Consider the following 124,911-nt stretch of genomic DNA (forward strand, 5'->3'; position numbering starts at 1 on the left):
CCCATAAATGCCCTTTCTCGTCACATTTTAATGGGAATGCAGATATTTGTTTACACATTGGACATTCTAGATCTCTAAAATTAGTTGAAAATTCAAAGACTGTGTATGATTAACAAAGAAAAACAGCAATCACCAATTTAAATGTTTTATTGTATCAAACAAATTTAGATTACATACGTAATCATCAATCAATTCAAGTAAAATTGGAACAAAACTCCAAAGGTGTAATACATTTAAAGAACAATATTACCCGTCAAAACAGAACAAATGTTACATGGTCCATAAATACACTGCAGAAGAAGAAAAAGAACGTACACAGGAATGTTTTACCATCTTTCTTTGTTCATTGTGGACATAAGGGTTGTTGTTGGCAGCTCAGGGGGAACAAATGTAAACAGCTTAATCTGCTTAAAACAAGAAAAGTAAAACATTTGCTTGTTTTACTTTCCTCCGACCTGTCACAGGTTATGGAAAGATTGTCACATAATCTACAAAATAAGCTGCTTCATTGATACAATTAACAGACAGAATAAGCAACATGTCAGTGTGTGGTGAAGCCTTTATATTATATCCTTTGCATACAAACTAGAGATGCCATTGCAGTTAGCGTCCAGTATTTTAAATGTTAAAACGATGCACAGTGAAGACCTTAAGTTAAGACTGAAATGATATTACATTCTGTGCCATGCATGAAGTTTTGTTCATAACAGGGATTGACCTTCCCAAAAAGCATTCAAGTGTCAAATATGTGGGTGCAATTTGTTCACCGTGGGGGCTTTTCCCAATTCAATGTATTGTTTACAATAAAAAAAAACGTATCTGCAGATTAAACCCTACTGAAACCTGCTTCAAATATAACACACAGTTATCTGGTATATGATTGTACTTCTGTAAGAAATCATGATATCACTGGCAGATTATCGGACGAATTATTATTCTCGTATCCGAATCATTTCTTTTTACTCTTATTACAAAATCCAAATGAACTTTTTTTTCAGTCAAAACATGAAGTCAGCTCATTTAGACTTCAAACAATTATCATTCATATTTTTTCTTATCAAATGGGCTTGTGTGTGTGTGTCTTTGGAAATTGTAGAAATTTAAATTTTTCTATTCTGCAGCTGGGGGCGGGTCTATGTCTGTGTTTGATTGACAGCAGCTAACAAATAAAGATTTCAGCCTGCATGTTATGAATGGACCGGGTGTTAGTGGTGTTAAAAAATAAGGACCACATTGTATCTAGAGCCCAAAAAAATCTGAAGGTATGTTTACATATCTCATGTCCTAAGCTAGCTAACCTACAAACTGAAGTTAGCAGTGAATGTTTTCCCTTTGAATGTTCGTTAGGTAGGTAGCTCGTTGGACAAGCTCAGGTGCACGACAAGGCATTTGTTCTTTTTTTTTTGAGTGAGATAAGAATATAGACGAAAAAGATGCAAGTGAAAAAAGAAGGTTGACATGTGTTGTGTAGCAGGCTGCTGTTTGACTGTCAGTCTCAGGTTCTGTTCAGACTAACGGTCCATTTCTGATTTTTCATTTTTACAGGTTGATTCAAGGGTTTAGACAGCAACAATTTACCATCTTGAAATTATTAGTATTATGTTTTGCAAATCATATATAAATCATAGCTGGTTTAAAATACAATGGCCCTAAAACTACTAGAGTGCGTTGTATGTCACTCAAAGCTTAACACACGAGAACCACTGTAAATACAGATTGAACCAAATGCAGATTGGTTGTCTTGACCCACAAAACTGATCGTTAATTCTAATTCTAAAACGTTTCACCTGATACAACCAGGATGGTGGCACTTTATGTTGATTTGGTTCAAAAAAGAAAAAACAATTTGGTTTGGTTTTTAACTGGTTGGAGAGAAGGTCTCCATTAGTGTAGGCTACATCTTTACATCCTGGTATTTCTGCTAATAGGGGGCACCATCATGAAATGTAGTAAATGTTAGAGTGTACATTTCTGTCTTTTATAATTTTTCCCATGGGCAGTAAGTGCCAAGTGAATTTCACTTCAAAGCAGATATGTTTTAGGGCTCTAATGCTGCACCAAAAAAACATGCAATTTATTTTCAACTGAATAAAAAAAACAATGTCTTATCCATTGGAGTAAATATTTAAATTCTCCCAGATGTTGTAGTCTATGTTTCACTCTCAGCACCAAACTCATTGGGAGAAAAATATCTGAATCAATAAGTGATGTTTTTTATCCCATTAGTTATGAGGGGAAAACATTTGTATTGCAAGTTGTAGAAGTCATGGCACATAGTTCATGAAAAAAGATTAGACATCCAATGTTTTTGCAAATTTTGGTGATGCTATGCATGTCTGTTTATGACAATGATTGTGTGAACGAGACAGGCGCTCTTTCCTAATTGAATTTTTAATTCAATTAAATTCAATTGAATTTTTAATTTCCCTCGGGATCAATAAAGTATCTATCTATCTATCTATCTATCTATCTATCTATCTATCTAGTAACTCCTAGTTCAGTTCGTACAAATAGTAAGCTAGATTTTGTTAATTGCAGGGGGAAGATATAGAAAACAAGTATAGCATTATGGAATACTTATAATTTACACAGTTTTTTAATAAAATAAAAGTAGAAACCTTTGTTCTCTGGTGGAAACTAAGGCCTGACTGTAGAGGAACGTAGATGCCCTGATGTCTGTAAAAAGTAGATCTGCAGACACAATCTTCTGTCATTGTGTTGGGCTGGCTGAGCAGACTGAGCAGCATTGAGTTGAACAGAAGACTGCTCTATTTATCCTTCTCCTGACTGCTTTTCTTTGCCTTCTCCTCTGCCGGCTGACTCGCAGTGGATGCTGCTGCTGCTTTTGTGTCTGTAAGATATAGACAGAGAAAAAAAAGACTGTGAGAGAGAGAAGAGGCTGACTTCTGTGTTTCTTAATGGACTCTTGTAGCTGAACAGTAAGAACAGAATAAATCTCCAAGTTAATACTTGTTGACTCTTAAAATAACCCAAATTATTAATAACAATCATAATTTATGCTTTATTGATCCCGCGAGGGGAAATTGGTTTTTACACTCTGTCTAGTTAACATGCTATACACACATAGGCCGAAATACACACACATGCACAAACAGGATCCTGTGGACATGCACTAATGGAGAGGTCTCAGAGTGAGGGGGCTGCCCACAGTGGGCGCTCCTGAGCTGGTGGTGGGGGTTAGGTGCCTTGCTCAAGGGCACCTCAGCAGTGCTCAGGAAGTGGACTGGCACCTCTCCAGCTACCAGGCCAATTTCCGGACTTGGTCCGTGCCGGGACTTGAACCGACGACCCTCCAATTCCCACCCAAGTCCATACAGACTGAGCTTCTGCCGCCCATTATGTATTTCCATTGACTTTGTATCCAGCCCGACTACCTTTAAAACTAGCCTTGAATAAAAGCAATGGGCTTTGCCATTTGCCTTTAACTTGCACTCTTTCTGAAGGCCAGCAGGGGGCAAGTCCATATGTTGCAAAACGTTTGATTTGACAATGCGCAAAGAGTGTCGGATCCAAAAAAAAAAACAGGCCAAAATCAAAACTCAAGGTTTCAAAACTGAATTGCTAAATCCAACTAAATCAACGTACAGTCCACTATCTGGACACAAGTTAAATGAGACATAATGTGTGTTACATACAACATCTTAAATTCCCTCCAGAAAGTAATAAACAGTAATTTGTTTTGTTTGTTTGTTTTAAAATAATCAATCTTCAAATGCCTGTAACAGTAAGAAAGAAAGAAACAAATACAAAACAAAGAATTAAAATGTGCACACTCTCAGTTCAACCCGTATACAATTGTTTTCTCTCTTGCACAGGCGCTAGCTCTTAGGCATTGCTATGTGAAGTGTGGATCAAGGCCCCTCCAGAGATGTTTGTTGACAAGCCATGATTACATGACACCAAGCCATGCCTGCTGAACAGTTCATCATATCTAAATAAACTCTGCACAGTGAGCAGATGGTGAGGAGTCCCCTGAGAGGAGAGCATTCCTGTTTAAAACTGAGGCTCTTTTGACTCTCTTGTACCTGCTTGTGCATTGTTTAGTTGCGTTGAGGGATCTGCTACACTGGCAGCACTGGAACATCCTGCTTTCTCGTTGGAGAGGGGGCACTCGAGCCCACCTGCAGCTTCTAGGCTCTCTCTGGAGAACTCTGCAGGAAGCAAAGAGATGAGATGAGGGTTTGGAAAATGACATATATCAAAGCAGACACAGAGGTTGGCAGTATCTTTAATATATTGGTAATATATCAAGCTGTCTGTGGACAATGGCCCTTAAGCAATCTCCTTCCTTTTCATTTAGTGTATCAAATTGAAAAATAATTGTCTTTTATTTAAAAAATAAAACGTCTTTAGGTGGCAACTGAGTCAGGTAACATTTCTGTAGTGTTCAGCAGTATAGGAAGCCTTTCTCGGCCACCAGGTGGGAGGTTTTATTGGTGTGTGACATCACGTGAAAATGTATTTAAATCCCCTGTTGTACTGTGGCTGTTACACATAAAGCCTCAATAAATTGTAACTTACAATGCAATGTTAAAAGAAGCAGCTGCAAAAACAGCATTTGAGGCCTCAACAATCACAAGAGAAGCTAAAAAATAAATCCTTGAGGGGCTGTATAATGTGTCATCCCACCTTGCAAAGCAAATCCATTTCACCTGACATTTCCAGCCGGTGTTATTTAGTCATACTGTGTGGATTTAAAAGGCTGATCTGGTGAAGTTAACCTGCCCTCAATGGGCTGGTGTTAATGATCACTGATTTGTTTTCCCAGGATGTATTGTGCTCCTTTCATCTAGACTGAGAGGTGAATTTGCTGTTTTCTAATTTCAATTGGCCATGTTTTAATTTAAGGCTTTAAAAAAACATCTCTGTGTGCCCTGGTGAATTTAAGTTAAATAATAAATTAACAAATTTGGCACTTCTCAAAAGCAGCCCTTGTGATGCATTAGTTCTGGACAATCACTGAATGTGTGTGTGTACAGTGTGAGCTGTACTCTAATCTACTCAGCAGCCATTAAAGTAAATCATCTGGCCTCAGCAGGAGCTGACCCTCTGTTTTTGGCACTGGACAGACACACTGCCTGCCAATGTGCTTCAATTGCACTAAGTGTCTTTATTTGAGGAATAACTTTTTTGCAGAGTGTTTGATGAAAAGGTCGATATCACTCTAATATCTGACTGGTTAGCTGAGCTAAAATGCTCAATCTCATTGTAACAAAGTACTGTATATCTGCCAGAACTTCTTTATAACTAGATAAAATCAGTGCCTGAAAAAATCCCTCGATGCTCGTAGTGGGTTGGTCCGCTCTAGTACGCATACTGCCACTTCTAAATCTTACCCCTTGGTGTACCAGGACTTTTTCCGGTACTGGGACTTTTCCACAGGTGCCAGTACTCTTTCCTGTTCTCTGCATATTACAGCTCGTCTTGGCTATTCATAATAGCAACTAAAATAAATCACCCATGGGCCATGAGTACAAAAAGGCACGCGTCATTGCAGTTCTAATCACGTAACGCTTACTAGTTTATTTAATGAGTGTAACATTATATACCGGTACATGTGAACTCATCAGTCACTGCATTGTCGGATAAAATAGGTAAAGGGGAGTAAAACGTACACAATGGCAATATTGCGTGGCTCCAAAAGGGCAAAAAGACGACACGAACCAGAGCAGAGTTAGATTATGACACAGCTCTCAGACAGTCCATTACCAGACCGCCAGAAAACAATGGTCTATAGCCGCAAGCTTTACGTTAGCGCCTCCGGCAGCAGCGATGAGTCAGATGCAGCACCAACATCTGTTGATGGTACAGCAGCTGAACGTGACTGAACGTGAATGAAATGGTTCATTTGCAAAGACACAATTTTAGGGTGCTAGACACGTCGCAAAGTCAGCTCACAGCTGCTCAAACACAGCAGGAACTTGGGATGTCAAGTGAGTGGAGCGAGTGTATAATCTGTTATAACCATCATTTGGTGCTGACATGACGAAACAACTATTCCTTGCAAACAATGGACATTGAGCATTGTGATTCGGTGATACAGAGATGCAGAAGTTCTTCGTTTTTGTGACACACTCACAAGAGGTGTATAAGGGGAGTACTAGTTTTAATCCACTTAAAGCACTGGAAAAATAAACTATACACATTATGTAGTTAAACAACAGTTGTTTCAAACTTTCTGCAAGAAAATGGTAAAGAGTATATACACAAAATGCCAACCTATTCTTTAAAGGGTTTCTTTCCATATTCCCACTTTCCCTCGTGTCTATATTACACCTCTGTTGAATCCTCTCCTTCAGAACCCTCTCATACATTTACATACATCCCTTCCAGCAAGTATTATGCTGCCTACATAATTTTATGCTTTACTTTTCATCCCCCTTTCCTTCCAATTCCTTCCAATTCTTTCCTTCCAATTCTACTCCCTTAACTTCATGTTAATAAGCTCTATATCCTTCATCTCTTCACTGCACCACCCCGTTAAAGCAGAGACCTCCTTATCTCTTGACGTGTCCTTCCTTTCATTTAGTGTCTTCCCACAATCTTCTACCCATTATGTCTGACAGACACCCCTTTGTTGGCACAGTCACTCATAGTCTTTAAAACAACTCCAGTGTGCAATGTCTGAAATTGCAGTAATGGAAGGTAACCAGATATTTTGACATAATTGTTCTTTACTTGAGTTCAATCAATCCAACAGTTTGGATCACTGGTTACAGTTTGAATCAACGTATCAACTTATTCATCAATTAACATAAAATTGATATAGCACGGACTCTATTTCTCTGTCCTGATTCATTATCCAACGAGCACTCAGAATCAGCTTGTGACCCCGCTGTTCTAGAGACACTGCAGCTTCTTTACTTTATCATTTGAGAGCCATTTCTGCCAAAAGTGTACACATGACTTCAAGTTCCAGGAGCCCTTTCAAAGAGCCAAAAAGGACTCCCCCATCACAATGTCATCTAAGTTTCCATGGAGGTCTAAAAAACCCATTAAGATTAGGCAAATAAGGGGCACTGGTGGCGCAGTGATTAGTATGCGCGCCCCATGTATGGAGGCCATAGTCCTCCAAGCGGCCGGCCCAGGTTCAAATCCAGCCTGTGTCTCCTTTCCCACATGTCATTCCCTACTCTCTCTCTCCCTGATTTCCGGCTCTATCCACTGTCCTGTCTCTCCATTAAAAGCCCAAAAATAAATCTTTAAAAAAAAAAAAAAAAAAAAGATTAGGCAAATAAGTATACTACTATAGTTTGATAGTGCTTGCCCCCAGAGAACGGTCATTTTGGTGGGGTGAATAAAGTCACGAGGATTTTATTTAGACCCTGGTCCATGTGAGGGAACTGCACTGATTGCCTCTAAAAGTCCCTGTTCCCCAAGTTACTGCGGAGATGCAGCTCCATACGTGTTACTACTCAGGACTGGGAAGCCAAATTCTCTCTCACTTATCCACATACATAAACATTGTTACTTCATCCAACTCCTCATAAGGATCTCATCCAAGAGTTTAAATACTCAGGTTTTCAAGGAGGTTTTATGTTGCTGATTAGACAGCTGCATACCCTCCATTTGGCAGCGCAGTTTCTCAAAGGCCTCCACTGTGGCCTCGTCGTCGTGTGGGAGCTCCTCCCCAGGGGGAAAAGAGTCAGGGCTGGGCCGGTCTGACAGGCAGCTCTCTGAGGAGCACTCGTCCCCAGCGCCTTGCTGCTGCCGGTACAGGTGGTGCTCCACCATGAACTGCAGCTCTGGGAGGAGACGGAGATCAGAGAGAACGAAAATAAACGATGGAGAAAGGTTTACAGTTTACAGAAGAGGGAAGATAAGAGGGGAGAGGCATGGATTGGAGGAATGGAAGAAGGAAGAAATCACCGGGGAAATGCCAGGAATTACATTTAGCAAATGGTAGAAAAAAACAGAGCATAAAGAGTACACAGAAAAAAATAGATGGAAGGAATGGTTGGGATCCAGCATTAAATTCAGCACTTACATATATATATATATATATATATATATACAGAATATTGTAGGTCAAACATTTTCAATAAATTATCAAAATGTAATTAACAGCCAGCAGTTGTGTGGGGAGGCAGGTAAGGATGCATCCGAGCTGGGAGATGTTTAATCTCCTCTTAAATCCTCCTTCATGGTTTTATTACTCTTAATCTCTTTGCAGTGGGAAACTGAAGCTTGCAGATTAACTTCATGGGTTTATGCTACCAAGTGACTCATCACACTAAGAGCTCTTTAACAGTGAAACTAATTGAAGAATAAACATCCTCGAGCAGCAAGTTTCACTTATCTCCTTATTATTGTTCCCTTGCTTCGGTGAGTTTATTGTAATTTATTCTGTTTTCTACGCATAAACACACCTACAATTACCTTCAGTGTTTGTATGTAATTGGAAATGTGCACACCAAATTTGCTTTGCTTCACATTGCTGTGACAAAAACAGAAATATCCGTTGAACACTTTTCAGGTTCTGTGTTTTTTTTTTTCAGTCTGCATTTAAATGGAGCAGGACCCCAAGTGCCCTAATCTCACAAAGACCCAATTACAAACTGAAAAATTGAAAATTATGGTACAAAAACCAGAGATAATGAAACCTTGCTGTGCCAGGGGCTGCTATAATTACCTCTATGTTAAAATAGACCCCCCAAAAAACACTTCCATAGCTTACTGTAACTATTTTAGTTAAATTTTCCTGACATTTGGCAAAGTGACGTCCCATTAGAGGATAGGTTGACCTTTTTTAAGGTTTAACTCTAAACAGTGTTACATGCCATAAGGTATGATAAATGCAGGTGCATTTTCTGGATGCTCACTCAAGGTGTGTTTTAAAGTTCAATTGAACTCTATTCAAATGTTTTTTAACATTTGGGAAGATGGAAAATGTGGTCCAATTAAGGTCTACTGAAACACATTTGGTGTATAAATCTTGCTCTATGTAAAGAGTCTGACTGAATTGTTTACTTAAACTTCTTTGAGTAGATGAAAAATATTGGTGATTTTAACAGAACACTGTAATTGTTCTCGCTTTAATACATCTAATTATTTGAATTACAAATTCCCAAATTGGTTTTGATATTGATTTTCACTATCTGAGGTTCGACTGGAACTTTTAAAACTATATCATCTCAGAACACCTTCTTTCTCTACAACGGTTCAACTTTAAAAAAAAAACAAAAAAAACAATCATGACATTGTAATAGTGTTGTATAGAAATGTGTTTAGATAAGTAGCTAATTCTCAATCCTCAGAAAAGTTGACTAAAATTTGGGTTACTTGATAAACTCGCTTGAGTTAGCCAAATGACGCAGGCTACTTCTGATGTCACAGTTTTTGGTGTTATATCTTCTTTGTAATTTCCAGGACAGTAAAAGCAAACAGTCTATCCTGTGGACTTAATAACGTTCATATTGTGATTAGTTTATCTGTTTCTTTTCGTGTATTTTTCTCATGCACTGTACTTTTCTTATTGCACACCAAGCCTACCAATCAAGGCTGTTCAAGTGTTTCTACAACATTTTCTTTCTTACTCTGCAGCAATATCATTTACAATCATTTCTTTTCACTATACCAAATGTCAACATCACACAGAGACTGATAACAAGCCACTATAATAATAACACACTCTACCTTTCATCGTAGGTGTTCCCTTCTGCCCTTTTCTCCGCTGCCGGGGAGAGTTCAATAACGCTGCCTGTGAATCATCAAAACTACAGATGAGCTGGGCACAGGGCACTCAGATGCTTCAGAAGAGATTACAGTAATTTAATAAAAGGAATCTATAATTCACCTAGTTCTATTCATGCTATCATATCTCAATAACATGATGATCATACACAATGAGTAATATACCTTGTACAACTGGGTTGGGAGACGATCTTCATCAATTTCTGCAACAAACAAAAGCAAATAATCATGAATGGAACTTCTTAACTACAGTTAAGAACAGCAGTAAAATAATTAAAATAAGGGGAAAAAAGCAAAACTGAAGAAAGGGGACAACATGGGAAATAATGAATTTTTTGGTAAAACACATTGTACAGTGTTGGTACTGTTCACTACAGTACAGTTAATCTGTTACTGTGTCAGTGTCCTGAACTGAAGAGCTGCTGTGTCTCCTCACAGTACACAGCAGAGACGATGTAAGGCGACCTCCAGCCAGATGCTTATCTGACTCACTACCAGCCAAGCCTGTTTTCTTTTTCAATTGCTGTGGGTGAAATATTCTGTGATTTATTCTCCACTCTCATTTTCAAATTAAAAAACATTTTCTCTTGATATTTTTTGCTGAATAAGGGAATGCTTATCCACTCTCCTCATTGGGGTCTGTGAGGAGGTGGATCCCTGCAGCTGCTGATGGTAAATGGTAAAACACTGTTTATCCAAAAGTGAGTGTGTTGCATGCTGACATTTAGTACAGAGTTGATATACACCTAGTTGCAAAGTGAAAAGGTACAACAAGCTTAAACTAATTCAGTCTAACACAGCAATCTTGCAATAGATCCAACTTCATTAAGGTAATTCTCTTCTCGTTGTTTAAAAGAAGATTTGAATCAGCTTTCACATGATTTCAAGACTGTTTGTTTAGCTGTCTTTAATATCAGCTATGTGTCACTAAGACCCCGTTTACTCCTGGGGTTAAATGTGTGTTCTGTATCTGGATACATTAACCTGTAAATGAAAAATGACAGATAATACAAGATGTAAGTAAATAAGTCATGATTGAAGACAATCAAAGCCAGAGGAAATGCAAGTATGCTTAGAAATGGAAACCAGGATGCTTTGATTCCCAAAATCCATCATCCATACAGATTCTGCATTTTTACAGTCACAATAAGAGTCAGACAAGAAACTTGAGAAGCAGTATGGAGTGGGAGTGAAAAGGCAAGGTCTATAAGCTGATCTTTGGCTGCAGTTGCATGCATATTTTGCACAGCAATTTATGCTAAATCAATGCTAGGTGAGTGCTGATGGGTTGAGTTTGTGTTCCTTCCCTTTTCATTTCCACACAGACTATTTTCTTTCAAACAGCCAAAGCTACCTGAGGTGGAAAGATATTTCTTGTGCTAAAGAATCAAGGACACTTATTTAAAAAAATACAGTCCTGCACCTGCAATTTTATAAATACATTTTTTAAAAGAGATTATGATAACTAGGGCAATATAAAAATATAGATGGAGGCTATATTTAAAGATGGGATTGTTAGTCATCCAGATTACAAGTCAGGACACAGTAAGGGTATTTAGTGTGTGCACCAGTAAAAACAGGTGCAATGTGCACATAAATAGCTGTAGGAATCATATTTGCTCAGGAGAAGAAGGAAACTCCACTATGATACTACACTCAGGTCATGTTTCTTCATCATCTGTTGTCAATATGTGTAACTCAACTCTGTGGTCATTACATGAAAGGACAGAAATAGAAAAAGAAAATCACTATTGGAGTGCAGAGAAATATGGAACAATGGTGAGTGTGTTAAACCAGCATCCAACTCCACGTTTCAGCGTGGAACTTTTTTCTAGGACACTACCTTGTTGCCTGGCAACCTGTGCATCCCTAGGCATTAGGAGGCACTTTGCCATTGTGTGTCTGCGTGTGCTGTTGTGTGTGTGTATGTATGTGATTGAGCGTATGCATATGTTATTCCTACTTAAAAGTATTCACTAGGCTGTTCAAAATGCCACTGATGTTTCTCTATTCATCTCTCTATCTCTCTCTCTCTCTCTCTCTCTCTCCCTCTCTCTCTCTCTTTCTTTTTGCATTCAAACACGTTCTCAATGGCACACAAAAAAACCTTAAATTGAATTTCAAGTCGGATATATCTCTGCGTGTGTATGCTTAGGGAAATGTTTAAAAGTGCGTCTTATTTTTAGCCTCTTGCAGAAGTTTGAGAAGAATCATACAGCCATTATAGATTATGTTTGAAATCAATGACAGGAAATGGGCCAGCCTTGGGATGTTCCTCAAGTCAGAAGGAGAGCTTATGATTTATAGACTGCTATTTGACAGACAGCTGTCAAACTATGTCTGGAAGAAAATTATTAAACCATCAATCAGACTGTGATCTGTGAATTTAAAGGGCTGAAGATTTGGAACAATCACAACACTGAAAATGTGTAGCTCTATTCAGACTTTCAAAAGAAATTATAAAAATCAAATATAAAGTACTAAGGGACTATATATCATCTTCTACCGCTTCTTATATTGTCTCGTCTCCTACCGCACTGCCGCACCGCACCATAGCATCATATCATATATCGCGTCATACAATATCATAAGATAAAATCATATCGTATTGTATCACATCCTATTGTATCGTATCAAGTGTCATCGTATCATATTGTATTGTATTGTGTCATTTTCTACCTTCTCATACCGTCTTACCATATGGTATGGAATTGGATGGTTTGGTATCTTGTGGTTTATGGTAACATATTCTGCTTTTGCATCATTTTTTTATCATATTATATCGTAATGTATGCTATACTATACTATACTATCAAATTGTATCTCCTTCCCTTTCATCTGTGTCGTTTTTATTGCAGGATTGGCATCATATTTCATGATCTGCATTGACATCAGATAAGAGTCAATGAAAATACTGTTATTACAAGAAAATGACTTAATAGTAATGAGAATTTGAGAAGACTTAAATTGAAATGTTTTATGGAAGAAGAAATATAGCATTTAGATGTAAAATATTACTACAGTGAGCCCCTATGCTTTGATTTAAATAGTTGTAATAGAAGTCGTAGTAAAGGTAATAGTTGTAGTTTTAATAGAAGTCGACACGGTTGAAATGCAATGTGTGTCAAGAAACCTCAATCTGATTCTCTGCAGCTGCTATATTCAGATTGTTTTCTCTGTCTGGAGCCCATCTGTGCTGCAGAATGAGAGAAAAGGCCAATAATAAAAATCCGCTCTGGCACTGATGAGTCTATCACTGTAACTCCCTGCTGACTGTCAGTCTGAAACAGAGCCAGCATAAAACAGGGACCAGTCTTCTGCCTCCACTTTATTTAGCCGAGCCGCTCTGATTCAGCTGCTGCCTGCTGCTGCAGTCCATGTGAATTCCAGTTTCTGTGCAGCATCAGATGAAGAAAAGAAAGCAAATCTAGAAGTCTATTAGACTGTGTGTTAAATTAGAATATGTAAAGGGGAATATGTTAACACACAGCAGGTTTATAAGGGCTATGTTATCTTTGCTCTGTTTACATTTGTTTACTGTTGCTAGGTGAAGAGCAGCGAAAGTGGTGGTGGCCTCTTTCTCTATTTGTGCACCTGTAACAATATGACTCCCTTATTTTAATATCAAAGAAAACATCGTTCTTCCTCCTCTACTCCCTCCTATTGAGTTTAAAAAACGCAACCACTTACTTTATTCAAACACAACATTACCTCCTAAAAACTAGCAATGGTGATCATCGTTCATCGTAGATAATGTACATAAAAAAAAAACAGTTTGCAACTTCAATATTTTTCCTTTAATAAACTACCTCTTTATATCTACAAGCCTATTCTTGCTCTGTAACCTGGGTTGAGGCTAATAGGCAAACGATGACAATGGCAGGGAGGGGTAAAAGAGGAAATGGTGAATCAGATGCAATCCTCGAATGGTAAATATTACATTTTAAACTGTAGGTATTCAAAATTACAGATTAAAAAAATCTTACTGTTTCCTGCAGCTGGATTATAACCTAGAACTTTCTAAAATAGCGATTAGCAATAAGATAACATGGAATCAACAGGACACACTTTTTCAAGATCAATTTTGATTTTGAAAAAGTTGAATCAAAGAAAAAGGATTTAAATTGTCTTAATAGAAAGGAGTGAAATATTCTGACGACATCTTGTGAGACAGTGACTGAATGCTGCATGGCACTCCACCTTTAAATTCATGCTCTAATCTTTAATCTCTTTTTTTTTTTAATTATTTAACTATCAACATTCAAAAATAAATCATGCTAAGTGAAGAGCAGAGTATGTAATTTCTTGAGGGCAGTTTGAAACAATAGTAAGCCAGAAGCTGTAAGGTTTCTTTGTAAGGTGCACTATGGAGTTTTGGTAGAGAAATGTGAAAGTTGGAGAAATGTACAGATTCTGTGGTATATGTTGATAACTCTACATAAACTGTCCTCAGAGGAATATCTGCTCCCTGGATCACTGTTGGAAGATAAAAAAAAAAAAGAAGTTATGGAGGGGGGCCCGCAGCAGTGAAACCGTAACTCTCCTGGTAGCTTTTTAGCTCCAACCAGTGTTCCAGGGATCATTTTTTTTCTTTGAATAAAGTTTGTGTATACAGTTGAGGAAATATAGCATAGAACTGTTTCACTTCTCCAACTTTCACATTTCTCAACCAAATCTAAATAGTGCACCTTTAATGAAGTGTGAGCAGGGCTGAGACACTTTTGGCTAAACAACGAACACAACTTTGAATCTTTAAATTGATGAAAGGGAAAGGTTACACAGGAATAGAGAAGCAGTTTTATCATTATTCATTATATAAACTAGAAATCTGAACGTAAAAAGAACATTTTAACCACCACACACAAACATGAACAAACCTCTTAAAATATTGAGTTATAGTTCAAAGATCTGGGGAGATTATTCACTTTTCTTATAGACTTTGTTTATCTAATCTGAACAGAAAGACGACATAGGCAGAAACTAGCTTTGCTTTTTTCAAAGGTATTAGTAACATGTTAATTAGTGAGATGTATGATCTGTTTCCTTTATCATGAATCAGGCTGATTCTCTCTGTGTTTGCAGCCGCTAGCTTGAGCTTCATAAATATAGTACCAAAAAGAAATTTTACTGAAATTACATTTGTACAGTATCAATCTTCTTGTGTTAGTCTCATCAATACATTTAGTTAGTAGAGATTTCCTTATATTGGGAACTATTTCTTTAAGGTAAGGAAGGCAAAAATCACATTCTATAAACAGATCATTTTTCTCTCTTTCCCCTTATTTCCAGTTACAGCATTACTAACTTTGATTAAGTTTAGTGTAATTTCAGTGTCAAATAATCATTTACATAATCTATCTGTGTTTATTAAAGAAATACTAAAAGACCGCCCTGTTGCTTTTATTATAACCTTCAACCTGAATTTAAACGGAAAGATTAGTGTACATATTGTGAAAAGTGATTTCAATGTCTGTGTGTAGTTGTAGTCATAATACAGAGCCTTTAAAGTCCTTTTTAGTGTCAGCTCTTTCAACAAGGTCTTGATTAAAAATTCCAGTCAATATTGTACATCTCTTCATATGCTAAGGGATTCATATATCTGCCAAAGTGTTTCAGGTGGCAGCACACTCCATCCCACAGAGCAGCTGCTGCCACGTTTGCTTGTAGAGATGAAGTATCCCACTTAAAAGGCTCTACATTACGTGATTGTTATACGTGGGCAGGAGGATATTTCCACTCATAGAGGACCTATTACAGAGAACTGCTGTTTAAATTTTCAGCAACCAAATGTTAGCAGCTGCTCAGGAAACCTGAAATACTTGGATAGCTGACATTCTTCAAGTTTCATGTGCAATATTAAATCTACATTTTTGTTTTTTGAGTTTAACTCTCCAGTTGTCTCTTTGTCTCTCCCCCCAGGAAACAATAGAGACATGAATCTTCCCAAAAAGCCACCCTCCTCTTCAGGGGGACGATTGAAACGATTCTCACTCTGCAGCTCCTCTTCCTCATTATTCATCCCGCTCTGCTTCTCAGTCGGCTGCATGCATGCGGCTGCTCCTCTGATGTGCTATTGGGGTTCACAGTGCACAGGGCAGAGCAATCTGCAGAGCATTAAATAATGCAGGGTTCTGTCTGATGTGGGGCACACCATTACTGCACCAGCACCGCTCCTCTCCCTCATCATCATATCTGTCCCTCTCCTCCTCCTCTTCCTCTCTGGCACAGCTTCACTCTCTTACACACACATCTAACTGTCTCTGATTGTGTCTGATTTGACGTCTGTCTCCGTCAATGCCAATCTGTCAATCTCTCTGTCAAACTGTATCTTTTCATGTCTCCAATCTCTGGTTGTCTCTAATTATTTTGTATTGTGATGACACACAAACAGTTGGATTCAGCCCAATGTGTAATAAAAGACAAATCCATCAAATTTAAATTTTCAAACAGCCAAACAGTTCTTCACTTATAAAAAAAGATCAATTTCCCAAAACATAGTCAGCACCTGACTAAAAAAAGCAATGGAGTAGATTGCATTTGATAAAACCAAAAGGAGAAAATAGTTGAATCAGCACTAATCACATATTTTACAGCACACACTTTTCAAAAGATAAATTGCCAATTAAGTCATAAACTAAAACAAACAAACATAAATTATGAGACACAAGAGTAGCTGAAATAAAAAGGCTCAGACAGTCTACAACAGTGCCATTTTCTCTGGTAGCCTACACATGGGTACAGCTGTTCATCAGGCCAAATGTCAGCATGCTACCAGGCTAACAGTGTGGAAGTTCACCAGGTTCACAAGCTGAGGTTCTCTCATGTTTGTATGTCATTTATCCTGAAGGGGAACCTGAATCTCTTGGCACATGTTCATGGCTATTCAACCGATTGTGGTTAAGATATTTTCACAAAAAAAACATAAATGGATGTTAACCTTGAGGATGACCGGGAGGTCAAGTCAGGAAAGAAATTTCAAGGCAATCCATAGAATAGTTGTTGAAATATTTTAGTCTGGACCAACAGACACTTTAATAAACATTGGCAGCAATGAATTTGTGTCACCATCATGGCTGTAAACATACAGTACCTGTTGACATACTCCCAGATATAAAAAAAAACAATGATAGTATCCAGCAGGAGAAAGTAAAGATGCTAAAATTAGCAGTCTGCTTTCTTGTTAAGACTCTGTTTAAAGGTCAGGCTCATTTCAATTATCTTCTTCTGTTGAGCCCATGTACATGCAGAGCCACAATAACCACTGAGTATAATGTAGTATTGTAAGTGTGTCTCATCGTTAAAATATGTATACATGACACAACAACTAGATTCATCAAGGGAGCTTTGTGTTGGTTGCAGGCGATAGGTCGGGGGCTGGCAGAAAATTGCAGACTCTGTTGTGCTTGAATGTAGGGCTCTGAGAGTCAGCCAATGGGGTAGCTCAAATTAAAGGTAACACTGAGTAACCAAATAAAATGCCAATCTTAAGTGATGCATCTCAAAATAAGACAAAAAAGATAATTGGTATCCAAAGGATACCTTAACTCAGAGTATTGGATATTTGATAAGAGTACTTATTTTAAGAATACATTTTCATATCTGATAAATCAAATGTATCCTCTCTCCAAATAATGCTTCATGCCTTATCTTAGTTTCCTCCTGTTTGTTCTTTTTACATTCTCAGTTCCCAGTGAACAACAGCCTCCACTTCATGGCCTCTGATGTTTCCCTTTTCTCTCTTCTCTCCACTCGTCTCTGATCTGCTGAGCAGGAGGATTCTGGAAGGTTCTCTCTGCACGTTCATTCACAGATCAAGGATGCCTTTAAGACACTCCACACACTCAGCATCCAATTACTGAGCCAAACGCACACACACACACACACACACAAAAACACACACACTTACACAGATCACAGGCAAAGACTCCAACTTTTAATCAGGCACAATTAGACCACTGTTGTTTTCAAGATAAAACCCCCTAATTACATCAGCTCTGAGTGATAAAATGCTGTGATTTAAACAATGTAACAGTGTCAGTCTCTGCTGGTTTCCTCACTGACGCATCAGCTCTTATTTAGTCATAGTAAACACTGAACACCACCCTCTGTTTCTCACCTGCAGAGTATTAGTCTTTCCGCCCTACATTCCCAGCTGATCATCTTTTAATTCGGCAGTGGGTAACATTACATCCAGACACACACACGCACAAACACACACAAACAGGAAGCAGGAAGCCACTGGATGACTCATCGAAAAAGATCAACTCTAGAGGATCGCTGTTGTGTGTGATCATCAAGATCCCATGAGAGGACACACACAAATACACACTCGTGTTTTTCATGCAATACTGTAGCAGGAAGAGTCATTTGGTGCATGATACTGCTGAGCTTCTTCATCACAGCAATCAAACTAAGAAGTCATCTCTGTTGCCTGTGTTGCTGCATTTAGCATGCTTTCTGGTTAAAAAAAGACAGCCCCTGGTTTAGCAGGTTATGTAAGCTGAGGTTATGCAGGTAACTTTAATGGTTTATGGATCATTTTACTTTATTATATTATTGACTTGTTGAAGATTTCTTCGCCATATGTCGCTGTGTAATACGTCTTTAGGTCTTATTCTATGCTTTATGATCTTTATCTTTTCTTTTTCTAGCAGTGAATTGTGATTTCATGTTGGCTGGGCACTGTTTTTGTGATGTAAGGTTCACTGTTGGACTTCCTGGTCTGACGGGGCCCTTCTGTGTGCAGTTTCCATGTTATCACCCTTGAGCTTAATTAAGCTTGGGTTCTCCCTGAGTACTCCTCCCACAGTCCAAAGACGCACTCCTCAGCTTAGGTTGTGACTCTAAATTGTTTAATTGTGACTGGTTGTTGTCTCTATATGTCATGTGATTGACAGGGGACTATTCTAGGTCCCCCCCCCCCTCCCCCCTTTCCCCTTCTCAATTGTCTATGAACTTAATCTGAGAGCTTCAAGATGATGTAGTACATCAATATACAATCCCCTCACAAGTGATCAAATATAGTCTGTATATATGTGTGTGAGTGTGGGTTGTTGCCTTTAGGTGACTTACCAGGTGACGATTGATCACTGGATGCAACCAAAGTTGCCGGTGTGGGTCTACGTCTTCTGATCTGAAAAACAAGAACACCTTCCATCAAAAGTAAGAAACAAACAAAACATCATCCTTCGGTTATCTGGTATGAAATGATGAGCCCTCTATGAAGCTAAAAGGATTTTAAGATTTAAGATTTAGATTTAAGATTTTCTCAACTTCCGGCCTGTTATTTCACTCAGGCTTTGATATATAATGTGTTATATTTCCCCCCAACTATAGTCAGAGTGCTGAGCACTGTCTGTTATTTGCATTTTCCTATTAGTGGTCCTTCTGAGGAGGGTCTGGCTCTGCTCCCTCAGTACTGACTGTGCCTCCTCTTCTGCTGATGAAGCTGCCAGTGTGTGATGCATTTTTGGGGTTAGTTTGTCTAACACTTTGAAGCTATCCGAGCTGGTTCACAGAGAAGCTGGGTCTCACACTGCAATGAGATCAGCTGGGCAGCCTGCCACTGCAGACTCGCTTCTTGGCTCATGACTAGTGGAGTGAGAGGCTGCTATGGACCATTCTGGGATAACACATAAAGAGTGTGCACATTTCACTGATCTGAGCAGTCATAAACCTATGCAGTAGTATAGCTGTCAGAAAGCTGGAGAGTTGTTTAAGCAGGTTGTCAAGTCTGCCATCTAGCCTGATGGAGTAAATATGAGATTCAGTTCATGCATTGAGGACTGTAGCCTCTGTAGGTCACCTGCACTACTGAACAAGAAAAACCAGCACCCCATAGGACTCTCTTTTAACTGCTTTTATTGCTGGACTTCTGTCCAATCCATACAACCATAATCTAGTCTTCCATAGCAAGACATATTTCTATGCACTGTAAAAGTAATGAAGAAAGGACTAGCTGAGTCCAACACGACTCTGCACAAACGGGGGAAAAAAGCTTGTAAATGTTTCTTTAACCTACCCTCACACACACTGCTGATAGAGTTGCTGACTAAACTCAAAGTCATGTGAGCTCCGGTCGTCCATGCATCCTTTTTAAATGCTGCTCAAGCACTTACACAGCAGTGTAGTCAACTCCGATCAGCCATCACCTTGGCCTGATGCACCATCACTTGGTATTTTGAATAAGTGGAAGAAGCCTTTTGAGAAACTAAACATCAAAGATGGAGCAGAGATCATGTTTTTTTTCAGCTTTTCTCAGGTTCACTCTTTTTTTGCAGGTGTATGTAAAGTTCAAGTTTAAAAATGAAGATAAAGGAGAAGCGAAATTTGAATTGTTGCCCCAGGTTTCAATTTCAGGCTGCAAGTTTGACTTTGAGGCTTTGCTGTGCTGAACTAAACAATCAATGAAATCCTTTTATACCACTCAATAGTTAGAAGCACAAAACGTAACTCCAGATTTTCTCACTCCAGCTTGTTGCTCTCTCTGCTACTTCCTTCCTACTCAGAACATGTTACTACATTTTATTCCCGGAGCTCTACAAGATGTAAGACCTGAATTGATTAGCTTTACATGACACACGATGATAGGATATACAGATGTAGCAGCGGAATAATGTGCAGTAATGAGAAGTGAGCAGGCCGTAGTTCTCAGGCGCACAGTCTTATTAAGTATTCAGGTCTGAAGAGGCTTCATTTCCATTACCTTTCAGATCAGAACCATGTAGAAGATAAAGGCTGTGTGAATGAGAAGAGGAGCTGAAGGACTTTTCTTTTCTTTAGCAAGCAGGCAGAAATGTTTTACTGCTTAACTCTCTTCTTAGAAAACTGCTGAACTCATATTCTGAGATGCATTTCAGCAATTACCTCCCTGTGGCACTGCATGACAAGACTGTGATTTAGCTCTTTTTTTCCTTGCTGTCTAGTGTATAAACCTGTTAAAGATACAGGGAAACAACACTGAATAAAAACACTTTTCTTTAAAGATTTCTGTGAACCAATCAGAGTTTTTTAAGACTGCAACAAGTGTTGGAAGGGAACCTGTATTGGTAGAATATAAGCAGATTGGTGTGTAGAGTCCACAGAAATATTGGCCTTTTGCATTTGATAATGCCCCTTGGAAATCAGAGGTTGCCCGAGAGGTTTCAGACTAATTCACATTTTTTTACTTTGGCTAATGACTAAAGGCTAATGTCTTGTTCCATTCAACATAATTCATTCATGTATAACCACAAACAGGCCAAGTTCCAGTGTTTCCATCGAGATCCAATTATTTGTTCTCAAAACATTTTATGGATACATTCAGATATAACTGCTCCATATGTGTCTGCATCTTTTGACACTGATTACAGTATATTGTATAATAGTCTCCCTTAAACACCTTCTGCAGAACAACTCCCCTACTTACAGCTGATCCACTTTTCACACCCCAGGACAAAAACCCAAGATCAACAGGTTAAAAAAAACTCCCATCTTCTTCTTATCTGCCTACTTTGAGTTTAATGCTCATTTTCTGTTCAGCTAAAGTAAAACTTGTCTCATAGATTAATTTAAATCTAATAAGGGAAACAGAATCCAATCACACATAATCACTCAAGGTGACCTTGAGGCACATTGCTGAGTGATGTGGTGTCTGAGTTGAAGAAACAGTCCCTGAATGCAACATCCAAATTCGAACCATGCAATCAGTACTTTTAAAAAATTAACTGAAACATCATCGATTCAAAACTTTCTTAAATTACAGTAAATCACAACAATCAGAAATCTTTTTTACTGGCCAAGGTCAGACTTCATCTAAAAAATCGACCCACTCTTTGTAGCTGTAAATCGAGGGTTTAAAGTAAAAAAAATAAAGAGGACACTTTCTTATCCCGGGCCAAATCAGCTGATAATCCAAAAGGTTTTGTGCAACTCTGTAAGTCTGTTATAGACTGACATCCTGAGCAAATCCTCCTATGCAGGTGTATCATAACCAAAACCTTAGACTACAGATATTTTATGCTTTTCCAGTCATTTTCTTCCACAGAGGTTCATAAATCACATCAAACTGTAAGCCAGTTTAAGGTACTAAATTGATTTATTTTCCGCTGCACTTTTGTCACCATCAGGTTCTGTATTTATTCTGTATTTTATCTAAGGCACTTTGAGGCTCAGCTCTGTAAAAATCCTGCATAGGGATCACATTTTATTTAGTTATCATGTGCATCCAGTAATCTTTAGCTGTTTGTGTGTGTTTGTGTATTGTTGCTATTTCAGAAAATCCAGCTCTCAGTCCACATTAAAGCCCAAACGAACCGTGGCTGGGCAGAACTGATTATGCCCAGAGTCATTGTTATTCTCCTCAGTCGGCAGCGAAGCAAACTCCCAGATCTTTCGCTCACACAAATACCAACTGCTTACCAGACAGGCTCACCCCTCACACCACCACGTCTGCATTTCAGCTCTCGGTCCATTTAAAATGCACTTCTGTCACTTCTCACAACAACGGACAATACCGGCCTTCCAAAGTGATGGGTGGGCAGGGAAAGCCTTGCATGCCTGATATTCATGTTATGTGGGGGGAGTGGGTGAAATACCCTTGGCTGGAAATAGGTCAGGCCAAGAGACATCAGACTTAGTTCTGTTTAATATTTAACCCTTGTGCTCTTTGACATTGGGTTCACTTTGTAATGGTAGGGGTTCCACAGTCTCCATACATATTGATAACATCAAATCCCTTTCAAATATTTTTTTCCTGACCTTATTTAAACCCAAGACATAGGACAGTGAACCACAAGCTCAGAGTGCTCATAAAGATAATAAGTGTGGAAATATTGCAATTTTTCACATGAGGCTACACAATATTTGCCAATAACAGGTCATTATAAAGCATCTGATAATTCCTTATTCAGCATATAGCATTTCCACATTTTTACAATATGCATCTTCCAGTACATTAATTCAACATTTTCTCTCAATAACCTTCTAATTACAGCCCATATTAATAGTAAAAAGGAAGTTCATGTAGAATCATTTTGATATTATTCTTTTTCCTCATTCACTGAAGGAAGCATATTAAGATCAACAATGTCCTCGTAAACGCTCAAATAATGTATCAAAACTCATAAATAACAGTGGCCTGAAAACAAGATAGATTTAAGTGTTATTTATTTGTGAAGTGTCATTTTAAAAGTATGTAGAAAAATATTAATAGTAACTTAGTTGGCCTTAAGGTTTAGCTTTTTATCTTCATGAAAAAACTGAGACTAAGATGAATATTACATCCAAGCCAAGCTCTGTTCCATTTGCTTCTGTAACACATTTCATATCCAGATTTTCTGTCATCTTTCAGTCCGACTATTAATTCATGACGGGTAGAAGTTGTGTTTGTTAAAAGCTTGAATCCAAAAAAGTTAAAACTGTGTCATTATTGGATCATTTTTCAGTTAAAATGACTAACATAGAGTTGGCTAAGCTTGCTACAAATGTGACCTAGGGTAGACTTTTCTTTGATAGCAAATGAGGTGAAACCTTTTCCTCTTAGTTCCGATTTGCCTTTGAGAAATCAGTTGTTTTAATCACATGCTGTCTAAGATGTCATTTGACCTTCACAAAATAAAAACGTGTTTGCACTAGTCAGGGCCCTGAATCAGAAAAGGACATTCACACCCAGTAAAATGCTACAGAAATAAAGGTTAAAGAAGACTTTCCAAACACCTTGTTATTGAACTTGCAGAGATCCAGTACAATACACTGGCAGGGATATGTGTGATTCCTTATCCTTTCCTCTGTCATTTGAAATATGATCTTGGTATTGTTCAGGCCAAAATCAGTGCTCAGCCATTATAAATCCTCTCAGTCTCTCATATCTCATTTGGCTTTGAATAGAGGGAACTGCTGTGTTCACAGGACAATGAAAAACCCAAATCATTGATCAGTGCTTTCTTTTATATGACTTTGTCAGTCCTCTGCCTTCTTCTCATTTTCTTTCAATCCTTTGTATATGTCTTTGCAGCAGCCCTTCATTTTCCTTCTCAATGAATGTCAAACAATCATTGCATTGGGACCGCAGAGGTTAGCTGCTGTAGTTACACCCTGCTGTTGAGTAATTGATGTAAGACTTCCACAAATGTTTTGATTTCATTACAAATAAGACAGGTCTATAGCAAAGTTAATGCTACAATAAAAACTCAGGAGCAATTAGGGTTGAAACATTGAAATACATTATAATGGTTTAAAAAGCATCAGTCTTGGAACTCAATCTTATCTGCTAGGTCCTGTTGGACCGACCTATGCTAGAAGTGCATGTACTTGAGCAAAACAAGACCAAATGTTAGTGGAATTGTAAAATGAAAGCTCCCTCTGCCATGTTCCTTTATTCTTGCACAGTTTCTTGTAGTTTTTAATTAAAATCGACTCTGATTTTCTACTACTGCTAGTCCTTTTGGAGTCAATGGGTCATTGATCTAAGACAGAAGTAAACAAAAGTAGGCTTCTTATTTCTTGCCAATAACTATGGACTTCTACGGTACTGTTGCTGAGAAGCTTTATTAGTTGCAGCTAGCTATCTACGGGGGCATCTGACTGAAGGGGTACACAGGGCCCTCACTCATGTGAAAGGGCCCGGAACAATTCAGTATGAATAGCTGTGTTTGTCTAAATGTTTACTAAGGCAACACTTTAATGAAAAATGTCTATGGGAAATTTCAATTGATGGCTGCAGAAACATATTGTTGCCAAAATATTGAAATTCAGCCTAAGCTTAGGTATTCAAGGAGTGGTAGTGAACTATGACTGCTAATGTCTATATACTTTATTCTGTTTTAAAGCTTTAATGCATGTTCCCATATGTTTTATTTGTCTAAGTTAGAATAGATGCTTCCAGGATGAGGATACAATTATTGACCGACCTTGGGTTTAACCAACTGACTTGTTTCAACTTTTAGAAACACACAAAAGAGCAGCAAAAATCTGCCATCCATACCCAAGACTCCGATAACATCCAAGCCCGACTTCCAGGAAAAATAATGCTACGTGTAAATAGCGCTAATATTTGCTTGATAGCTCCTTGGCCCTGAAAGCAAAATGTGGTATTGACATGCTAATGTTTGCAGCAGAAGTTATTTTTTTATCACTGTCCTTGAATTTCTTGCTTCTGAATATTTGATATACCAAGTGAAATGATAAACAGAATAAGGACAAAAAGAGTGAAGTCAAAGAATTGCATAGCTGAGGTTTCTTAGTTATGATTGAACAGAGCAAAGCCTGAATGACGACATCTCAATTTAACCATACATTTTTAGTTTAGCTTTTATGTGTGAGATATGCATGGTGTGATAATGAGGATAATCTTCTGCACTCTAAAGTTTTCCTGGGGATGGCCTTCAGAGTAATTGTTATGTTCTGCTGTGAAGGACAAAGATGGTCCCACATGCCAGAAAATAAAGTATCAGAGAGGACAGTCAGAACTGAAACATCTGTTATAAAAGAACATCGCCTCAAAATTCATCATCTCAACAAGAAAAAAATGGTTTTGAATGAAACCATCTCACACAAATGCAGGTTATCTGAATAATAAAGGCTTTAAGTGAGTTAAGTATCTATAGATATCTTTATCTATAGAAACTGAACCTACTCTTGTGTTGCTCTTGGACAAGATTTAAAGTTTATTTGGTCATGTTTACTTCATTGTCACTCAAATCTGTCAGCAATTAAGAGAAAGTTTAACTTTGAGGTAAACCATTTCTGTTATTCATTATTGTTATTTCTGAATTATTCATTCAGATGATGTCACTCCCATAACTGTCCTTTAAAATTTAGCTAGCAGCCAGTTAGCTTAGCGCAGCACAAAGACAACAAGAACTATACATTCACTTGACATTCTTAGACATATTCTTACTCACCACCACCACTAATAGCCAAATCTATCTGTTCAAAATGAAGTAAGCCTATTTATCTGATTAAACAAATGTAAACCTTATGTCTTGTTTGTTTAATCCATACCTAAACTAAAGAAGTAAGCACCACTACATTTCTATAGGTTATTCCACTATAATATGCATTTATGTACCCGTATGTAAGTACAGCTACTATGACTCTATATGGGATTACAAAGCTTTAGGGATTCAAATGGCCAATGTTATTCTTGTTGGTGAGTTCGATCTGGCTTTGATGCATATTTTCCAGGGCCAAACCTTTACACCAATTTGCTTTAAAATCAGGTGTCAACAGTTTTTCAAAAACCTACAAAAACACTAACAACATTAAAAACATAACCTACTCAGCGAGGTAAGTAAATGTTATTTATCTGCCAGGCATGATTACCTCTTTGACTATTTTCCAGCAGATGTCTCTTTTTACCTGTGGAAATAGCCAGGATAGTTATTCAACTAAACTGAGCTAGGCTAACTTTCTGCTAGCTCCAGGGCCACATTTTCAGACAGACATTTAAGTGTTATCAACCTTCTCATCTAAGAAAATCATGCAGGTCAGCAAAACATTTTGTCCCAAAAACGTTTTCGATCACAATATTCAAATATTTGGAACTAACAACATACTTTTAGTAAGAATGAGTAAATAATGGCAGAAAGTAAGTGTGAAAATTGCTATCTTAGACGTCATCCACTGACATCATGAGGTCTCGACCTTAGCCGGCTTGTGCTCATCAGAACACAGTGAGCTCTAATGTGAGGTTACGATGAGGGTGGCACACACTGTGTCTGTGTGTGGATAAGAGAAGGAGTGTGTGCTGTTGTTGTGAGGGTCAGACCTCAGGGAGGCTGTTCTGACTGACGGCCAGTTCTCCACCGAGGCTGATTCACCATGCTGGGAGGTGTCAGGTTGCAGGGATTACTGAACCGTGGGTGAAGCCCCCAGGCGGGATATTCATAACTGTGCTTGCAAACACAGAAAAAAGCACTCACACACGTTTCCTTTGACTGTTCTGCTTTTTGTCACATTACAGATTTTCTTTTTCTTTTTTTCCCTGTTTATACATTACTGCTTCACTGCTGGACTGTCTGTCCTTGCTGTCTGTCTCTGTCAACCTCTAACACACCTGCTTGACTGGTCTCTATCATACAGTCACTCAAACAGTTATCTATTTATTGAAGCGCATGCTTTCTATCATTTCAAATCAACAAGACATTTATGTCTGTCTATTTGATATAAAACTTAAAAAAGGAAAATTCAGTTGTTAGTTTGTGAACCCTTTTCTCAGTTGAGCTTCCTGTCTTTTCATCTCTCTTTTTTCATTCTCTTAAACATACACACACATAGAAACCCACCACATAAAGCATGACATGCAGGCTTAGTGGCCACTCACATTGATCTTATAACAAATGAAAAATGTATCCCAACAGTGTGAAGTCTCAGTGGTTATCAGCCTTACAGCCGTACTTATTGATGCTGCGAGCTCAGAGCTCTCTGGAGTCTTTAAAGAAAAGGTAAACTGAATTCTACTTGGACAAAGCTAATAGGAGTTTTGAAGCAGAGTATGTAAAAGCCAGTGCCAGGCACAGTGTCCATAGAACAAATGGACAACAAAATCTCTAAAACTATACATAAATTATTTTCTACATAGATAACATTGCCTCTCAGGCTGTTGATAGCTTACCATCAGTCCACTTTTTAGTTACAAAATTAAAAGATTACACTTTTGGAGGCTATTAAGTTTATTACAGGTATCTGTTGCATGTAGAAATACAGACATTATAAGAATAATTTAACTTTGGATGTTTAAACAAAGTGGATATGTATAATGAGGATAAAAGCAACATTGTGTTTATTGAAACATCAACATTCTTGCGTTGCGTCATTTCTATCTAATAGGTTCATATTGCCAATGTGAGCTTCCTTGGCACGTCACTATTTTCTTTTATACGTTTGCAGCTTCAGATGCACAAGAAGACGAAAAAGTAAAAAAGGCCAATTGCCTGCTAGGATGCACAGACAAAAAAACACAAGCTATTGATATTAACCCAACACTAACTACACTCACTTTCACAAAATGCAACATGGCAACATTGTTTCTCAAACTTTCCTCCCAATAAAGGACTTTGAAAATACCTCAGGCACCAATTTACAAACCCAGTGCTTCTAAATATCACACCACCAATTACACATGTAATGTTTCTCTGCTCAAACAGTAACATAATGAGCTCCTCAGCAGCACAAACTAATGTGTTCCAGGCCCAGATAATCACACCATGCTGCCTTTATGTCCATCTGATGGCACTTTCATTAAATTGGTGATCTTTAGAAGATTTCAGTCCTGCAGTTTGGGGAGACTCATAGTAACTGTAGTAACAGCAGTGTAATTTGTACAGGTTGTACATCTGAGGGCAGCAAAAGATTGTTAAGAAGTTTGTTTGTATCTGCAGCAAACTCATATTGCTTTATTAAGTTAATAGAAAATATTTAATCCATAATGCCAGGAGAATATTGTTCCAGCTTAATTATTTTTTGTTTGTGAAAAAGCAGCACTGGCTGCTCTGATTGAGGTACATTTCCCCAGCTGCAGAGCTGTTATGCAGAGAAGCACATTATGGAGTGTTACAGTTACATGGAGTCTGCAGATTTTTGGTAAGCTCCTATTTGAATAAAAGTACAAAACAACAAAATGCACAAGATTGTCAGTGTTGAAAGTATTCTTATTGTAAATATAGCAATACCACAACTTGAGAAATGGTCATATCTTCTGTGACATGTTAAGATCCTGGGTTGAAAATGTGACTTCATAAAACTGTGTGAGTATAAACAGGCAAATAATAGTTTGAATAAAAAGAAAGAAAAAAGGTTGGAATATGGCCTCTGTGACTCTAAACTGGATTTGAAACTAAGGAAGAATGTACAACATTTTAAACATAAATACAGCAGAAATCAAGTATATCCTATGTAAATGTCTCTCTGAGTCATGACTGTCAAAAGTGAGTAAAGAAAGCTCCATTCCCGCCAGCTGTATTGTTGTCAGAGCCGTGTTTACATCATGTGGACGTGACAGCCTTGCTTATAAAGCATATAACGTTTTAGTCAAGGACTAGAAAGAAGAAGAATACCATACTCACTGCTTATTTGGATGTTACGTAAGTTTGTTTAGATCACCGTCATTCCGTGTCAATTTATTTGCAGTGTGAAGTCATGAGTTAACCAAAGTGAGCTAAGATTAGCCTGCTAAAACAACAATGCAGGCCACAGGCACTTGCAGCTCAAGCAAAGGACAATTTTGTCCTCCGCTTGCGCTCCATGGTGCTTAATTATGGTGCGTTCTAATTGATAACTCCTTCGTGCAGACGTGGGTAAAGGGGGGTTGGAGGTGTGTGGCTGGAGGAGAGCGGAGGCTCAGGTGTCGCCAAACAGTTTGTTTTGGTTTCATGCTGGTGCTCAAGGGGGACATCTACTGGATCAGAAAATTACAAATTCTCCTGTTAAATCTATGTTTTACTCTTCTTTTTATCTGCATATGACTGACACTAACCCTTGTCGTCATAATAAATAAAATATATTGTAATAATAATAATAATAATAATAATAATAATATAAGTTGTGCTTGAGTTCACTACTATATTTCATACTGCAGATGATTCACATAAGGTTACTCACATCTGAGCATAAAAAGTTATAATAGTTCTTTAAATCCGCCTGAACCTTAATGTAAGCATACTGAATCCCCAAACCATCCAATAAAATGTCCTCACAAGGACAAGCACACAGACATACACATACACACAGTGCAGTTCTCAAAGAGAGAGAGAGAGAGAGAGAGAGAGAGAGAGAGAGAGAGAGAGAGAGAGAGAGAGGTGTACTCAGACTCATAAATCTTTGCCTGTTTTACTCAAGGCTCATCAGTTATAAATGACCCTTCCTTTTAATGTGATATTTATAAAAATGGGACACATCTTTTCACTTCATCCACTAGAGACACATACATTGCACCCACTGGGTTTCTTTCTATCACTTTAGTGAGTTCTTTGCTTTTAAGTCTATAATTTATACGTAGATGCTTAAATCAGGGATTTAAAGTCTTCTATCTTAACAAAACTCTTTCATTGATAATTTGTTTCCTGTTATAACCTAATGATTCTTTCTTTCCACACTGTGCAACTTTAGTCAGTATTTCTCTGCTGTACAGAGCCTGCAGTCAGTCAGTCAAACCAAAACAACAGCAAACCTCATACTGCAGACATATCCTCATACTGCAACACCCCCCTTTTAACACTGCTGAGGCTCTGTGTAGCTGCTCAGTCAGAGCTGAGGTGGAAAAAATCAATCTTAAATTAATCATGATCACTTTATCGCTTGATCGAAGAGACACAGCTTGCTAATTTGGTGCAGGCGAGTAATAAGACACAGAAAGTGTGTCACACAGACAGGAATTCAGAAATGTTGGACTTAGGAGGGTGACTGCGCTTTTTCAGTTTAGTTTAGTTCCTCAGCTACTGTATGTGTGCACCTGATTGTTCTGATGAAAAATACATTTTTATGTTTTTTTTTCTTCAAATTTCCTCAAAGTTTGTAATAAATGAATAATGCTCTAAAGCCTTTACCAATTGATGCATTACAAACCTTTAAAAGTCCCCCAAAAAAACAAAAACTACATCCTCTTCCTCTTCCTCCACCTTCTCCTCACCTGTTCAGCTGCCTCAGGGTCCAGGTGGGTGTCCAGCAGGGGGACAGTGAACTGTATCTTCCTGGGGCTCCCGGTTTCCATGGTGACTCTGTCTGTCAAAAAGGAGGACAAAACGAAGAGGAGGAGGAGGGAGAAGGGATGATCCTAGTAAAGAGAATCCGAACAAGAAAAGGTGGCTGAGAGAGAAGATAAGTGTGCTCCAGTTTAGGAAAAAATCAATGGGTTGTATTATAGCTTCTGTTTGATTACTCTATCTTTCAACACACTTTTCCTTAATTATCCTTCTTTTTTGGTCCCTTTTGCTATTCAACCCTTTTTTTTCTCTCCTCAGCACCTGCTGGTGTCTCCACTCTGGCTTTACTCCTTCTCCTCTCTGTCTCTCTTGGCTCTCAGCGCTCAGACAAGGGCATTCTAGGCAAGGAACACCTCTCCTTCTCTCTCATTGGCTGTGCCCGACTCCCTTTCACGTAAGTCCCACCCCCTCTTCACATTTCTCTCTGTCTGTATTGGATGTCTGCGATCAGGGCTGTTCTGCTGCAGCTCCTGCACAGATGGGAGAGAGAGGATGATAGAGACGCACTCTCTCTCTCTCTCTCTCTCTCTCTCTCACTCACTCCATTTATTGGATGCGTAGGAAAGATGCACAATCCTGCCTCTTCTTTTTGCAAACGCATTTTTAAACTCACTTGCCTACATGTGCTTAAATATAACCTCATACAGAATGAGTCATGCACACACACTGACTCTTTTGAATAAAAGTTAGAGCCCTTATATATAAACCGATATATAAATGAAGACAACAACTATTAAACCCAGATTATGATTCAATATTAAAAGCAACCTTATGACACTCTGTGGGCCCAAATTAGGACAAAGCAGGAAAATAATCATCTTAGATCTGTTCACCAAGCTTTCCTTGCTCCCGCCTGGCCAGCAGATTCATTTATTGATCGTCCCTTAGACTGAAAGTCCCTACATCACACAACTGCTGGGCCCTGATACCTGACACCCCGTCAAGAGGCAGATGACAGATGCATTGTCCAGATTTGCAGCACATTTTTAGAAGCAGAAAAATATTTATCTAGAAATCTCATTCCAAGTGTTGTTATCATTTTGTAAGAGAACATAACAACTTGTATGCAGCACAGCACAGTTTCCTCCAGACTCTGAGCAGAGGCTTTAAAACTGATTACAGCCACCGCTTGTTCCACCATGACTGTATGAACAGTGTTCTGTAAATTGTTTTAGGGGTTTTTCCTTTATATGCTGGTTCATGCTGGTGAAATGTGAGATAATAGTAAGAGGAGAGGGAACAAAAAGGGTCCCCAGCTGGAATTGAATCACAGACACTGTGACCATATGGCACACACCCCGGACCAGCTGCAGTTTTTGTCCATTACTCTTCAAAGAATCAGGACAGGGCAGGAAAGTGCTAATGTAAGCTTTATAAAGAGAATATCCCCCCCCCCACCAGCAGAATCATCCGACTTGAAGAGCTCCTTCGCTCCACATTCAAGTATGAATAAATAAAAACAACATCAGAATTTTCTTTTTTCACTCAGCCATCAAGTTGCCTTGCTGCAGTAACACACAAACCCTCCTCACACAGAAGACACATTTTCTCCAAAGACTTTTTCGCTATTTGCACAAATGATGTATTTTGTTAAAGTGGAGAAGTGCTCTGTGTCAGCTGGCTATGTATTTTCTTTGATGACCTCTGATATTTACAGTGTCTGAAGTCAAAAACAATAGTGATAGCAATGATTCCTCAAGTGGGGCGTGGGACACCAGGCAGAGGACTTTCAGGTAAATGTAAGGCTGAGAATGAATCTACACCACCAGACGTCACAAATTCAGAAGATTCATGTTTTACTTGCCTATTACTTTTTATTGCTTTCTCCTTAGAAGTGGCTTGTTTGTTTTTTCAGTTGAAGATGATATTTTGGCTGCAAAAAGTGATGATAAATTCAAAAAATGTAGGAGTATATAGGCAAAGTGCGTGACTGACAGTGTGTTTAGTGTATGTCGATATATGTTGATGTGCATGGTGAGGAGTGGGGGGGCTTGAACATAATTTCTTCTGCATAAGGGAGGCCCGACAGAAAAGATTTGGGAACCATTGTTCTAGAGCAAGTGTGCTATTTGTTTCTAAGGTTAAGCAGTTTCTTGGGGGGGAAGGGCACAGTAATGAATATAGGATTGGAAAAGGTCTTGTTCATTTTTACAAAATACTTCATACTTTTAATTTATTTCATGTTTTACATCCTTGCTAAGTTTGTCTAATCATGCATCATTTTGAGTCTTATCTTTGTTTTTGTACTTGTTATTCTACCATTGTATGCAAGACAATAAAAAGCCACCAACAAATCTAAATGCTACTTGGCATCATCAAACCCAAACCGCCCACATGCCTGCATTCATTTACCCAGTTAATTGTCTCTCACAATGGGTGACAATGCTCTGCATAATGGATGGTTCTGGACACTTATCTCCTTAAAATAAAACCTCTACATTTCTCCCTCCAGTTTATATGCCTCTGCCTTAATAAGAATTTGAATCAGAAATATGTAAATTGTCCCTGGGGGAAATTAGGTGGAAGTAATTTTGTACCAGCTGTGTACTTTGTTTATCCAGCACATCATGGAATAGGTGGTAGAAATTGTCCAAGGTGACATGCAAGTCAGTAGGTAGAGGCAGCTCAAGCCTTTATTGAAGAAGTCCTTTGTGTCATCGACCCTCACAAGTTTATAATCCAAGTACAGTCCCGGGTACTTATACTCCTTTACAACTTCCATACTGGCCTCTTGGGTGGAAACAGGGCTAACCGGTGCCTTTCCCTCCTCTGATCCACAAGTAGTTCCTGGTCTTGGTCACGCTGATCTGGAGATGGTTCTGCACATGTCATGTGTCAAAGTCACATCTGTCTGTTGTCATGTTCTGTCTCTTATAATTATCTGCCTGTTTATTTTCACACACACCCTTATATTATGCATGATCAAAACCTCCACATTTATGATTATGCAGTTAGGATAAGTTAACAATGTTTCATAAAGTCAACCAACTATACACTGAAGCTTCAGTGTCTGCAACATGGCAACCTGTGTGCATATCAGCTCGCGGGAGGAGATGAGTGGGAGAGACGGCTCTCTCCAATGTTTCAAATTTTGACTGCAGTACCAATTTGAAATTCTAGGTGTCAGATTTACATATTGCTCCTTTAATTGGATTCTGTGTTTATTTGCAAACAAAAGTTTGTTCCAAGGTAGTCATCGGAGACACATGTAAAATGTGGTGATGTGGCCAGGTGGAAACAGCTTTGCTCGTCATGTACAGTTGTGATTAGCAAGGACACTTTGCTAGTACCAAGTGTTCGACCTCTCCCTCCCTCCCTCCCTCCCTCTCTTGGTTGGCATTGATGAGCAGTTGTCCTCAAGATAATCTCCACTCTAGCTTCATCACCACTTTGAGCTACATTCCAACAGGTAACTTCTTGATTATTATCCTCTTCACTAACACTAAGATAGGGTTCAAATAAAAAAGGCTTAAAGTACAACACTCAAGTACTGTAGTGAAAGAGAATGGGAAAAAGCACAGTGGAACCATTTGACTTCACTACTCAAAATGTCTTAAATGTTGAAGTCTAGTGTGTATTTTTGTACAACTTACTGAGAAAATAGAAGTGTTTATGAAAAAGGTCAACATGTCTTAATATGTCGCACACTCCTGCAGTTTACCCTTCACTGTAGCATTGCTTTTTCTTTTTTCATCAGGGGGAGAGAGCTGCTTCTCTCCCCCTGATGCCATTAAAGCCTGATGTGTGTGACAAATTGTGCTGTGTCATGACCATGGCTGCTAATGGGTGAGACCTCCCTCTATGCTGTTCAAGATGGCTGCCTTCCAAGATGATGACCATGAGAGTAGACAGGAACTGGGGGGTCAAGGACAGGTCAGCGAGACATAAATGGATGCAGGTATATCTGAGTGGAGGATTAGTCTTTATTTTTTTGTCTGTCCACACTTCAGTCTGTAGTAGTCCTCTCTGTCTCTGTGTGTCTGTTATAATTGCTGCACTCACATCCCTCCTGCAGACTCATGAAATTCAGATGAGTTGAGTATTTCTTAAACTCAGCTGTGTGGATCAGAGGATGCAGCTGTGAGCAGCAGCCCCCACGCCCTTCTCTCTCTCTCTCTCTCTCTCTCTCTCTCTCTCTCTTTCTCTCTCTCTCTCTTATCTTTTTGTCTCAACACATTTCTCGTTAACCTCTTATTGATTCTCATATATCATTGTGTCGCCCTTGTTGCTGTACATTTGATCGTGCTGTTTTAAGTGCAGACTCAGACACCCTGGTGGGGGATTCCTCTTTGATTATTTAAGCTGACAGGTTCTTTCTCTTCCTCTGAAGTGATGAGTGAGACTTTCTTGTGTTCACGAGGTTGGCAAGGTATGCCACTTTCTGCAATACTATATGTCTATTGTGCTCAGTTGTCTTTTTTAATGTGTTTTTTTTAATGATTAATACATTGTCATATCTTACCTTTACCTGTTTTGTCTCTTGATTACTCATAAATATCACCTTTTTTCGCCAAGTTTTACTGGTCTCATTATTGCTCCCTGAGGACAGAGTAACAGCAGGATGGGAAATTAGCATTAGCACCACTGGTGAAATATGGAAGTGGCCGTTATATTTCAGAAACAAAATAACAAGTTATCACTGAACAGGTTTCAACACCAATACAGAGCTGGTTAAACACTGAAGCTTCTGAACTAGTTGTGGATCTGAGAGGGAAAGGCAGCGATGACCACTGTTCCCATGGCAACCTCAATACCCATCGACCTTAGGGAGGAGGGTGGAGACTTTTCATATGGACTGCAATATGAATTTAAAACACTAGGTGTCAGAGCTACATATTGTTCCTTTAATAAAGCAACTTTTTAAAGACTGATTAAGTTTGTCATTTGATTTTGTTTGGTAACATTGATTATACATATCAGATAGTAGTAGTATTAATATAATATGTATATAGGCTATGATATTAAAGACTATGCTAGCTACCTAGTAAAGTGACAGCATTGTCTGTTTAAAGTTTGTATAGATTTTTAAACCTCTGAGACTAAATTCAAAGTTATCTAGTTGTTCTCCATACATGCAGGTAGGCCTACATATTAAGCAATGACTAAACCTAATTACATTAACAGAGGATACTATACTATTCCTATATAACGCACTTTTGTATAATTCCACTCAGAAGAAATGACCGTTCCTGTTTGTGTTCTCATTTGACTGATTTTGTAAATATTTTCCTCATATATTGCGTCATTTCTATTGTGTCTATCTTTTAGTCAGATTTTTAAAGTATCTCATTCAAATTCAAATTCAAAAAACTTTATTTGTTTATTTGCAATTCAAAGGCACACAGAGCAGTAAATTAACAACAGTGCAAGTAGATGAAATATTTTAACCTAAATATAAAGTGTCAATTTAAATACAACTTAAAGCTTAAACTTAACTTAAAATACAAAATATAAAAAGAGTAGATATGAGTGGACAGTGATCGGACTATCAGATGTAAACAGATGTAAACAGAACTATGTGCAGTAAACGAGAAATAAATATATATATATATATATATATATATATATATATATATATATATATATGTAGAGAGAGAGAGAGAGAGAGAGAGAGAGAGAGAGAGCTATCTAGAAGATGTACGGCTGAAAATGACACTGCTTAAGTCATGAGGTGTTTGAAATTGTTAATTTAAGAAAAATAATGGGCAGTGAAAAACAACTAAATAGAAATACTTAAAGGAGCAATATGTAACTCTGACACAAAATGGGCACTGCAGTCCAAATTCAAAACATTCGAGAGAACTGTCTCCCGCCACCCCCTCCTCTCTAGAGTCAATGCGAACACAGGTTGCCATGTCGCAGACACCAAAGCTTCGGTGTTTAGCCAGCTCTTTCTATGTTCTAACCTCTCTCCATTTTTCAAAGCATCTATATTTGTCCTACTTCTACCACGTTTGTGGTTGTGGAGCTAATTAGAAAAATGCTGAGGCTTTTTAGGTTGAGTAGAATCGGTTTTATCTGAACAGGTTCTCTTAACTGCTTTGATCGCTGCAACACCTGATGGTTTGCCATTTACCTGGCAAAGCGGGGGGTGTAAATAATGGCCGTGTAAGGGTGCCTTAAAACCGCCTACCTTTCACTGGTCAAAACAAAAACAGACCATTCAGGACCAGAATGGCAACTAAGAAGGAGGAAATAGCTGCTGCATTGTTGTCAGAAGAGACAGCACTTCAACATAGCATGATTCCTTAATGTCTGATGATATAGTAAGGTTATTTTATGATCTAGTTCATGAGATATCTTACAAATTGTTCCATTAAGCAGGACAATCAAAAGGCATCTGCCAATAGTCTCCAAGCACAAAAGATCCTTCAGCATTTTCTCTTCTGGGCTCATTCAGTGCAATGTGAGGTCAGGCTCTTCCTAAGACAGATTGACGTGCCCTCCTTCCCAGTAATTGGCTGCGGAAACCGTGAAAGTGTAGAGTAATTGCATGTTGCTTTGTTTTAATTAGTGCTGTGGCTTATTGCACACTGCCTCCCCAGGTGGCCTGTAAATCCACCACACACAGAACAGCAAACAGCCTCCACTGGTCTGCAGACAGGCAGTGCATCACTTTACATTAAACGCATCATTGCTGGATTAGTAAACATTTCACATTAACATCAAATAGAATGTGACCCTCTGAGGTATTGAATTATCTAAATATCCTGTCATATTTTGTAAAGAAAAAAAAAAGTTTGTTATCTATCACTTCAGATCTGTTCTGTGATCTTCACTAAATGTACATTCATCTGATATGTGAGTCAGCCAGTTAAGATTTAATGTATTGGAAAAACAACCAGAGTAATTATGTGCTTTCTGCATACGTGGTCCAGCAGATATCCACACTGTAGACATTTCCAGGAATTAGAGGTTTCATGTTTTTATGTTTTATTCTAAATAAATAAATTAAGCACATTGCCATGAACTAATTGCTAATCACTTGTAAAGGATATGTTATCCATATAAATACTGAACAGCTGTTGTATAGTGATGGTTGACTGATTGATTCAATGGCTGATGATAATGACATGTATAACACCAGTATCATGTCGCTTTTGCTTTTTCCACCCACTGACATCTCCTGGTTAAACAGCTTTCAGATATGTCTGCATGCAATTGTATGTTTAATGGTCTAATAGCAAAGGCATTGGACAATACCACAGACTGGATATGGATGACATGTCTCCATCTCCTCCTGTTGTACAAAAGTGAGGCCAAAATAACTCCACAACAGGCACTGACATGCTAATGACATCATTTGGAGGCAGAGTTTCTGCAATAGAAACCCGCCCTTCCCCTTTCACTAACCAAAGCACATCACTTACTTACAGTGATAAAAATGTAAAATGTGCCCCAGGTGTGTACAGTCCACAGCAGAATAGATTCTTATGGCAGTCTGAAGCAGACACTCATGGTTAAGGAAAGTAAATTGATTCTTATATTAATATGTATTATGTTTCCTCTCACCAGTCCTCATCTTTTCTGTCAATCATGGCATTCTTTTTTTTTTTTTTTGCATCACATAACTAAATGTTTCAAACTAAACATCGAAATGAGTCAGCATGATAAAAACTCATTTGATGTGTCATTTATTTGACAAGGGAACAGATGAAAAACAGAAAATATAGCAAACAATTTACACAAACACTTCTAGTTCTAATTAACATTACAGTCCAGGCTCTGAAAACCTCAATAGGCACTCGTTGACATGCTTTACAGTGTTTGGTATCAAAAAAAAAACTCTAACTCCTCTCATCTGAAAACAACTTGTTGGTGTCAAGTAAGGCTTAATGGAATAAAACCATGTTGAAACATGCTTTTAAAATTCAAATTTATTCATTCAAATTATTTTCCTGCCACAGTTGCCTGCTGCTTGGCCCGTATGCCCTCACGTCGATGTGTAGATGTCTTCCTGATAGATCACTTCTTGCCAAATCTCTGGGGCACAGCCATGCTCCAGAGCTGACCTGGGGCAGCTTCCCAGTCACGGGACTGAACCTGATCCTCTGACGCTACTTGCCCTCTGGAGCCTCGGCCAAACCTGTAACGTGGAAATAAATCCAAGTGGAATACTGTTTAAATGAAAATGTCTTTTTACACGTTTGTATCTATTATTTAGCAGAAACAACCCCATAAACAGTGTTTATGTTAAGGCATGAACATGATGATGAGAAAAATCATTCACTACAAGACAGTCATTTTTTTGGTATGGTATTTGTCAAATCTAAGGTAAGGAGGAAGGCATGTTAAATAGGACTTGGGTTAAAGGTGAAAGAGACAACATTTTTATTGCATTATTCAAACCTTTACGGCTGAGACTACAACTTAAGCTCTGAACAGGATCTTATCTTTGCTGTAAGCGGAGACAGCTGGCCTCTAATCCAATTTAACCAGAAATATCAAGTACATAATGTTAAACAATGGTTCATTTAGTATTTTAAGATATCTTAACATTCAGATAAGGTATTTATAATGGCAAATGACTGATAGTTGGTTCAAGTCATTAAGTAAAATTTCAAGCCAACAAACAAAATAAAAAAAAATGTTCCAGTGTCCAAATGTTACTTCTTTTTACTGATTTAAGACATTAAATCACATCACTTCTAGCTCTAGGAATTAAGGATTTTTTGGTAATTCTGATGTTTTAAAAACAAAAGATTCACTTAATAATCAACAAAATAGGTCACAGCCCTATCTGCATGGCTCATTCAGTACATATTAGAATCATAATCATTCAAATCGAGGCTAATTACACAAGTTTTATTATTATTTTTTATATTAGAATTGGTTCATTTGGTTCATATTCCTTGCTGACAGGGAAATGCTGGACAGGCTGTTTGAATAGTACGGTGTAAAGTTACATTTTCTTCTGTGTGTTAGTATTTTGATGTGCCCTGCAGTATTTGATAAATACAGCCCAGGTAGCAGCACTGACCTCTGTGGCTGATGGAGGACAGAGTTCCTGGTTTCCCTCTGAGATCCGAGCAGCAGAGCTCTTAGCACGGCAGTCAGCAGGCGATCATCAATGCTGTTATCTGTGTTTTCACTCTCCTGGAGCACAACAGCACACACACACACACACACACACACACACACACACACACACACACATACACACACACACACACACACACACACACACACACACACACACACACACACACACACACACACACACACACACACAGTAAATGTAATGCAAGGTATGCCAGACTGTTTTTCTGGTTTAGTAAAAAAAAAAAGAGGAAACATCAAAAGCTATAACTGTATGCAATTTTGTGTTGCAACACAAACCCTGGGGGTTGCAACTACAGCCAGTCAGTCCTGCTGTGCAAAGGGACCTTGGGTTGTAGCTATCAGAGTACAAAGGTAAATAAATTTACCTCAAACTTACCCAGATATCCCTCCACCCATATCTTTTTTTTTAACAAATAAAACTCATATCTGCCTGTCTCTGCATGCCCTAATTGGAAAAAGAAACATCACATTTGATCTGAATCCTGCTCTGACTGTCTGATGACCCTGGAATATATCAGAGCATATTTCACACTGTTGCATGAAGAGGAGTGCTATCCAGCATCTCAATTGGTAGTGTGATTTATCTTGTCTCTCTTGATAAAGGACTCAAATATAATTTACATATCTTCTAGCATGGAGAGCCAGAATTTTTCTGAAAACTCTGGCAGCTGTACACAGAATGATTGATACAGTCTAATGTGATAGAAGAGAGAGAGTGAATTTTAATCCTTCACAGAGACAGACATTTTATTTGAACACAAAACCATGTGTGCCTCGGTTATGTTTCAGAGTTTGAGTTTATTTTCAGATGCCGAAATTATTTTTGGCAAATTGCAAATTTTGAAGTAGAGATAGCATGCAACCTGTTTATTTGTGGAATATTTCCATGCAATCACTTCAGATATATAAAAGAGCACAGCTATGATAAAGCCCTACTTTTATTTTCACTGACTTCTTATTGACTTATTTGTTGGACAATTAGTCAATTATCAAGGACCATTTCTAAGTAATTGTTGGTAACATCCTCTGTGGGATTTTTTTGCCACTTTGAATAGTTTTGTATTTTAAAAATGTAGAATTAATATTTATATTTACTAATTTAGTGTTTTGAGATGATATATATATAAATTGAAGATATCACTGTAGGCTTAGGGGAAAAAAATAAAATAATTATATATATGAAAGTAAATAGTTACAACCCTCATCTGTGTTTATAAATCAGGTTGTTGAATATTTTTTGTACCAATACAGATGTTATAAAGTTCATATGATTTCACATCTGTATTTGTTTTATTCAATATTTAAAAAAAGAAAATGTATGTTTTCTTGACACAGCTTCACATTTATAAAAAAGTAAATTAATTTAGGTTTTTGATGGGTTTGTTGACTCACCAGCCCCAGCAAGTGGTCGACCACGCTCTCCTCTGAGTCTGGCAGGATGTTGTTTTTCTCCAGACCGCCTTGGACGTGAAGAGCCTGACTGACTCCAGCCAGAGTCAGAACCAGAGCCAAAAGAGTTGCTACCGCGGCTGCGTCCATGGTCTCAAAATGGAGAGGAGTTCAGATGAAAGCTGGGGGAAGATTTTCAGATTTTTTCCTTCAAAGACTCTTGGAGAACAGAGGTATGACTGGTCCTGCTCAGGGTTTGGTGTCCTCTTTGGTTGCGGGTCCTGGCTAGCTTTTGTGATGGAGACATCCCCACAGCGACTTATATACACCTCGAGGCCACTGTCCGTTGGGAGAGCTGAGGAAAGACGCTACTATACAAAAGGAAACAGGGGACTGGATGGAGGAAGTACCAGGCACTAATATAAGACTTAACTAGGCCCATTTAGTAGGATCAGGGCATTAGTGATGACTGAGCGCCAGAGTGCATTATTATGTGGCCCTGAGGGTAGTGCAACACAACTCTCACAGTTATTAAACAGATAAATCCCTGCAAATGGACTCAGATCCCCCATTCCCTGTTGTCCAGTAGTCCGCACTGTATGAACAGAGAGTCAATATGGGAAAACACTCAATAACCACTTAATCATGCTGATCAGTTTGGACAACTTAAGTTATCTGATGCTGCAGTGTGAGGAATATATAAAACAAATAAATAATCACATAAAGCAGACAGACAACAATGAATGAGTGATACATTCATTGTCCAGAAGTTTGACAAGAAATAGTCAACATTTGATCCACAATTAACTTTAACTATCAGAAAACCTGGTTTAAAAATACATGTAACCTTTTGTCATTTTTGAAGACTAGGGGGACGCGTTGTTCACCTTTTGATCGCCTTGCTCTACACAAAAACAATGAAGTACGGTATTCTACAGTTAGTATTGTATAGCCTATTACAGTACGTTTGAGCCAACTGAATCAGAATTAGAAGAGGAAACATAAACCATACAATCTGATATGTATTACAGATTGTATGGTCCATTTCAAATGGTCACAGAATGTTGAGTTCAGTTGAGGCAGCATTGAATGGGCCCCTGCACCTTTGTTTATCCTGGGCATGTCACAGTCATGTCTCCAGGTTGTGTTGACCAAACACTGATATGTTATCAAAGTTGTAACATTTGGAGCTGATTGAACATTGTATATGGAAGCAGGAACTGCCTTTTTACACATGGTGACGCTATGAGTAAGACCTAATATTTGAATAAAGCATTGTTCAGGATGAGGGAACATTCAGAATTTGAAAACTTTAGATAGTGTGAGAGAGATACTGTATTTACCCCCATTAAATATCCCCATATTTGACCCCAAGGAAAATAGTTCAATAGTAACTCTATTTTTAAAACCTTGATACAAAAAAGAGGAGAGAAATGTTTTCTTGACATGCTGATGAAATGATTTAGGAAGACACTTCTCCCAAAGAACAAAAAAACAACCTTTATTTGTTAAATGTCAGCTTCCTTCGTATTGTTCATTTTAAACAAAGACAACTTAAGGCTTGATTTGTGAGGGTGACGCTGGCTTTATTAGTCCTGTTTGTGTGTTCAATTTGTCTGTCTGTGACTCAGTGTGTGTTTCTCTGTGTGTGTAATGATTAGTCATTTCATCAATACTGGGTGAGACGTCAACAGATCATCAAAGTGCCTAATGGGGGACAATCCTCTTAAACTGCAATCTCACACACACACACACACACACACACACACACACACACACACACACACACACACACACACACACACACACACACACACATTGAAAGTCTCACTGACGCTGTTAAACTGCCATGGTAACCAGAGTGACCTATGAAGAATTCTTAGGGGAATTAGTTATTTTTAATTCTGTAACAATATCATAAACCTTCAGATTAGAGAAACATCTAATCCACCCCATCTCAAAAAGTAACATTTATTTCAAGTCAGTGCTGTTTTGCTAAAGATTATTTTTTATTTCTTTTGGTAGTCACTTCATAAAGCAGAACTCAGAAAACAAGAGTATTTTTGGTTGTACTTCAACAAACCCTGCCTTGGGCGTTTATCTGAACACATCTATACACCAATATTCACCTTTTTTTTTCATAGTGCCACCTATGCTGGTAAAACAGAGGAAGCATTTAGTTCTGAAAAACGAGGCTATACAGAGGTTTTTTTTTTAACCCTGGCTGCCTGTTTTACTCACAACCTGACACCCACAAACATGTGTGGGCTAAATCAATGCTCCTTACAACTATGATACATTTTATCTCATGATCAATACAAAAGCCAAAATGCAGCTATATCCTCAATATGCATTTGAAAGATCTACATAGGTCTTCAAACATGTAGCTGGGGGCTACACAATTTGACTAAAAAGCAGGCGGTACAGAGTTCCTGTTCTTCCATTTAAAACATTAATGTCCATCATCCTCAGTTCTGGAGAAGGTCATCTATGATTTTATCCCACCTTTTTTTTATACTCTACTGCAACCCATGTAAAGTCTTTCTAACACTCTTCCATTGTTTAAGCTGTATAGCTGCTGAACTATAATTGGACCTCTTTGTAGGTACTAAATGAAGGACTTAAAGCTCAGATCAGTGTGACCTACAGTATGCGTCTAAAATCTCTGTTCTGGATATTTCTTGTCATATCAACAAATAATTCAAGTCACACTACAACGTTATAGTCAACATTTAAGTTTAAGTTCTTAAGTTCTCTGATTTTTGTCTCCATCTAGTGATCTCTTAGTGAACTGCCAATAAACACTGCAGGCTAAGTGTCAAATGTTCTGCATAATACTGTAATTACACATCTTGCAATTTCTGATGGGTTTATTTTGTTACATTTTATTTACATGTTAAAACAGTGCTGCAGACATAAAATAAATAAAAACATTGAATCATGAAAACAAAAAAACAAACAAAAAAAAAGGGGGAACATCAGAACAGCAACAGGAGCTTCATGCAGCTAATACAAGATTGTCCAGCAATACCTTAAAAACAAGCTGACTCTTCATGCTTTACAGCCACTTCATCCACCCAAAACAGATCCAAAGAAAGTCTGTGTGGTTCCTCACTGACATATTCTGCTCTTCTCAAAATCTTCTCCCCTCTCTTGATGTTGTTGAAGTGTTAAATGATGTTCATTCGTCCGCAGGTGTCCAACAGATGCCTGATGTCATTTGCAAGTTACCTTCTATTCTGTACCAGCAGCTCACAATCTGCCACTTTTACCATAAGGCACTTATATGCAATGAGAAACATCAGTGCTGGAATTAATGCACTGTCTGATCACTACATCACCAAGTGACAAGAAGGTTAGTATATTCCAACTAAAATGTTTGAAAACAAAGGCCATTTATTACACGTCTGAGTGAAAATATTTATACATTTCAGTAAAAAAGTTAAGATGGTCTTGCTTGAAATCTCATAAATTACACATTGTGTAATTCAGTCATACCTACTTTGATAGTTTTTATTAATTAAATGCCCCTTTAAGCCTGGACATTCTTAAAAAAACATTAAGAAAATCAATGTATGGTAGTTAAATGCTCTCATTGTAAATGGGCTGGTGGTTTTAAATTTTGCTTTACTTTTCTGACATATTTTGATTTCCATGCAACAACAGTGCTATAGCCATGGCTGTCACAGGCTTTTTTCTTGCTCTTATTCAAGTTCACCCAGGCAATAAACTGTTGATGAACAGTACACTTGACTGACATATTAACAAAAAATGGAAAAAGAAAGACACAACAAAAAGGCTCTCTTTTAGGAGTTTTTTTTCCTTGTATAAGGAAACAAACCAAAAAATTAGGGGAACTTATTTAATGTCTTTTTCAGCAACCAGCGCGCCTACAACATGTTTAGTGTTCTGCAACATTTTACTTACATACTGGCCCCAATGTTAACCAGCGCTAACAACAAAAAGGAAATCTTTAAAGATAATTTATGTTTGAAAAAAAGGAAGAAGGATTTTCTCATTGCCTTTTGAAGTTGTCAGTCTGTACAGTAGTTAAGACATGAAGTAGTCTTTGCAACGGGCAGTGGCTTCTTCACCAACATAGTCCAGTGTCTGTATGAATCTAATATGTTGTGCATTCATGCATGTCTTTGGGTTATGATGTGTTTTGTACTCCTTTGTTCTGCAGGTGAAGTCCATGAGAACATCAGTGCGTCTGCTGCCAGCTGTGAAACATATGAAGCAGCTAAACGTGTTCTAATTCTGTTTCTGGCCTTCAGTATTTACTGTACAACACTGATGTAGATGCACAGTAGACTATGGAGACCAGCCATAAGCAGGCTACGGTATGGGAGAGTATAGATCCAGTCTCAGTGTAACAGGCCACCAATATGTCAGTTCTGACTCAGTACAGTGTGCACAAGATGTTAGATCTCAGTCTGTGTGCACCGTCATTAGTTCCAATGCAAAGACAGTATGGGTGCCACACACGGTGATTTGAATTGATTCAGTCATTCAGTGCTTCAAAGGGAGTTACGAGGTTCCGTCGCTCCAGTGCGTGGCCCATTCCTTTTTATGAGCGACTCCTGACTTCTCAGTCTGGAACTGTGGCCGGTCCTCACGAGGAATCTTCACCGCGTGGTACTGAGGCAATTTGTCTTTGTAGTGGGCCCGCTGGAAGAAGCCACACTGTGGGTACAGGGAGGAGGGAAACAGGAAGGAGTGCAGATAAAGGAAGGACACCAGGCATGTAGGGGCAGAAAGGAAGGAAAAAACAAATTATAAACTGGTGGCATATAAGGCATTGATTGCACAAATGCACATTTGTTTCAGCAGCTGGTTGATTTTTCAATATCATGCCAAAAAAAATAGATTTCTGAAGTCTCACTTATTGTAATAAAGTAACTTCTTAAATGAAAAAGTGGATTATCTGTTGACCATGTGCAGTTGAGGTGACTATATAAAAAAGAACATCCACATGCTCTAAGTTTCTAATTCAGCATCAGTCTGTTGACCAAACCAACACGCTCCCAAAGTGCCACAAAGAAAAACTGCACACATTATTACTCACAAAAACACCAAACCACTGACGATAGAAGTTTATTCTGGCACCTGACAAAGTCATTAGGTCGCAAAATGCAGGTGAAATAGGAGTGTTAATAGATTAAAGAGTGCATGACTGGCACATACAGCTGGTGCCAGAATGAACATGTGTAGAAAATCACACTGCAATGCTAACAGCAGCACAGCACACAGCACAGCAGGCAGCTGAGGGCCCTGACGGAGAGATGGCTGGATGGTGTTTGATCAGCATGGATTAAAAGAAAGAAACCATGCTAAATGATCAGGTCTGAATGCATTGATACAACATAGCACTTTTCTCTAGCAGGTTTTTTTTGTGTGTGTGACAAATAATATTCATAAGAACTGCCTGCCACAATGAGGATACATTCTTCCCTAAAAAGTCAAAGTCTAGGAAAGCAATCAGACATGTGCACAGGGGGTCCATCAACCATTACATTTCTCAACATGTTACAGCAGTTCACATGCTGTCGGGTTAGAGATAATACCTGCAACCTGCCAAAAGAGTTTCCCTTAGGATTAATAAAGAAAATTTAACAAAGGGGTTCTACAAAAATATACAATCTGCAAACGTTATCCATTCTCAAGTGGTTGCAAAGCACAGCTTTCAGTCTAACGAATCTAGTGATACCCATCATTCCTCTGCTCAACAACAACATCTGTGTGCTTTTGTTAGTAGGAGTGCCAAAATGTACTAATATTTCACACTGCAATGAACACCACCAGCCAAACCACAGTGGGCTGAGGAACAAAGCAATTTTTTTGGCGAGTATGTTTACCGCTTGAAGGAAGAGAAGGAGGGGAGAGCAGGCCAGAGTGAACGTTTTTGTATTATAGTTCTGACGCCTGCTTCTCCGCCTCCGAGGGTTGGACCCCCAAATGGGCGCGGTAGAACTCCGTCTCATAGTGTCGGCGTGGCTCACTGCGTTTGAAGAACCCACACTGGGCCACAGATCACCACAGGAAAGAGATGGAGTAGGGGGGAAAACAGAAAGAAAAACAACAGGAACATGAAATAGAGGGTGAATTTAGGGATTGAGAGAGCCCAGATTGAAATGAGAGGAGAAAGACCAATAGAGATGACACACAGAGGACAAATACAAGAACAGAGGAAAGGAAGAGATGAGAGTGAGCTGGAAGGCATAAAATGATTACAGGACAGGGCAGAAAAAAGGAGATGGAAATAATTGGACTACCATGACAAGTGATGAGACAGTTTGAATGGCCAGTGAGGTGTAAGGACGGTTAATGAGACTGTAAATCCTTTAATCTACAGTAATATACTCTCTAGTCTGAATTATATTCTCGCTAGTCTTGATACAACCAGCAGGAGTACAAGTGTTACAAGTTGTGTGCGTGTGTGTGCGTGTTACCTTCCACAGTAAGCAGACCAGTAGAGTCAGAAGCAGGATGCCCGCCAAGACGGCTATGAGGATGATCCACCAGGGGATCCAGTACTGGTCAGTAAGACCGGGCTCAGGGTAGATCATCACCGGGACCTGGAGGGGAAAGGAGGATACAATAAATGTATCGCATGAATCAGTAGGGGATCATTGTTTACAACATGTTTACAATAATGGGGCTTTTTAAAAATTCAAATCTGAAAATGTACAATATATTTTGTATCTCGGGTTACAATATTCGCCCAATAATTTATGAAAAAATTAGTTCTATGGAAAAAAAATCTAAAGAAACTTAAGTACTTTCAATCAAAATCCTCTATTGGATAATATTTCACTGTAATACTTTAGAGGAGGACACGTGTGGTGGATAAATCTGTTTTCAGTACCTGTGCAGCAGCATCCTTGAGGACCAGGTGTTTGATGCCAGACTTCACAGTGATGTTGGCTCTGACCAGCAGCTCTAGAGCACTGACTGCTGAAAAGTCCTGACACACAGAGAGGCAAACAAAAGAGCAACACTTGGTTTCTAGTTGGTAGTGAGACATTACATTCAAATTGTTCAGAGTACTACTCTGCTTTGTTCATTCAGACACACGCCTTACTTAATTCTGAGGACAACACTGTTTGGTGAATCAATTCATTTTACTAATAGAGAATGCACCCTTAGACTTATCATATTCAAATCTTAACCAATAAAATGTAAGTAAAGACTTTGGGTTGAATTCGTCACATCCTATGAACTACTTTTACGCTAAAGGGCCATTTTAGGCATTCTTCTTTTTGTCACCAACATTTTCAATCATAACATTCAGTATAATAGTTGAGATGGCTACAACTATGACAATAAGACCGACTTAAACTAACTAACTAAATGAAGTTATAAAATGTATGTTTATGTTCACATTCACACAATGTGATGTCAGAGGCCGCTTTGAAAAGTGTCCATTTACAAAGTGTGTTTGCTAATCCCATTCATCGACATATTGAGCAATTTGGGGTTTATAGACTTCCCTAAGGGCATGTTGCTGCGGCAGCTGGGGATCAAACCCCTGACCTTCCAGTTGAAATATAATCGACTCTACCACGTAGCCACCGTTAGATCGTCAAAAACATTTAAAAAGATGTTCATGGGGGAAGTAAACACCACGCTGGGTTCAGTACTTCTTTTTCGCCTCGTGGATCTCCAGCTGAATATTAAACCGGCAGCTGCAGGCGATCCAGTGGTCCAAGCTGACAGCTGTATTCACGTGTTTGCTGACTGTCTGAACATCAAAGCCTTCAGACAGGCCTCATTAATCATTCTGTTCCTGTACTTGCTGCAGTTTTCATTGATTGACTTGCATTAGATCCGTGTGATTCCAGCAGCAGCTGTAACAGCTGGACTGAGGCTGAGGTGGAGTGTAATGATCACTGGTTGCTGATGTAATGATTGCAGGATGTTTTTTTGGTTTTTTTTACCTCTATGAAGCTGCTGTTCCACAGGCGGGCGTGAATCCTGACGACGGCCTTACCAGAGAAGCTGTGGAGCGGACACTGAAACACGACACAGCGGGCCGACCCCAAGAGACAATCCTAGAGGGACGAAAAGGAAACTGAGCACTCTGGGGATTTTTTTTAGAGAACTTAAGCAGCTTTGAAGGTCAGATCATGCATCAATTGTTCTGTGCGTCTGTATTTTACACGTGTTAACCTGTAAAGCATGTAAAAGAAGAAGTCAATAAAAACCTGAGATCGCATCATCTTTTGGCATCTCTTCGTCTATCGCTTACCAGTTTGAGTGACTTGCGTCTCTCTGAAGCTGCCACAGCTGGAGTAGTTCGTCCCACGCTGCCTTTGGTCATCACTTGACCTTCCTCCTCTGAGTGGGAGCGGCGCCTCCGTCCACCCTGGTGGAGGAGACACATTCATACATGCAGAGCTAGATCAGTCTCTTAAAATAACTCATCTACGCTTAAAAGAAAGAATTCAAACGTCATGTTACCATAATGTTGCTGTGTAGAAATGAACAATGATAATGTTACGATTCAATTCTTAATGACGACGTCATGTAAGTTCACATGTAACGCTCACAGAAAATGCCCTTTAAAAATGTCATCACTCCTTTTCTACATTTGTTTTAACTGGATGGAGAATGCTATAGAGTTCATGAAAACAATACCAGTTCTTTTGTCATCTCAGAATTATATTTTTTGCATGCATAACACTTTGAATAACAGAAATGTATTCAATAAAAGAAACCAACTAAAGTAGAAGGTCAGTTTAAACTGAAAGTTGATCAAAATACCCTCATTGAATTGTTAGTTTCTTAACTGAGGAATTCACAAATGATGGACGTGTGATTCACAAGCAAGTATGAGGAAGTTCCCTAACTGTGTCTCTCAGATTTTTTAACCAGCTCCTATGCTAAGCTACAATAAGATACTTTCACATCAGTTCACTCAGTTTGAGAACTGTCCACAGCAAAAAAAACAAATTATTGAATAGACTGTAACAGTACATACAGACTACCCTAAGTTTACTTTAGATTTAAACAAGTTGTCTCAGGTAGTTTTAATATAAGATGTCCACTCAAAGTTATACGAAAGCTCATCACTGCTTACCCCCTCATTGACAGGCTGTGAAGGAGCTGCAACTGAGGAGCTCCACTCCAACTCCAAAGGATTCAGCGCCCGTGTCTGGGTGCACTGTGTGTCTGGGTGACCCTCAAACTTTAAGCTAGCAGGATACAGGAGCCATTTCTCATTGGCCAGCTCGTAAGGCCACATGATGTTTAAAAAAGCTGAGCCGAGCGTCTGCAGAGCTTGTCCTTGATTAGCAACCTGAATATAAAAAAAACAACAAGAAAACAAACTGTGATTGGCTGATTTCTTTCTTGCATGATATTTGTGAAATACAGATACATCATACTGATAGTGGAAATAGTTTGCTGAGTGAGAGACAGGCCGGTTTCTCACCACAAACTCAAAGTCCACTGGACTGCCGACATCGTCGAGGCTCTTCATGGCGCTCTCTCCCCTCACTGTCCCGCTGAAGAACAGCTGGTGAGGATGAGCCAGCCTGCAGTAAAACAGCAACATTAGAGGCTCAGACAGCTGGGTACACACAACAGTCTATGATGACAGCAGTTCCATTTTTATTTTTATAGAAGAACCGCTAGCTGAGCTGCTTTAACCCATGAGATCTCCAGAGACATGATTAACTATATTTAGGTTTTTTTGTCAACAAAATGTTCTGTGAACTCAAACTGAAACAGTACTTAAAGAGGACTCAGTCTTGTGGTCCTGTTTTACTTTATCTTATTGTATGATAGTTTGTATCCTGCATCCTGTTGTTGAGTTTTATGTACTTTGAAGTTCCATCTAGACTAGAGACAGGCATTGTAAATCAGCTTAGGCTATAAATGCTGTGGTGTGTGGCAATGGTTTACAATGGTGTACAAATTAAATAAAACAAACCCTAATCACTAACAGTGTTAGAGAGCAAGAAGTTTGACCCGCCTTAACACACAGCAGCCCTTATAGGAGCCAACCACACATCTTTCTATAAATTGTGTCAAAAAATGTAACATTATCCTGAATATCTCAGTGTAAACGTTAACGTGGAACAGACCGCAACCCTAACCCCCCTGAATCCATGTGCTTTAAGTCACACAACAAGGAATAACAGGGTGCCAATGAGTTTAAATCTGTGTGAGAAGCAGAGGTAAATGTGTATGTTAATGTTATTTTACTAAGTAAGTTAAGCAGGCTGTTTGAGCCACATGCAGTCATAAACATAGATGGAGAAACAGTGAAGGTGTAACTCACCCGCTAACAGACAGAGGGAGCTCTATCACAACTTTAGCAAAAGCTGTGACTGGTTCCAGGTCAGGCTGCTCGCTGATACTGAGGACAGAACAGTGAGAAAACACTGAGATGACTATGTCGTTGTGGTTTCAACAACTTAATGTCCATGAAGTAACACAGGTAGTCTAACATAATGTGTAGGGTGTGAAGGGCTCACGTTGTCAACAAGAGATCTGCTGTCAGCTCAGTGGTCTCAATTGTGATGTTGGATATGCTCAAGTTGATGGTGAACTTCAGCTAAAAAGGCAGCACGTACATTGATATTAAAGCAAAGTTTGTTTCACTTTGAGGTAAATTAAATGTTACAACATTGTTCATATTACTTACTTTAGTATCTCGTTTCACAGGGTTTCCAAGGTCACACTCAACTTGCGAGCCATTCTGGTTGGCTTGACATCTCATCTAGAAGTCGATCCAGATCAAAATAAATATTATCAGTGAGTAGGAGATATCCAAAGAACAGTGTGTCTGCCACAATAATCCACTTATCCATGACTTGTTACAAAAGAGATTTTTCCGGTCAGAGTTCCATACCTGCGGTGGGATCCTGGAGCCGGAATACGACAAAGTGTCAGGAAGGGTGATGAGAAGCTGAGCGGCGTGGGCGTCATCTCCGTCCTCCTCGGGGTGCAGGGGGTCAGAAGGCATGTTGGTGACGGTGATCTCCAGCACCACCAGGCGATGATCTGACAGGGAGAACACCTGCACATCATCCTCGTCTCTATGTGAAGGGGAAGACAAAAGAAGGTCAGATTAAATAGAATCGTTGAAGTTTATTTATATTAAACTTGTCTCAATCAAGTAATGACTTTTAGATATATATCAGCTACACAACATCAACACAGTGACTGGTTAATTTGCATATTAAGATAATTATATTCAACATAATAATGATACATTTATATTTAGCATTATGATGTATTAATAAAGGGCTTAGCTAAATTAGTTCTGTATTATCAGGAATCTAACAAGCTACCCAGACTAATAAAATAATTTAAATTAGCTTCCCTTTATCAGCTGCAACATGTAAGTAATGTTTACATGAATGCCTCAGCGATTAAAGACTATTTCTACACTATAGTTTAACAACTATTACTTAACAGATCTGAATTCTTCAACAACAGTTTTCTTTGAACATTAGCTCTTTATATTCAGTTGTAAAATCCCTCGTGCTTTGATTTAAAATACTTCAGACATTTACTCCTTTGTTCATCAGGGAGACTCAACCATTAGATCATAAAGGCGAGCAGCTCACACAAACTGGGATCTGCAGATACTAACTTTGGCAGAGGGGTGAAGAGGTCAGAGGTTATGGGTGTTGTTCCAAACTGGTAGCTCAGCTTCAGGTTGCTCTGGCAGATCTTGTCAATGCCGCATCCTTCACGCAGGAAGTTCACCTTCAGAGGGAAAACGAGACGGACAGGAAGTTTTTACTTCAATCTATTAATCTTTTTTTTTCAAGAATACATTTTATTTATTGAGCGCTTATAAAAATACTTAATGACAACCTTACAGAGTTACATAAAGACGAAGCAAATGAAAGGAATGAAACATTAAAATAATGACACAAAAACTAACATTACCGACAAAAAAGCAGTTCTGAAAAGACGTGTTCTGATCGGTAAAAGTGCATGCTATATCTATTTCCAGGTTTCATATGCAAGTTACCAGGATTCATGCTGGATACTTTTACATTAAGCAGTGACTGAATTTAGGAATGAAATAATCAGCAATCAATCAATAAACTGAAATTTAATAGCAAAAAGAGTCATTTTGAAGCCAAGGTACAAAAACAAATCACTGTGCATGGCTTCATAAATGTAGATGTTTTGTAGTTTTCTTTGTCTGTTATGGTTAAAAGTTATTTTTGAAACTAGGGGGAATAAAAAAATCAATCACTGAAAGTTGTCACTTAGGCTCCAGAGAAACTGTTTTTCCAATTTTCAAAATGAATGAAATGTCTATTAAGCAACGGATTTTAAAGAGACTAAAGGGAAAAATACAGTAATACAGCCTGTGGATGTTTACGTGAGAAGATAAGAAGATGAATCAGCAAAGGCTCCAGGAAAAGATGCTGACTCAAAAACATCTCAGGTAAAAGTTTCTCATAAGTGTGAAGAAGAAGTGTATATTTAACTGAGGCTTATTATATGCAACCAACAAAAGTAACAGAACCAAAGAATCTCCTTGTGTATTGTCATTGTGCTAAGTTTCTTTCCTTGAACGAGCCTGGATAACTGCGATTAACAACAACTGATTTGAAGTGTCTCATAAAGCCTCCCTTGTTAAACCACCAATCTTCGGTCATGTGCGGTCCATAAAATGAATCCCAACCATGAACTACTTGTTCTTCCTTTTTGTTTCAGACCTCAGAGTGCAGCGTGTTGGAGGGGGAAACGTTTAACACAGGCGCCAGCTTCTCCAGCCTCTTGGTCCCCGAGTGTCTGCGTGGAGGTACAGGCTTGATGGTGTGAGTTATAGCCAATGAGATGGGACGCAGTTTGTCACGTATGTTCTCCTGCAAGGTTAGAGATTATTAAAGTGATTATTATACAAAATATTTAGCCAAGGAGTTAGATTTTATTTTATTTTTTTCAGCTTTGGGATTTGTATTAGTTAAAATATTTATACAAAAATATCGACAGCACACACATTCCGAAAACTTAAGTGCTGGGTGCTGAACAAAAAACATGCAAAGGTAGAAAAATAGTCCGCACAACAGAAGCTGCTCCAAATAGTGAATATGTCTGATGAAGGGGCGAGGGCTTGACACGTTACAGGTGGTAATTTTTCATTAAATTAAATTTCATTGGAGCGGCTTCTGGTGTGTGGACCTTAAAATATTGATAGAAAAGTAAACTGGTGAATGGTCCCAAATCTCACAACCAGTTTCAAACCATCAAAAAGCATTTGCTCCACCTTTTAAAGATTATTAGATTCATCAATTGTGTGCTTTAAGACTAAATGAATAAAATTACAGGTTACTGTTGAAAAAGAACCTCTGAAAGTAATAAAAACACATTGTTTTAACGCCACAATAAATACCTAAAGTTAATGTTTCTCAAGAACAAATCTTTGTTACTGACATGAAGTTGGAAGAGAGCAGTGGTGCACACAGGATGACGCTGCCGATGCATCTCCACCTCCTCTGTCTGTGTGTACTCTGGCTCCAGAGAACTGCGACCCAGGAAGTTAACACGGTGAGGGAGTCCCAACTTCCTGCGCTCCGCATCGGCTTCAAAGTGCACCAGCAGAGCTTGAAAGGAGAAAGACAGGAGCGATGCATGGAAAGAGGCGGCGGCATTGAAATGTCAGGACACACACAGAGAGCACTTAAAGAGCCCACCAGGGGCCCAACATATATGAAACGTCCATCTGAGGGAATACAGCATTACACAGCTGCGATTTAATCAAAATAAGGTCTAATGTTACTACACAGATACGGTTACTCTTCACTGTAAATAGAAATGACTCCTGAAGACCCAGATGAGAGCAGGTTGGGACTCACTCATGTGTGGCGAGTAGTGTTCTGGGTGGGCTGTGAAGGTGAAGCAGGCCTTGACCTCCACGCTAAAAAAAGGCAGACGGTGGAGAGTGAAAGAAATTAGCTGTGTTAAGAGTTTTTTTTGTCACAGTAACCCGTGTAGAAAAAAAAAACACATTTGCAGATTCTGTTATATCAAGTTCTCACCAGACTCCTTCTCTGTCATTGCAGTTGTGCTGTTCCAGATCAATGAAATAAGGGTCAATAGATATATCTCTAATCACATGGATGACTGGACGGGACCTGAAGGACACAAAACATGTCCGTGGGAAAAAAGATCAGTTAAAGAATAAATAGCAAACATGCAGGATTATGATTTAAAACACAATGTATATTTCATGTCCATACTTCCATGTCTGCCTATTGGAATTTCCAACAGCTACACACTATTTAAAGCTACAGAGCTTAATGTTAGACCTTTACACTTTTCAAATAAAAATGTTCTCACCTGAAGAGAACCACTGAATTGTTGAGAGAGCCCACTGCAAGATCTGGGTATTGATTATTGTCAATATCCAAACCACCTGAGATGGAGTATCCAAAACGTCTCACGTCAAAGTCACGGCCATCCAACACCTGACGGGACAAAAAAACGCATAATCACAAGGTCAATTTTTTTCTTTCTTCCTTCGGCTTTATTATTCTTCGTTGTCTCTTCCTTTTTCCAGTTTTCTAAGTGAAAAGCGGAAAGTTGCGACTCACCTGAGCAGGTTTTGTTTCTATTCCTGCATCCGAGCCTCTGTAGATAAAAACTTTGCCATCTCCATCGAATGGAGCCCCCACAGCAATGTCTGAACACATGATGGAAAAAGTAGAATCAAAATAATAATTCACATTTCAAATAAAGAACAAAACAAAACAAAATGGGCAGAAATTTAAGTGCTTCAGTCCTTTTCCCTTATGGGGCTATGTAAGTGAGATACGAAAGCTCAACCAGGCAGCGATGAACCATGTGACAAACCATCACTCTCACCTCCGTATCCGTCCTGGTCCAGATCTCCGATGTTGCTGACCGTCATTCCAAACATGGAGTCGTAGGTCCCGTTGAGACGGATGGGCCGAGCCTGGTCGTCCCAGTGACCGGAGGGGTTCAGGTACACGTATACAGCTCCACCAATCTCTGCCTTACGGTCGAAGAAGTTGGGAGCTCCAACAATCAGATCGGTCCAGCTAGAGACACAGAGACATAGAATTAAAATCTAATACCACAATTTCAGAAATAAAGTTTTCAGAACTTATTACCCATGCTTTCTCTTTATCTTAACCCCTTTTGTTATTACATTGTTATATCAGAAGCAGAAAACTACTTTTTAAATCTAGTCATGTACAGTTTTGTACTTCATGTCATTTTTGGGGCAGTTGTACATCTTACGTATTTCCATCTGCTTTTTATGCTACTTTTTAGTTCAGAGGTAAAAGCTCTACTGCTGCCTTTATTTCACAGCTGGTTAAATTCAATTGTCAGGACAAAACTAGCAGTAGTTTAAGCAGTTTAAGTAGCTCCACATCCACTGGCTGCAATTACATACTATATTATATATTGTACATTATTTTTTATCCATAATAGTTCTCCACTTAACCAGAACTATGAGTACACTGACGGGACCTGCTGTATGTTCTGAAATGCAGAGCACATTTTGCTGAAAACTCTTTACATACTTTTCCGTCAGTAAAATGTTGAATGTCAAACTTTAAAATGTGATCAAATATTTTCACTCTGGTATTTCCTCTACAGCTTAAACAGGGGGTGGCAGTTGTATCTGGTAGCTGGAGAGGTGCCAGGGCACTGCCGAGGCGCCCTTTGGCAAGGCACCGAACTCTCAACTGCACTGCAAGTGCTCTGCAAAAGGGAATACTTTGACATTTCCTGTTTGCTTTCATGCAAAAAGTTTCATGCACAGTGATGTAGTAGTGTGACATCTCTCCACTAATGTCCGCAAGTCCTGTTTGTGTATGTGCGTGTTCGGGTGTGAGAAGCATGTCTCTCAATAACAGAGTGTAAACCAGAATCTCCCCTCAGGAATTAATAATATATTTAAAGAAAAAAAACATTTGTTGATTATCTATTCCCAACAATGGTCACTCCTGTGTATCCCCAGTATTTCCTCACCCGTCTCTGTTCAGGTCTGCTGTAGCCACCGAGTACCCAAATGAAGACGCCAGCTCCTCCCCCCAGAAGATGTGCTGTGGCACCAGCCGGTACACGTTATCCTTCTTCAGCAGCACCACTGCTCCTGTGTGATTGGCCCGAGGTGCGCCCGCTACGAAGGTCAGCTCCCTGAGGCTCATTATCCCCATGGCCGAGTCAACGGAAAACCCTGTAAAAAGAGAGAAAGAGAGAGGAAGGAGGTAGAGGACAGGATGGAGGAGAGGGTCAGGGGTTAGTATTGACCATGGGGCTCAGAGGATCATCTCGTCTCAGTGTAGCAAAGTCTGCTCATCTTCTTACTAATGAAATGTGTGCCTTAAGTGACTATTGATTTAATGCCAAACTCATGATGGGTGTAAATGTCCTGTGTGCTGTGTTTGCTATAGTGGTATGCTTGTGTTTCCAATGGTTGGAGGAAAAAATGCTGGTTGTGACGTTAACAGGGGGAGATGTATGGAGCTTCTCCTAATGTCTCATGAGATTCATGATGCTAATGCTTTGTATCGGCTGCCTCGAGAGAAGGCACAATGTAAACATAGTGGGCCGACGTTAATCAGATTTATATCCTGAAGCTATTCCTCTTTTGAGTGGGTGTTGGGTGTGTGTCTGTGTCTGTGTGTGTGGAGGAATGTGAGGATGCATATAAATCAGGGTAAGAAAAGGGTTGAACAAGTGTGTGTGTGTGTATGTGTGTGGGCTTCATAACAGCATTGTGCTAAAATGTTCAAATGTAGCTGTAAAAAATAGCACATCATATCAAACATTTCACCTAAGCAGAAGCAACCGCATGCATTTGCTTCAGCAGTTTAAAACCATGCAGAGGGTGTGAAAAGGAGGAGGAGAATCTATCAGGACATTTAGACAGGTCTGGTTGGGTTGGGTTGGGTTGGGGTGGGGTTAGGGGGGCATTTTGTGGCCCTGAGTAAACATGCAGGGGGGGATGTGTGGGGGACATAACAGAGACAAACAGTGAGCAGCTCCAGGGTGGCAGGTGTGGAATGCAACAGTCTGCATGGCAGCTCCTGTGAAAGCTGATGGACAGAGACAAAGGTGCTACTTTTTCCACACGGGGTGGCTTTTTAACACACAGGCTCGCTACAAGGTCGCCTCTATAAAATCAAAGGGGACTGAAAGCTTTATGCAGCTGAAGGTTTTCTAAAGAGTCCCTGCAGTCGTCCTGATCCCCACCGACTCAAGTCTTTGCACTGTGACTGTGGCACATATTGTACATTAATTTGTGCTTATCTGGTTAGACTATTCATATGTTCCCATGTTTACTTTTTAAAAATGTATAATACATTATGTGCAAAAGTATGGTTTTTTAACCATATGCACTTTGTTTTACCTAACAATAAAGACTGAAAATAATGAGCTTCGATGTTTTTAATTACACTGTGAAAATAAATAACAAGAACAGTTGTCTATCTTGTTTTTTTTTAATTACTACTTTAACAACCCTTCAACTGGTTGTTGCATTTGAAAACCTGGCAGACAGCCAAACACCCTTCAGAAACGTCTGTCTTTCTTTTCTTTATGATTGGATTTGATTTGGCCTTAATGGGGGTAAAAAACATGTTTGCGTTCTCATAGCAAAACCCTGCTCTCCGGAATCGTATTGTTGTATTAAACCATAAAAGAGGAAAACCACTAAACCCCTTTGACACATTGCAATTAATTATAGTGCAAAAAAATAATACTGAGAAATGGCTCCAACACTGTCTCTCTGATTTTAAGTTAGCATGCAAAGGTGTGCCGCATCATCTGGTTAGGATCAATGGAAGCATGTGAGTAATAAATGAAGGCTAAAAGGTCATGTGGGAATTAGTGTTGTCAAGGAGACGGCTCAATATGGAGAACGGGAGGGTAAGCGGTATGTGAATAAAGAGATTTATGGCAGATCCTCACACTTAGTGAAGAGTAATAACTGGATTCCCTGCAATAACAATAAATATGTCGTGCTAGGCCCAGGACGCATTTCAACACAGAACTTTCGAAACAAACCATGTTGACATAACAAGCTTTAATCCAACCTTTTCTTTCAGACTTAAAGGCTCCAAACAACTGTGTGATAGAAATCCATAGAATTTCCATAAACTCATATTCCCATGAGGGGACTTTTAGAATCGTGTCACTTCCCTCTGGCGCCACCTGCAGGTCGAAGTTTGGATTGAAGAATCATCTACAAGATGATTTAGTGGTGACACTCATGGTTCCCAGAGGATATATTCTAACAACTGTTACGTCTTTGAGCTTTCCTCTCACCATGAGGTTGCAGTTTGTGATTTTAACTTCAAATGTGTCAAAAGCTATTTCACGTATCGCCCTGGAAATAGCTGTTTTTTCACTACCCCTTCTAGATGACCAAAAATATCTGCGGGGGCTCCTCATCTTTTCATCTAGCAACATCATCTGGTCAACTTGCAATTGTTGTGGCTCAGATCGTGCCCGATTTTTTGATATGTGACCAAAAACATGACGAACAAATAGCATTTCCATCAACTGTAAGTATACTTTGATTTAAGTGCTAACTAGAAATGATTAGCATGCTAACTACTTAAACTATGACGGTAAACATTGAATTGTAGCTGCTGAACATCAGAATGTTAGCACGCTAGTAGACAGTAAGTTCTGTTTTTAGTAAACCTTGTCAGTACAACTACAAGAACAACGGACCAGAAGACCACCACCACCTGTTAAGCTTCTTACCAACACACACACATGCAGACCGACTTCGACACACTACAAAAAACAGATATCTATTGACAGACAAACACCCTGCTGCTACTCAAAGAGAAAACCATCTCCCTTACATTGGCGAATAACTAGCCAGTTTCAGAAAATTAAAATAAACATAATGAAAAAATACAACATTTTAAATCATAACATTTAAAAAAGTCATTGTTTAGCAAAGCTTTGATGGTTGTCTCTTTGTAACTGCAAAGGTGATCAATCCCAAGAAGTACATAGATCACACACTAACAATCTATATACATAGACACGAGTTGGAATTAGCAGAAAGGATAAGGACAAAGGCGGAGAAGAGTGAAGGACTACTTCCACTACAAGCCCAGTTTGCTCCAAACAAAAACACCTCAAGCCTACAAACCTAAGTAGCTATTATGAGCTACATCCTCAAACGGTGTGGGCCGGCTGGAGGGCTCCAGAGTTTTGTACAGCAGTGCATCTTCAATGGGGCTAGCCATGAACAAGAGCCCTATGGCCCGAGAGAGGAACAGAGAGAGAGAGAGAAAGAGAGAGAGAGAGACAGAGGGGAGGTGTGTAGGAGGGAAGTGATCGGGTGGTGAAATGGTGAGGGGAGAAATAAAGAGTGAAAAAAGAGAGAAAAGAGGAGAGGGAGGTGCAGGTGAGACAGGCTGTGACTGATTGTTTTTTGTCTTTGTGGTGCTGTAGTGGTTTTCTCCTGCAAAACCACCTGGTACCTGGTGGAGGGACGACATCACAGGCTCAGATTGTACCCTATTGCTGCTTCCCATCCCTGTAAGAAGTATTTGACAAGTTTGTTTCAGAAGAGGTGGGGAGGTTGGAATCAGAATATCCTCACTTGTTTTTGCTCAAAAAAGAAGGAGGCTTAGTTGAGCTAATACTGGCATCATAAGAATTCAAGCCAGGCCGATGTAACCACTGGACAATTTTCACATGTCCACCCACATACATTCACATGGGAAACTGTTCAAAAATGTAGCTGTAGTCAGATTTAGGGCTGGGTGCGTGTGAGTCATACACAGATATGCTCATCCAGAAATAATCCTGACCAGTTAGAGGTAGTTTGCTCCTCTTATTAGATCCTGTGATTCACAGCAGAACATGTCCGTGTACAGTCTGAGCCCCGGTGTCGCCCCCTCCCCCGGGGCCCTCTCTTTCTCTCCTGTGCAGAGGCAGCAGTGAGCAGGGAGGGCAGATCCTACCCAGGTAACTGTGGTGGGGCACAGGGATGAGCTGGGCATTAAGCTGTTTCTGATCTGCCACCTCGTAGGGTCCGTCGTCATAGAGACCGAGGTCAAGCATAGTCTGGTTAAGGAGTTGGACACGCATCTCTCCTGGAAAGGAAAAAGGTGAGGTCCACAGCAAAGACACAACAACACATTGGCAAACATTCACTTTTTAATGTTCCACTCATCCCATGTCCCAATTCTGTCCTGCCAACGAATCACTCTGTTTGAGCAGTTAGAATACAAAGAAATCAACTTACTTTCATTTTTTATACCAACAGGAGACAAGCCAACATGGCTTATACCTCCATCTTTATCTCAAAATGACATCTTGCACAGGGAATTGATAAACTTCAAGATGTGCAACGTTGTTCAAAATAACAATGCTTTTATGGTAATTTCTCTGGATTTTCTGTCACCTATATGGAGGATCTCCATATTTGTGTGCATGCATAGTAAAAGAAGAGACAGCACACTCAAAAACTTACTGTTAAAAATATCCAGTTTAAGTTAGCTTCATTTTGTAACTGTAATGACTGTACAAACTCAAAACCAGCTCAAACAGAGGACTGTGCAAACTTTAGTTGGAACAGGCTGATGTGATCACTCATACACACACGACACTTTCTATCCATCCTTATACATATTCTGCACGGTGGAAACAGCATTATACCAGGCATGTAAGAAAATAAAACAACATTATGCAAAATCAGAAACATGAAGAGCATCTACTCAACACAGCATTGATCTCATGTGGCAGTAGAAAATAAATCAATCCTGTAACTGACTACTGCACCAGATAAATCTCAGCGCTTTCTGTGCACAATGCTACTTTGCATAATTTTTCTGTCCAATCACTAGATTGCTTTACAAATCAATTGGATCTCTTTTAATCTCTAGCAGTATTGTCCTGTTAATGGAAAAAAAAATTAGATTCATCAGCTAACATAGCCTGCCTCTATGAGCATATTAGCTCATGAGGGCCAATAAGTAGTAATGGATAAAAACAATGGGAGCACATAAAAAAACAAGTCAAAATATGACTTTAATCTTTTCATCTGTCGGCTGGATGTACATGCATGCATCTTTAAGGAAAAATATAAAAATATATAGTGGTGTAATGTCAATTACAATTACCCTATGAAACCTAGTGCCAAAAAAAATATTGATTCAAAGGCAAGACAACAATGACATATCTAGATAGATGGACAATCCAACACCTTACCTTTCCAGTTATATGTCCCTGGAGCCCCGAACAGAATGAAGTTGTTGTCTGGAGTGAAACTGACAGACAGGCCCTGCTGACAGAAGCCAAACTGCTCGTGTCCCTGCGGCCGGCCCTCGCAGAACTTCCACTCCCCTCCGTCCAGGTCATCTCGCTCTGTTAGATCCTCGCTCAGGACATAGCAGCGTCCAATCGGGTCGCGAGTCTCTGAAGATTGACTTACACGCTGCCTGAGCTCATAAAGGTGAGCACAGGTCTGGTGAAGGACAAGAAATGGCACAAGAGGTTTTTTTTTAAGGCCAGTTAAGGTGAGAAATCCACTTTTAAGGGTGTGTTGAATATCAGTAAAACTTTGACTTAGAAATGAATGTCTAAAAGTTAATAACAGAAGAATCAAAGCTGAAAATGTTGCGCCTATGTTAAATAATCAATGGGCAGGAGCAGAAAAAAGTTATGTTTTCAAAAACAAGAAAGACCTTGCTTCCTGCACTGATGCATTTACAGGCTGGGGTCCGTACTTACCACCACCTTCCCGCCGATCCCCTGACTCTTCACTGTGACTCCCAGCCACTGGTTGTCTTTGCTCTCTCTGTCAAGACTCACTGAGGGAAAAACATACAGAAGGAAATGGCAACCATTAAGCTTTCCATAATGTAAACCAATCAGGAACTAAGCCACAGTTCTCTAGGGGTTATGTGTTGTTTATTGGCACGATAACATGATAATGAACCCCTTGATACAGGAAGAAAAAAAGTTTTTTTCCCAGTTAATATTTTATCAGAATGGCGAGCCAACATGCAGTGATAGTGTCTTGGCAAATATAATAACAGATTCAAGGTGAAAATGTCAAAACAAGGAATTTCCACTAGCAGCATCCTGTATTTCAATTAGGGTATAACACAGGAAGGAGTTGTATTGTGTCTTTCTGTTGGAGAGAACATTGAGGTCAATCTCTTTATTTAAAAGGAAGATTAACTAGTTAATCAAAATTAGTTTCTTTCATTGCAATTAATCAAATGCTATTTCGTCCCTTTAGATGCACCGTTGATAAGCCTCCGCAGTGTCTCCCTGAAGTGGCAGTGATGGAAAAGACACTGCTGCATCTTTGAATGTCTCATTTCACTTCTAAAAACGTCTAGACAGCTCAGTTGATGAGTCAAACGTAATATCTACCTAATGACATCAAACAGTCAAAGCACTCTCAGCTTAAGACAGTAAAACATTTAAAATAAAAGCCTAACAATTTTTATTTATAAATGCAAAATAAAAAATAGATTTAATCACAATTAACAAGGGCTGTACTAAAATAAAAACGATATGGCAATATATCTTCATGTGCTCCTTGCAAATACATGTATCTATGCAGATGTTGCAGAATCTATACGGCTGCAAAGCTCTGATGACATTTTTCAAAGACAATAGGTGCAGTTCACAATAACACCGTAGCCATAGCTATGGGATTAAAATATGTTTATGTATTTCTAGGACCTCTGAGGATCTGAATTTAAGTGTCTTAAGTTGTAGGATCCTTTATATGCCTAAAGAACAGCCGCTGTAGGGAATTCTGTGTCGGACATTATCCAAAATCAATATATATCACGATATGTATGAAATACCTGGCCCTACAATTAGCTATTGTACTTTTGCCATTAATGGCAATAAAACAAATGTAATTGTTTGACAGCCTTCAATTAATAGAATCAAAACCATTTTTACAATTCAGCTTGACATTTATCAGGATAGCAGAAATTTCTGTGGATAATAAACTTATTTGATGAATCTTTTGGCTATACAACATTCCTCACCATCTCCATCAATATCGACCCTCTCACAGTCGTATTCCTCGGGTGTGATTGGACACTTGAACAAGGCTCCCGGCCGACTTCCCTTCAACAGGCCCTGCCCTGCTGCCTGTGGTGCCCCCACAAGGATCCTGGAGGGAACAACACTGATGGTTATTTTCATTGCCTTATGTCAAGAGAGGAGGATATTAGATATTTCACACATGACATGTGGCAGATTTCACACAATGCCTCAGCTGACCCGAGCTGCCATTACTGTTAAGTACAAACACCTGTGGCTAAATCAAGACTATTCAAATCCTGCAGACACCACCTACTGTTTAACATGCTGTCATGTTATCTCTAATCCTAAACTGGTTCAGAACAGCCCCGCAGACTGCATGTACTAGATCTTATTTGTGCTAACATACTGTAGCTTTCACCTGTCATCGCTCGCTATCAAGGATAGCAAACGTTTTATTCTCAGTGAGCTGGTTGCTGATATTTTTGGGTCAGTGTCACTTGCCTCTGCCTTATTAGGAGTGGCTGATTCAGGCTAGGATGCTATTTAAAAACCCAACGTTGAGCCACATTCCACCCAACACCGCCAGCTATCGCACATGCATGGAAGCGAGACGTGGGGAAACAGAGGCACAAGAGAAAAAATGGAATAAAGAGCAAAGTGTAAGAAGAAGGAATGGGAAAGGGATCAAACTCACCCTGGATGCCATAACAATACCAGTACCAAGTACCTTCTGCTTATATATAATTATAACAAAAATGTTGGCAGAGACGGTGCTCAGCTTGAATGAATGAGTAACAACTGGCTCCAGTGCCTGTGTGAAAAGTTCCTATCACCAGCCCCCTCATATCTACCTTGATATGTCCACACTTAAATTAGAGTTATCTCTGAGGCTGAGAGCTATTCTGCCTATAAATACAGTGTAGCAAGCTGATAGCACTGCAAGAAGCCTGCACAGACAAACAGACAGCGAAGTAGAGGTCTGAGTGGTCAGATTTCAAACAGCCACAACTACACAGTCAAAACTTAAATTTCAATAATTTCTTCCATGTAACACATTGTGTTGACTCTAAGATTAATTGCTCAGCGCTGTTAAATGTTACGTTGGCCCCATTTCTTTTAACTCTTATCAGCTCCTAGGTTTTAAGTCATCCGAAGCCTGGCTATGGGAAAAGCTGTGATGGTGAAGTAGGTCAGTCAGTCCCTAATTGGGAAATGTATCTGTCTTAGTAAGGTTCTCAGTATTGCAAGGTTTAGTAGTTCTGCTTTCAGGATTACTGGTCACAGCAAAGTAACCATAAACAAACCATAGCTTGTAGGTTATGGCGAGTTGAAAGTCAAACGTAATAGACCAGAATATCACATATAGACATTTCTTACTCAATTTTCTACCTCAACAATAGCAGCCACATTGACTCTGCATCTTTTTTTCCAGAGTAATAGAATACTTTTGCGCTGACATTAAAAATAAAACTCCCAATACCCACAGACACAAAAACTACCACTGATGACTCTCAGACAGCTCTACTTTCTATTTTCTCTTCCTTCCCTCTCTCTCCTGACAAGTGCTTCTGTTCGGGTGCAGCCGTGCATGCCTCAGGAATGACTCTCTCCTCACCTTAATGACTGGGAACCCCAAACAGCCACCCAAAGTGAAATAATGACCGCCACACATCACTGGTGGTCCACATGAGAAACCCGACCAAACAGTGTTAAGTTAGCGCTAACACACGTCAAACAAAAGAGGCCTGATTCATAGAAAGACAGTACTTAAGAAACCTGATAGAAAACCTTATCCCTACATTCCAGTGAGCTCTGGTTTATGTTTAGTAGTAAAGGTGATACCAAACCTGCCCCTTCCCCCATATGTGAAGATACACAGGCAGGTGTCAGGGTGTACATGTCTGTGAAGCTGTTCTACAGCCAGTATTTAGTGGAGAGAACTGGATGCCCACTTCATTGTTCAGGCTTGAGTCAGATAGTGTGATCATGATCTCCATTGTTCCATTGAATGTGTGTATGTATTTAATATGAGTAGTTGTGGGTATGGACCAGGGTGGAAGATATCAGGGTGATGAGTATGACTGTGACGGTATCTGGTGAAATACCCACATGAACCTAGACACAACAAAGCCAGCACCAGCATGACAGAGGTGTGTGTGTACTTGTGTGTTATATTTACATTGAAGCATCACATATACAGATTAGATAGTACCTCTGGGCATTAGTGCATTCCTTGACTAACAGATTACAACAAGCCTAAACATCTACAGGCATGCAAGAGGCTATTCTAGCTAAGTTATGACATTATGATAAAATTCTGAAATAAAAAAACCTACATGCTGATGTCTAGTAGATACAATTTTAAAATGTCACTTTTACTGCTTTTAAACAAAATCCATTTATTTTGCAATATCCACTAAAAATGATTTAATCAATATGTGATTTATCAGGCTTTCAATCATGCAGGCAATGAGAAGGAATATATTGCTTATAAATGGTGAGATCTTGTCGTAAGCAAAGGCTAAATCAAGAAGGAAAGAAAGGAAGTACCCCAAGGTCCCGTTCTAGGGACTCTATTTTTTCCTTCTAAATAATTATACATAAAAACCTGACTCTTTTATGTTCAATTTGGAGGAGCTCCCTTTGCAAGAACACTCAAAAGCATGTTTATCTATCTCAGCGCATCAATTTTACTGGTTAAAACAATTAATATAGTCATGATTATTAACATTATTTGTCTAACTAATACACATTTTTGGACCAAACAAATCCTGTACAAGCTTTTGTTGCATGCATTTGATGTTTGTTTGATGTTTTGTCCGCATCTAGGAATCATGAATATGGTATAAATATTAAACGTTGTCAAGTTACTGCGTGAAATACATTTGCATCTCCTCATTAGATTGTAATTTATAATCCCAGCCATAGCTGTCATAAAAATCCCCTTTGTTTTCCCAGCTAATCATCACAGACATAGAAGAATCACACACAGGACCCTCATTACACTACTCTTATACACATGTTCATTGAGGGGAGCATGTGCAGTGATCCCAAAACTCATTCTCTCCACTATTCAATCCACCCCTCCTCCATCAAACCCCATACACACACAGACACACAGAAACACACACACACAATTCCATCCTCCATAATGCCTCCCCCTCTCTCAAAACATCTCTGCATGCAGCTTCATATACAAGGAGTGAGAATTGTGAAAAAATTGAGAAAAGTGCAAGTCACCATATTCAAACCTGTATTTTTTCTCTGGATAGGAAAAACAATGACATTTTTTGCCAAATAGTGTTGGCCACATTTGTTTCATCAAATTGCTGACATCCTTAAATACATGATTAAGTCCAGCACTTTACACTGTCCAGGTTACATTTGGACTTAAAATCCCTTTAAGTCAGTTAGATTTTTTTATGATTTTTTTCTGTCGCAGCATGCATGCTCCTTAAAAAACCCTCTAACTCTCTAAAGCGCTTTTCAAAAATGTATTTCCATATACGCCAAAGTTCACTGGTATGAAGCCAAAAACAAGGCTGCATTTTCTGTGTTTCTGTAAAACCACGCCTACATGTAAACACATGAATACACAGACAAACAAGACAAGCAAACATCTGCAGAAAGGTATTTGTTAATGTCAGGAGAATTCCTATTCTCTTTGTTTATATAAAGTGGGGGGGAAAATCAGATATAAATATTTTAACAAAGAGAGAGAGAGAGAGAGAGAGAGAGAGAGAGAGAGAGAGAGAAGACTGGAAAGTAGTTCAGACATTAACATGATGACCACCAAAGCTCAATTTCTAAAAGGTTGCCAGCACTTCATCCAAACAATTTGCTTAATGTGAATTGAGCACATTATCAAATATAACAAATATCAGAGCAAAGAGCAAATCAAACTTTTATAGGAGAGTACTAACTTGTTTAAAACACAGCCCTTCCCAGGAATTTTCCAGGCGTGGGCATTCCCAGGCTAATAAAATTCATGAAATGTTAAATCAAATACACCATAAACATTTCCAATGTTTAATTTCAGGGCCATTTCAGTTGATCCTCCCTAATCTGTATGCTCGCACCCGCTGACATCTGTCCATCTGAGAGCAGCGTGAGGCTGTTCCTCTATAGACAGTGGCTCTACAGGATCAACATGGGGGCCAGGGGCTCTTTGGGCATTCTGTTATCCTGGGGCAAGACTATGACCTATGACCTGGACACACACACACACACACACACACACACACACACACACACACACACACACACACACACACACACACACACACACACACACACACACACACATACACACATATACATAGACCAGCAAATGACAACATGTGCAAGCATGCAGACATTAACAGAGGCTTGAGTGTACAAATGGACCAAAGTGTTTGTTCATAAACTCACACACTCCCATTTAGACACAGACAACAGAAGGCTGTGCAACAACTGTGTAAACTATGGATCATCACACCGACTGCAGCCTGTCCAACAACATCCAATCTATCTCATAAAATAGAGCTTTAAAGGCATGGTTCACGGAATGCTGCTTTCACACCTGACTACAATTTCTCTTCTCAGTTTTCCTGATGACAAAAACGACAGCTGAGAATGAGGTGACCAAGCTGTGAATCATCATGTTTTTAACATCTCAACTTGCCAGGCATAGGGGGGAAAAATGGTTGGCTGATGCACATTAAAAGGCAAAAGAGAGACAGAAACAGCTGCCAGGCCATGCAAAAACTCCTTTGGGACACTGTGGTTCACTGCCCACAGATGTGACTCAACTTCCTGCTTAGGCAATTTGTTCAAGGTGATCACAAAGACAGTTTGACGTCAATTTCCAGAAGAATAAAAAACAAAACCCATTTGAATAACTATCCCACATCTAGGAGTCTGTGTCAGGAAGGAGGGTATAAATAGTATTCTTTCAGAAGACAATTGTAACCCCATCCTCACTTCTCATGCATCTTTTACAACCCCTCACTAGCTCACAACCTGGCACACTGCAGATCAATAAGTGAACAGCCAATTCCAGACATAGATGGGCTAATGATTGGCCTTCAGGTCCAAAGTGTAAAGAGGACATAACCCCGACACCATCCCGCCCCTGTTCCCTTTTATCTCCTCCCTCTTTGCTCCCCCTTATCCACTCATCCATCTATTGATCTGTCTGTAGATAGTGTATTTCTTGAATTCCACTTCTATTTAATGGCTCTTCCCTCCTGAACTTATTTTCCCTTTAGAGTGAGATGTTTGCAGTAATGCACATTTTATTGGCTTTTATTATTACCACATGAGCCGTCCATTTGTCTATCTTTTAGGGGGGTATGTGCAGCATGCAAAGGGTGAAAAGCAGGACAGGTCTATTTCACAGTCGGGCAATCACATATCAGACCATCTAGGATCATTTTGATTTTCCAACACCTGATTTGCCATTCCTGTCCTGAGCTTAACTTAGAAAGTGTTTGTGTGTGTTTGGATGTGGAAGGGCACCACACATACGCAAAGGGAAAGACCTACTTAAATAGGACAAAATAGAAGGAAGCAGACTTCTGAAATGATCAAAGAAGCAAAGGAAATAGAAAAAAAAAAAGGAAGCTACTATTGTAATTGCCTCTTTGCTATTCTGGTCAAATTCCATCATGTTTGGCTGCATAGGATAAAACTTCTGTCTCAATTCCAACCAAAAAATGAAAATCATAAGCACATAAAACTAGAGATGCTCCACTTTTTTCAGTTCCGATCTAATTCCGATACATGTACCAAATACCAAAACTGATTTTGATATCAGCTTAGCCGACTAGCTGACTTTAAATCTATCTCCAAACCAATTATGATACAGAGACATATAAACTAAAACTAACACTAAAACTCATAAAACATACCTACAACTAACCATTTTTACAAAATCATTTAAAAAATAGTCAAAACTCATTACAACTAATTTTAAATAAATCAGAAATAGTCCAAATGAAAGTAAAATGAAAACTTGTGGAAAATCCAAAACTATTATTACTTTGCTGGTGATACAATTCGCCTTAACCTGACTTGAGTGAGCAACAATGAAAGCATATGCTAATATCCGTTTAACCTTTCAACTCATAGGTGTTTGAGGAAATTACAAAAGATAAGTGAATGACACAATTAGACGAATCAATCTGTAAATCTCTTTCAATAAATACAAACAATAACCCAAATAGATAGCTTATTATTTCCTGTTCCTGTCGGCTTTACACAGCTCTTATAGATCTTTTGGATCTCACTCTCATATCAGCAGAGCTGCTTTCAGCTGATTGATTAAACTGTTTCTTGCAGTGTCAACACAACTGCCTCCAAACACGCACATAAAAACACAGCACACACAGACATGGATTCAAAGGGGAGGCCTGCCATGATTTATTCATCCCTCCCGCTGCTGTGCAGATCAGGCCGTCCACCCCTCCCCCACACATAAATTATATTATGTTAAAAGTCAAGTTAAGGTAATGCTTTTACCAAAACATTTCATACAAGTTAACAGAGAAATACAATCTAATAGCAGAGTCTCTGACACCAAAGACAACAATTGTGTGTACTGAAAATGCAACAAATGCCAGAAAACTTGACCCTCTCAGGACTTTTTCTGCCAATGCCTCTTAAATACAGATGCAGAATCAGCTCCTGCTCCTCCTATGCTGCCAAAGTGTGCATGTTTGCTGCACCTCCATCAGATCTAAGTTGTATTTTTCATCCTGACTCTGCAGATTGTCCCTCCAAGAGCACGTGGTCCGCAGAGTAATATTCCTGAAAGCTCTTTGCCGGGGTGCACTGCTTCCCACCGAGCCTTTGTCCAGCCTGGTGTGGAGGAATGGGGGAATGCTAAATAGACAGAGAGTAAGTGGGAGCTAGTAAAAAGCATTAATCGCGTGCGTGTGTGTCGTGTGTGTCGTGTGTGTGTGTGTGTGTGTGTGTGTGTGTGTGTGTGTGTGCGCGCACGCGGACATGCAAGATTGTAGAGCCTGTACCCTTTGCTCTTTCTGATCTCCCATATAAATAAGCCCCGCAACAGGGTGAGTTCTTACATTTACGAGGCTTTCACATGAATGGCCTTCAGGAGATTTAGCAAAGAGCAGAGAGAGAGAGAGGGAAGAGAGGGAGGAGAAGAAAAATCATGAATTGAATTGAGGAGGGAAAAGGGGGACGCTTCATTCTCAACTGTTACGCTGAGGCTGAAAAGAACCTTTGATATGGCTATTTTAATGCAAATTAGCCCAAAGACATTTTTCATTGTGTTATAAAAGTGTGAAGCAGTGGCGCTGGGCCCCATAAACATAGTTATAAGTATATTACACAAAATAAATCCTACCAGAAGGTGAAGAGGATATTGTGATTGACTGATGAAGCCAAAAATCAACTTATATTGTTATTTTTTGTCATTTTTCAAAATCTTTCATTAATCAATTCCAATGCCAAGAAATAAGCTATTTTTCCTTATTGCAGAGGGTAACATGAGAAGATTGATACCAGTCCTATGTCTTTATGCTAAATATGATGCTACAGTACAGCTATCTGCTTTTAAGGCTAGCTCAAAAAGTAACAGCAAGTGGCCAAAAATAGTCCAACAGATAATCTTTGTTTCCTTCTGTTTTTGTACAAATTAAGCAAACAACTTGCTCACTAGTAATATTTGATCGTACTTGACTGTGGATTTTTCTCACATTGAGCAGTGTAAGGCTAGCTAATTCCCTAGGTTTCAGTCATTGTGCTAAGCTAACCAAACTGACTGCTGACATTAGCTTCATACTTAGCTCACAGACACAAGAGTGGCTATCTTCTTATCTTTCTCAATAGGAACGTGAGCAAGTATACTTCCTAAAATATCTGCTGTTGCTTCACTTCTAATAAAGTAAAGGTATCCTATATCTTACAATGTAAAGCTGTATATTGTTGAAGTTCTTATGTTTTGCATTTTACCCCTCCTGAGATCTCCATAACCTTTTGGAGGTCAACCGAAAATCTTTTCCATGCTCCACTCTTGTTTTTTTTAAGCCAAGTTATTCAACGCTCATCCACTGAGAGGATTTGTTCAGCTTCAGAGAGCTCTGTTTTAGATTCTTACTCAGCCAGTGAAACCAAACCCAAGACTAGATGTCTGGGAGTATGCCGGCTACCTGAGGCCCCACTGGCAGTGAAACAGAGTATTTCTCCTCGAAAAGGCATCAAAGCATAAGTCTTTGGTAAACATAAACCTCACTGCAACCTGAGTCTTTCTAATTTCCCCATGACAGCAATGCAACACAGCCAACTAGACGTCTACGGACATCAACAGCCTGATGATCTGATCAATCACAGTCATGAGTTTGTCAATGTGTGGCTATGCTGCACACTAAAACAAAATGACATGGTTTGGAGGAAAGAAAGACTTTGTTAAAAATGATTAATTACCAATATAGTGCATGTCGAGAAAGAGGAAATTGCTGCCATTATTCAAAACATAACACTAAAGTAAGGTTAACAATTACAACAGAATTCAGAAGAGGGACAATAGATGTTTTTCAACACCACATCCTTCGGGACAATCACACAAGATTTATGACCATTCTCAGAGGAGCAAAGCCTGACTGCAGCCCCCCACCCGTGTAAGAGATCTCTAAAGCAAAAAAACAACAACCTTTAAATTCAATTATGAAGCTGAAAATACTTTCCAGCATATATGTTTGGATACAGTGAAATTTACAGGCCTTTATCTATGATTGAAATATTTATGCAGAACCCTTCATTCATGATTTATCTTGCTGTTGTTGGGTTGCTCTATTGCTGATATTAAAATCTTGTGGTACATTGAATCAGCAAATCCTGAATATAGATAATCAGCAGTCCAGCAGCTAGTGTTTTAATAGCCGTAACATCAATACTGCACTTGGAATTAAAATCTGGCACTCTGCCCACTAAATTAGTTCAAGATGAAATATCTCAAAAATATTCTCACCAGTTAAACCTCAACATGTTAGCATTGTCACTGTGAGCATGATAGCCTGCTGATGCTAGCATTTAACCTAGAGCAATGCATATCAGCCTATCAGTGCAGCTAACATGGCTGAGTCTTAATGCATCATAATGACATTTTGCCATATAGTTAAAGCTTTAAATTTATATTGATGGCAATCTGACAAAAATGTATATATACAGATTCCCTGTTGTGATAAAAGAAAATTGAGCGAACCTCTCGTAAAATTATAAATATTATTTCAGTGTCTTAAAGAGAAGTGCGTACCACTTCACAGTTTCTGCCTTTATGGCAAACACCTTTTGAATCTGGTCTAAGATTAGGATTCTCAGGACAGAAGTCAAAGGAACCGAAAAATCTGACGATGGACAAAGCTAAGAAGAAAAAGTGAGAGTGGCCCAACAAGAGTGAACCTCTATTTACAAGGCTTTGGTCAGAGTCCTCTGATAGTATATGGGTATCTTATCTGTTCTTACCAATTCTTACAGTGTTGTTTCAAGGTGTAATACCTGACTTTCAGAGTAGAAGTCTAACTTTAGCACCAGTCTCTCAACACCAATAACAAAGCTATCCATTTAGCGCACTGCTACCCCATCCCTCATTAGTGTGACAACCGAGTGCAGCCACTCCACAACATTCATGAATTCAGATATGCGGCCAAAAGTTGATTCCCTTGAAGTATTTTCTACCAAAAAAAAAAGTCTTATCTTGGGTTTGGAAAGTTTGTTGGTTCTCCTTGAATTGTACTCTTGCGACAAAACTGTGCCATTATGCCTCTGTGTCCCTCATTGGACTGCCCAATGTGTTGGCAGGGCTCACTGTTGGGCAGGAAGGGGTTCACGTAAATCAATGACCATAATATGCTTTTTTTTTATTTCTTAGACTTATTATGCACCTAGGCGACAAAGAATTTTAATTTACATCACACTGTTTATGATTGTAAATGTGACGGTAAAACTTGATTTTATGTAACAACGTTTTTAACTAAACTCATTCTTGCTCAGATCATTTTAAATCCAAGACAGAACCGGCTGTATTGAACTGATTTGTTAGCCATGTAGTAGCAGAGTGCAGGCAGATTGGCAGTAGTGAGATCAAGCTCTGATGGCTTCCTGTCTTCACCAGGCAGTGAACTATTAGCGGAAGGCACTTCTCATAGTTGTATATATAGCAGACGCACACATAACTCAAACTAAAATACCATCTCATCTCATCCTGTGTCTGGCATTAACAGCAGGCGGAGAAGCCCCCTAAGTTAAGCTGCGTGCCTCAGTTTCAGGTCAAAGTCAGTATTGAAAAGTTAAGAGAGAGCTGAAAAGACAAATCAAGGCTGCTATTTCAAATCCAGTGTGGCATACTTTTCATTCTTCCAAACAGGTCACTGAAAAGGATCCTGTTGCAACACATTAGTCAGTATGAGATCATTGTGTCACATGGTTTGACCTTTGCCTTGGCTTTTGATGCCATACTGAAAAGGAGCAGTTTAGGGAAGCCATAAGCCTGTACTGAAGAGATACTGTAAAGCTGAACAAATAGGCTATTATCTAAAGCTCTGACGCTCCAAATATCTAATGATGAATGTTTCCCCAGCCTTTGAAGATCGAATAAAAAAATCTCTGCCACAACAAAACTGCAAGAAACCTTGAAAGTGCGACAGTATGACTAAGCTGATTTCTATTTGCTCTTTACCGTTATTGGTTGTATGATACAGCCATGAGTAAGCATTGAACAAGGCATCAAAGCAGTAATATCATTTTCACCATTGAATCTGATGACATAACACACAATGAACACAACACGGTATGACCAGAGGGGACAGTAACCCAAACCTCCATCATATAAAGAGAAACTGAGTCAACAGCGTGTAATTACAGTAAGTTTGAGGCGTATTGTCTCAAGTGGATACATCAGAGATGATAATGGAGGCACCTTGAAAACGAAACTCCCAAATCTGAGCAGCAACAACACAACTAATGGGAATGTATTATTCAGACAGGAGAGATCATTGCTGGGTTGCTATCTGAATAATACATCTCTCACTCTTATCACAACATTATGAAATGTTTCAAACTTTAAGAGTCTAAAGTGCAGATGAAACATACTCATGGAGTTTTCTGGGTTGTATTATTGAGTACTCCTGGGTCTTCATAAGGGGTCTTATGTCAGGGAAATTGTGGGCTATAAGGAACTTCAATTTTAACTTTTACAGACTTATTGTTTCAATCCTCTTTCAAATCAAAATGGCAAAATTTTTGAATGGATCTTTTGGTTTTTTTGTAATAAGAGTACTGAAGAGCCCAAGACAAATTCCTCGCTTTGTTTGACAAATAAAGTTCGTCTTGAATCTTGAGTAAAACAAGAGTAGTTTTGAATTCTTCCTGCTGTTTATGAGAAGCCGTTTGATTTACTTTGTTGCCTCAGTTTGTATCCTGTATTGTTGTGCTTGTTTGGTACCATTTTTGTGTGTCTGTTGTTGAGTGGTATGAACTTTAAAATCCAATCCATGGCATGCATTGCAAATTAGCTTACAGGCTATACTAATACTGTTTGTTTGAGGCAACGGTTTGCTTCCTCCATATTTGTCCCTATACAATAAACATGATAATAGTATGAAAGTTTATAAATTATCCTGATTAATACTTTATTTCTGGTTATCTTAAGAGTCACTTTGTTTCTTCAGATACACTTCAACCAGCTTTTGCTAATATTCTTAAAATGAAGAATATAACTGAATGAAAAATCAGTTTCATCTTAAGTCCGCGTTGGATTTACATAGCGTCTAAGATATGTTTGCATCTTTGTTTAGCTGACAGATTAGATTTGTTATTTGGATCTTTACTTACAACTTGCAATTACAAAAGTACCCAAAACATTTCGGACACCAGCAGCTCAGCAACAAATGAAAGACTAGTTAAGTGGGTGATTATTAAGTGACCAAAGTGGAGCCAAATATGTCCTGCTGCAGCTGGTAGAGACCAAAACAGTGCAAAGAGAGGGTTTATGTATAGATAATTGCTTGATGAATAAATTAACAGGTTTGTAAACAAGTTTGATACACTGAATTAATGAAGGAAATTGTCAATGATGTGTGCATGCACCCAAGTGGCCAGATATCAGTTTTTGCAGGTGTAAGAATACAATGTTCCCTACGGTGCTGAGAGTTGTCCCATCTCTTAAACTAAACCAGTACAAAGGTAGGTGGGTAGTTTCACATGACAATAATCTGCATATCTAGAAACCATATTCGATAATATATGTGAAAAGTGAACTGAAATTGTCAAATGTGTGTGTCTACCTGGGACTCTTGAACTCAGAATCTTTACCTGGCTACAATAATTCAAGTTGTATTAGTCGCTCTTTGACAGTGATGAACTCATTATAAAGTCATACAGTCAATATGATGTCACAGCATACTGGCAACAGCATTATTCATTTCACTCTCTTCCAGTAGATGCATCACATCAGCACATCAGCACATCAGCAAAGTTTATTGACTCTTTTCTCCTGGCATTAACTCTTCTAGTGCATTATGGGCATTTTCTCAGGAGTCTTTGCTCTGCAGTTAGAAACAGGCCATAATAGTAGACGTACTTTACCGTCATACTTGAAGCTCTCAGTCAGTCATTTCAAATTAGTTCCAGGAATGTTGCCGGACAGCGAGCAGAGGGGTGACATGAGTCCTCCTCTGACTGTCAATATGTCTGTGATGCTGATGTCACTAGTCTCCCCCGGCGACAGGACGACTCCAGCCCCCGTAAACTGAGGAGCCAAAAGTTAAATATGGCCCTCCAAAACAGCGGCCTGTAACTCATTCTTGTATTTACATTTTATACAGCTTTATAGTTCAACCCACTACATTTGAAGGGGGGGGGGGGGATTGATTGATCGATACTCATCAATAATTGTTATAATTGTCAGAGATTAAGAGATTTACTAAAAGTATGGTTTACTTTTAAGTAGCTCCACAACCTATTAAAGCAGCAAAATACTCCTTAAATCACACAACATAACAAAGCAACAACAATCTTGTAATATGGCAGATAACAGATTATCTGCATGACAATTAGTTTTGACTTTAATACTACCATTATCGTAAACATTATTTTTGTACTTGTAAATTCTGTATAATGAAGTATTCTCAAATAGTACCGTTACTTTTATGTATGTAGTTCAATATCTGAATAACTTCCTTTACAACTGATTATTTTATTCTTTACATTTTTGTGCATTGTTTTACTACAGTTGAGATTTTGCATCACCATTAAAAGTATATTTTTAACAAAAACGTGTTCAGTTGTTAACAGAGTAATGCTTATGATTGCTTTAAATGTGCCAAGTGAATTTGTATTCGACTATACATTACTACATACCTCTGTGCTAGATACTAAACTGTCTCGTCAACCTCTTAGATGGGATGCTTCAGGGGAGATAGCCTCTTATTTACAGCCATGACATTACAGTACTTGGCAAAGATTTAGAACAACAGATTTCTGACCCGTGTTGTTATCATTAATTCATGATTTCTGGAGAGCGGGAACATGGCTTTTGAGTGTTCCAGTCACAGTTGAAGAGGCATCACAACAGCTGTCGTCAAACAGTAGATCAGAGACGTCAATGGTCAAAGAAATAAGAGGTTGTCGAACATTTTCGCATTAAAGAACCCTAGACTGACAAAAATGTGACAACAGACCTCATTTGATAAATTTAAGTCCTCTGAGCCCCATCTGTTAGAATTGTTGTGTTTAAATATGTTAAGATAAGAAAAGATAAGATATACTTTATTCATCCCAGCAGGGAAATTTAGGTATGATACATACATATCCCACCCATACAAAAAACATGAGCCCACAATACATAGCCAGGATAAAAAAGTGGTATGGATGGTCCATGTGCATAAGTAGCTGTTACTCATAGATAACAGTACAAAATGAAGTATTGAATGAAGTTATTGCATTATTATTATTAAACGCCTGAACAAATTAGTCATACAATCTGTATTTGTGCCTATAAAGTCAAATAAAGTATGAATACATTCGCTGTGGGAAACCTGTGGGTTTCTAAACCAACGACATTGAAAACATGTGCAACTCTTCTTTGGACACAGCCACACACACTATAGTATCTTCATTCTGCTAGTATAAAGTAAGTACCAGAAAGACAAATCCCAGAAAGATCCTTTTTTTCCTCTTCTCTTGAGAAATCACTGCCAGCTGATTCAGCAAACCTCCTCTCATCCTCTCTCCACTTACTGTAAATCATCCTCTGTCATCTCAGAGCTCAGCCTTCTGATGCTGCACATGAACATGCTAAAACCTCCTGCGCACAGATCTGATCAAAGTTATGGGAGAAGCAATGATTAAGTAAAGGCAAGCACTGATGTAACACAGAAATGCTGACTCAGAACTCAGCTTCTAACTAACCTAAATTAAAGTAAAACATTGCATTTTGAAAATGTTTCGCAGGGAGCAGGTGCCACACATTTAAGTATGTAAGCTGCAGCAAAAAAGTAAAACACACACAGGACACTGAGGACAAGCTCAGTGCCGCATTCAGCCACTCACCAGCTCTGAGGCTCGGGGGTTAGCTGTTGGTGAAGTGCAAGAGAGAAGCCAAAAAATGTGCCCTGGTCTCCCAACTTATGCAGCGTGTGAGTAGTATCCAGGTTAAAGCCCCACACATGGCTAAAAAGGGTCAACACAGCCCAGAGGAGGGTAGTCCAAGGATGAGAGGAACAAGATGAGAGGAAGACAGCGTTCCCATGTCCCATCAGGGCTGCCATAGCAGGGTGCAGGTCCTGTAGCAGAGCAAGTTCAGAGGAAAGATTCCTTCTATGGCTCCCAGAAGAGCTAAAGAGGGTAAAAAAAGAAAAAAAAAAGAAAAAGGAATACTGCCTTCTTCTGTCCTCTCTTCCACCTTGTTCCCAATTCTCTTTCGTTTCCTCTCTCACTCAATCGTGCTGGCTCTCAAGTCCGTTTGCTGCTGTCAGTCTGAAGAGCAGGCTGTGAAAATGTGGCCGCCACTAGGATGTGTGTGTGTGTGTGTGTGTGAGAGAGAGAGAGAGTGTGTCTGTGTGTGTTTCTCTCAATGCATGTGCGCCTCCCCCTCCTCTAAGCTCAGAGGGAGACAGAGGACAAGTGCCTTGAATAGCCCGCTCACTCCTACCCCCCATCCCCTCTCTCTCTCTCTCTCTCTCTCTCTCTCTCTCTCTCTCTCTCTCTTTCAGTCCCTCCACCTCCCTCCCGTCTCTCAGCTGACATCAACACTCAAGGGACTGCTGCCAAAATACCAGGCAAGGTTGTCAAGATACTTGGAGGCAATTGAATAGAGAGCGAGAGAGAAAGAGGGTGAAAAGACAGCAGACTGTTTTATCTGTTGAGTTCACACAGTCCAAACTACCTAGTTCTGTGGCCCCTCGTCGCTGCTGCAGGTGCTTGTAGATCAGAAGAATATCAAAAGGAGGTACAATACGAAAGTTAAAAAGCTACAGATATCGAAAAGGCTTTAGTGTAGTCTGAGCTTGAAAGCCCTGACGTCTGAGGTCTGGTGGCAACGATCTGGAATGAATCTGGGAGACAAAAGGGGCCGAAATGTGCACAGTGACCCAGGAAACTTTATTACAGACCTTTAGCTCTTCTGGAAAGACAGGGGGGGGGGGGAGAAATGAATGCGCTGTGACAGAGCAATGTTTGCAGAGACATAATCAGGAAAATTGCTCCAACAACATGCATTAAATGTGACGTGCATTTTTAGTAACTAAATGTTTTAGCCCCAATACTTCTATACAAGTCGCTGACACATAAGTTATACCCCTCTCAACCGCAGCAGCTGCTTTAACCAGCTGATTTCTGTTTCTCTGACACAATCTGTGTGCAGCTGTCAGTGTGACACCTCAACTGTTCCACACAATAAACCTCACACACAGCAGTCGCATGCACCAACAACTTGATTTTGAAGTAAAGCTTTGTCCTTGCAGTCATGTAGGCCTAATCTTCTCCGTTTAGAATTTGTTGTTTTTAGAACAGTAGTCATGTTAAATGTTTTCTTACAGCTTTAAGTTTTCTAGAGAGTAGCCTACCCCACAGGTCCAGAAGAGGGATACTGCAAAAGTGATTGGGGAAGGTTATTGCGGGGCTTGATTGTTTGTAGCCGATGCTAAAATGATTTTAGAAAAAAAAAACACAGAATGAGAAATGCACTTATAGCCTAATGTAAAGCAGAAGAAGAACTAAGTAGGCTACTTGGTCTATATCTGTGCAGACAGCAAACAGGTAGGCCTTTACAAAACAACCAAGAACTAAAAAAAACATCTGCATCACTGACTAGAGTTGAATAGGCCTACTTGATGGTAAAAAAATAAATAATAAAAGTGACATTTACCGTACAGTGAAACCGGCTTGAGCTAGCTGACAGCTGTCTTTTAGTTGTAGGTAACAGACAGGAAGCAGACAACAGAAGTATCTTACTTTTTTGACTCGACTTACAGTATTCATGCAGCTTGTTCAGATCAGTCTATGGTTCAGACATCCATCTTCAACGGCATCCTTTTCGTTGTCTTCTTTAGACTTTGTATGGCATCAAGTCTCCAGAGAGGTAGCAAATAGCATCCTCAAAACACAGCAGTTTGTTAATTGTCGAAACTAACTTCACCTTCTTTTCTGGTCATAACCTTAATACAGTCTATGGTCATAACATAAGAAATGTGGCCCATGCATAAACCCCTGAGCACCGATTAAGCCACGTATTTTGAATATTTGACACTTTTAGTAAGAGTAGAAAAAGTTAGAGTAACTTTTGTCCAAACCTTTAATAACTCTTGCTTCAATACGGCCCACCTATCAAATTGCACAACAAGCACCTAAGTTCAAACCTCATTATCACTTCAGTCACTTCAACTTTATCGTTAACTGACAATTCATTTAAACCTTGAAATATAGGCCAGGACAGGTGAACGACTATATGCAGCATGTATCAGAGTTTTTATTCCAGAAATATAAATATCCTATATTTTCTGAGCCCTTCATGCTATGTAGGCTACCTGGTGGTGGCGTTAAATCTTAGAGGCACTTAATTGCCTTAACAAAACTTGCACATTAAAGAGGATTAAAAACGACTGGAGATTAGTGTCTCTGAGCACTATCATCAGTGTATCAGTGTCTTCACACATCAGGTTACTGAAAGGATGGGGCTGAATCCTATCATGTGATTTGATGACTGGCATCCTCTAGTATCAATCACTCTCTGCCCCCTGCTGCCTTGAAGTGGTATTATCACAAATAAAGAGCAAATTACAATTCACTCAGGTGCAGGTTATTGTACACCAAGGCCTACTATAGATTGAATAAATAAATAAAATAGTCTGATACACAGCTTTTCAGTGTTGACAAGTGTTTCCAATTTAGCTATAGTGATAGGCATTTTAAGACAGTTTAATAGCAGCTATTTTCCCTCCTCCTTTGCTCCAAGAATGATTATGCAGGCTTGGTACCAACACCAAGGCCAACCATTTATACTAGCTGCTGTGCTTTGAACAAATAGCTTACAGACTCCCTATGTCAAAGCTAACATGCTCAGGTTTGACAGCCAGATTGCAATTCAATGTAGCCTAACCATGTTTGCCATATTAGCGTTTTAGCATGCTAACCGGAAGCGAGCAGAGGCTGATGAGAATATCATCAGGCTATATTTATTTGGTCATTTACTAAAGATGGTGAAATAAATCAAATCTGATTTGACTAAATAATGCAGCTGGGTGACAAGTCAAGGCTAAATAGTAAGCCTCACTGTAATTCACACACCGCGGGGCTGGATAGGGTGCATCGGCTGACCTGGAGAGAATGGAGCTGATGGGGGAGCTGGATCTGCCAGAGAGACAAAAATATGAATTGACTCTGTTGTTTGTGTTTTGTTGTTGAGCATAAACAACATAAACAAAGACAAGATGTGCCTCGGTTGTACTGTACGTTGTTCTCAATCCAGAGCCTTTTCTTCCCTACTCAAGTGTCTAAATAAATCATCATAGTTAATAAAAAATAATATTTATGAGGCTTGATTTTTTCCTGATCAGTGTTTGATTTCAGTGAACCAAATGTAGTAAGCCTTAAGTTTCCAGATTGAGACATAAATGTGGGTTAAATTTAGTTGTGAAATATTCCACTAAAACCGCAAAAGGCAATAAGATAAGATAAGACACTTTATTGTCATTGTATGCAATACAACAAAATTTTGTTGGTGACAACCAGCCCAATCTGCTGGTGATTATAGCAAAATCTGAATTCCTCCTCTGGGGACCATGAACAGGCCTATCTGCAAAATTCCATTGCTATCCATCTAGCTTGTTTTTGATACTGTAAAAACAAAACCCAAAGATCAGTAGACTGAACGTTACCATGAGGTTTGACAACACAGGATATAACAATATCACAAAATAAATAATGTGGAAACTTTTTATCATGTATCCTTGATGTTACAGATTTAAAAAGAAAACATAAACACAAACAAACACTTTCAAGCCTGTTTGTATTTCCGAGCATGTTGGACCGTTCGGCTGGCCGTATCTCTTCGGAGCAACTTGGACAAAGCATGAGAGCAGCAATTACTCCCACACACAAGCAGTTATACACATCACACTGTCTCACTGCAGACTATAAAATTATTATCCAAAACCTGATCAAAAGTTCATTTTGGTATCCAATAACATAACGTGACCCATGACTATTTTCCACATGTTTCCAATAGCTGCTCCCTTTTGTGACAAAAATACCAGAAAGATTCCTCTGAGCAGAGGGGAAGAAGAAAGAAATTATGTGTGTGTGGGATGTCCAGAAAATGCTGAAAACATCCTAATGGCAGCTCGGGCAGCAGGCCAAACAAGAATGCCTTTCGACAGAACAAAAGCACAGTCAGAGCAAAGGATGGAAGAAATGAGAAGAGAGAAGAAGAAAGAGGACGAGGAGGACAAGAAAAGAGAAGATGTCTGGCTGTAAAGATTATCTGCCACAGTGTCCATGGCACTAGAAAGCTGAAGGAGTGCTCATTAGCAGTCTGAGCAACACTTCAAGGAGAGATCCTATTTTAGCAGGGAGCCATATGTACAGGTGGGGTCATCTTTCCTCATATAGCCCTCCTACACTTCCATGACTGAGATAGCTGCAATCAGCACTATTACTGTATTGATTAATGGAAAGTGTGGGATGCTATAAGAGAGAGTGCTGCTGGTTATTATGGGATTAAATGCAAGTCCACCCACTGTGGCTTTTGGACTGCACATGATCCCACAGGAAGAGGCTGTACTGAGTGCAGTGGTTTTGTCTTGCCTGTAACATTTAGTAATAAAATGATGGATTTTTTTTTTTTACAAACACTGATTTCATTGTAAGTGAGTTAAAGAAGAAAAGCTCGGGGCGTCTCCTTTAAAATGGTACATGTTTGGAAACCAAAGCCTAGTTGTGAAATACTGAAAATTGTTCTTTGTTTAAAACTGTAAAGCTCCAAAAGTTATTTTGCTAATATAATTCCCAATTTCCTACTTTAATCATCGAATCAGCTAACGCAGTTTTATACATAGTGCTTTAGTATTAAACTGTATATAAATCTTTACCTGATTAAAATTAAAGTACCACAACCTAAACTTCTCTTTAAATACTTATAAAGGGTCAACGCTGTTACAAATAACAGCATGTGATAATATTCAGAACTTTGTATAAGAATTAAATGTGAAAAGAAAGTTGGGAAAACTGGGCCAAATATGAAGTCATACGTGCCTTCAAATCAGAAATCTACTTGACTTGTTATATCCTTGTAATTTCACAATAGATGAATCGGCTGGCTATTTTCACAAACCTTTTGACTGTTTGGTTTGGGGAAAAGGAAATTAAATGTTATCAAAATTACACAGAGCCAGAAGGGGAACCTCCAGAATGCTTGTTTTAAAAAGAATAAAAACTATTATCTCAAAGAAAACCAAAGAGACTAAAATGATGAACTAAAGGAAATATATGATATGTAAAGCTGCAACCATGAAACTTATTTGCATGAAAATAAATTACTGGCTTTTTAAAAAGCTCTCTGTAAATCTTAAATGCAAAAGTATTAATTTTTACAATAACATGCAACTGATTAATCGTGGCCTAGTTATTATATAAAAGTAGTAATTATAATGTTTACCATTGAAATGAAGGGATAGATATATAAAGTATAGCAAAACAGACAACAGTCAAGTTCAAGCATTTCAAAATAATAGTTTACTAAGATTTGTTAAATACATCCGTATCCAACAAATCGAAAAACTCCAGTAATAAATGTATGATCCTTTAAGTGTGACATCACACTTATCAGTCCAAAATATATACAATCTGATTATTTTTTTCCAAACAGAGGAGCCAACACGAGAGAAACAGTTTTCCCTTTAATACAGATAAGACTGTGAATATTTCAAAAAGAATACACTGTATGTTCAAACCATAAAATGTGAAATGTTAAAAAGTCTGCAAACAATGCGGATATATAGTAAAAGCATCTGTTTGAAAAAGAATATCAAGAAATTTTTAGTTCATAGAAAACCAAGTGCAAAAACAGTTCTCATACTGTAAAATCAAGCAAGAAAAAGAAAAAGAAATACCACATAATCATTTGAACAAAAATGTATTTAACGCTAACTTTATCTGTTTCCTTAACAACAAACACGTGATGAAAAGTACCTTGAAGTAATCCAAAAGAACTGTCTGATGATTATGTAGGTTACTTAGGGCTGTGGAGCCGTATTCACAAAGCCTCTTAAGTACTGAGAGTTGCTCCTAGTGAAAAAATTCTGAGAAAATTCTTAGAATCATGACATTTTCTAAGAATTTCCCTTCAAAGTTAAGGCTAGATCCTTGTAAAGATGAAAGTAATTCACATAGTGTCTTAGCCCTTAAGGGAGCTCCTAAGTGTCTCTTCCTCGATCAGAGTTACTCTGAGAATATTCCGAAATCACTCTAGGATTTTTTAAGCTAAGTTAGGAGCTCTCTGCGAGGATTCCCAGAATGTTTGTGAATACAGGAACACATTATTTAGTATCTATGCAAATAATCCAGTTGTGTTTGATGAAATATGGACTTAAATGTTTTTAAATGCAACAGAGAATGCCCCAAAGTCTTCATGATGTACCTGTCTGACGTATAGCCTATAGGAGGCCTCAATGTGCAAGATGCCGAACCCCAAAAAAGCTTCATGCAAACTGTGGGAACAGTGGTTGCTTTGTGGGAACGTAGTGATTCAAGTGTATAGTGCTCTGCTGAAGACTACTAAAGTCTTTAACAAAATAATCCATGTAATTTAAGCAGAGCAATCAAAGTATCAAGTAGGTAATTATAATATAACACCCTATTTTAGGCGTGGTTAAATCATTCAAATATATAAATTAAAATGACTTGATAGCAGAGCAAATGAAAAATTGGGCAGAGGCGACCTCTAGTGTCTATTAAAAAAGAGAGCAGCGTTAGGTCAAGTGGTTACAGTTTCCAAAAAGTTCCCCTTAAAGTTAAGACTAGATCCTTAGATGAAAGTTATTCACAAAGCATAAGAGAGCTCCTAAGGTGTACAACTGTTAGTAGTAGTGAGAAGGACTATTAACAAGAGTTTTTCAAGTGAAGGAGAAAATGTAGAAATGTTCTTCAAACACTGCATTAAGAATATTATTCAAATCATAGTTGGGCTGAACAGAGAACAATTATTTATTCAGACATTTCAATCCATCTCTGATTTTTTTCAGTACAAACTGATGCGTGTTGAGTTTCTCTGTATGTCTTTACCTCCACAGGTGCATTTAAACCTCTTCACATGCTGATGTAATAATCAGCTTGAGGTAGTGAATAGGCTTTTGCACAAGTGGGCATGTGATTTCAAACATCTTGCAGGCTATATACTTTTAAAGAACGTCTTACACTTTGTCACACAAATGTTAATTTCATAGTGTTAATAATTACACCATGTCTGACTAGAATCTATGATTGGGCCTGATCGATTTCACACTGTACTTCTATGCCCAATATCACAGAATTTATTTTTCCAATCACAGCTTGAAATGTGTCTTCCTCGCAACGGGGTCAACCACCCCTCCTCACTAAGATAAAGGTTTCTGTCATTTCCTCGCTCAGAGTTGCTCTGAAAATGTTCCTAAATCAATCCTACGCTAAAAATCCTTGCTAGGATTTAGGAGGTCTCTGAAAAGATTTTCAGAATAATTATGAATACAGGCCCTAGTGTTCATGAAAAGCCAAGACAGAGTCAGCAATTTGAGTACTATCTGTTCAGAGAATATGATTTATTCTGAAGTGTTAAAGATTCAGAAATGTTGTGTCCATGCAAAGGTGTTCAAAATGTTTCTTTTTCACCCTTTTTTTTATTTTTTTCACAGGACTTAAACACATGTTTTTGTAATTGCACTTGGCTATTTTAAACTTTTAACACTACCATCAAAAGTGTAATTAATGCTAAAAAAAACATGGTCATGAAAAAGGAAGATACTGTTTTTTTAAATTTAGAGAATTTGCAAAAAATGAGTTCCAGTAATGGAAATTACAGAAAAATACCTTAGAAACATTGATTCCCAAAGATATATGTACATTAATTCCTGCAGGGGTTTCCTCTGTGTCAACGCAGTATTCCGACATTTCACATTCCTCTACCAATAGTGTTTCAACCAGAGTTTGAATATAGCGTCATGGACCAGTGTTTTCTCCAGTTTAGTGGTTTGCGTTGTGAGAGGGGTTGTAGGCTGGCTGTGTGAATAAACCTGGATATGCTGGTGGTATATTGGGCTGGATAGGGTACATCGGCTGACCTGGAGAGAATGGAGCTGACGGGGGAGCTGGATCTGCCAGAGAGACAAAAATATGAATTGACTCTGTTGTTTGTGTTTTGTTGTTGAGCATAAACAACATAAACAAAGACAAGCTGTGCCTCGGTTGTACTGTATGTTGTTCTCAATCCAGAGCCTTTTCTTCCCTACTCAAGTGTCTAAATAAATCATCATACTTAATAAAAAATAATATTTATGAGGCTTGATTTTTTTCCTGATCAATGTCTGATTTCAGTGAACCAAATGTAGTATCTGTTGTCAAAGCATTGCATTCCTTCACTGTGCCTGTATACTCTGTGATTGGATGTTTCCTACCACAATGCACCTTGGGAGTTGTAGTTAAGTCCTGTTTAACACAATTGCTAGTCTTTTGTATGTGGAAACTTTCTCACTGATCAAAGATGAAGGCGAGCTCCAACTTTGAGATAAATACATTTGTTTCCTTTCTTTTTAGTCGACAGTGGAGCTGAAGCTCTTTAACACAGAGGTATGTGGTGTCATGCTTTGAATACACATGTAAAAAAAACACAAATTATACTCATTCTTTAAAAATAAGTATAAGTGTCTCTAAAAAATAAGAACAATGATATGTTACTAGCATCAGGATATAAATCACTGAGTATTTAGTTGACATATATCTGTGATTTTAAATCATAATGAAAACTGTTTAAAGTGTAGTTCATATATAAACATTGTGAAAATACTCACTGCCTCCGTAGTAGGGAGGTGGTGCATTAGGGTTGGGCATGCCTCCAAATCCAGGCTGAACAGGTACAGGCTGGTATCCTGGTTGTCTGGAGGGGGAGTTTGGCTGCTGCGGTGTGTGAATTACAGTGGCATCTGAAAAAATGTGTTTTTAAAAAAATATAGCTTTAATCTACATTTTTTCAGCAAATTGCAAAAACTTAAGGGAAAGGTTTCAAGGGAAATACTCTGAATTCTATTCTCTTTTTTATTTTAAGCTGGCTCAAAAATTACCTGGTAACTGGTTCTGACTTACGACTGTATATAACCTATAGGGCAGAAGTAACCCATTCCAAAAGAAAGTATGTTTCCAAAGGCAAAGTTGCTGTATGACTGCATTCTTTTTAATGGCCACCAGGGAGCCAGATCTCTTGCTGCAAGCCAGACAGTGTAAAAGCAGATGGTCTACTCTAAGTCACTACTTTAAGGCTTTATATGCAATTTTTCACACTTAAATATAATAGAAATCAAGTATATCCTCTGAAAATAACTCTGTGAGTCATGACTGTCTGTAATTGGTGTAACACCCGAGTCCCACTGTCTGTGATGTTTTCAGAGTTTTCCGAGTCCTATCTTCAGTTTGTTTACATCGGTGTGACGGCGGCCGACTCCTCCCCTCGCGTATAAAAGTTGTTTAATTGAGGGACTAGAGAAAAGAAGAATAACATACTGTACTCACTGCTTAACTGTGTTTCTAGATCACGCTCATTTCGGGTAAATTTACATGCAGTGTGAAGATACGAGCATAATAAAGATCGCTAGCATTAGCATGCTAACACAACAATGCACCGCCCTTGAGCAATGCTGGTGCTCAAGGGCGACATCTGCTGGATCACAAAATCACATATAAAGCCTTTAACATCTACCACAATGCAGGATGATATTTACTTCACGATTTATGGTCCAGTAAAATAATAGAAAAAGCAGGTGATGCTTTAGGGCATGGCTATGCTACAATCTACAACAGTGACCAGTCAATCAGTAAAGAGATTTAGAGATTTAGCAATTGGTATCCACCCAAATTTGCATGTTGCACGTGTTACAATGATGCTCAAACTACCTATAAAACAACGTTAACGGGTGAGCATAAAAAGTTCTGATTTCCAGTTTTTATCCAATGTGAAATAAAACTGATAATTGGTGGGAACTGATTTGTAATATTCAGATTCCTCAAACACCTTAGTAATGTAAAGAAGTTCATGTTAAGGACAAATGTTAAGTGTACGCTACTTGGGTAGCAAACTTAATTGGGTCAAATGTCTTTGAATTGGGTTGAGCTGGAAGTCATGCATTGAACGTTTTAACTAGCTAGCTAACTAGCCTTGCTACAACTCATGCTTATTTGCTCTGATTACAGCGTGCATTTGCACATTTGTCTGGCTATATGAAACCTGATTAACAGTCTTTACAAAATGAAAGGCTTGGATGTTTAGGCCTACTTGGTTGTCTTTGGTTGTTTCTCTTTCGACACTTCTTGTAGAACAAACAGCAAGGAGCCACACAGCAGATGACGAGACCCACACAAAGGAGGACAGGTAAAACAGACCCCAAGATGCTTCCCAGAAGTGTAGCAAGTTTGCTTCGCTTGTCGTTGTTGGAAGTGCTGGTGAAAAACACAGACATTATTTTTCTTCCCTTCAAAATGATTTCAAAAATGTTTTGAATCTTTCACGCATCACAGAAAGTGAAATAACAACAGGAGCACACCTTCCAGTACAGTAATATTGTTCATCTTGGGTTATACGATAACTCCTGTCATCGCAGCAGTACATTTGGCTGCAGGTTCCACAGCAGTAATGATTGTCACATTGTTGTTTTTCATAGTAGTAGCCATTTGTGCCCGTAAAGCTGCTGCAGTATTCAGCTGTAACAAATAAAACATGATGAGGTGTAACATAAACTGATGAGTTAGCAGTTCATTTGTCTAACTGAAGTCACATAAAGGTGTAGCAAAAAGACTGCAGTGACTGATACTGAGCTTGACTTAGACATGTTGGTGTCACTTTTGACCATCTGCATCAGACTAAAGATTCACTAAACATCTTAAATTTGTTGGGGGACAAAAAAACCCACACACAAATAAAATTAAAACTCACCAAATACTGCTGGGAGCAGGATGCCACACAAAACTACCACAAGACTTGACCAGACACCTGAAACCATAACTGCCATGATTTAGTGAAGTGAGGAAATGACTTTGACTTTTCAGTGTGACAATTGTTTCAACCTGCCTGTCTGACCCACCCTATTGCAAGTAGCCCAACAGCATTCCTGCCTTTATGTGACTTTGTGCCAATAGGCATTTTATATTTTTAAATCAAGCTAACAAGACTGTGTGACTGTCACAAACTATGATAAAAACGTGCTCAGAAATGTTTTTTTTGCACCCTTTCTCATCTCTATTGCTGCCATTATTCAACATGTATTATTTTGCTATTTTTATATTAATGTTCTCCTTTGACAAAGGCTACAATCATCAATGCAGCCTGACTTTTTATAAAGAACAGTCTTTACAATAAAACCAAATCAAAAAAGAAGTATGTATTGCATTGATACATTTCAGTTTTCTTACTTGTGCAGTTTAAGTGGATGAAGATAACCCCACCCAAATTTGCTTCCTGAATTGTTGTCTACCTCCGCCCTCACTCTCCCTTGAACTGTCTTTTGACACTTTACAAACTTTCCCAATTTATTCACAAACCCCCAACACAACCTTGTGTAAAGACCTTTATACAGTAGTAGAAAAATGACTTCTATAATAACAGTTTATGTTGGAGGATATGTCATGGACTGGCTAGAATAAAAGCCAAATCTTTTCCACAGAGAATTATTCTCTTTGTCTTATTATATTGTAAAGGTTAGCTTTACAAATAGCTTTACAAATAGCTTTACAAATAGCTTTGCAAATATTACTTATGTAATATTTGCCATCACATGTAAGATAAGATAAGATAATCCTTTATTCATCTCACAATGGAGAAATTTACAATGTTACAGCAGCAAAGCAGGATAGCAAACACAAGAAAAAGCACATAGTGCACAATTAAGAAAATGTAATTGTATTATTAGTGGATTATTAATTACTTTGCATTATCATAGAATTTCAGTTTTGAAAGATAATGTCAACAATAATTGTGGAAAAACTGCAGTTTTTTCACATGATGTATATTGCCTTCAAATTCTAACCTCCTCACCCATCATTCATCATCGACAATATCGTGTATGGCTTCAATAAGGAAGCCGTTTAAGTGGAGGTGACTCAGAGTGATTGAAGCACTCAACTAATGGACAGTGATCTTGTTGGTTATAATCAGACGGCGTAATTCAATTTTCCCCGTGAGCATAGATTGAGTTATTTTTCAGGTTTCAATTTGAGTACATAGATTATCATGCTAGTCAGCATTAGGCCCAAAGGAGCATTTTGTCATAGTACAGCATGTTGATATTAGGATATTATTCTCAGAAAAGAACATCTAAAGACAGAAGGCACCAGATATTGAACAGCTGCTTGGCGATTATTGATGAACATTATTTATTGCTGTGAAACTATAACTGACTGAATGTGCTCTTCTGTTATGAAGATTCAATAACCAAAGTTGGGGGAAAGAAATATTTTTTTTATTGAACACTGCAGAAGAAATGGTGTGTTTTTTTTAAACAAAATAAAAGCATGTACATACATTATATTTTAGCAGTTGCATCAATTGTAGGACGAGAAACACAAATTAAACAAGAATAAACCTATGCTGGTATTTCTTTCATAAAGGACACAAATGGCTACAATCCACAAATCCACAAATAAAGAAACTTCTAAAACTTGAAGAGTCAGCACTGGCCGGATGACTGAAATTACAGGCAGAACAAATGTAGAAGGACAGACAAAAGCCAAGCCTACAATGAGGTTCACAGACAAATTGCTTGGTCAATGTAGGAAACACGTGAACATTCCTCAAAAATAAAAGACATGCAATGACATTAGCCTGGACTCTTTCAGTAGCTGACTTATGGTATCTTGTGTCAATAGAAACAAATAAAATAAGCCACAGCATAGATGTGACTGAAAGGCATTCTGAAACCTGTCCCTATAACAAAAAATAAAGGACAATGTACTCTATTTTTTGACCACAATCAAATGACTTCAAAACAACAAACCAAAAAAGTTGAAACAGTGCAGCTCAAAAGATTAAAGTCTGTCTTGTCACCTGAGCTGTCATGTTCAGCTTGGTGCAGAAAAAAAGGTGAAATGAAATAGCAGAGCAAGAAAGGCTTCCTAGTTTAGTTTTTGTAAGATAGAAAAATTGAAACCACACTGTTAAACTTATACAGGCTAATAAGGCAATGGTGATTTTTTTTCCCCAGAGAAAAACAACTACATATAGATTCACTACATGCTAATTTGGGTTGTAAATGAAGTAATTCAAGTTGCAGGGCAACCCAATTTGATGGCAGAAATGTTTCAACTTCAGGTAATTTGAAGATTTTATGATAAATGTAACACAAGTACAAGTAACAGCACACAAGAATGTGGAACTAGAAAGTTTGATTTTAAACTCTTGCAAATGACATTGACTGCTAGTTGGATAAAAAGACACTGAAGGCACAGTTATTTCCTGCATTTTGGAACAATGATACAACTATGTGAACATGAAAAGAATCTCCTTTGGTTATTTCATTCAAAGCTTGTGGGGCATTTCACCTCGGCTACACACTGTACTCTGAGCAAAATGAAAACAATGAATGAGAACCTGAGAAAAAATGAAAACATTACTGAAAGAAATGAAATCTCCCTTTTATACGGAAAAAAAAATTAAAGTGAACTTTTCCTGTTTTTTTTATGACATGACGCTAATTCCCTTTTTCCTCTAATCACACTTTTCTTTCTGTTGAAACTCTGAATGATGGTAGTTTATTGACAGTCATAGATGCCTGCTTGATGGAGCAAATGAATGGAAATATATCCCAATTATTCAACCAAAGGGGGTAAAAATCATTCATTTTCTATCCTACTTTTTTACTTTTCAAAAAATATTTTATCAGGCAATCTTTGCAGTAAAGATCCTCAGTCAAAGAGCCTGCTCTTTTTCTGCAGTATATCTAATACTTTTTTGCTTTACTCCTGAGGATTTTATTATTTTGGAAGCGAAAGAGAACAACTGCATGAGTAGTGCAGATAGCTTTTTCTTGCCTTTGATGAAATAGGATTGGAAACTTCTTTTAAAGCGACAGTGCGGAGCTTTTAGTTGGTTATGAAACAGACCAAATGTTATACTGAGGCCTCTATATTATCTACAATAGCAAACCATTGATAATTTCTGTTGAAAAACTGTAAGTTCCTCACAGGAGCTTTAAATCGTTTTTTCCGTTCCATATGTTTCCATTTTTGCTCCTCCACTAATGAACAAAACCAGGCGTCCATGCTTATAATGACACACTCAGAACTGATTTGTTCTGATGTAAACATACAAAGCAATATATGTATAACAAAAAGACCAGAGAAGAATACATTTTGAAAAAGTTAATGAAAAAAGATTGAATGGACTTCAAGAAGTCAGGAAGTCAGGCAGGTTCAGCCAGTGAGTTGTACAGACACGAACTAAGAAGGAGATGTTGAGGCACGTTCACAAGGCCAGAAAAGTCTAACGCACTTCATCTAACCTTAAAATCAGACTCGGTGGTTTTATGTTATTAACTAAGCTGACTATGATAGAGCCACCAAGCAATAATAATAATAAAAAAAAAAAACAATCGCACATCTTGTGTATTGTAAGTCTATGCAATACAGGCTAAGAGAAATCAACATTATCACTTGGCAACTTCTCAACAGAGCAGATGTTCTCCAGCATCATCATCTTGTGACACATTTGCAGCTCTGCCTAGTTCAAACATGTTGCAGCACATTTAAAGTGGCTGAGAGTTTAGCACTGTGGTGGTCAGTTATCCGGTCTTGGGTGGGGGAGCAACAAAGTCCGGGTTGTATGCCGGTTGGCCGAGGTAGTCTGCCCGTCCAGGCGGAGCGTTGGCCTGCGGCTGGACAGGAGGCTGCAGCGGGTACGCAGGCTGGCTGGGATTGTATGCAGCCTGGCTGTAAGGCATAGGGTTGGGAGGGTAGCAAGGACCGACTAGAAACAGAAAGAAAAGAAGATGAAAGAGTTTAAAATTTGATAGTAACCACAAGATGAAATGAGTCAAACCATAAATGTTTCATTTCCTGGTTTACAAACCTCAGACATGACCCAACTTTATACCAGCAGAAGTTATTCCACCTCCGCTGAAGTACTAAAAATGGCATTACCGGTACATGTGTCAGAACAACACAGTACGGTTTCATTACCCCCGTGGAACAGAGGTTTGAACTATTGTTGTGGTGATTCAAAGTAAACATTATGCAATCATCACTTTTGTCTTCCTATAATGGTAAAGTTATTGATAAAAAACAAAAAACCTTCAATTCTGGCCACTCTCTGAAGCTCCGTTTGAGAAATTGAGAAGTACACAGACAACTATTATAAAACACTTGTGTGATTTTCATTTTATTTTAACCTAATCGACAAGATTAAAAACTTCTATTTATCCCCATGTCGTTGTAGGTCGATGTAGGACTTTTGAAAAATCTACCTTGGAACAGCTCTCTCCACTGCAGAGCAGCTTGACTATTTTCACATACCGTACTTATTAAACAGTTTACTGCCTCTGTGTGGCAAAGGTGAGCAGCAATATGATTGATAGCATTAACTCTGTAGAAGTATTCCTTTAGATTAACATATGAGGGAAGAGTTAGATGCTTTGACACTAATATTAACCCTTAACTCATTACATTCACTTTCACTGGCTTTGGTAGATGCTACATAATGTCTAGATTTTAGTGAGTGTAGTCCATAAATGTGTAAAGATTTTATTAACAAATGATTAAGTTTAATAACATTAAAAGCTGATTTATTTTGTAAATACATGATGCTACATTTCATATCATCATATCATTGAAATCGGAGGCTTTTTTTTGTTTGGGTGGTAAAAGATGATTTTAACCAATCAGAAAGCTTCAATGTATTATTTCGTAGATACAGGCAGGTGGCAGAATAGACTTTTCACCAAAACAGTTTGCCCATTACTTGTTTTATAACTGATGAAAATACTAATAACTACTTGTCACACTGCTCATAACCACAGGCTACTTTTTTTTTATTAACTTTTAGTTCAGGCGACATGTAATTCTGTCACAGTTTTTGAGAAAGAAATGTGTAATGCCAGTGTCTTATAAAAGTCTGTTCCAACAATCAGACCTGTAACTCTTTGTTTCAGCTATTTCAAAAAAATCCACACTCACTGGCTTCTTGGTATGTTGGCGGCTGTGCTGCTGTGAATGGTTGTCCATGGTAGGGTGATGTCGACATGGGCTGAGCTCCATAGCCGTGTGGCATTGGTTGGGCCCCGAAACCTGGCTGCACAGGTATAGGCTGGTAGGGCGGATATTGGGCACTCTGGTAGGACTGAGGATGTGCAGCTCCAGCTATTGGCTGCTGGGGGTACTGCTGAGGAGCAGAGGTGACCACTGTGGTGTGAGTGGTGGTAGCAATCACAGCTGTATGAAGAAGAAAAAAAACACAGTATGTATGAGAAAAAGCAGCAAGTAAATTAAGGTATGCAGTTCAATCAGAGTTCCTGTTCAAGTGATGACCTAGTTCGAGCTGAGCTGATAGTGTGGGGTTAACATGATCTATTTTTTGGTTTATGCGTTTGTGAGTCATAGCAATAAAACAGCAGCATGAAGTGCCCAAAACATACCACCACATGATCACAGAACTTACGAACTGAACTTACACAATTGTTTTGAGAAATTCATTGCAACATTTCAAATCAGTGGAGAAGTTCAGATTGTACAGAGAAGTTGTGTCTTTGCTACCTGAATATGCTGCAACACTTCACTTTGTCACTTCTGCATTTATCCCGCGGTCAGTGATGAAAACTGAACTGAGCATTCTTTAATGCTGGCCTTTCACCAAACAACTTTTCAAAAGATTTCAAAGACAAGTTTCCAAAAACTGAATAAAATCATGAGAATTTTGTTAGAGTTTGTGCGTGTTCTGCGGTCTTGGTCGTTTGTTGCAACGTGGTCATAAAACTCAATCCGAGCTGTTTTTTTCTTGTCTTGGCTTTATAATAAAATCAAACATATTTTATATTATCACTGGTCTTTTGCAAATTGTGTTGTTCTACTGTCAAAAACCAATCGGAGCAGTTTTGCCAGAGTCAAACAGAAATCTGCAATCTAGTAAACATGGCAGGGAGGTAAGGAAATGTGCAGTTCTCCTGCACTGCCGAAAAGAAAGAGAACCTGGTGGAGTTGAGGAGAAAGCAAGAAAGACTCTTTTGTACAGGAGTAAAGTGGAGAAGGAAGAAAGGTTAACAAGAATTGTTGCGTCCCTGTAAATCAAGCCGCGGGTTCCCTTACAGAAACAATGGCATGATTTTTGCTTCCTCTATAGTTAAGTTTAATCATCTTGTTGTGGTACAAATCAGAGGGCACATCAGAGAAATATTCTTGCACAACTCCACCAATTTCTTTTCCCTTTTCTGTTTTCTGCTCAAAAGCTGTCGTTGTAAATTTCCACCAGGTGCATTATGGGAAAGTTAGTTACTCTGCAAGATCCCAAGTTGTTGCAAAATCTGCAAAATCTGTGGCTAAAAACTCCTGAGTTGCTGAAACATTGACTTTATTTGTGTCAGAGGTTATTCTTTTAAAAGTATTTAAAAAGTTTATTCAAAGTTTTCTAGTGTATAGAAGGCACAGGTAAAAAAATAATAATAATAATTGTCCTCTCTTCTACCTCATCTCTGGAGGGGAAAAAATGTAATACCAGTATGTTTTTTTTTTTTTTTAAACCAATGATTTAGGATGAACTTCTTTTACATCATCTGTTCAATTATTGCACTCAAACACTCTCAAAACATTATTTTCTGGCTGCAAAGCTGCCAAAATCCAGAGGAGATTTAATAGAAATGTTTATGTGTACCTTCATTTGAGTCAACTTTAGCCCGTACAAACTAAGCTGCTCAGCAACATGCTTTCTTTGCCCTGGGTTTTGCCTCTCAGACTGCCTGCGCTATCTGTTTGTTGAATGGCCCATGCTGCCTTTAAGGGAGCCCTGCAGACAAAACTCAGGGCTGAATAAAGTCCACCTCCTGGTTACATTTTTTTTAAATCACCATTTCTATTAATAGGAAAAACAGACAGACAGAACAGACATAAGAGAGCAGTAAAAGACAGGGACACATCATCATTTATCATAAAGGATTCCATCAGGAAAACATGATTTAGTCCGTACTAAAGAAAAGATGAACACAGCTTTAAAACAAACTACCACCTGATTTGTAACTTTCTGGGTTTACATACATGTATATAAATTTAGAACCAGGGGTGGGGACTCTAAATGTTTCCACTTTTAGTATAAACCATCACTGTGCAAGTTTAATGAAATTGAGAAACAGCATTGTGATTAAAAAAAATAGCCACGCTGAGGGAGTATGTGTGTCTGTACCAGTCACCACCCCACCATGTGTTTTTTTTTTCCCCCCTAAGAATGGTAGGAGTCATCATGACCACTTCCTGTAAATGACGTTGGATAGTCTTAGGTCGTAATGGAAACAGTGACTCACACAAGGTGGAGCTCTGAAATTCCTGGATATGATCCCAGCATGCAACAGACCACATTGGGGAATCCACATTCTTGCCTTTGCATAAGACTGCCGTTCTCTGCCAGAGACAGGCAGCTGCAAAAACCTGAGCAAGCTGACAGGAAGTGTAAGAGTGTGTAGTGCATGCTAAAGTGTGTAACACTCAGGTGTCAAGACAAGTATATTCACAACTCAAAGGTTTCCCTCAACTGTGGGTAAGCTAAAAAGGAATAGATTTGGAGAAGCAGGCTACAGGGTGGACACGAATACATATCGACTGTGGACAGAGCAGAGGAAGGAATCTAGCTGCAAACATATTGTCCTGAAGGCACAAAGGAGGGCTAAAGAAGATGCATGGTGGAATCAGACACACCCTGTAGTAGCAGAGGATGCAATCTGTCCGTCTCTGATTGCACGAACCTCAGAAAACACAAAGTGCGGAAATCCACACATCAAGTCTTTCACTGTGCATGTAGATACTGTTTGTAAGCAGCTTGTCAAGGCCATGCAGCCAAATCTCTTTCAGTTTGTCCTGCCATATTAATATAGTTAATATTTAAAACAAAACAAAAACAATTACAAACTGCAAATACAGCAAATATTTTGCTGAAACAGCCTGGCAGCTGTGGTTCTTAAAAAAAGAAGAAGAAATTGTACGTGAAATATTATTTTGTGAGGAATATTTTCAGCCCCTGGTTAGCTGAACTGGAGAGAATTTATGGGAGCGGGACATCACGTGAATGTGGAATTCACTCAAATTAATTGGAGTGCTGATGTTTCAAGTAGAAAAGAACAAACTATCACAGTGACTTGGAGGTGTATTCCACAGAATACATGGGGTAATTATCTCTGGCTACCCATATAAGACTTATTATAATTAAAAATAGATAGATGCTTTTAACCTTTTCTTTGACAATAACAGATTCATCCTTCAATTAAGACACACACATCCAAACCATTAATAAAACAGCAACATGAATAGAGAAAGGCTATAATCTCTCTGGAGATAAAACGAAAACAGTGCTCTAGTTAAATATGAACCTTAAACAACAATTATCAGGGTTTATTGAATTGGTTTCACTGCTGAATCACACAGAATCACACAGAAAAATAGCCAAGTGAAACCCTGCAAAGCATGTTGAACAAACAAACACAAGTATGGAAGGAGTTACTTCACAGCTCTGAAGTTCACTCAATAAAGCTCCTGTTATCAGTAACTGTACACAGTCTACAAACACTTACATGTGTGATTTGTGGGAATGTTAAACCAGTTTGTTCTGACTGTGTCTCAAAGTCTGTGTTATTAGTAAAACAGAGAGTCTGCAGTAATGAAAGTCATGTGGTGGGTGGGACCAACAGACCTCTGATGAGAGTCCCCTGATGTTCTGATTTAAAAATGTTACAGACAAAAACTCCAACACACTGGAAACCACGAGTCACAAGGTGCATCTTATGTAGGTTGTGAAGTTGTCACAAACCAGTAAGCAGAATTGTGTTGTTGGTCGGGTACAGGAAACTACAAATGTGCAGCTACATGAGGCAGCTGTAGCAGCATGTGGCTACACGCTGTTGATACGAGACTCGCGGGTTCACTGCACTCAGACACCAAATGCAGCGCAGGTTTTCTCGCATACATAAATACTTTTGAAAAACAGTTTTAGAAACAACCAGTCCACGACCTAAAGCTAGGCTAAAATCAGCATTTAAAAGAAAAAATATCACAGGAAGACTTGAGATTGACAGAGTATAAAAACAGAAGGGAGAAAAGTTCCTGTCACAGTGGCAGACAGATAGAGATGGCTGGAACACACTGCAGTTAAACTGTGGACAAGATAGGTTGAGTACGCTATAGAAAAGATCAGGGGACGTATTTAATAGGGAGTTGTTCTTAGACAAAATTCTAAGAAATTCTTAGAGTCATGACATTTTCTTAGAATTTCGTCTTCGATTAAAGGCTAGATTTTGGTAACAATAAAAGTTATTCAAAAAGCATGTCAGCCCTTAAGGGAGCTCCTAAAGTGTCAATGTGTGAGGAGTTTCTCACACAGCCTCATATTAATATCAACGAGATAAAGTCGTCTCCTACAGCTACCAGCATGGTAAATAAACATGAGCAAATAATACAAGGATCAAATACAGAATACGTCATATGAGAAGAAGTCAATGAATTAGAAACAGTTGTTTATTAAATTACTTTGGATCAGTCTGGTTGCTGTTCTGAGTAAATTGTTTGACTGTTATTTTACCATCATAATGTTCCTGGGCCAGTGATCTTTACAAGCCAGTGGCAGATTGAACTTCATATCAAGCCCTGAATCATTACTTATCTTATGTCACGTGGTTCATCTCACTCTGATTTAAACTTCCATATGCTTACATATAATATGCAATTCATCACAAACACACGTATGTGTATAGCTTCAGGTCATTTTCACCAAACTTTGAAAAAGATTAAGCAGCTTCTTTTGTTTCACCTTGCTACTTCACCAAAATATGTGATATGCTTGAGGTCCAAAGTAAGAACGTTTACAGGTTTAGTTTAATCTAAGATACGACTTAAAAATGATGATATGATAAGAGCTTTTGGAACTGAAAGTCGTTTTTAATGGAAATTCATGAGTAACTGTATGTATCTACACAATGGGATAACATGGTTAACATTAAGATGTTTTCAAATACTTAAATTCATTTCCACAAATAAACCATAAAAATGTACAAGTGTGGATGGTTGTAGCCCTTCTTTAACTTGCTCAGCTCATTCTTACTAGGCTAATTCAGGATATCTCCATCCACAGGACTAAAATAATGTCTGTAGAATAAGTTCACCAGTTTGAGTGGGCACTGTGGATGTTGTCCTCCTTCACAGAAGTTGTTAGAGATCAAGCTACAACGTAGAATTGATGCAAATATTTAACTTTCCTTTTGCACCTTTTTAAGTTTCTGTTTACTCAGAAACCCCACCCGTGTGTGTTCCAGGATGGAAACTTAATCAGGATTCAGCCAGTGAACATGCAAACAGTACAGCCAGAGATATTCCAAGGGTGACTGCAGACATCTTCTACAGTCACCTTATCATGAAAACCCTGAATTACCCGTTAAGGTTTTTTTTTTATAAACCTGATTATTCTTAAGAACTACACTGCCACTCTCCACATGTTGTCAGGAATAAGGTTGTCAAGATTTTTGATACTTTTTCAATACTAAATATTTTTAAATGATACAATCTGTTATTTTATTAAGCAAGAAAAATCTATTTTGATCATCTATTTCATAAGAAAAGTGTGTAGGATGAATCCATTAAAAATTGCAGGGAAACTTGTCTAAGCACATTGTCTAAGGGAGCACTCACACTAGTCAAACTAACTGGACTTTAGGGGTTAAGCGTGCTTAGGCATGGTACTGATTGCCTGGTATTAGTGCGCCCTTAACTGAACAAAGAAATTGATTCGGTTCCAAAACATTTCTTGTGTTTTTGTGAAATTTGAAAGTGTGCAAGAGTCTGCCAGTAATTGAATACAAGAAACCATCCCAATAGTGGGTGACTAGGACTTCTATTTTCATCACCGTGGTATCAAACATGATCAAAATATCACAGGATATCACAGATCTAGTATCATGTTCAAGTTTACATTTCTGGCATCGTCACAACCCGAGTGAGGAGGTTGCACAAAAAAATCTCTTAGATCCATCTACGGCAGATTGCTGTGGAAGGTTTCCTAATATCTTAAAAAGTCTCGTAAATACAGAGACTATTGAGAGAAATACCAAAAAATGAGTGTGTTTGCACCTGCATTGCATCCTCCCTGGATCAATAAATCCAAACGACAGCGTGTACTGAGCTCCTGACACACTGGCTATCACAAATATCAAGCAGTCAGTCTTATCCAAACAGCTATCTGCCAGTTTGGTATCTAAAAGGCATCACATACAATCATATCCAATACGAATAGTTAGCGGAGGGTTACTAACGTCTTGGTTTTCGGCACATCTTGTACAGGCAGCAGCAGGGGCAGACACAGCAGCAGATGAAGATGAGCAAAACACTGACTAAGGTACCAATTCCGAAGACCATGGGCAGAGGTGAGTCAGAGATGAAAAAGTCGTGATCACTGAAAAAGGAACAAAGAAAAAAGCATTTAAACCATATTTCTGATGATCTAACACTACACGTACAGAATGTAGATAGAAAAATCTCAGTGATATCCAATCTATCTCTCAGCGCCTGTACCAAAGAAATGAATCAACATTGAACAGCACGACTGACACACATCAAATTCTATAATCAATACAGGATTTCCCAGTTTGTAACATCCTCTACCTCTTTCCCTGGAAGGCATATTCGTTACGCATTTTGGATCCTGCTATGTGAAAAGAGACGTCTGCCATCAGTTTCAGACATCTGCTACATGAGGGGGGTCGAGCACAGGAAGACATCACTTCCTGTTTTGTTTTGTTTTTTTGCATTATGACTGCAAGTACGATAAAGCCTGCAGCAACATCCCACAGCAATGGTTGCCCTCTACTGTATGTCTCAGCATTTGACATCAACATTTACATTACGCGTATGTCACACATTCAAGCGGCTGTCAACTGTATGGAGAGGTAGTTTATCATCTATTGCAGTATACATTTAAGGGTATACCATTGTTCTTGTTTATCCTCTGTAAGCCGCCAGAAAGAATTGTGACAGCAGTATCTGTTCGAGCATGAACCACAGCAGAATCCTGTGAAGCAAGATTGGGAGGAGTGGTACACGTTAGCTGCATCTCTGTAGGACTCACAGTTGCTTCTCTCTGCTGTAAAAGAGCAGAGACACAAAACAAGAGCAAAGGTTAGCCAAAAGTACCACTGAAGTGAAAGCTGTGTAGGCATTTTTAACAGTAAGACATGGCTACAATAGGTGGAAAACACAGAGTAACTCACAATATGCAATACAGTGTTTCCCCTAGGTTTAGAGATCTGGGGGGGGGGCTGGGAGGGGTCCTGCAACTCCCGTTTCTGAGCGCACCTGAATGCATCTCTCAATGTCTGAGCACTCCCAAGTCAACTAAGCCGACTACTACCATCAAGCAACTGCTGTTGGGGGGTAAATGGTAGTGGAAACACTGCAATATGTGACCCGAGAAAACAATCACAATACAACGATTCGGAAATTATTGATATCATTTCAGAAATGAATGATTCATTAAAATATCTTATAAAATGCTTCTTTAAAAAGTGAAGGGCAGGATATTTGAGTACTGCAACTTGTTGTCAGCTTCAGTTTCTTGTCATCACGCTTCATCCTTAAGTTTCTTTTCAGTGTTGTCCGACATTATCCCATGCATGTTACCTTCATTCATACCATAAGCAACGCAGTGAGGAGTCATGAAGTGTTGACGTAGTGAAATTAATTGGCAGAGAAATCCGTTTAGTGTGCTTTATTATTGTTAATTTTTTTTAATATCAATATTTGGCATCAGCAATTCAACAATAGCATCACATATGTCAGGATGATGATATATTGACATATCAATATTTTGTCCACATCCCCTACAGCTCAGTAAGAGAAAAAAAAAATCTGTGGTGTGTGTAAACATGTTCAGTATTGCAATAATAGAATAATATCTAGTCTGAATTAGGACAGGTCAGTAGCTATCAGTTATCAAGAGGGGGTTTAGGTGCATATGATCCATTTTATATCTATAACAACAAAGACAGCTTCCCTTGATGTGTAATGTGTAAAGCTAAAACATGATTTGTTTAAAAAAATAAAAAATAATTTGGACAATTTAAAATGAACCAACAGGGTCTGGACAATTAACATTCACATATTGGTCAGGCCAGTTTGCACCAACCCATGGATGTCATCAGTTGTGTTCAAATCTTTAATAATACGGTACGGCGTGAAAATGATCGGACCCAACAAAGACATGGGTTCATTTACTGGCTTGATGGTCTAAATATAAGATATAAGCCCAATAAAGCTCTGTTACATCTATAAAGGTAACAAGATCACATTTAAAGACAAAATGGACTATACAATGACGTGTTTTAATATGTTGTCTTCTTAGTTTTACATCAATAAGCTTCAGTATCGTCTTTTTAAATCGTCATTAGAGCACAAATCAGAGGGCTTTCTTGTAATAGAGTCTTTTTGTCCCGTGTATTGTTTTTTCCTCCCTTTATTCCTTAGGTCTGTTTGTATTTATACATGACTGTGCAAATTCTAATGGTTTTTTTTAAACAACATCGAAACGCTGGTTTGATAAGTGCCATCCGACTATATTATAATAGTCTCTTATTTGCAAAGCGGAACGATAACTACAGAAAAAAGGAAGTGACAACGACGAAAAGAGTCTGAAGTGAAGTCTCACTGAATCTTTGTGTTAAAAACAGGGACTGAGTCTAGTTAATGACTCGTAACCTAGGTTGCTGGGTTGACTAAGATAGTTCACACACATATTAACACTAAATCAATGAATACAGCGTTTACAAAGCTACTGTCACTGTCATCGCCCTGAATGTGGTTACTTTGAGCCCGTTAACTGGACACTATCCCTAAAACACGATGTCACGTGAACGTTACATTTAACAACAAGAACAATTGAAGACACAAAGAAAAGGCTGTATGGATTCTATAACCAAACTCACCAGATACACCAGGGGTTAGGAAAACACATACGGCCAGCACAACAACACTGGTCAGGCCTGACGCCATGGCTGCCTTCACTTCTTCGAGGCAGGAAACTGGTAATTCCTCTCCTCGTGCTGGAAAGAGGAGGGGCGACCTGAGACCAGGAGACAAGGGTCTGCTGCAAAGATCGTCTATTCACACAGAGGCTCACTCTGCTGAAGTTACGCCACTACTTGTATTTCACATCTCTGACTGTTTTTGAAGTAGCCTATCACAAAGGATCCATACTAGAAGTTACGAGTTCGGATCATAGTTGTAGCACGGGTCGTAGTCAATGTTCTGTAGGCCTATGTTACGGGGTGCCGATTGTAAAAACGTTGTTATATATATATTTTAGATATATTTTCAATATTTAGTTAATATCCTTCACATTTAGCTCGTTTTACACATAAATAATTGCAAAGTTTAAGTGTTGAAGAAATATGTAATAATAAATCTAAATGTAAAATCTAAATGTAAATATTATATCTAAATGTTATATCTAAATGTAAATATTATATCTAAATGTTATATCTATGGATATAGATTTAACATTTAGATTTAACATTTATATTTATATTTAACATTTAGATTTAACATTTAGATATAGATATAAAATTTAGATATAGATATAACATTTAGATTTAGATATAACATTTAGATTTTACATTTAGATTCATTATTAAATATTTTTTCAACACTTAGGTCTTCAGCCAATTTATACCTGCAGGGTGGGGGGAGGGTCTCCTTTAGTAAGTGATGAACTGCAGGCCTGTCCAAACTGATATAGAGTAGCTGAGAAGCTGTGTTTTAGCGTCTCACTGTAGGTCCTCTTTACCCTGATCTCCTTCATTAACTTGTTTCTGGCCTGCTTGTAGAGACGGCCCCCACCCCTGGGCCTCCTATTTTGCCTGATGCAGCTTCTAAGATGTGGTGTAAACCGGGGTTTAGTTGTTGTATGTTTTAAGTCCTAGTCCACCATTCTATGGAGCAAACAGTGCATAAACCAGACAAGATCAGTAGAGGGCAGCATAAGACTTGTAATACCGTGACGAGCACATTCGGGCAGTGTCTGACCGTTTCAGATATAGATGTATTTTGTTGATGAAACATGCTGCCAGATTGATTTGCTTTCTTATTTACAAAGAGGAATTGGATACACACCTTTGAAGTTTAGAAATCCTCCTTTCTGTTTAGCAGGGGGGAAATGCAATTAAACTAGTTTTTTAAGAAAGTCAGATAGTGAGCTAAGATAATGCTACTTAATTACTTCAGTCACCGGGCTTGAAGGCTTTGCAGGTTACATATTTGAAATTTAAATACATTTATTTTTGTTAGTTAAGCATACCCTTACAAGGACCATTGGTTAAGCGATCTGGTTTACACTGTTACTAAAAGGAATGTCAATTTTGACATAATGACATTTGGGATTATTATTTATTTGCTGTAATTTTCTGTCTTTTCCCCCACCATTTACATTACAGAGCGTCGACAACATAGTATTAATATCAAATATTTACAAAAATCTTAACAAAAACTCGGGTTTATCCGTGAAGAAAGGATGACCTTCTTGTATATTTCTGGGCTGTAGGCTGATTGATTTCCCTATAACCTGCATCTGAGGTTACACCATTTGTTTATATTTTACAACATTCAAGACAGACTGTGGGTGGAAAAAAATCCCTTTATTTCTCCACTGCCACTTCTTCAAAATGCACGGATTAAATTATCTCATCAGTTTTAAACCAATAGATATAATTTATGGCCAAGAACCGGTTTAGGTATAATGACACATTTTCAACACCAGGGGTCACATTTAACACATGAAACGTATCTACCCCACCCAAAGATCCTCCACCACATCAACAAGTCTCAGATACCTCGTGCTAACATTGATAACTAATATCAGCTATGTTATGAACGGAATCCAATACACTAGTGTGTGTAAAGCTTCGGCATATTAAGGAGCGTTTCAGGTGACAGCTTTGACATAAAGTTGTCAGACATGGAAAAGTGTCCTTGTGTCCTCCTCAGTTCCTAGAAATCTTCACTGTTGGCGACAGTAAAACAATAAAAACATATCAGGTTTTGTACAAAGAAATGACCCTATATGATAAAAATGCGTGACTCATTCAAGGAAATGTTTTATTTTACTTGAAACGACCCTCTGACGTCAGTGACTGAGATATCGCGAGACTTCCTTCCGCTGTGGCTCTTATAAGCACTGGCACGTCCTCGTCCTTTTCGTTCGTCCTCAGTGCAGGATAACGAAGCAGTCGACTTCCTCCTTATTCGAAAAAGGGTGATTTCAGTCAGAGTTTTATAGCTGAAAAGCCAAGCAGCATTTATCCTGGTCACAGCGAGACAGTTAAAGAAGATCCTGTATTCATTTGTGCAGTTTTTTTTAAAGGTGAGTTTCTTATTTCGTGACCATCTTCCACACTCTTTTTTTTTAGCTAGTGTTAGCAGATTAGCTAATGTTAAGGTCGGTCCTCCGGATCACTATCCCAAAGGGCTTTGGTCAAGTCTTAGCTTTTCTTTCTATAACAGGGTGCTCCATAGCGCAGCTACCGGCTATTTTAGTGTCATTACAAATCAGTTCATGTGAGAAATGGACATGTCGTGACTTTTGCTTGTGTTATAACCCTGAGATGATGAGGGAGCCCCCAGGTGAGACCAGGTGAGACCAGCCAGGGGGCGTATACATGCTTAACAACGGGGTCTGTGTTTACACCTGTAATTATTGCAATAAAAGCAGGTTGAGGCTTACCACAGCATTATTTTGTCCTTCTGGTAAAACTATATCAAGACCAAATCTCATGCTATAATTGCTCACATTGATATACAGAGAGAATACAGAATATACAACTTTATCATTGTAACAAACTGTGTATGTAGCTTATTGATTTGCTTTTGTAGATATAAAGGTTTTTTTTTCCAAGAGCTCATTTTCCTGGAAAACTGAGTGGAGGCGGGGTTTCTAAGTGATTACTCTGTCTAGGAATGTGTAAACTTGGCTTCAGCATGAGGAAGAGTATATTACACAAAAAGGGACTTGTGTTAAGTAACGTTGAGCTGTGTAATTTTATCTTCTCTACAGCTTTTGAATCAATCTTAAACATGCTTATTTGAATGTCGTCATTAGAAACCTGTTGCATTGTTCTGAGCAGTTCACCAAGTCCAAGAAGTGTGATTAAGTTTCCTTTAAAGGCCCAATGACACAAAAATAAAGAAAAAAAACAAATGTTTTATTTTTTTTGGTAGATTCTTATTCATACTGTTTTACAAGCAAGTTTTGGGCAGAAGTTTAATATTTTGACCTTGAAAATAGCAGTTTCTCACAAAAGTCAACATAAAGTCTGCCAAGTGGAAATGTCTTGGAGTACCTGGATAATGTTCCTCAGACAGAAACTCTTTTGTACTTTTCCATAAGAAAACGTTTCCCTTTCTCAATTCATGAGCACAATTACATTTTCCTTGTATGTCAAAAGTTCAAAACCCAATAATTACCAGTTTTCTACCAAAGTACTTCTCCTGACCAGAGATGGTGTTTTTTTTTTTTTTATACTACAAATGGCTTTTCATGGAGGAGTTGTGGTTTGCTGGATTGATTTGCATTTCATGTGAAAGTAGAGAAAACAAAACTATCATGTGATTAGAGATGCCTTGCCAAACAGGTTTTTATGACGCAAGGAAGAAAGAGTCTGAAATCTCCTAGGCATACGTGTTAATGTTTTTTTCTTCCTCAGCTCTTTGGACAATCATCACCACCACTGCTGACTATGGATGTGATCGTGCGCCGCTGTCCGTTCCTGGCTCGTGTGCCACAGGCGTTCTTACAGCAGACAAGAAAGACGCTGTCGGTGTACGCGCAGAGATGCCCCATCATGATGGAACTGGCCTCTAAACCTATGGCTCCATCAATGGCACGGGCCCTGTGCTCCTCCACCTCCTCCCACCAGAGGACTAAGGACACCACAGCTGCTAGTGAAGGTCAGTGTGACAAATACACAGCAGATATGTCTTTATAACCCAGTTAAACAGCAGTTGCAGATAATTTAGTAATGAAGTATCCATTATTATATAATAACACACCTATTAATGTTGTGCGTGTGAGAGGTATTTGTAATTGTAAATCTAAAATCTTACACTTATCTGTTTGCAGTTTCCAAACATGAAGGAGAGTCCAATCTGCCTGCTGGCCACCCCATGCCACCTTCAGGCCAGGCTGCGGCCTCTAAATGCCCTTTTCTGGCTGCTGAGATGGGCCAGAAGAACAGCAGTGTGGTCCGCCAGGTGGGCATGGAGTTCCAAGAGGATGTTCAGGAAATCCGCACTGTCAAGAAAGGTAAAAATTGTTGAGAAACCTATCAAACTAGACAGTTTTGTCCCTCATTTTGCACATAATTTGAATATTTTCGTCCTTTTTGACTTTTTTCAGAGGTGTCCTCTGCCCAGTTGAAGAAATCATCTTTCGCCAGCAACATTATGGGAATAGAAGGAGAGCAGACTAATCTAATGAAGACCCTCCTGAAACAGCAGCCTAAAAGGGTCTCTCACCTGCTGCAAGACAACTTGCCAGGAAGCAGTACGTTTTCATTCATGTTCTGAATAGTCTCAGATAAAATCACTGTAATATTTCACTGACACATTTTAACAGTACTTTAAATCCCTTGAAAGTCAGTTAGTTTCAGTATGTTTGTGTAAGGAGAGACTTCCATAATGTTAACCATTGCTTCATCTACCACAATGCAACCGGCATTAAGCAAACTCTCTCTTCCTCTTTTGCCACAGTGTCCCGCTTCCAATATGATGCCTTTTTTGACAAGAAGATCGTGGAAAAGAAGAGTGACCACACCTACCGTGTGTTTAAGACGGTGAATCGTCTGGCCAGCGAGTTCCCCATGGCCGACAACTTCACTGGCTCTTTGGAGGACAAGAGGGAGGTGTCTGTTTGGTGCAGCAACGACTACCTGGGCATGAGTCGACACCCACGGGTCGTGCAGTCTATAATGTGAGTACTGGAGTATTGGTTTTGTTTGCCTATTGTAGGTTGAGTCAGTCCCCTTTGGTTGAGAAGTGTTCACGTTTGATTATATAAATACTTGTCTTGGCTGTCCTCGTCTCCTTTTTACAACTCTAGTGAGTTTCGGAGAAAGAAAAAGAAAGAAAGAAAGGAAAAAAAAGTTCAAACAATGCACATGATAATTGTATACAACATGACACACCTATAGGTGATCCTGTACATTGTTTGTGTGGGTATAGAGTGTTAGTTGGCCATAGGTAACACCTAAACCTCATGGGTCCCATACAGGAGGGTTGTTTTTCAAACATGCATGAGCTTGCCCAGCTATCTTATTCCTTTGCTGCAGTAACACCTTTAAGTTTTCCTGTTTAATTATGAACATATTTCCATTTCCCCCCGTCTTACCATTCCCTAGGCTTAAATCTTACACAAAATCTAATTGTTTTGTTTGTCCATCATTTCCCCCTTTTCCAGGGATACTTTACGAAAGCACGGTTCAGGGGCAGGAGGAACCAGGAACATTTCTGGGACCAGTAAGTTCCACGTTGAACTGGAACACGAGCTGGCTGACCTTCATAAGAAAGACGCTGCGCTGCTCTTCACTTCCTGCTTTGTGGCTAACGACTCCACCCTCTTCACTCTTGCCAAGATGCTACCTGGTATACAAAAAAATTACTGAATTTTTGCAATGATTACAACCTTTATGTTTGTTTGAAGTTGTTTGATAATACAATGTTGACTGCAAGTCATCACTTATTCTAACTTCCTCTTTTTCCTTCGGACCAATTTAGGTTGTGAGATTTACTCTGACGCAGGCAACCACGCCTCAATGATTATGGGTATCAAGAACAGTGGTGCTAAGAAATTCATCTTCCGTCATAATGACGTGGCCCATCTCCGAGAGCTCTTGCAAAAGGGAGATCCGACGAAACCGAAGATTGTCGCCTTTGAGACTGTCCATTCCATGGATGGTCAGTTTGGGGTGCTCCCCAATATTATTGTCAAACCATATATCACATTTGCTTATTAGATGGTTGATTAGTTATCTTTATAAAAATGTAAGGAATCACCTACTGTATGCCTTTAACTTTGCGCAAGACAAAACTCTACTTTCTATGTCTCTTGAACACAGGTGCGGTGTGCCCGCTGGAGGAGATGTGTGACGTTTCTCATGAGTTTGGTGCCATCACCTTTGTAGACGAGGTCCATGCTGTGGGTCTGTACGGCGCCAGAGGAGGGGGCATCGGGGACAGAGATGGCGTCATGGACAAGATGGATATCATCTCAGGGACTTTAGGTCAGCATAAAATCTACACTTTAAATATTGTTTGGCACTGAGACTCTGAAGCCATGACAAATGTTAACCATTTAATATTCATATAAATATCTAGTTTTATTATTCTATTTATGTCAGTTGAGAGCAATTCATAGTTTTATGATTGAAAAAAAAACACTGCCAGCTGGTGAAAATCTTGCGACCCTATGTTTTGTTGTCATGCTCAGGATCAGGTTTCATCTGGGTCACACATTATGCTGGAGGGTTTAAAGAAGCAGGAGCAGCTCTGCTGTTGCTAGGAGACAGTGGGCTCTTGTTGCACGCTTATTGAATTACTCTGTGTGTCTGTTGGTCGCTTTCAAGCTGAAGGGACAATTATGTCTAACTGTGAGCATGACAGCCCCCTCTGATTTCAAGATGATTCAGTTTCTGAGATTTCAGTGGCAGTGATTATCAAAGTCCATGCTGTTAAAGTTTAAATACATTTCTCTTGAGCTGAAACAAAGGCATTAAAGAATAACAATATCTTTATCATGTCGTCCTTCAGGCAAGGCGTTCGGCTGTGTGGGCGGCTACATTGCCAGTACCAGTGCACTGGTGGACACGGTGCGTTCCTACGCTGCCGGTTTCATCTTCACCACCTCTCTGCCGCCGATGCTGTTAGCTGGAGCCAGGCAGTCCATCCAGGTTCTTAAAGAGGAAGAGGGACGCGTATTGAGACGTAAACACCAGCGCAACGTCAAGCTGCTCAGACAAATGCTGATGGACTCTGGGCTGCCTGTGGTGCACTGCCCCAGCCACATCATCCCAGTCCGGGTAATTCAGGATTATTATTCCTTCCATTCAATTAAAAAATAAGTATTTAGTCTGTCTCTTCAATGGCAACATGCTAATCATATTATGGTTCTTATTTATATTTCTAGGTATCAGATGCTGAGAAAAACACAGAGGTGTGTGACCTCATGATGAGTCGCCACAACATCTATGTGCAGGCCATCAATTATCCCACCGTAGCAAGGGGGGAGGAGCTTCTGCGTATTGCCCCGACACCTCACCACACTCCTGAGATGATGAAATACTTTGTTGGTAAGAAGATTATATTAGATGCTATTGTTCATTCACTTGTGTGGGAGATGCTCTTACAAGATTTACATTCACTGAGACTTCATCACAGCAGCTGTGGAATATCATAAAAACTGTAACCGATTTCTGTCGTGAATAAGAATGAACCTGACCTCCTCTCCTCTGTTTCCCCTCCTCAGAGAGGCTGGTGCACACATGGAAGGAGGCGGGTCTGACGCTGAAGCCCCACTCTTCAGCAGAGTGCACCTTCTGCCAGCAGCCGCTGCACTTTGATGTGATGAGCGAGCGAGAAAAATCTTACTTCAGTGGCCTCAGCCACCCGATCTCAGCCTGCGCATAACACTACTCACTACTGCGGGCTGTAGACGGCACATGCACACTCATTACCCATTCCTATGTCACTGTCATAGAATGTATTAATTATCTTTGATAAGTCCTCTTACACATATTATTTAAAATACTCTATGTCCAGATGTTCTATATGCTCCAAATAAAGTATCAGATTTAAATAAATTGTGTGCTTGTCTTTACTTTGTTTTACAAATTCATTTTCTATGAGAAGAAAGAAATTCATATGAAAGTTTTGACTGCCTTTAATTCAGCACTTTTCATTTTTTGTTAGACACAAATTTACAATAGTGCTTCATACTTTGAAAGATAAATTAGACTTTCTCCTTTGACATAGTTGTTTATTCTAAATTTGGTTTCTAATGCCATAACTGGAGATATTGATTGTGAGTGACTTAGACTCCTAATGTACTATATTATCATGAGATGTCAGATAATAATAATGACATTTATTTATATAGCACCTGTATAAAACTGTTACAAAGTGCTTTACACAATGTTTATAAAAGAGAAAAGAAAAACAATGAGATACAGATATTCATGCAAATGACCATGTATACATTCATATACACAATCAGGTATAAGTCACATATGCGGGGGCATCATATCAGACAAAACTGAGTACGACTCAAATAGGCAGACAGGAAGAGTTTTAAACGGCCGTTTAAAAGAAGCCACAGATTCAGCTGATCTGATGGACAAGGGAAGGCTGTTTCAGAATTTGGGAGCTTTTACTGTAACAGCACAGTCACCTCTGGTTTTCCATTGGGATAGAGGAACTAAAAGAAGCTACTGATAAAATGAACAACGAGGCTGACCACTACAGGTGCATGTCAGCACCTGTGTCCAATCAGACTTAAAGCTGTTTGTTTGCACTTACTGACATTTCCTCCTTTCTAGATTCTTGCTTGTGTTGTATTTACTCTCTGATGCACGTTGCGTTGAAAAATAGTGTGTGATATATGAATTGTAGAATATAGTAAGTCTATAACAACTTAGAAATATATACAGGTGCCAGGCCATGCAGGGCTTTATAAGTGATTATAGAGATTTTGAAGTTCATTCTGTATATAACAGGTAGCAAGTGTAGTGAAGCGAGAATTAGACTAATGTGTGACAATTGATTTTGTTTTGTTAAAAGCCTCGCTGCTGCGTTTTGGACTAACTGACTAACGGGTTATAGAAGACTTTGTGACACCAGAGAAGAGGGAGTTACAGTAAACTAACTGAGAAAAACAAATAATGTATATCAGTCATACTGTGTTGAATGTGGATAGCACAGGTTATTTTTGTATTTTATTTAACCAGGTAATAACCCATTGAGATAAAGATCTCTATCATAAGGGTGACCTGGCCAATTTTAGCAGTATTTCTCAAATGAAATATGAAAAATAGGAAGCCTTTTAATCCCATGCTGTTCACACTCAGAGGTACAGTAAACTGCTCATTGAATGCCATTGTTCGGCTACAGAAATGGGTCGCTACAAATTGTATTTGTGCTACTAGAGACTGGGTAACCCAATTGTTTTCATCCACTGCCCTACTTGCAGTGGTGTTTGTGGTGCCTGAAGTAGTGGGTATACTCTTATTTTTTCCCCAAATGATTATTTTAAGTGTACCGTCCAGCGGAGGATGAACGGCCTCTGTTACTAACAGTGACATTAGACTCTTACATTTTTAGTTAGTGGGCGTGCTAGCCAATTAGAGACAGAGTAGAGCGGGGCATCCCTTCACCATCCTTGGAATTGCAGCATCCTACTGAACGTGGTCAATCGATTAATGGTGTGAATCAGAGGAGATTTAGAAGTGGGTATACTGTGGAGACAGAAAAATAAGTGGGTATACTCCGTATACCTGCGTATACCATGCACTAAAGCAGTGCCTACTTGTGCTTGTGAAAAAGAAGATTGATTTCTTCCTAAACGTGTAGAGAAACAGTACAGTATTTTAACAATATACCAATATGTTAAAATACTCAAGCTAGAAGGAATTTTCAACTAGAAGGAATTTTTTAATCTATCTGTTGTTTTTACCGAAAAATGGTAAAGATTATAAGCAGGAAGTCCTTTCTGTACATGATTTATTCATTATAATATAAAGTAGTCAATATTAAGGCAGTCAAGTACACTTTAAATCATCTCTACTTACTCGTTGTCAAACATCCTGCTCTTGCTTTTGATTTTCTTTCTCTGTTGGACTTAGTTTGTCTGGACCTGCTCTCCTCTTGCTTGCGCTCGTGTACCTCATATCTACATGTATGTACTGTTCTGTACCTTGTGCCTTAATGTTGCGTACACTATGTGTGTAAGTACTGTATAGTGTGTATGCATATATATATATGCAGAGGTTTTCCTTTCTTTTTTCTTTTTTTATTATTATTATTATTATATATATGTATTTTTCCTCTTCAGATTTTTTCTGATTGTGTAATACTGGCTGGTTGGTTGGTGGCTAGGCTTGGGGGAGCATTAAGTGTGAGTGAATGTGAGTGTGTGTGTGTTTGTGGTGTGGGTGTCTCTGTGTTTAAATGTTTGGTATTATGTTTTGGATTTACCTTTTATTTTGATTTTGTATTATGATGATTAATTTATGTTTTGTTAGGACCCCCTTGAAAATGAGATGGTGCATCTCAAGGGGCTATCCTTGAAATAAATTACAAATTACAAATTACACATTTATTTAAAAATAACTGTTACTTAATGACAGCAGATGACTCATGGTTCAGTTTTATCGAGTGCAATCTTGTTCTGTCTGTGCGGGACCTACTAACCCACTGTCCTGTAAATTCAGATGATGAGTGACATAAATGGTCCTGGAAGACTTCAGGTGACCCAGAATCACATAATAAACGAGGTCACAATGGTCAAAACATCACATCCTGAAGATCCCCATAATCCTCTGGCTGTATCACACCCACAACAGATGGTTTGTTGTGGTCGCAGATTTGACATGGAACCCCTTCAGCCTTACGCACACTAACTGGATTTGTAAGATTATTTGGGTCCCTCTTCTTTTTTTTATCGTTTTGATTTTACGTCAAGAATAAATGTGGTGCCCATGGCTCTATTTACAAACTTGAATAACACGTTTATGTTGTTGAAAGGTTTCTCAAGTGTTCAGGTGTTGTAAAAGCTTCTGTTGCCTAACAAGAAGGATACCTACTCTGAAAATGGAAGTGAGAAATATTTGTAGTCAGTGTTGTGTAAAAAAAGATACTTCCACTTTAGAGTTAACTTTGTGCCATAACATGACCCATTGATAACTTTGCACAAAAACTTTTAGAGAATTTGTATTGGTAAAAATGTTTTTTTTTCTCAACAACCAGTTGTGTTTTCTTTTGTGAAATCTAATTTAAACAGATAAGAAAGGGTACTCTATTTCTGCAGCATTATACCTTCTTTGTGTGGTGTGTAACCAAATATTTATCATGAGTGCTTTAAGGTTAGGAATTTTAATCTTCATGATTGTTTCTACTTCAGCTCTCAGAGAAGATCAATAACAGCAGCAGTAACAGGCCAAAGAGCAATGCTGTGACCAACTCCTAAATCTAGACTTGTTCATGTTTGGGGACTTTTTTCTACTTAAGAACATTCATAAATGTACTGCAGTGCACTAAACAGTTTATGTGACTGAATTACCTTTTTTCCTGGAGAAGAAGGAGATCAATTGTGTAAAATCAGCTCTTTGAGAAACATAGTTTTCTTTCTGAGAATGTGTTCTGCAGTTCAGTTCAGTTCAGTAGTGTATAGTGTGTACAAACACAGAAAGTAGGGTATAAATTCAACACATCTAACACACTATCTTCTGGTTAATTGACTCCCCACTTATTTTTACACCCTCAACTATGTGACGTGTGACTCATCACTCCTCCCTAAACACACACACACACACACACACACACACACACACACACACACACACACACACACACACACACCACCCCCCCACACACACACACACACACACACAAAAATAAACTCATGCCTACACGTGCTCACATTTCGGATCTAAGTTATCACATGCTCAAACAACCAGTGCAGTGGAGTGCAGGATGATATACTCTTGAGGCTGTATAATGAACATGAGTTAGAAATAAAGTATTTTTTCTGGATGTGGAAATGGACTGCAAATCTAACGCACAGTGGTAAAAAAGCAGTGGGGTATCACAAAATAGAGACACAACAGTCTAAAGAGGGGAGCTCAGTATGATAAGGGCATATTGATTGTACAAGGAACATTGTACAATTATTTAGTTTATTGCATCACCCGTGTAATCTCAATGTTTACGCTTTCTGAAATTGATTTTTAAATACTGAATTCCCTTTTTTCAAAACTCTTCACATGGTCAGAACACCAGCTGTTAATTCAGACTCATATGTGGATTACCTGTCAATGCTTTTACACAAAATTCACTCAGGTGCCACATCTTTCAAAATAAATTAGCAATTGTGTATGTGTGTGCGTGCATGTGTGTGTGACGCCTCTGACGCCACTAGCTATAGCACTTCAACCTTTATCCAACATGTCCATGACTACTGATTAGCCTACTGCAGCTGCCAAACTCTCAGAGTCCAGACAAATATAGGAGCAATGGAACCTTAACAGGCTCATTTGATAGGAAATGAGTCACATACTTCTAACATTCACTGATTCAGCTTATCTGCATGGTAACATCACTTTCAAAACCATACAATGGCAAACCAGACAGCCATTCACCCAAAAGATCATCCATCATGATTATGGGAAATAGCCCATCAAGGATTGTTTACCAAGTGGTATCCATTCAGTTCTCATTCTTGAAGAATGAATTAGAGTTTACAGTGGTTACATGAACTCTGTTTAATTGTAAATTACAGCAGGAACTGGTGAGGCCCCACCATGAGCCAGTTAACTTCACACTTCTTGCTCCTTAATTCAACTAGCAAATAGCAAATGTTCTCACTATATGTTGAGATTCAGGGGGCATCAAGTTCAAACTAACTCTTCACTACATAAACCAGTTCAATACAGAGATTCAGTTATATTATTTACTACATTTATTTACTGACTACATGTACTCACTGTATTGGGAAACTGTCGACTGCTAGCTTAATAGCTAGCTGACTAAACACTCTGAAAGCCCAAGCTGGCATGCATAGTTTATTTAGGCTACTCTGTTTAATTGTTTACATTGAAGAACAAAAAAAATTTGACTGGAAACTCCATCAAAAGTTTGTTTAATAAGAATGTAAACAGAGTAAATGTTTACATTCTTATTAAATCATACAGATGAAGGACAATGTAATAGCGGTTTGGCTAGCCATTAGCCTAAGTAGCTCTTAGCTTAAGTAATCAGATATTTCTAATTTATAAGACCTGCATGGATAGTACTTGTTCTGGGGAAAAAGGCAAGTTTCTTCTTGTGCAGTAAAAATGTATTCACTATTGTCTTAAGATTTGAAACTGACATGGCTCATAAAGTTTATATCTCATATTTTCAAAATCCATACAAAAACAAAGTCACATCCACAAAAAACACGGACTATGTAATTGAATACATTGTTTGCCTCCTTTTCTTTTTTTTTTTAGTTATGTAAGCTTGTGACGCAACTCAATAGGGATTTCTTTTGAGAGGAATACATTGATTTTGACTTAATGTTTCTTAGCCAGCTTTTTAATCAGCATTATGGTCTTTACCCACATTCAGTAAGTTTTAATGGTAAAGCATTTTGTTTAGTCCCCTTTTTGAAACTAGCTAGCTACAGAAAAAAACTACACTTACAAATAACTGGTAGAAAGTAACACAATTTAAAGCAGTTTATCCTCTAGTTGGAAGGTATTGTAGCCTTAAGCATTGGTAGGTCTGTCCAAAATATAGACACTAATACAGCTAAACAATTGCTCTGTGTATGTTTATACCTACAGAAAAACGGGGAAAAGAGCTCTAGTAGACACTAGTCATGGTCTGGTCATGCAACAACAGACAAAAACAGGTAGTCCGCTCTAGTTGTTTCCTTGTAGTAGAAGTGATAAGCCCCCTGGCAGTTAGGAGCTGAACCAGATGGCTTGACTGATTGAAGATCAATATCTCTTAGAGCTTTATCTATTTCAGAAATGATTGCTACTCATTACAGGAATGAGGAGGTGTTTGCAACAAAGAAGAAACAATTAACTGGTTAAACAACGGGAGCGTAAAGCATGCCACAGATATGCTTTAAAAACACACAGTAAGTGAATAAGACTCAATGTTTTGTAACTCATACCTCCGTCTCTGACCTTGTCATCAAGTGTCTCTGTGGCTGCCTGAAACTGATTAAAAAAAGCATCCGATTTCAAAGTTTAAACATTCCCGGGGAGATTCCTTAGTTGCAGCTGGGTTTTAGAAAACAATACCGCCCTTATTAGGATTGCAGTGTCATCATTGAAGATAAACTCTCTTTGAAATGTCATGTGATCATTTCATACCTCTGTCGGAATAGATGGAGGTGTAACTTTATGGAGGTTACTTTTCTCTGCTTTACACAGTTTAAAGAGAGCTGTTTATTATTTCTCAAACAACATAGGTAGACCGTCTTTAAATTCTTCAACTCAAATGAAAAAGTGATGCACAGGCTGAGAGTTGGTACCACTTCTCTACAACTCAAAGAAAAACTGAAATTGTCAAATGGCTGTTGCTACTACAATACTAGCTAAGAAATTAATAGGATAGATATATAAATTGGAATGACTATTATACTCATATGGTTTGTCTTTGACACTGACCTCATTATCTGCCCGGCTGCTACCGTCAGGGTCCCGATAACTGCGGGTCCTTGGGGCCTCCTGGAATGTAACCATGTGACCGTTTTATCATGACGAGCGTGTGCAAGCATTTGTATACAGAAAAATGCCTTCAGGATATGTGACTTATTCTCTATCCCTGAAGATCATGGAATTAATGTGCTTGCTGTGCAGAAGTAAGGATTCAGTTTGTTGCATCTCTTGAGGCTCTTTCTGCCTCACTGTATTTACATCTCAAACTCCATTTATACCTCAAAATATGTTGTGTTGCACACATTCACAGTCTTTGAGTTATAAATAGTTCAATACGGGATGTGATGCGATTGGAAGTTGATGCGGTATGAAACACTTTATTGTCCAATTTTGGGGATTTATCTTGGATTTCCAATGCATCTTCCAAGTAGCTGCCTTCACAATAGTATTGATCAATAAAAACAAAAAGCAAACAGTAAAATGCTAAAAGATGGTGCAAGGCTAGTCATTATATTAATGTGATGGAATTATCTGTATAGAGTACAACATTTATCTTTATCTGAATCTTAAAATGCTCTGTATTGCACTCTGATCAACTTTACATAAGCTCATAATGAAAGTCCATGGAGGCCCATTCAGTACCACTGTATTTATAACCCAACACTTTTCCGACTTTGTTTATCATTTAAAATCATCTCATTACATTTTGTTAACAACTGTAAATAAGCCCATTACAATGATCTGAAAAGTAAATTAGTAATCTATGACATTATCAATTCTATATGTGAAACTAGGTAAACAAGTCAGTTAACAACTCTCATGTGACCACCCTTAATGGTTTGCATGATAATGATCCACAGAGGTTTACATTTCTGGCTCCATCCAACAGTCTGTTTAGAACTGAAGAAACCTTTTGGAGGAGAGGGGAAACCTCTTCAATAGCTTCAACTAGTCCAGTTGCCTTTTGATCAAGCTTTGATCTATGACACTCCTTTGTTCCTTTCGAACTACATATACCAAATACTCTTGCAAACTGATCAACCAAAAAAAGAGACATTATAGTCAGCAGACTTAATTTCCTTCACATTTCCTTTATCTGGGTAAGCGCAGTGTAAAAAGAAACAAAAACGGACGCATTTCAGCACTATAGGCCTAGTTGCGGTCATGCACCTGAAACTGTACTTTTTGTCAAGTGTGTTCCTTTTTTGCTCTTTTTAATCTGATAAACCATAAAAACACTAACAATGGTTTGTACTTTGCAGTTTATGAGTCCCATACCATAATGCATTAACACCTAATGGATTCAACTATTTTCAAGCGCTTTTTCCTCCCGTTGCATCAGTTACTCAGCTGTTTTGTTGCATGTTCACAAAGTATTAAACAAAAGAGGCAGCAAAAGCTGTATCTTTTCAAGTGTATTATATGAAGAGTGTTTGTGACTATTTTAGGTCATTCAGTTGAACACAAACTGTTCTGACTCCTGTGAGATACTCAGTGATTCCTCCTTTGTATTACAAATGTATTGACTCTGACCATCGAGGTCAAGCAGTTATTGCACTAGTTATTACACAATTATTCTGCTGTGGTAAAAAAAGAAGAAGAAGAAGAAGATCCCGACACGTCTGTTCTTGCAACACAGAAGCAGAGAATGACAAAATGAAACAACAAGAATTCCCAGAGAACCATGAGTATATCCTTCCTATTCAAGTTACTGTAACCAAACAAGTGTACTGACTCTTTATGGAAACTCCTCAAGAGTCTGACGTTAGTACGAGTGTCAGACGTATACATTCCTTAACTGACAGGTCCAGATAATTGATTTGCAGCAGCTTGGGATGTTTCACAACAAAATGAGCCACAAGCCTTAAAGTGCAGATATTTAACGGGTTTTACTGTGCAAATTATGCATTTTCTGCTTCTACCAATTCTCACTTTAGATTCTTTTCGTTTTGTTTGCTTGCTCATAACTGCCAATAACCTCACACAAGGATATACTGAAGCAAAGCTGCAGTCCTAAGCTGCCTGGGTTCCTGGGCTGAGTTATTTTGATGTTTGGGTTCTGATGTTGGTTGCCTCTTTGTCTTTTAATGGGGGTTTGTTGTTAGTTGGGTGTCTCATCCTGTTGTTGTTTTGTTGTCATGGTTTTTTGTTGTTGTGCGGCTTCCTCTGCTTTGTTGTTAAGCTTCTGCCCATGTCAAAGCACTTTGTAAACCCTCGTTTTTAAAAGTGCCATACAAATGAAAGTATTATTTAATTATTTATTGGGTGTAACACATAGGGAAGTACTGCACATTCACATGCGTTGTTAATTTACTGCAGGGCTTTTAAGTTTCCTCTATGGTTTACTGGAGCATGAGATCTGACAGGAATGCAGAGAGCTAAAAAGCTGTGAAACTATCCCCACCCTGATTGCATTGTTGGAAGCATTAGAGACAATTATCTTCCTTGCAGACACTCAGTGGTTGCAATTATGTGTAGAACTTATTCCGATCTGAAAGGCTGCCAAACAGCTTCAGAGCATCATTTTTTGCAGCCTAACACAGGATTAATAAAGTACTGTTGGGGTTTTTTTTCAGTAGTTTAAAAGAAGAAAGAGCTGTCTTGGAAAGAGCGTTGTATTTGTATACTTTCTTTTTTATTTTTAAGAATTTGTTTGGAGACCTTGATCACCCTGGCCTTGATGGTCTTTCAGGGACACAGCCGATACTGGATGGTGTCCAGCATCACAAGCTGTGCATTCCTGTCCCCTCATGGCCTTTAATACCCCCTGCTCTACAATCACACACACAGCCAGGTTACAGCTAAGGACAAATGTGGGACAACTCTTACGAGGAAAATCACTTTTTATTTCTTTGTATTTCTTTGTTTTTATTTATGTATTTGAACTGAATTCATTCTCCATTTGTCCGAGTCACTTTTTTTAAACACTGTTTATGCATAAAACTACTCATTCTAGGTAGAGAAAGCACAGTTTATCACCCTGACTCTTTATATATATATTTTAGGTTAAAGTCCTTGTTTTTTTTCTAAGCAGAGGTGGTAGTATTCTGTTGTAACCTTCCCTCCAGTAACACCAGAGTCAGACTTTGTCCACACCCTCCTGAGGCCACTCCAGGAAGAAGTCTGTTTAAAGGTAACATACCTCCAGTAAATGTCACGCTCTCTGTCACAGAAGTTATAGGATAAGATTGCCGATAACTTCAGAGTATTTACTTCTCTGCAAACTTCCCTGTTCCTCTTCAGTCTGATTAACTTCAACAGAAAAATAAAAGTTAAAACAGAACATGTTCAAACCTTAATAAGAAAGCCTAAAAAGTTAGTGAGGGGGAGGGGATCTTTAAAAAAAGAAAACAAATTCTATTATAACATTTCAATCCTGAATGCAAAACACTAATAAAGAAGTAGCCAACTGGTAAACCAAGAGCAGCGGACTATTTTATCTGTGTTTTTAAAGCAAGTTAATGAAATAAAAAATGAAAAGTTGTGAGGCGCATGATAGACTTTTTCAGTGAGAGGAGGCGGGTAGCATTGTTGTGTTTATAGTGTGCATGTGCGTGACACACAGAACAGCATACAGCCGCAGAGTCCTTTTTTTTTTTCTTTTTACAGTATTCTTGCTGATAAACAGAAGCTTTATCAATCACATCAGTCGTGCACTTTAAACATCTGTTTATGTTCCTGGGAAGTAAGGGAGAGACACACATTAGTTTGATTTCATGATCAAACATGTTGGTGCAAAGCACGTCAGAGATTAAAGATTAAAAAGTTCTAAGTGAAAAGTTATTAAAGCCCAAGAGAATGATAACTTTGCTCTATATCATGGGTGTGTCCAACATGCTGCCATCTTGTTTCTGCAGGTAAAAAGGCATCGGGCAAACAGGTCACAGAGACGCTGAACACATACCCTCATAAACGAGGCTAAAGGTGGCATCACTATATGTGGGTCATTGCTTTTTCTTACTTAATTTCCCACCTCCATTTTTTTATTATTTTATGTTAAGGAAGACAAACAAGGATATAAGTCTGGAATCTAAAGTGTATTTCCCTAATTCCTTGCCAGAAATCATCACAAAGATAAGAAAAAGTTGTTCCTGCCTGCAGCAAAAAGGAGCCCAATAAAGCTACCGTTACAGACTTTGTCCTCCAAATTCATCGACATTTAAAGCTTTTCTGCCCTCAGTACTACGGCTCAAACCACATTTATTACAAGATAAATGCTATTTATTGGTTGTTTGGTGTAGTCTTTGAGACCTTTATCTGATCGTTACCATGTGTGGTAAAGATTCAACACTTTGGCGCCTTGGCCTTATCAGATTTCCATTTTTTTTCTTACCAGGATTAGATTTATAGAGGTTGAATTGCGTGTTTACATTCTAGGGGGTTTCATGCTGTATTTGAGTGTGTGTGTGTGTGTGTGTGTGTGTGTGTGTGTGTGTGTGTGTGTGTGTGTGTTTGTGTTTGTGTGTACAGAGGTGATAAGCCTTGTTAATATTTGAACTGAGTTCTTTATTTATTTTGTTCTGTTAAACAAAGTACATAGCTATGATGTCTACAAGCCTCTGACTGCAACTGACCTTTTTTATTTGACTAATCAAAGAAAAAAACAACAGGTCTGGTTGGTTCCTCTTAAATGCTAAGATTGTTATTGAGTTACTCTTCAGTCTTACCTTTGATTTTTGACATGAGCAGAGACATTACATAAGTTTCAGTGGTCAAGCAAACAGCAGTAGTCTAGCCCGACACAAAGGTGAAACCAGAAGTGAAGAGGACATTGTGCAGGAGTTTTCTCTTCTCTTCCATGTCCATATTTACTCTTATGCACCTGGTGTAATAAACTAAATGCGCATATGTGCTTTTACATTATACACACAAGAAGTCAAACAATCAACACATACCAACCAGCTTCACTGATTCCATCTGTGTTTTTGACAAGCTCTTCAAAGGGCATGCATGGAGCAGATGTGGCCTAACTCCTTGGGGTTGCCTATGTGGCAATAAAGAACATTTACAGACATATTTGAAGTTGTTCTTCTTTTGTTTTGAGCAAGTCAAATGGAAACAAACAACATTGTTATAATGCAGGTATGCATTCATTCACTTCATTATAATCATCGTCATATTTCCTCATTCATGAGCTGCTTGTTTCTCCTTTGTCTCTATAAATACCTCACAGCCAGTGCAGCATTGTTCTATAATGTTGCCTAACTCTCAGGCCTTCTAGCTGTGGAAGAATGAAGCGCAGAATTCTTTGTTGAGTTGACAGAACAAAGGCGTGCCATTAAAAGAAAAAACAGCGGGATGTTGAGGGATGTTTCTCACAAATCTAAACCACAATATGGAAATGTATTGTTATTTTCAGAAGAGGTCAATAAACAGGATTCTTCTTCTAAAGGTCACCATATGTGTCTTTAAATGTAAGACTCAGTGTGTGTGTGTGTGTGTGTGTGTGTGTGTGTGTGTGTGTGTGTGTGTGTGTGTGTGTGTGTGTGTGTGTGTGTGTGTGTGTGTGTGTGTGTGACTCTGGTACAGTCAGAGAGCGTGCAGCATCAGTAGAGTTTAACATGACAGACTTGGTTTCACACTAATTATTTCTAAGTGAGAGAAGTTGTTGTTGTTGTGAAATCATTTCACATTAGATATATCAACTTAACCGTATAAGGCAATAATAATGGCAGCTTGGGTTTGAGGCAAAATTCTTAATTGATTTGACAATTAGCCTGACCTTACCCTAACCCAAAGCTGGAATGGCTGTTTAAGTCTGATGAGTTTAAGCTGGCTCATTTTGTCTCACAAGCTTGTAAAAAAAGACAAGATAGTCTGTTTAATCCGTGTTTGATTTGTTGTCGTTCTTGTCTTCTGTTTCATGACAATCAATGGACTCATTAAGCATTCTCTGAACGTTCAAATTCCATGGTGTCATGTTAGTCCATGCAGGCTGGGCTTATAAATGTTTGTATGACACAATAATAAAATCAAACTTCAAACTAAAACTTCAAACTAATAAAGAAAAAACTGAGATCAAAATTTAGAAGTCTTGGGAGCTGGTTTAGCTCAGTGGGTAGAGCAGATTGCCTCGTGTACAGAGGATTCAGTCCTCGTTGCTCTGGTGCAGTTCAAAGAGGAGACATGCTAAAAAAATTATCTTCTGGTGACAAGACTTTTGAGGCAATGTGTTAGTTAGCTGCTCAAGCCAACAAAATTCAGAGAGAGAAGTCCTCTCTGTCGTCCAGCTGTTTGTTAAAAAACAAGTTTTCATTCTCTATACAATCCTGCCAGCATATAGGAGATGTTGAAATAAACACCTCGGCAGAAATGGGATAGCTAGGTCTTCTCCAGTTTCCATTGTTTTGGTCCAGTTTAATACGTCACATCCTCTAGCTTATTTTCTACATGAGCTGAGTGTCTGTATGCAGCTTTTCAAACAAAGCAATACTTCACTTCACAAAAATGTATCATTTAGAAAGTCTGCAGAAAGGGAGATAAGATATGACTCCTTTGTAGATTGTATAGCAGTCATAAATGACTCAAAGGCAAAAGATAAAAGCTAATATCACATTTAAAACTTCCTCTTTTCCTGAAAAAGGAAGCGCTTCCGTATACTGATTTTTCCTTCAACAATAAGTAATGAATTGCTCTGCGCTCAGACACTTTCAACGTGTTCAGATACAAAATGAGTGTTTAATATGAAGGTGTGTAACCTT

At 38.7% G+C, this 124,911-nt stretch overlaps 6 protein-coding genes across 9 annotated transcripts; 1 reads left to right on the top strand and 5 right to left on the bottom strand.

The window, feature by feature from the left end:
• Window positions 1-676: 676 nt before the first annotated feature.
• LOC109986186 (protein phosphatase 1 regulatory subunit 1A) lies at window positions 677-30,704 on the bottom strand. Its single transcript, XM_020636713.3, has 7 exons — window positions 30,320-30,704; window positions 18,787-18,847; window positions 9,880-9,917; window positions 9,658-9,721; window positions 7,584-7,766; window positions 4,047-4,172; window positions 677-2,851 (listed from the first exon to the last, which is right to left on the bottom strand). The coding sequence occupies exons 1-7, from the start codon at window positions 30,398-30,400 to the stop codon at window positions 2,769-2,771; spliced, it is 636 nt and encodes a 211-aa protein (XP_020492369.1). The 5' UTR covers window positions 30,401-30,704; the 3' UTR covers window positions 677-2,768.
• A 7,276-nt stretch (window positions 30,705-37,980) lies between these two features.
• Window positions 37,981-41,148, bottom strand: npffl (neuropeptide FF-amide peptide precursor like). The gene is made up of 3 exons (XM_065955521.1): window positions 40,848-41,148; window positions 39,373-39,488; window positions 37,981-38,478 (listed from the first exon to the last, which is right to left on the bottom strand). Exons 1-3 carry the CDS (start codon window positions 40,992-40,994, stop codon window positions 38,358-38,360), a joined length of 384 nt encoding a protein of 127 aa, XP_065811593.1. The 5' UTR covers window positions 40,995-41,148; the 3' UTR covers window positions 37,981-38,357.
• Window positions 41,149-43,696: 2,548 nt separating this feature from the next.
• itga7 (integrin, alpha 7) lies at window positions 43,697-78,962 on the bottom strand. 3 transcript variants are annotated; one of them, XR_010666408.1, is made up of 26 exons: window positions 78,399-78,962; window positions 63,845-63,972; window positions 62,562-62,641; window positions 62,040-62,295; window positions 60,791-60,922; window positions 56,826-57,033; window positions 55,689-55,885; window positions 55,418-55,506; window positions 55,164-55,291; window positions 54,863-54,958; window positions 54,680-54,741; window positions 54,258-54,427; window positions 53,540-53,689; window positions 52,453-52,568; window positions 51,706-51,892; window positions 51,499-51,573; window positions 51,329-51,408; window positions 51,133-51,210; window positions 50,281-50,383; window positions 49,927-50,145; window positions 49,096-49,212; window positions 48,785-48,898; window positions 47,713-47,811; window positions 47,297-47,422; window positions 46,703-46,865; window positions 45,391-45,530 (listed from the first exon to the last, which is right to left on the bottom strand). XR_010666408.1 is itself a non-coding variant. In XM_065954689.1 (25 exons), exons 1-25 carry the CDS (start codon window positions 78,614-78,616, stop codon window positions 45,375-45,377), a joined length of 3,360 nt encoding a protein of 1,119 aa, XP_065810761.1. In that variant the 5' UTR covers window positions 78,617-78,962; the 3' UTR covers window positions 43,697-45,374. The 3 variants fall into 3 exon arrangements, 2 of the variants coding, with proteins under 2 accessions (XP_065810761.1, XP_029133714.2); XM_065954689.1 differs by lacking the exons at window positions 46,703-46,865; window positions 60,791-60,922 and adding an exon at window positions 59,971-60,078 and having other exon boundaries at window positions 43,697-45,530; XM_029277881.2 differs by lacking the exon at window positions 46,703-46,865 and having other exon boundaries at window positions 43,697-45,530.
• Window positions 78,963-84,228: 5,266 nt separating this feature from the next.
• On the bottom strand, window positions 84,229-89,633 carry LOC109986218 (protein shisa-4-like). Its single transcript, XM_065954690.1, has 5 exons — window positions 89,515-89,633; window positions 89,126-89,282; window positions 88,858-89,021; window positions 87,383-87,514; window positions 84,229-86,689 (listed from the first exon to the last, which is right to left on the bottom strand). The coding sequence occupies exons 1-5, from the start codon at window positions 89,588-89,590 to the stop codon at window positions 86,559-86,561; spliced, it is 660 nt and encodes a 219-aa protein (XP_065810762.1). The 5' UTR covers window positions 89,591-89,633; the 3' UTR covers window positions 84,229-86,558.
• Window positions 89,634-91,020: 1,387 nt separating this feature from the next.
• On the bottom strand, window positions 91,021-103,879 carry LOC109986226 (protein shisa-5). Of its 2 annotated transcripts, XM_020636774.3 has the most exons (5): window positions 103,724-103,879; window positions 101,733-101,886; window positions 101,060-101,199; window positions 94,743-94,997; window positions 91,021-93,537 (listed from the first exon to the last, which is right to left on the bottom strand). In XM_020636774.3, exons 1-5 carry the CDS (start codon window positions 103,788-103,790, stop codon window positions 93,353-93,355), a joined length of 801 nt encoding a protein of 266 aa, XP_020492430.3. In that variant the 5' UTR covers window positions 103,791-103,879; the 3' UTR covers window positions 91,021-93,352. The 2 variants fall into 2 exon arrangements, with proteins under 2 accessions (XP_020492430.3, XP_065810763.1); XM_065954691.1 differs by lacking the exons at window positions 101,733-101,886; window positions 103,724-103,879 and adding an exon at window positions 101,409-101,549.
• Window positions 103,880-105,980: 2,101 nt separating this feature from the next.
• Window positions 105,981-111,643, top strand: alas1 (aminolevulinate, delta-, synthase 1). The gene is made up of 11 exons (XM_020636787.3): window positions 105,981-106,155; window positions 107,495-107,738; window positions 107,911-108,093; window positions 108,187-108,333; window positions 108,540-108,759; window positions 109,246-109,430; window positions 109,563-109,742; window positions 109,904-110,068; window positions 110,595-110,863; window positions 110,971-111,133; window positions 111,310-111,643. The coding sequence occupies exons 2-11, from the start codon at window positions 107,528-107,530 to the stop codon at window positions 111,468-111,470; spliced, it is 1,884 nt and encodes a 627-aa protein (XP_020492443.2). The 5' UTR covers window positions 105,981-106,155; window positions 107,495-107,527; the 3' UTR covers window positions 111,471-111,643.
• Window positions 111,644-124,911: the final 13,268 nt, after the last annotated feature.

Source organism: Labrus bergylta, chromosome 5, assembly GCF_963930695.1.
Source record: "Labrus bergylta chromosome 5, fLabBer1.1, whole genome shotgun sequence".
Lineage (NCBI taxonomy): Eukaryota > Metazoa > Chordata > Actinopteri > Labriformes > Labridae > Labrus > Labrus bergylta.

Bases quoted from the DNA above. Each gene is read 5' to 3' on its own strand.
- itga7 (XM_029277881.2), bottom strand. From the start codon at position 78,616: ATGGCAGCCCTGATGGGACATGGGAACGCTGTCTTCCTCTCATCTTGT. The intron at 57,034-60,790 runs GTAGGATCTGCC...CTCTTTTTACAG, and splicing joins GCCCCACCACAGTTACCTGG to GGTTTTCCGTTGACTCGGCC. The intron at 51,893-52,452 runs GTTAGTATCTGC...CCCTTCACATAG, and splicing joins CTCTTCACCCCTCTGCCAAA to AGACGAGGATGATGTGCAGG.
- alas1 (XM_020636787.3), top strand. From the start codon at position 107,528: ATGGATGTGATCGTGCGCCGCTGTCCGTTCCTGGCTCGTGTGCCACAG. The intron at 108,094-108,186 runs GTAAAAATTGTT...GACTTTTTTCAG, and splicing joins AATCCGCACTGTCAAGAAAG to AGGTGTCCTCTGCCCAGTTG. The intron at 110,864-110,970 runs GTAATTCAGGAT...TTATATTTCTAG, and splicing joins GCCACATCATCCCAGTCCGG to GTATCAGATGCTGAGAAAAA.
- npffl (XM_065955521.1), bottom strand. From the start codon at position 40,994: ATGGACGCAGCCGCGGTAGCAACTCTTTTGGCTCTGGTTCTGACTCTG. The intron at 39,489-40,847 runs GTGAGTCAACAA...GTTGTGCTCCAG, and splicing joins TCGACCACTTGCTGGGGCTG to GAGAGTGAAAACACAGATAA. The intron at 38,479-39,372 runs GTCAGTGCTGCT...TCCACGTTACAG, and splicing joins GTCCTCCATCAGCCACAGAG to GTTTGGCCGAGGCTCCAGAG.
- LOC109986186 (XM_020636713.3), bottom strand. From the start codon at position 30,400: ATGGAAACCGGGAGCCCCAGGAAGATACAGTTCACTGTCCCCCTGCTG. The intron at 18,848-30,319 runs GTGAGGAGAAGG...CTTGTTTTTCAG, and splicing joins ACCCTGAGGCAGCTGAACAG to ATCAGAAGACGTAGACCCAC. The intron at 9,918-18,786 runs GTAAGTCACCTA...TGTTTGTTGCAG, and splicing joins CAGTGATCAATCGTCACCTG to AAATTGATGAAGATCGTCTC.
- LOC109986218 (XM_065954690.1), bottom strand. From the start codon at position 89,590: ATGGCAGTTATGGTTTCAGGTGTCTGGTCAAGTCTTGTGGTAGTTTTG. The intron at 87,515-88,857 runs GTAGGCCTAAAC...ACATTTTTTCAG, and splicing joins AAACAACCAAAGACAACCAA to ATGCCACTGTAATTCACACA. The intron at 86,690-87,382 runs GTGAGTATTTTC...TCTCTCTGGCAG, and splicing joins ACCTCCCTACTACGGAGGCA to ATCCAGCTCCCCCGTCAGCT.
- LOC109986226 (XM_020636774.3), bottom strand. From the start codon at position 103,790: ATGGCGTCAGGCCTGACCAGTGTTGTTGTGCTGGCCGTATGTGTTTTC. The intron at 94,998-101,059 runs GTTAGTAACCCT...TTCTTCATACAG, and splicing joins GATGTGCCGAAAACCAAGAC to CTGTGATTGCTACCACCACT. The intron at 93,538-94,742 runs GTGAGTGTGGAT...TTCTGTTTCTAG, and splicing joins GCCAACATACCAAGAAGCCA to TCGGTCCTTGCTACCCTCCC.